Source organism: Puma concolor, chromosome B2 (genome assembly GCF_028749965.1).
Source record: "Puma concolor isolate L17-30 chromosome B2, mPumCon1.1.hap2, whole genome shotgun sequence".
Lineage (NCBI taxonomy): Eukaryota > Metazoa > Chordata > Mammalia > Carnivora > Felidae > Puma > Puma concolor.
The window spans coordinates 128,321,121-128,465,299 of record NC_141671.1 but is presented as its reverse complement, the minus strand read 5'-3'; the positions used below and the strand labels follow the sequence as shown (position 1 = coordinate 128,465,299).

Below are 144,179 nucleotides of genomic sequence, written 5' to 3'. Positions count from 1 at the left end.
TGACCATCTCTCCTGTGACTGGGACAGAAGGGATGGACAGCACTGTGGACAGAACACTAGGATTTGGGAAAGACCATGCATTTGAACAGGTTCAGTTTGACAGTGTCGTGTTTTAAGAAATCAAAGCCAAGTTCAAGTGCTAAAAGAAGAAAAGTAGAAGTCATATTTTGAAGTCTTTAGACACATAGTAAAAACATAAAATAGGTCTTGAAAAGAACAGGAGTTGGGTATAAATAAAAGATTAAAAATCATACAAAATAAGCCACGCTGCTACATCAAAGGAAAATATGATAAAGTCAAAGAATTGTATCCTTGTATAAGTAATAGAATCAATGTTAACGACTAAGTAAATATTTAGGTACTAGAACTTCCTGCATAATTGGAACGAATAGAAAAACAAGTGATAAAGCTATTTAAAGGCAAAATATTTTCAAGTTTTAAACAAGGTATATTTATGTTTTCTCTTTTTTAAATTAATATATAACAAGGAGAATAAGAGAATGTCAGTGAGAAAAGCATGGGATTTTAACAGAAAGCACCAAGATTTTTCACACAGTTTATAATTTTCATAGTTTTATATTCTTGAGTCATTTATTTACACTCCCATGGTGCCCAGGTTCTTAAGCTATAAAATTAAGAAAACATCCACTCTTCAGCCACTACATAAGGTTATGGTAAATGCTACAGTATAGCCTAGAGCTTCACAAAAATTGAGAGGAAAATTTCTTGTAGGCTCATTTTAGGCTTACAACTAATTTGGTATTGCCCTCTGTACTCTGCTCTTTACTGTTTGAAAAGCCTACTTAAAAGATGTTGTGCAAATAAATTTCATTACATATGTGATTTTTGTGGTAAACAATTAGTATAAATACAGATACAGTAAAATTCTAACTTTATAGTATGAAATTGTATTCTTAGCATAAATGCTCTCCATGAATTATTTTTTGGAAACTGAATTAAAATTTAAGTGCATCAGACTGGTTATTAGAAACATTATCTCCGTGACCAGAAAACAAAAAGTTTTGAAAAATGGCTCTGTCTCCTCCCCCTTTCTCTTTTGGAGCCCAGAGAGAAGGTCAAGTATTTATTTCAGCCATGTGATAGGGATACAGATGATTGGTTTTTATTGAGGTGTAATTTGCATACATGGAAAGTCACCCTTTTTTAGTGTATAGTTCCTCACGTTTTGACACATCAAGATATGAAATAGTTCCATTACTCCCAAATATCTTTATAGCCAACCCTCATCCCTTATTTCCCAGCATCTGCAACCGCTGATTTGCTTCCATTCCTATAATTTTGCCTTTGCAAGAATATCATAAAAATAAAAATCAGTCACATATAGCCTTTGAGTCTGACTTCTGTAACTTAGCATAACACATTTGAAATTCATCCAGGGGCGCCTGAGCAGCTGGGTCAGTTACAAGTCTGACTCTTGATTTGGCCTCACATCATGATCTCAGGGTTGTGAGATGGAGCCTCCATCCGGCTCCACACCGGGCAAAGAGTCTTCTTAAAATTCTCTCTCCCTCTCCTTCTGTCCCTTCTCCACTCGCACACTCTCTCTCTCTCTCTAAAAAAAAAAAAAAAAAAAAAAAAGAAGGTGAAATTCATTCGTATCATCAGGTGTATTAGTAGTTCATTCCTTTTTATTGCTGAGTAATATTCCATTGTCTGGATATACTACATACAGTTTGTTGATCACCATTTGAGGGATATTTGGATTGCTTCCAGTTTTTTGCAATTACAAATAAAATCAATGTGAATATTTGCATAAAGATTTTTATGGAAACATAGATGTCCTATTTACTGATTTATCCCTTCATTTTTGTGCGTTTTTGTTCCACTTGGATAAATACTTCGGAATAGGATTGCTGGCTCCTACAATAAATGTACGTGTAATTTTACAAGAAACCATCAAACTGCTTCCCAAAGTATCTATACCATCTTACAATTCCACCAATAACATATTAGAGCTCCGGTTGCTTTGTACCTTGTCAGCACTTGCTATTGTCGGTTTTACTTTTTGGTAACATTCTTATAGATACGGTCAATATAGGAGGTTTAATTTTTAAAGCTAGTTCCATAGGGATGCCCGGGTGGCTCAGTTGGTTGGGTGTCTGACTTCTGCTCAGGTCATGATTTTGCAGTTCGTGGGTTCCGGCCTTGCATCAGGCTCTGTGCAGACAGCTCAGAGCTGGAAGGAACCTGCTTTGGATTCTGTGTCTTCCTTTCTTTCTGCCCCCCCCCCTTCTCTCTGTCTCTCAAAAATAACAAACATTAAAAACATGTAAAAAAAAAAAGCTAGTTCCATAAACTCAAGCTCCTCCAGTTAATGCAGAAAAATTATCGGGACTATTCAATGAGGGTACTATTTCCAGGTGCAGTGAAATGTTAATGATCCCTCTTGAAACATGACTGGAATGCCAGATAAACTCTCGTTTTCTGTAGATTGTTGTGCAGTGATTGAGGCACCACATATCTCGAAGGACTAAAGCTGTTATATCTGAAGTGTGGGTTTAGTTCCTTCTTAGTTAAGTTGAGAGAAGCAGTGGTTTCTTGTAAGTACTATGTAATGACACAATGTACCGAATACATAGAAATGGAGAAACTTTTATAGCCAAACTAAATACTACAAATTAATTTCTGATTATAAAATTCAAGAAGCATAACCTATCACTGAACATAAACATTAACTCTGAGCCTTCTATCTCCTTTTCCTAGTGAGATAATCACATAATATTCTTTAGAATATTCTCTTACATAGTAAATATTCTTATATTTGCCTTACATCTCAACATGAGATATGCATAACTTTTAAGCAAAAGTCTGCTACACATCTCCTTTGCACATGCTGATACAAAGAGAACATTTTCTGTGGGATATCAGTACCAGAAGGCAAGTTGCAAAGATTTGGGAGCCTCAAATAATGGAAGGACGAAGGAGAAAATAACAAAGTAATCAGTCCTGTGTTAGTTTTCAACTATGACTTAAGAATTTGTTATGGCCTCAATGACACATTTACGGCAACTATTTATTCATCCGGGATCTACATTAATCAATTTCTAAGTGCCTAATTTAAACACTCAGGTCCATGGATTTCAGGGGGTTCATAAATTCCCTGAAATCATACATAATATTTATTTTTGTGTATATGTAAATTTTTTCAGTTGGGGGGTGGTATTTAGTTGTTCCTGGAGGGAAGATTCTTAACTATCTTGAAAGAAGTTGAAAATCATTACTTTAGAAAATATCAAGGCATATTCACATCATAATTTCCCAAAGATCTAGCATTGCATTAACATCCAAAATGTGGTGAGATCAGTATCATGGGAGGACTGGCACACCTATAGCAAACCATCCAGAGGGTAAACAGTCTTTCATGCCTGAGCAGCAGAGAAAAGAAATATAATGATGGTAGGCACTGTCCATCTCTCTCTCTCTCTCTCTCTCTCTCTCTCTCTCTCTCTCACACACACACACACACACACACATTGTGGAAGTTTTCCTTCTTTTCCTGTTTCTTTCTTTGTTTCTTTGTTTATTTTTTATAACTCTAGGAACCATTAAATAATAAAACAAGGAAGTATAGCTAATAAGATGTTTCTTACCCCTTTCTTTTTGCTTTCTTAAGTCTGTCTACCTGGAATAAATTTTTCTACTGCTTTTTCTTTTCCCTACCACCTCTGTACCTCTAACCCTACTTTGGAATTTCAGCCATTATACATCTATAAAAAATTTCATATTGTCTGTCCCCAGTATTGAGTTATATGGCCAACCATACTTTGTGTTCACACCTGTCTTAGGGACTACAGCATTATTATAGCATTTTCTTTGATGATCTAGACACTGCAGTAGGTACTGGTGTGTGGCAGTGAACGAGTTAGAAAGAATTTCTATTCTCACACAGCTATATATTCCATGAGTAAGAACAAATATTAACTGTGTGATAATTATAGCTAAAAAGAATTGCAGTGAAACTCGTACTTATTTATATTTGTTTTCCTACTGCCTAGTCCATTTTGAATCATAGGAAATGCTCAGTAAATAATTATTGGCTGATTAAGGAATGGAGGGATGATTTAAACGCTGTTCCCTGGGAAGGTCTTCTTTGACTTCTCCAGGAAATATGAACTTCCACAGCCCTTTGTTCATGTTACTTCTTAACAGCCTTTATCATCATATTGATGGTAATTTATCTGCTTAAATAACCATGAGCTACTTGAGGGCAAGTTCTGTACATTTTCTATGAATAATCTGGATATCTCCAAATTAATAAACATTGTGAGCTCACTCTTTCTTTATTATTATTCTGAATTGCTCTGACTGATTTTTCGAATAGACAATCACCCTTGTGTTACTGAAATAAAGTCTAATTGTTCATTATGTTTCATGATTTCTATATATTGTCAGAATCCATAATAAGTAAGGAATTTTCTACTCTGTTTTGTATTCTGGGGAAGAGTTTGTGTAAGATTGGTGTTATTTCTTCTTTAAACATTTGGAACAATTCACTGAAGACAGCACATGGACTTGGAATTTCCTTTGCAGGAATATTTTAATCAGGCTTTCAATTTTTTTTAGTAAATATGAGACTAAATTTCTGATTTCTTATTGTATCAGTTTTCAGTTTGGGAACATTTTAGCGTCTGAAGAATTTTTCCATTTCATTTAAATTGTAAAATGTATGGATATGTAATGGCTTATATTATTTCTTAAGTAATATTTTAATGATTGTAGAAACTTTATTGATCTTACTTTTTTATTTCTTTTTTTATTGAGGCATAATTGATATATTGTTATTATATTATATTATATTATATTATATTATATTATATCTTTATTCCTAATTGTTAGATTAAGTTCTAATGTGTGTATATTATATTATATTATATTATATTATATTATATTATATATTTATTCCTAGTTGTTAGATTAAGTTCTAATTTGTGTAGGATATAAATTGCCATACCCAGTGACCACTTCAAATACTTCTGGACATTAATAGCCTTGGAAATTACTTTATAAAGAAATCAAATTAAACTAAGATAAAAGGATCCTTCATAACTTTAATGATTGAAGATATAGTTTGGTAACATCTACCTGGGATGATACTGTGTGCTTGTGAAGCAAGGAATAATTTGTTCAATTTCCCACACATTTTACTTCGATGCTAAAGGAATACAGGGCCCAATAAAGAACACACTCTGCTTTCCCAATCTGAGTTCTAAACCATTAGCTAAATGTGAAAAAGAATTAAAGTAGATAAAGAGCAAAACAGGGTTTATTATCAATGAGGACTAGGTTACAGAACATGGCAAATGTGTATGTTGCAACAATAGCTTCCTAATGACAAATGGTATAATTTGACAGACATTATATCTCACATAGTCAATGCCATAAAATTCCTCCCTGACTCCTTTTGTTTATAAAACTTACTAAAGGTACAGTGTAGTGGAGCAGTAGCTATTATGTGTATGTAGCCAAAGACCTTGAGCTGAAGCGAGGGAGAAAAAGGCTGATCTACTCGTGCACTGTTTATCTCTTAAACTCCCTAATAAGGTAGGTCACTTTCTTTTCCTGGGAGAAACCAAAAGTTGTAGATCCCTCTACACCAACAGAAACATCATGTGTGACAAATAATTACTGTCCTCTTACAGGAAAGTGTCTTTTAAGCTCTGTTAACCCCAAACCATGAAGGAATGGTGTTCCCAACATAGCTGTAGATCCTTGCTATGCTTTCTCCCAGTACGATATTTTAAAAAGTGTTTGCAGACGTAGGAAGAAGAGGAAACTACTCTAACCCTAGAGCAGCTGAGTTAGCTACAGTCACCAAGTATAACCACTTCTCCTGGGATTTGAATGATTTGAGAGAGCAGCTGCTATGTTATTCTAACATTGGTCTAAGAACATGGGTTCAAGGGAAAGTCAAGAAAATTTTCTCTTTTGAATTCTCCAAGGAAAACTCATAGCTAGCATCTTCCTAAGCTTGAAGGGAGGGGATAAGGATTGTGTTCCTTAGACTGAATTAAAAAGTGTTCAATCTAGATATTCCTATAAATGTCTTTCTAATATTTGAAAACATCTACCACTTTTTTCTCCTACTGTTTAATCTGAGTATTGTTTCTTACATTCAAACCTATTACTTTGCTGCTTTGCCTTGGTAGCTATAGTAAATGCATGTTTTCCATATTACCTCAAAAACAAAAACAACAATAACAAAAAAGACTTTTTACAGGCTTGTGGGTTGCTATTATGCATCTGTGTGGACATCTTTCCATTGCTCATATCATCGCTATGCTGTACTTTCTGTTATCCTAAGAGTTCATAGAAACATTATTAAGAGAGTTTGGTGAAATACTATATTTAGGAACATAACATTTATTTGTCCATTCTCCACATGGCCGTTTGGTTGTTGTTGTTGTAGTTCAGAGTCACATGTGAGTAGATTTATATCATACAGTGGAAATGCTGTGAAGAGTAAAAGGACTGATAGAAACAACCTAGACACAGGAATGAAGGTGGGGGTCTCAGAAATCAACAGGAACGTCTCCAAATTATTTTTGGCTTCTGTTTTTAAAAAACCTATCAGTTACTATTAAAAGGACATTTCAACACCATTGCCCTAAGAAATACAAAAATTGAAACAGAAGATAAATGTCAGCTAGAAGGTGACAGATTGACGTAATGTTCTTAGTCAAGATTAGTATAAAGACAGTTGTGCTGGTATAAGCAATCAGCTCCCTAAGCAAAACCAGCCAACAATTGTTTTAGTCTATTCCTTGAAGATCCCATCCGTGAACTCAGTGTCCAGCTACTATCCCTCTCATCCCCTGTCAACCATTAGCTTTGTTCTGCTTCATGGAGCCTGAAAAAATTAGGCATGGATCTCTAAGACCTGTAGTCTGACAAATGTTTCTAATCCTAGAGGGCCTACCAAAAGGATAAAATTCTGAAAATGTGCAAAGCTAAAATATTCATTATTGGTTGTATTTCAAAGGAAGAAGAGTAACGTGGGCATAATCATATTTAATCTTAAGGGGTAAAGTAAAAAATAATATACGTAAAAATTCAAACATTTTCGTCTGTTACCAAAATGTCTTTAGTCCCGTAAGTATCCCATAGTCCTATAGTGTCCTATAAATTTAAATCTTGTAATAATATTTATAACAATATAATACAGTATTGAAAACATAATTTGTTCTGGAAACATGCTTGTAATCTAAAGTACTTGTATATCAAGGCAAATTTCAAGAACCATTGGCTCAGTTGTGATCATGTGACATTTGGGATCACAAACTACTTGTATTGCAAGACCTCACTCGTTACCTGTTGGGATGAGCACTGGGTGTTGTATGGAAACCAATCTGACAATAAATTATATTTGATATAAAAAATAAAAAATAAAATAAATAAATTAAAACTTATTAGAAATATTTGCTTGCCTGGCAGAATACTCACAGATCAAGTTACTCACAATGCAAGGTTTTACCGTAACTCCCATGCAATTGTTTCATAGACCAAAATACATATTAATATATGAAGATTCTGCTTCAACTCATGCTTTTGGGAAACAAAGAGACTCCTTATATAAGAGAAAGCTGTAATTAACCTATCTGACTGATTTTGTGAGAATGCATAAATAACAGAGAAATCAGGAAAGAGCTTGGTTAGTTTGAGTAGCATAAAATCAGACAATCAGAAAGATCCTTGCCCAGTTGGGAAATGGCTCCTTCAAAAAGAAGATACACTGAAATAAGGGATAGTCTAACACTTCCCAATATTCACATTACATTCGAAGCATAGGTACCCCAAGGTGTGCTGAAACTGGCCTGGGAGTGACAATTGTTAAATGTTCAGAAGTGTGAAGACCAGTTGGTGTCACTTTGTTATCTCAGAGTAGGCCAGAATGGGAATATCTACATCTTGGGGGAAAAAAAAACAAAAAACAATACTATAAATATAGGCCAGAATGGGAATATCTACATCTTGGGGGGAAAAAAAACAATACTATAAATCAAGGCCATTTTCTTTTTATGAGAGCTGGTTGTTAGTGGCACCTGGGTAGCTCAGTCAGTAAGTATCCAACTTCAGCTCAGGTCATGATTTCGCTGTTCATGAGTTCAAGCCCCACATAGTGCTCTGCATTGACAGTGTGGAACATGCTTGGGATTCTCTCTCTCCCTCTCTCTCTCTGCCCCTCTCCTGCCCCTGCTTTCTCTCTCTCTCAAAATAAATAAACTTCAAAAAAAAAGAAAGCTGGTTGTTAAATACTTACCAGGATACCAATGGTAATACCCTAACCTAAAACAATTAATTATTGTATTCATTAGGAGAATACATAATATCACAATATCTACAACATAACAGCTACGCTAAATAGCTAACATATGTGTTTTTGGTTAGCCAAAAAAAAAAGGAATATTTGGTCCTTCCTCAATATCAGCGTTAAAATTGGCCCTATTCAGTCAAAGAGAGGTACTAAATCATGTAAGAATATAATTATAAAACTATCTAAATGTGTTAGAAAATAGTTGACTAAGGTAAAATAGGAAGAATGGTACCCAGTGGGAGTATAAATAACACACTGTGGAAATGTTACAAGGCTTTACTTGTGCCCCTCCCTCAGGGGTAATGAAAATATGAAAAACAAATACACCTGCACACGAAACTATTTGATCTAACTGTTATTAGGAATTAAATAATGCTGAAACCCAAAGATTGCTTTATCTGGATTTTATCCTACATGTAATAGAAACAGAAGATGCTTTGTCAAGTAAAAATAGCACAAAGCAATTAATTTATAAGAATAATGGCATAGAACAAATATGGCAGTGTTGACTCTCTCAGAACAAGTCACTTTCTTACAAGTCATAAAAATTATGCAGAAATATTTTACCTCCTGAAACCCAGAAAATGCCAGAAAAGCTTGTAACCTGAAAATACACTATTGAATAATGACTAAAAAGTAAATAATTTTATTAATCTCAACTGAACTGCTACATAAAAGTGAAATGATGACTATTCACAAGGATAATAAATATACTAAGCTGAGAAAATATTTAAAAATGTCTTTTGATTCCCTTTTAAAGTCATGATCTTAGGAGCAAGCCCATTTATTAATAGAATGAAATTTATCTTCAAAGAAGAAGAAAATATTGCAGGGGCAACATACATTTTGAACAGTTTCACTGTTAGGTGCCTATTAACACACTGTATAAACTGTTAACAGATTCAGACTCTATGCCCAGTATATTTTACTGAACGTCATTAAATTAGCATTTATTTTGGTAGTTTAATAAAGTTAGCCAACTTTGTGCCAATAAAAATGAAATAATAACAGGAGAAAGAACTAAACAATATGGAAGAGTATAAAAAATAGGCTGAACTCCCGTTATTTTAAGATTACCATAACTATATGTACATGAATCTTTTTTTAATGTGTGCACATATACATACACACATGCTTTTATGCAAATTATTATATGTGTTTGTCCATGTAGAACTTTGATTATATGTAATTTTTATTAAGTTTATTTATCTTGAGAGAGAGAAAGTGAGAGAGAGAGAGAGAGAGAGAGAGACAGACAGAGCATGAGTGGGGCCAAGGCAGAGAGATAAAGAGGGAGAAAGAATCTCAAGCAGGCTCCGCGTTGTCAGCCCTCATGGGGCTTGAACTCAAAACCCAGGAGATAATGACCTGAGCCAAAACCAAGAGTTGGGCACTTAACCAATTGAGCCACCCGGGCACCCCTACTTATATGTAATGTTTAAGATTAATTAAAGTCCACAGTTCACATGAGAGTATGTTTTTTGTGTCAGTGCCATTGTATTAGTTTTGATGAGCTTATGTTTTATATCCATCGTCCCAGCATCGTAGAGAATTTTCACCAGGTTAAAAAATCCCATGTTCCACGTTTCAATCTTCACTTCCTTTCCCAAGAGTCAAGCATATACTTTTAAATGTTTCTATATTTTTTCCTTTTCCAGAATAACGTATAATTGGAATCATATGGTAGGTGACATTTCAGACTTGCTTCTTTCAGTTAGCAATGTACATTTAAGCTTCCTCCAATTTTTTTCATGTTTGGTAGTTTCTTTTTTTCTTTGTTTTTTCTTGTCACCGAATTACATTGTGTTGTGCAGAAAGATCAGTTTGTTTTATCCATTCAACTACTGAGGAACAATGTTGTTGTTGCTTCCAGATTTTTGGCAATTACAAGCAAAACCACCATAAACATTTGGGTGCGGTTTCTGTGTGGACTTACGTTTTCAGCTCCTTTGGGTAAATATCTGAGTGCAATTGCTCATCATATGATCAGACTATGTGTAACTTTGTAAAAACTATGACACTGTCTTCAAAAGTGGCTGTGCCATTTTCCATTCCCAGCAGGAATGAATGAGAGTTTCTGTTGCTATGCAATCTTACCAGCATTTGGTATTGTCATTTTTTTTTTTTTTTGATGATAGCTATTCTAATAGATGTGTAGTGATAGCTAAACATTGTTGTTTGAATTTGTACTTCCCTGATGACATGATGTGGAGCATCACCTCCTATGCTTTGTACATTGCCATCTGTACATCCTCTTTGGAGAAGTGTCAGTTCAGAACTCTTACTCAGTTTTTAACTAAATGTTTAAGAGTTAAGTTTTAAGAGTTACTTGTATATATTAATAACAGTCATTTATCAGTGGGCCTTTTGCAAATATGTTCTCCCAGTCTGTTTTGTCTTTCATTTTCTTAAGTGTGTTCTTCACAGAACAGTTTTTATTTTTATTGAAGACTAACTTTTAAATTGTTTCTTTCAGGGGCGCCTGGGTGGCTCAGTCGGTTGAGTGTCCGACTTTGGCTCTGGTCATGATCTCACAGCTCGTGAGTTCGAGCCCCGCGTCGGGCTCTGTGCTGACAGCTCAGAGCCTGGAGCCTGCTTCCGATTCTGTGTCTCCTCTCTCTCTGCCCCTAACCCACTTGCATTCTGCTCTGTCTCCCTCAAAAATAAATAAACATTAAAAAAATTAAAAAAAAAATAATAAAAATAAATTGTTTCTTTCATAGATAGCTATTTTGCTGTTTGTACCTAAAAAAGCACATTAAACCAGAAATAACTTAAATATTCTCCTTTATTATCCTCCAAAGTTCTATACTTTTGCATCTTATATGTAGCTGAATGTTCCATTTTGAGTTATTTTTTTTTTTCAACATTTATTTATTTTGGGGACAGAGAGAGACAGAGCATGAACGGGGGAGGGGCAGAGAGAGAGAGAGGGAGACACAGAATCGGAAACAGGCTCCAGGCTCTGAGCCATCAGCCCAGAGCCTGACGCGGGGCTCGAACTCACGGACCGCGAGATCGTGACCTGGCTGAAGTCGGACGCTTAACCGACTGCGCCACCCAGGCGCCCCTGAGTTATTTTTTTTAAAAAGTGTGAGATGGGCATCTATCTATCTATCTATCTATCTATCATCTATCTATCTATTTTTTCATGTGGGTGTCCAGTTTTCCCAGCACCATTTCTTGGAAAGATTATCTGCTCTCTAAGAATTGCCTTTGCTCATTTGTCAAAGACCAATTGGCCCTATTTGGGTGGGTCTATTTTTAGTCTCTATACTGTTACATTTGTTTCTTTATTGTTCACCAACACCACGTTGTCTTTATTAATATATTTACAATAGGTGTTGAAGTAGGGTAGTGTCAGCCCTCTGTCTTTGTTCTTTCTTAGTATTAGGTTGACTATTTGGATCTTTGCCTTTCCATGTAAACTGTAAAGTAAGTTTGTTGAAAACCACAAAATAACTTGCGAGGATTTTGATTGTGTTGAATCTAAAACTGTAGTTAAGAACTGACATCTTAGCAATATTGAGTCTCCTTATTCATAAACATGAAATATCTCTCAATTTACCTAGATATTCTTTGATTTATCTCATTACAGTCTCTAACAAATTATACTTACAGTTTTCTGGTGTTAATATAAATGACACTGTGTTTTTAATTTCAAATTCCTATCATTCATTGCTATCATATAAAAAGCAGCAGACTTTTCTATATTTGTCTTGAATGTTGCAACCTTGCTATAAACAATTCCTAGCTCCAAGAGTAATTTTTGTTGAGTTTTGGGGATTTTCTACAATGAGAAATATGTCAGCTGCAAATAAAAATAATTTTATTTCTTTCTTTCCAATCTGAATATTTCTTTATCTTATCTCATTAGCTAGTACTCACAGTATGATGTTCAATATGAATGGAAATAAGAGATATCCTTGCTATGTTCTGGACATTATAAGGAAATTAGCATCATTGAGTATATTAGCTGTGGGCTTTTTGTATATCTTCCTTATCAAGTTGAGGAATTCCTTTTCTTTTCCTAGTTTACTGAGTATTTTTTTTAATAAATGGTTTGAGGTAGTCTCAAATGATTTTTCAGCACCTATTAATATTATAATTTGATTTTTCTTCTTTAGCCTGTTGGTGTGTTGGATTTCATCATCTGATGTTTGGAAGTTGAATCAGACTCACATACCTGGAATAAATGCCACTTGTCTGTGGTGTATAAATTTTATACTTTGTTAGCTTTGATTTGTTAATGTTTTGCTGGGGATTTTTACATTAATGTTAATAAGGGATAGGTCTGTACTTTCATTTTTTATAATGGCTTTATTTGGTTTTATTATTAGAGTAATGTTGGCTTCATTGAATGAGTTACAAACTCTTCCCCCTTCTATTTTCTTGAAGAGATTGTAGAAAATAAGTATTATTTTTCCTTAAAAATTTTGATAGAATTTACCGGTCAAACTGCATGAGCCTGGTCATTTCTTCTGTGGAAGGTTATTAACAATTATTTGATTCCTTTGATAGATGTGGGCTTTTAGGGTTATCTATTTCTCCTTGTTTGAATTTGGTAGATTGTGTCTTTCAAGGGACTTGTCCATTTCATATAGGTTATCACATTCATGGGAATAGACTTTCATTCTAAGGACTATCTGGTTGCATCCCACAAATTTTGACTTTTCATTGAGGCAAACGTATTTTCAAATTCTTACTGAGATGTAGTCTTTTATCCATGTGTTATTATTATAAGCTTTTTTTTTTTTTTTTTTTTTTTTTTGAGAAAGGGAGAGTGTGCAAGCAGGAGAGAGGGGCAGAGGAAGAGAGAAAAAGAGAGAGAGAATCTTAAGCAGGCTATCTCAATTGCTTAACCAACTGAGCCACCCAAGGGACTCAGTTATATATTTTATAGTTGGGGAACAAATCATAGAAAATCTAAATCATTTATCAAAGTCAAATAGTAACTGGAAATAAAGAATTCTAACTCAATTAGTAAAATTCAACAATGAAGTACTTAGTTGCTAAGCTAATCATGGAGCAAAATCCTGGCATATGTTAGACTGTAGGCTTTTTGTGTATCAATAGATGTTTGTTTATTTGTTCTATCTTTATGTAATGATTGAATTGATTCATGGAACAATGTCAACCTAGAAGAGGAAATCTATCAGCAAACCACAGTACTGTCCAGTTTAACACTTGTATTAACTAGTTGGATAAGAACACAGAGGGGAAGAAGTTAATTTTACTGGAAGGTATTAGGACATGAAATGAATGGAGTTTATTCAAATGACAAAAAATAAAATATTGCTGAGATATCCAGGGTTTGATGTCATAAATGAAAGTAGATATAGAACATTGTTAAGGAATCATAGGTTAAATTTGAATGCATGTATCTATACTCAAGATTACTAAGAACAAATAAACAAATTTCAACTTTATTTACACACCTTTGGCAAAAAGATTAAGTGAAAACCAGACAGGGAACTTAAATAATCTCATTAATCACTCTAGACATCTTTGATAATGATATGACTCATGCAAGAAACATATTTTTCAATTTTTAAAGACCTTATGTGATTCATGATATACTATATAATTAAAGTAGATTAGTTTCTGTAAACAGAACTATGTGACATATTTCAACTGAATTCACAGTATCAAAAGATTCAGAATCAAACTTTATAGGAAACTCAGCAAATTTTATGTGAGAGAGTTGAAATCATTTTGTAAGACACAATGGGAAATACTGTGACCATATGTTCTAATGCATGTTCTAATATTTTGCTGGTGGGCCAAATAACTCAATGGGGTCAGATAGCAGCATGGACTAAGGGCTAACTTAAGTTCTCTTGGTCAAGTCTCTTGTCTAGAAACTTATATTTCAAATAAACTAAAATGTTATGAGAAATTTATTTTAAATAGATTTCATTTTTCAAGAGTACCTAGCTTTTGGTTTTCCCTTTTATACGTAACAGAACTTAAAATTAATGATTTTACCATCCTTCTATGAAAGACCTTTGAAAATAGTAAAAAATTACAGGTTAATGATCTTGTACAGGGAAGGTCAGATGCCAGAAACTTTTTATAGCACTTTCTAAAAACAACTATATATTACATCAAAGCACAGTCAATGAAGCCAGCCCATAAATTTGCAAGGTGCCTAGGTTCAACAGACTGAAAATCAATAAAGCCATTGAAATCAATACACTGTTCTCATGAATACAGTCTGTTAACTAATCAGGGTTTAAGTGATCCTGCCCACTGGAATATAAATGTCTCACTACTTTAGATGTAATATTTAGATCAAACCTTTATTCATTAAACATGCCAGATTCATTAGAAATATCTATTGATTCCACAATCAATAAAATATATTCCCAAATTCCTGAAAGAATTATTTATGAAAATCCTTTCTTCTAGACAAATTCAGTGATCCCCGACCATTTGGGTAATGAGTAAACTAAAGGTTTCCGTACTTAAAGTCTTGATATAGTGAAGAAATAATTTGTTACCAGTCTTCATATATCTTCATAACCACTATTCTGATCCTAAATTTAATAAATTTTGATGGCAGAATTTCTCTTAAATATATGGAAAACCATAAAAGAATACAAAGCTTATGAACGGGCTCATCACATTTCAAGAAAATGCGCATACATACATACTTATGTATAAACACATAGATGTTTATGTGTATATAAATGTTTGTATGCAGATATATACTTTAAACCAATTTGACAATATATTTCATATATTTAAAAAATAATAAAATAAAATAAAATTAAGTCAATATAAGATTTTATTCATTTTTCTTAAAATTAATACATAATTCGCAAACTCACCTCTAACTGTCCTAAACAGAAATTAAGACTTAATTGAATATAATCAAATTCCTCATAAGTATTTTATTAATAATATGTTAAATGAATTTTTTGTAATGAAATATTTCCATATATGATTTCCAGTGGTTGCACAGTATTTACACTTAGGATTACACTATAATTTATTTAGCTTTCCCTATTGTTGAGCATTTCATTTGTTTATTTTTCACTACTTTAAATTCAGTTTTGATCTATATTCTTGTCATTAGACCTTTGCACATACTCATTATGATTTCCCTAGAATAAATTTCTAGAAGCAAAAATTCTGGTCAAAGGGCACACTAACTCTAAGGGGTTTTTTTTGATATATATTTGACATCAGGGTATATTTAAAATGAAAAGGTTAATATTAATGGATTAAATGTTGAATTATTCATTAAAGGAAAAATTCTGACAGATAACTTTTAGATTGAATATCTTAGCTTTTTAAATACGGCATGGCTTGTGGCTTGAAGGAATGTTTGCATTTCCTTTATGATGTGTGCATTTCTTGGGGAAAAAAATTAGACTATTTAAATTGTCTTTGCAAGTATTAACTAATTAGTTTTCCCAACAAACCTATTAGCTAGGCAATATTATTACTAGTCTCCCATCTTGAAACCATGTTAATGAAATAGTAGAATTGACTGTCCCGGGGCCATATCCTATTGATCTTTTAATGCAGATGATCAGAGCACAGAGACAGACCACATAGGAATAAAAACTTCATAACTGGTTTTTAGATAGGCTTCCACAAAGGAGAAAAACAAAAAGAACAGCCAGAGCAAGGAATTGGATTTGCTTATCAGATCATAATAATTCATTCCATAACTGATAAATAATCAAAGTGAGAGGAGACTTTTAAGCTACAGACCATAGGGATAGAGGAGAACCGTCCTCAACAGCTTGAAAAAATAAGAAAATACATAAAATTTAAATAAAGCATCACTAATTTTGGCAAAATTAGTTTTAGCTATTGTTCCGAACAACTTATTTACCAAAGTAATTTTTAATAAAAATGTTCTAAAAACTTTAACCTCTACTATGTACATGTAAGCATAAAATGTAATCAGTAAATTATTTTCTCCTAGAAATTGGCACGATTTTCAAGAAACCATTTTCTTTCCCTTAAAACATTAGGTTTGCTTCAGTATTTATCAGTCAGTTTTGGGTGACATGTTTCAGAATAAGAGAGTGAATAGTTTGTGCTACTTTCTGTTCTTGCTAAACTTTCCTACAGAGTTCTTCCAATACTGCAAATACATCTCCCTAAAAAGCAATTAAAAAAATAAATAAATAAAACACCAGAGAGACTAAATGTTCCTTATAAAATTTGTGTAGGAGTCACAGGGAGCAGGTGGCTGATTCAAAGAGCCTTACACTTGTGTATTAAACTATGAAGTAGTTCAGGGATACACAAGGGGGTCAGGGATGAGGGGCTTCTAGAAAGCCAAAGGAAATAATTTACGAGAGGTGGTCAACGCCCTCTTGGGCAGGCGACTTTGTAAGTACCTATTACTGCCTTCTCCTGGTCACACAAGTAGAATAGAAAACAGCCATTTATAAACAGAGATTAGCATAACCCTTTAACCTGAGGAAGTGTGGGAAACTAAAAACCAGATACTCATTCATTCTCCACAGCCTGTATGAGAACAATATGACAAGAGGGAAAAATAGAGTCAGTCTGAGAGGAAGGGGCAGGGTTTGGCCCTAGCTGTGATTCCTTGAGAAAGACTGGAAATTAACACATTTCCTCACATAAATATGATGTAGGCTAATACCCCAGTACACATACATTTTGGAAGAGAGACTGAGTGCAAGCAGGGGAGGGGCAGAGAGAGAGGGAGACACGGAATCTGAGGCAGGCTCCATGCTCTGAGCTGCCAGCACAGAGCCTGATGCGGGGCTCAAACTCACAAACCGTGAGATCATGACCTGAGCCAATATCGGACGTTTAACTGACTGAGCCACCCAGGCACCCCTGAAAACATTTTTTGAAAGGCTGAAACTACATCATTATAATGAAGATATTCTAATTACTTGAATCAACCTGATTAGCATTCAGTGTGGGTCACCCTAAAGACTTGCTGAGAATTTAGATTCCATTCAACCAAGTGAATGCAGATGACTACAACCCCACTCAAAATTACCAGTTTAAGCTTTGGATATACCATTGTCAGGACCTTAATTTTATTTGATTTGTATGAGATTAATCTAAGTGAACAAAAAAAAAGGCAATAAATTTCGAAACCTTGAACAACAAAATAAAATAAGGTAACATTAATTGAGTATAGTGAGTTTTCCGCATTGTAACTGGACTCTAGGCATCCCACAAATATTTATTTTGAAACCATTAATAAGGACGCAGTTCAATATCTGTCATATCCCTAGCACAAGTTGGAACTTCTATTACATTTTATGGACTATTTCAATAGCTGTTCACTTTACTCTGATTCCGTTGTTCATATAATAGTCAGAATGATCTATTAAAAAATGTAAATCACGTCAGTTAAGTCCCTTATTTAATGCCAGCTATTTTGCAGGGTTGTTGTTAAGATTAATTAGGACAATATGTAAAAATTGCCTATCAGGGTGTCTGGTACACGATCATGGTGACAGTCATAGCTGCTGGGATGGTAAGGTTCTACCGTTGCTATCTTCACATCATCATCATCATTGATGGCACTTACTAGTAGCAGATTGTTCTAGGGGCATCTTAAATTAAAGCAGTATGTAGGGTCCAAGGTTTTCTCTGACTTGCAAGCTAGCAAGTTAAGCTGTTATTATTTCAAGGGTATTGAAAAGACATGAGATTCCTGGATAAGAGACAAAAGATTTTATTAATCATAGCAAAAACAAAAGAACTTCATTTTTTTATCCCTTTGACGGTTCCTTATACTCTCATGCTCAAATTCCACAGGACCAACACAAAGGGCCTATATTAGTCTGCTCAGACTGCTATAATAATATACCACAGGTTGTGTGGTTTAAACACCAGAAACTTATTTTCTCATACTTTGGGTGGTTGAGAAATCCAAGATCAAGATATTAGCATGGTCAGTGTCTAGGTAGAGCTCTCTTCCTGGCTTTCCTTCTCCCTGTGTCCTCACACGGCGCAGAGAAAGAGCAATCTCTCTCACAATTCTATCAAATTAGGTCCCCATCCTTATGACTTCATTTAACTTTAATTACCTTCTAAAGACCCAATCTCCAGATATAGTCATATTGGGGGTTAGAGCTTCAGCTGTTGAATTTTGGAAGGACACAATTCTATCCATAGCAAAGTCCATAAAAGATATCTTCACCTACAGTGGGTTGCATGGTAAGAGAGAACCACTGACAATGGAGGCTCTATTCCTTTTAAATAAATGGAAGGAAGGCTGTTCTCTGCCTGGAGATAGATGTCACCTCATCCCAAAGAATGCTCACTGCAAACACAACTCTGAGAAATGACTCAGGAAAAGAGCATGGTCAGGTCTTGGCATTCCTGGCTTACTTACCAAGAATGAGAAGGAAAGCCCAGGGCTCATGAAAGACCCTTTTCCAATACCAAGCTGGAGTTGAAAGCCGATGCTTGTGTTTCTGCCTCCTTAGGATGATCAGTATAGTCCTGGCTCTACCTGAAACCATTCTGTCAGCAATGCATGTCTTTATTGTTTTATGAAGGAAAGAGGAAGATAAGCATTCCCAAAAAGTTAACTCTTCCTAGTGCCAAATAGTTAGTAGTGATTCAGTGAACAAAGGATGACTCAGAAAGAACAAGGGACGATAGGAGAAACAAGTGTACTCTCTAATCTGTCATTTTGTTCATTAAACAGAAGACTTCTCTTCAAAGAGAAACTGCTAGAAAGGAAGAGGTGTGTAGCCTGCAATGGCAATTTCTTTGTGTGTTATATGATTTCTTTTCCTAGAGTGTTTTATGCGAGTCATAAAGTTTCTGGTCTCAGAAACGTTAAGTGATCATTCCAATTAGCATCTGACAAGATCTTGAAAGTAAAATCACACATAGAACTGAAATAAACAGATTGGTAGGAGAGCCAATTATCTTTGGTTATTATGGTTTCGTTCTTAGCAATGATTTAAAAGCAGTGAGCCCTACTTGTGATGAGCACTGAGCGTTGTATGTAAGTGGTGAATCACTAAATTCTACACCGGAAACTATTATTACACTGTATGTTAGCTAACTGGAATTCAAATACAAACTTGAAAGACTTAAATAAATAAATAAATAGATAAATAAATAAATACTGTAAGCATTACCACAGGGAGTATTGTATGGAATTGTTGAGCCACTATATGGTACACCAGAAACTAATGTTACACTTTATGTCAACCAACTGGATTTTTTTTAATGTTTTATTTATTTTTGAGACAGAGAGGGACAAAGCATGAGCAGTGGAGGGGCAGAGAGAGAGGGAGACACAGAATCGGAAGCAGGCTCCAGGCTCCGAGCTGTCAGCACAGAGGCAGATGCAGGGCTCGAACCCACGAGCCTTGAGATCATGACCTGAGCCGAAGTCAGACGCTTAACCGACTGAGCCACCCAGGCGCCCCAAGGGAATTTAAGTATAAACCTTTAAGTATTTGAAAACATGTTAAGCCTAAAAATCATTTTTCTAAATTTAAAAATGGTTGTTATAAAAAAAAACCCTTATTAGTATATCTTTAATGAACATAAGCCATTATTTATTATCTAGTGCTCATTTACACACGAATCCTTACACAGACAGGGTCAGATTATTGGAATAGAAGGGTGTTAAAATGAGTGGAATTTCTTGTTCAATATCATCTTTTTGAAATCTGATCTTTTTACTTGTTTTTTTATATTTTATTTAAATTAAATGCTTAAATTTTAATTATACTTTATTGTGCTTCTCTATAAGTTAATAGGAAATATAAAATATAAAATTCCATTTTAGTGGTGTTATGCCATCATCATCATCATCTCAACATAGTAGTGATGTGTCTATAACATTAATAGAAAAATTATTCTTGGGTGTTTACACTTTCCTGCTTTAACTTACTTTTTATGTTGATCTGGCATTCGTGGACTATTTTTGCTATTGTGATATCTCTGGGCTCAACATTCACTATTTGATTTGGATGCTTATTTTTCTATCCATCGATCGCTAGCAATGTTGCTACTCTCCAAATGAGAAATTCTAGTTCTAGTGGTCACTCTATGTGCAAGCTGAGAAAAAAATCTCTCTGAGGATGGGTGAACTGTAACATGGACTTGATTTTTCGACAAAAGTACTGTGTCTAAAGTTATTTCTTTTCTCTTTATTTTTTTGAAGTGTTTTTCTGTGTTTCTACAAGTTTTATAAGAATTAAGGCCATATTCCTCAATAATTGAATCTAAGTCTTTAATGACACAAGCTAAATATAGTAGTGATCACATAAAGATCACCATTAAGGGTATGGTATAAGCATGCAATGAACAATTGTTTAGTTGTATAATTTAATAGAATTTTAAATTTAAGTTAAAAGTTAAATGTGAGAAATTATTCCCATAAAGATTCAAGACCACTGAATTTATAATTTACTTAAAATATATACACCAAAGTACTTGTAAAAGTATTTTTTTATAAAATTCACAATAATAAAACTTTAAACAAAGTTTTTAATTATAAGTGGAAATACATATTGGCATAGTGTTTTATTTCTACTACATGACATGTTTAGCTACTCTGAGAAAAGAAAAGATTATCAAGTAATATTTTAGATATATCAGAAATATTTTTATATATACATTTACTTTTTATATATGTTATAATATCCCTAAATTATGCTTTTTAATATCTAGAGAAACCATACATAGACACACACACACACACATACAGCCTAAAAAAGTCAGTGAAGCAGGGCGCCTGGGTGGCGCAGTTGGTTAAGCGTCCGACTTCAGCCAGGTCATGATCTCGCGGTCCGTGAGTTCGAGCCCCGCATCAGGCTCTGGGCTGATGGCTCGGAGCCTGGAGCCTGTTTCCGATTCTGTGTCTCTCTCTCTCTCTGCCCCTCCCCCGTTCATGCTCTGTCTCTCTCTGTCCCAAAAATAAAATAAACGTTGAAAAAAAAATTAAAAAAAAAAAAAAAGTCAGTGAATTGAGTTTAAATTATTCAAATGATTCTAAAGAAGAGAGATTAACAGGACACCTGGATAGCTCAGTAGGCTGAGTATTCGACTCTTGATTTTGGCTCAAGTCATGATCTTACAAACCATGAGATTGAGCTCCATGTTGGGAGAGTCCCTGCTTGAGATTCTCTCTCTTCTCTCTCTGCCCATCATCCTATCACTCTCTCTCAAAATACATAAATAAACATTTAGAAAACAAAAAAGGCAGAAAAAGAAACAAAATTAATATAGTAGAGGGACAAAGAGAAGACTAATTAATACTAATATGGCACACATAAATCTAATCATATATAATTACATTAAATGTAAATGATTCTAACACACTGATTATAAGACATGTTTCAGATCAGATAAGAAAGAAAACTAAATCCAACAATATGCTGCCTGTAAGAAACCACTCAAAACATAATGATGAGCAAAAGTTAAAAACAGAAAGATGGAAAAAGAAATAGCTTGCAAATGCAATTTGTAAAAGAAAAATCTGAAGACAAAGCAGGCCTCAGAACAACAACAACATCAAAAAACTATCATTAAGAATAAAGAAAGATACTACAGAAGGATAAAGGGTAAGGGTCAATTGTCAAGTTTTCAAGAAGACATGACAATCTTGTAAGTATGCACATAATAACAGAGCTTCTAAATACATAAAAAATACACAAAACACAAAAAGTAGGAGGGAATGAATAAATAGACAAAGACAAAGCTTAAATTATAGACTCTAGCACCCCTGTCTCAGTAACTATAAAAGAATTAGAAAGAAATCAGTAAAAATATAGGATATTTGAACAATATCATATAGATCACTCACCTAAGAAGACTGAAATTCTTTCTACATGCACATGAAACATTCACCAAGTTAACATATTCTGAATAACAAAACAAGCCTTATGAAATTTAACATGCTTGGAATTATTCAAAGTATGTTTTCAACCATAACAGAATTAAACCAAAATTAATTCAAGTATTGGAACTTAAACATCATACTACTAAATAATTTATAAATAAAGAAGACTCAAGGGAAATTAGAAAATATTTTTCAGCGAACTAAAATTAAAATGTATCATCCAAATTTGAGCGACATAAAAATGTTTTAAAGGCTAAAGAAAAGCCTACAAGGAAATATATACTCATTAATACTTATACTGGAAAAGAAAGTTTCAAATGAATAAAAGAAGTTCCACCTTTAGAAACTTAATAAAGAAGAACAAACTAACACCAAACACCAGAAGGGAAGGGATTATAAAAATAAAAGGAGAAATAAATACATTTGAAAACAGGATGATAATAGAGAAAATAATGAAATGAAAAGGTAGTTCTTTGAAAATATCAGTAAAATTGATAAGTCTTCAGCCAGACGGACCAAGAAAGCAAAGAATAATTTATTGTTAAAAAATAGAAAGAGGAGATAATGCTACTAAATCAATAGACATTCAAACGATAATAAAGAAATAATATAGACAACTCTATGCACATAAATTCAACAACTTAGATGCAATAGGCCAATTTGTTAAAAACTACAAGCTATGGAAACTCATGCTAAAAGAAGGAGATAACCTAAATAGTAACATAGCTACATAAAGAGATAGATAAGACAAATTGAATTCATAGTTGAAAGTCTTCATAAAAATAAAGAAAACTCCAGTCCCAGATTATATCAGTCATAAATTCTGACAAACGTTTTTTTAAGAGTTTTTTTAATGTTTGTTTATTTCTGAGAGAGTGGGAGAGACAGAGCTCGAGACGGGAAGGGCCAGAGAGAGAGGGAGACACAGAATCCAAAGCAGGCTCCAGGCTCGGAGCTGTCAGCACAGAGCCCAATGGGGGGCTCGAACCGAGAACCTTGAGATCATGACCCGAGCCAAAGAAGTCGACTGAGCCACCCAGGTGCCCTATAAATTCTGCCAAACATTTAAAGTGAAAACAACCACTAGTTCCACAAAATCTCTTCTAGAAAATAATACTTAAAACATCCCAATTCATTTGTAAGGCCAATTAACTCGATAGCAAAACCGGACAAAAAAAATTACAGGAAAAGAAAACTGCATAGAGGAAGAAATGTTGAACAAAAAATATTAGTAAATTAAACCCAGAGGTATGTAAAAGAAATATGTATCACAAGCTAGTAAGGTTTATCTCAGTAATGTAAAGCTGCTTCATCATTTGAAAACCAACCAACATAATTTACCATATTAATAGCCTACACAAGAAAAACCCCATGATTAATAAATCCATACATGCATGTACACAATTGACACAATTTAATACCTATATTTCATTTACTTACTTTTTTAGAAAACTAGGAATAGAAAAAGAAAACTTCCTCAATCTGAAAAAGAACATCTACAAAATTCTACAATCATGTCCTATTATACAGTGAAAACTGAGTAGGCATAACATTTGGAACTCTATACGGATGTTCATTCTTATCATATCTATTCAATAATGTACTGAAAGTTACAGCCAGTGCAATAAGACAAGGAAAAGAAATGAAAAATATTCCCATAGGGAGAAAAAAAGGCAAGCAAAGAAACTGTTCTGATTCTCAAGTGAAATATTGGTCTTTGTACAAAATCCCCAAACATCTGCAAAACAGCTCCTAGAACTCAATCAGCTTACCAATGTTACAGGATAGAAGATCAATATATTTTTCTCTATAGTGGCATTGAACAATTGGAAACCAACATTTTTTAAATATCACATAATTTATAGTAACTTTAAAACACTGAAATTCTTATGTGTAATTCTTTTTTTTTTTTCTTTTTTTTTCAACGTTTTTTATTTATTTTTGGGACAGAGAGAGACAGAGCATGAACGGAGGAGGGGCAGAGAGAGAGGGAGACACAGAATCGGAAACAGGCTCCAGGCTCCGAGCCATCAGCCCAGAGCCTGACGCGGGGCTCGAACTCACGGACCGCGAGATCGTGACCTGGCTGAAGTCGGACGCTTAACCGACTGCGCCACCCAGGCGCCCCTCTTATGTGTAATTCTTAAAAAAAAAAAAAAAAAATATGCCCAGGCTCTATATACTGTCTACCAAGCTACTTCTGGATTGGTACTGTGGGAATACAAATAAGTAGTTTAAAAATAGAAAACTCAGGATTTTTGAATGGTTAGATGAACTCAAAAAGGATAGGGAAAGAAATCAAATGACTAAATAAAGGGAGAAAGGAGAGAAAGAAAAATCAAAAGAATGTGATTTTTTTTTTTTTTTAAGAGTTTGAGAAGGTTTTTCTTTAAAAAACAGGGACATGCTGGGGCGCCTGGGTGGCGCAGTCGGTTAAGCGTCCGACTTCAGCCAGGTCACCATCTCGCGGTCCGTGAGTTCGAGCCCCGCGTCGGGCTCTGGGCTGATGGCTCAGAGCCTGGAGCCTGTTTCCGATTCTGTGTCTCCCTCTCTCTCTGCCCCTCGCCCGTTCATGCTCTGTCTCTCTCTGTCCCAAAAATAAATAAACATTGAAAAAATAAAAATTTAAAAAAAAAAAATAAAAAAAAAAAAACAAAAAAAAAAAACAGGGACATGGGGCACCTGGGAGGCTCAGTTGGTTAAGTGTCTGACTTCGGCTCAGGTCATGATCTCAAGGCTGGTGGGTTCGAGCCCCGCATTGGCCTCTGTGCTGACAGATCGGAGCCTGGAGCCTGCTTTGGATTCTGCGTCTCCCTCTCTCTCTCTCTCTCTCTCTCTCTCTCTCTCTCTCCTCCTACCCTGCTCATGCTCTGTCTCTCCCTGTCTCTCAAAAATAAAATAGAAAAACATTAAAAAATATAGTAATAAAAATAAAACATGGACATGAAGAGGAGGGGGTCCTTTCTGTTGGCAGATCTAAAGAAAATAAGTGGTTTAATTTTGGATATTTGAATTTGGATTAACATAAGACATCAGGATGAAAATGTCTGATACATAGTAATACATAGTTAAAAAATGGGCATTACATGGCTTGAATTACATAATTATCTCCATGGCAAAAAATAGAAGTTACTCATTTTGTTTACCTTTGTATCTCTAAGATCTAGCTCCGTATCCAAATACTGGGCTCCTAGTAGATTCTCAGTGAACATTTGTTGAAAAGAATTACTAATTTTCTAAAATTTTTATAAAATGTTTGATGTTTATAAATATTGAAGGATATTTGCTTTGTGAATAACTATGTAATTCAACCAGACATTTAACTGAAAATACTTCACATCTTCAAGGCTAAGATTATGAAGGGTGCTTATAGATTTTTTTGAGAGGGAGAACCTCTCTAAATTAAAGTACAAGAAAGGATTTGTACACAAGAGCTACCACATTTTTATCCTGCTGTGACTATTAAAAGCTTTGAAGATGAAAGATCTTTTCTAAACAAAACACATTTATTTCATAACATGATTATTATGCATAATACTTTCTTTGTTTATTCTTAAAACCTCTGAGTAACTCTTTACAACAGCTGCTTATGAAAGAAGTATTAATATAGGATTTTGCTTTTAACTTTTTATTGACACCACAGAATTTTTAATGCACCATATTAGCACTGAAGGGTTTCCTTAAATTATACTACGTAACAAGTGTAAAATATGTTGCATAATTTTTTCTTAGTATTTTACTTTTAAAGACATTATACCTTATAAAAGGTGCTTTATTTATTCAGCTTTCTTCTCTGTGGACGGTAATTGGTTTAAGCATTGTGCCAAATTATATAGAGAAGAAAATATCTGTTCCTTCCATGGCTAAATTTATTTCCTGGCATCACTTGGACACTAGAAGAACCTGGATCATTTTACTAAGTGCAATAATACCCAAAGGAAAAAGTTGGTAAATTCCCAGCATGCCGTATTTCTAAATAGTTTTCAGGAACATCAGGAAACCGATCTTCCTTCCTTTACTTCTCCTGCCACATCCCCAAAGGAGGACCAATTAACTAACCAGTCACCTGGAAATTTTCCAGTATTTCTCTAAGTAAGTCCCACCTTGCTTGCAGTTATGAGTGGTAAGATTATGCTAAATAAAGGTCCCATGCTCCGGGAGCACGTATGATGACACTTAAAATATGTTTATGTCCCTTTAATTGGGCTTTCCTCCTTGCAGGAGGCTGGCATTATGCAGACCAAATTAAGTCCCCTCCACTCCCCCAACAAAAACATGCTAGAGTTGCCATATCCCAGAAATTACCTAATGAAAGCAATTATCAAACATTCCTGCATTGGAACACAGCTTCAGTCCTGTATTTCTTTGGAGGCTTGGATGTGGTTTTCATCTAGGCTACAAGTTTTTCTTTCTTATTTAAATTGACCTTCTCAAGATGACATCCCATGATGATATATTACATTACACAGAAATATTTCTACTGACCTTAGCTTGATGAAAAATAAACATGTTGATTTTTTCATCTGGTTTAAATACTATGTATCTATCAAAGAAGTTACTTTATTGGCACATTGCTCTTTTGGATGGCATTGGGCCACATCAAATCAAATCCCCCCTTTTTATGCTAATAGATTAAAGGAATAAATCATATTTTAAATTAATCCAAAAGAAAAACTAGCCAAGACATTTGTTTTGGTGTTTTGTCAATGACTTTAAAACATATAAATGGTCAAGCATTTTGTTTATCAAGTCAATGTTCTTAGAATCATTTCTATTTTTGTTTTTTTGTGTTTGTTTTATTCTTTGAATATTATGACTTATTATATTTGAATATATCTAAAACCATGAATACATATCTTTGTTGTATATATGATTCTTTTTGTTATATATGATGTTTAATGAGGTAACTGGAAGTAAGTTACATTAAAGCTTAATTTTAGCAAGGCACAAACATTAAGTATTAGTTATTGCTCAATATGATTATTTTAATTTTTTTAACGTTTATTCATTTTTGAGAGACAGAGACAGAGCATGAGAGGGGAAGGGACAGAGAGAGAAGGAGACACAGAATCCGAAGCAGGCTCCAGGCTCCGAGCTGTCAACACGGAGCCCAACGCAGGGCTCAAACTCACCAGCCGTGAGATCATGACGTGAGCACAAGTCAGATGCTCAATCGACTGAGCCACCCAGGCGCCCCTCGCAATATGATTATTTTTAATAACAAATTATCTACAGGCATAAGAGAATTCTCTTGTTTAAGAATGCAAAGCAGGACCCAGTTCTTAGTCCCCCAGGACAATTTAACAATGCTCCAAAGTTGTGGGGAAAAAAAAAAGGATAATAATCTGGCATTCACTAGAAATGTTAGAACAACACAGAGAACAACTTCAATTATTAACCACTTCAAATTCTATTGATTGATTGATTGATTGATTTAATTTATTTATTTTAGAGAGAGAGAAAGAGCACCTGTGTTGGGATATGGGGGCAGGGGGAGAAAGTGAGAGAGAAATCCCAAGCAGGCTTCGAGCTCAGTGTGGAGCCTGACACAGGGCTCAATCCCATAACCCCAGGATCCCAACCTGAGCTAAAATCAAGAGTCGGACGCTCAATTGACTGAGTCACCCAGGTGCCCCAACCACTTTACACTCTTATTGGGAAATCAAGTGGAAAATAAAATGCACACAGAAAGACTGAAAGATATGCAAAAGACTTTAGGGAAGAAGACAGAGAAGAGGGAAGAAAAGACAGAAGAAAAAAAGGAAAGAAGACCTCATAATTTTCCATCTTAATATTGATGTTCATATCCAATGTACCCACCCATGAAAGATTTCTCACCATAAACCCAGTCCATATTAGAAACCTCATTGTCATTCTCAGTATACCTCCTTCCACACCACCAATCCTTTCTAAGTATGCAAATTCTCCCATTTCTATCACTGAAAAGCTTGTATAACTGCTCTTCTTCCACTTTTTCAACTTATTTCGCTTTAAATCTCGTGATCTATCTCTGCAGACTCTTAAGTGATCTCCTCTTTTACTACAAATTCAATCCTGTCCCCACTGCTATCTCCCTAAATATGCACTTGATCATGTTATTTGCAGACCAAAGACTTTGAGAAGGTACCACCACCCTGCTCACCTTTTCCATCGTATTTCCTCCGATTTCCTTTGTCCCTGGTGTGTTAGCCAAATCACAAAATCTCAGCTCTACTGCAGTTGCTGTCCCATCTAATTGGTATGCTTGTCCATATTTCTCGTCACTGGAGTCCCCTGGTCATCCTTCAAAACTTAGCCTCGGACTCAGCCAGCAAAACCAAATTCTCCTTATTCTGTACCTCAAATCACTTTGATTTTTCCACTGATATATTTTTTTCATCTTTTAGGAAATGGAAATGGATCGTGAAACTGTGACTTTGGAGCGTGTGTAAATATAAAATACTCTTTCTCTAATTACTAACTTCCACCTGTGCTATGTCACATCTTTCTTTCCTGTCTCTTATATATCAAAACATATTCCATATTTTCCTGGTCATTTTGGTTGTTAAAAGTGTATATCTAGTCTAGTCCAGTTCTTCAAACTTGTATGTGACTTAATAGCCATCTGCACCCTATCTCCATGCCAGATCTTGGCCCAAGGGAACTCAAGTAGGTTATAGAGCTTGATCTGCTTTTTCATTCTTTCCTCCTCTTTAGGTCCTAGCTCCTTGGTGATTTGGGCCTGTCTAAAAGGATGGGATGAAAAGGTCAAACAGTATTTACTTAACGGGAATAAAATTGCAATTGTTGCCTCTCAACTATCGTTGGCATGCCGAGGATACTCTTCTTTAAGGGCAATCTGTGGTGCCTTCTCCATTGCTTAGCTCACTTGCAGGTAGGATTTTTTCTTCTTCTGACTTAATCTCTTGCACCCTCCCATTGGAACTGGTACTGAATTTCATGGGTGGGGTAAGGGCAGCTTAGCCAACGACTTTCCACAGAGAAACTTATGAATCTTTGTCATGCCGAATGGCAGTGCAGAGGTAGAGAGGAGCTTGCTGCTCCTTTTCTGACTTTTTCTTTCTTACTTCCCCTCTGTCTCCAGTTTTCCATTTTCTCTTTCCAGTGTTTATGTAGGCTCAGAACATTCCACCAGGTCTGCTACATGCACAACTAGGGCTTAAGTTACTAATCTTCCTTCATGCATAAACACATAAACTTTACAAATGATTAACGTGCATACTCTTTCCTGAGTTTTGGTATAAGAGGCAAGTATCTCCCTCCTCTCTCCAAACAACTAGCACCAACTCCAATTCAGTACTTCTAAACCCTGATAGAGTCCTCTGATCTGTATAAATCCCCATACGTAGTCTTCTAGTTCAGATAGACAGGGAAAGAGAGGATTTAAGGAGTGGGGGTGGCGATTTGGGGAGCAGAATTCTGGAGATCTCTTTTCTTCCTTACAAAATGAAATTACTCCGCACTTTCTATTCTCCGAAATTCCAATATCATTTTCTACTTCTGAAAAAAAAAAGGAGATTTTCTACTCAGCAACCTCATCATAGGCAATAATTATTTTTTCTATGAATCAATGAGTGGGTGAATCTGTCAATAATCAGCCTTCTAAATTTCAATCCTTAGAACGCATACTTGCAGAATGGAAGTTAGTACAGGGAATTGGGGAACTCATGGAGTTTCTGAAGTGCCCCGGGAAATGAGTTTGAAGGCTATACAAAACCAGGAACAACACAGACATTAAGTAACCGCTACTGCTTTCTTGAAATTGTCATAATAGAAACCCACTGCCAATATGCAATATCTACCACAAAACAAATCTTTGGTTACTCACTCCCAAACATACCCATCTTCCCATATTCATAAGCCAATTAACAACTCTAGCAAAAACCATGTGAACCTACCTAATAGATTGTAACTGTTCATCATAGAAATGAAATATCTGTGGAAATTCTCATCTCTCAAAAAAAGTGTAGATCCATACATAGTCTCACTACATACCACATCCATTGTTAGTTTTTGTTTGTTTGTTCAGTCACAATCTCGACTTGCTACCCTCTAGTCACTGTACTAAATTATATTTAACTTTTGTCCACATAAGGAAATACGTTTGGAAAAATATGCATACACCTAAGTGTATACATAACCGAGTAAAGAAGAAATTATGGATACCTACTATGACTTTAATTTTTGGAATTTTTCACAAGGGTATGGTTTGTATTTATAACTTTTTCCCAGTACACTATGCATTTTTCATTTGCTCTCAGGAAACATCACTTGCTAACTAAATCAAGACTTTTTGCCTGTTGGTTCAGCCAACTGATGGTGTGAAAGGCCAACAATTGGCTCGTTGATTTTCTCGACTATCCATTCAATTGCAACAATGCATCCATTGTTAGAAGTATCGATTCCTTGTCTTCAGCAACTTCATAATTAGCACTGTATTAGGTCACAGGAATAGGAAGCAAACATTTGAGCAGTGGGTCATTTTAGTGCTATGGGGAAAGTATCATGAAAGTGCCACTCTTTCTTCCATTCGTTAGTTTCAAGACTCATGCATTCTAATTGTGGGGAAAATATTAGCATATATTGTTTGCTGGCTAAGAATCTGTTCTGCACTTTATAGGACAGCATAAAACACTTTAATGCATTGTTTCCCATCTGGCTCCTTATTTCTCTTAAATAAACATTTTATTTTCTATAAAGCAATTGGTAACTTTGTGATCAAATACATTTTTTTTTAATTTTTTTTCAACGTTTTTATTTATTTTTGGGACAGAGAGAGACAGAGCATGAACGGGGGAGGGGCAGAGAGAGAAGGAGACACAGAATCAGAAACAGGCTCCAGGCTCCGAGCCATCAGCCCAGAGCCTGACGCGGGGCTCAAACTCACGGACCGTGAGATCGTGACCTGGCTGAAGTCGGACGCTTAACCGACTGCGCCACCCAGGCGCCCCTCGAATACATTTTTTAAAAGTTAAAATTAATCCCATGGGCACTTAAGAGTTTCCTTCTTTTGTGGTAAAATGAATTCCTTGGTCGGAAGTTATGTTTTGTTTTATTTTGTTTTGTTTTTGGTGACCAAAAAAATAAGAAAAGAAGTAAATCCATGAATAATATTGCTGGCAGAAACAAGTGAGGAGGAAAGAAAAAAGCAATACCAAGAATAAGTCAATTTCAATGAGGACAAATCATTGTACTTTCAAAATAGAAACGTCCAACGTAACTGAACTTCTCCCAAATTTTTAGTTGGCCTTTCCAAAATGTTACGCTATATTAACTGTTCTGTGTATGTCCCTGCTCTTGGCAGGTTGGACACTCAAGAACAGTAACATAAATAACACCCATGAAGAGGAGAGCCTCAAGTTTATAAGCCTACCTCGACACTTTGCCCTGGCTATCATGGCGGTTTGTTCATGATTACATAGAATAAAAACTGGGAGAGTACAGAAAGAGATGATCTGACCAAAAAAAGTGAATCTTTCAACAGATGACTGAGAGATTCCTCTGCAGACAGGGCCATCTGCTGATCAGTCACATGGGGTACAGATATTTCAAATTTGGGACCCATTTACATAATTTTCCTTCAAACCTTGTCATTAATCTTCCAAGTATATTCCTCCATATCCCTGATCATCTGGCCAAAAACTAGCTACAGCACATGAATTTAAATGGTGCCACACCCTGTTCATCACTCCTAATCAAAGTGGAAAAAACATCTATACTCAAAAGTGTTGCCTACTGGAAGGACTTTTTTATACACTGTCTTTCAGAGACAATCAGAGTAAGAATAAGACAATTGTATGTCTATGTTCTCCTCTTACTCTGAATTGGTTGCGGAATACCATGCAGGGCTGTCTACAACCAGGTTTCGAATCCATTACCTTCAGTTATTAGACATGGGGAACTCCCTGACGCTCTCGGTAGAGATGGAGAAGGAGATGACAATGGAGTGGGCATTGGCGCATGGAGGAGATGAGCACCTGCTCATAACCCTTCCTAGCACCTTCATCCCATACATACCACTTCTAGGTTTGCCCAAAAGGATACTTCTGTACACTAAATCACACAGACCGCAATGAGAAGCTCAGGTCACAAGATTACTTGGTGTTTTATGAACAACCTCAGAACATCTAACAGGAGCAAGAGCTATTTCTCACAATACTATGGTACACGCCCCAGCTTTGCTTCAAAACCTAGGAGCTGAGCTATGATTCTCTTACTGGAGCTTATTACTACTTCCTTTCAGCATCCCAATCTGTCACAGACATCTCAAGCATCACTGAATCTGTTGAGTCATAAGTGCTAAGTGTCAAAACTGCTTATATGACTGCCTGAATAAACTAGAAAGTCTTTTTCTGTGTTTAGGCCCAATTAAAAGCTGATAGCCTAATTATCCAATAAATAGGTTGAAATTACACAAATGCCAAATATCACATATGTTGCCTCTGAAATCCACACTAGCTTACTTTTCAAATACTAGACAGAGCAAAATATAGTGGTTTTACTTTGAAAACAAATTTTCAATATGCTCCAGAGTACGATATCTTGGGAAATTTGCTGGGCTTTTGAACTTTGAATTTCCTTAGTGTATATCTCCTTTTTCCTGCATGCATACGTCTAATCAAAGCATCTATATACCTGCTATTCCTTGCTCCCTAGATTCTATTCACATGTGTCATCAATGAAAAGGACTGATTTGATGGTCTGGGAGACGTTGGAATGATGAGGCTCTCCACAGATGAAATTATGGCTCAGAGTTAGAAAAATGACATCTATCTAAAGTTAGACACTGAAGGCTTAGCATTTTGCCAGCCAAGTGAAATAAATTATTTCCAGTGTTCTTGACTTATTGGAATAGAAAGGTGGCCAGATCAATAACTGTATATCAAGTGCCAAGGTGCATGATGATACTTATTTGTTTCATTAAAGGGTCATGTAGTACATAATTTTTAAATGTGTTATTTTTACTATATTCTCCTCCCATTCTCTAAGACCAAGCTGTCTCCAAAAAACCAAGCAGGTGACTTGAATTGGGAAAGATAGCTCAAGAGCCATGCATCATGTGAGCCAAGGCTAAAATTTACTTGTATCATTAGCTCTTCCTGAACAAGAGAAAAGTTACTTTCTTGGTATGCAGAAATTAGCAAAACTGTGTCCAGTTTCCAACAGTTAAAAACATTCTAGTTATATCTCTTTCCCACTGCACAATTATTTTGATAAATGGTTGTAAGTTCTTTTGAAAGAGGTTAGGAAAAGATCTAACATTATTTATTTTTATTTGCTAATGTTTGTTTATTTCTGATACAGAGAGAGACAGAGCATGAGTGAGGGAGGGGCAGAGAGAGGGGGAGACAGAGAATCAGAAGCAGGCTCCAGGCTCTGAGCTGTCAGCACAGAGCCCAACACAGGGTTTGAACTCACAAACAATGAGATCATGACCTAGCTGAAGTCAGTCTCTCAACCAACTGAGCCACCCAGGCACCCCAAAAAGATCTCATTTTAAACACCTGTAATGTTTTGAACATCTTCATCAAACTATTGTGGATTTGAAATTTGTTAAGCAGCCCTGTATCTCTAAACTTACTCAGTCCTGGCAATTGAGTACATGGCAAAATAGACTATTCTGTGGTTCAATTCAGGGTCTGTTTCTTGCTAGACCTAAAGTAGCTTCCTTTCCTTTCCCTTTTTTTCTTTTTCTTTTTCTTTTCTTTTCTTTTCTTTTCTTTTCTTTTCTTTTTCTTTTCTTTTCTTTTCTTTTCTTTTTTCTTTTCTTTTCTTTTCTTTTCCTTTCTTTCCTTTTCTCTTCTCTTCTCTTCTCTTCTCTTCTCTTCTCTTCTCTTCTCTTTCCTTTCTTTTCTTTTCTCTTTTCTTTTCTTTCTCTATTTTAAGTGAGGGAGACACTTATAGAAACCAGGTAGGATGTTAGGGGCCTGCCCATTTATTTTGGTACCAAAGACTCCATGATAAATTAAAGGTCAACAAAGACCTAAATGGGCCAAAGTATTTTGATTACCATTCTTTCCCTGCTGCCCATCATTATAACCATGCCATCTTGTCTGGCACTGCAATACTGATATTTAGCCTCTTCCACTATGAAATAAGAAAATCCACTTCAGTGGCAGCATTTCCTCCCCTCATCCCAGGTTACAAAGGACAACTGCTATAGTACTTTTGAAAGATACTGGTGTTCTACCAAATGCCTTGGAGAGCAGCATATGCTTTGGGATATCATGAGGACAGTATTTGAAGGTAGATGGATAGGATGTACATAATAAATTCCCATTTCTCTAAGTTGTTGCATTCTTTCCTCTGCATTCTTCCATAAGGAGTTTTTGTTATTTATATTTAATTTAGTACAAGCCTCTTCTGAGACCTAATACAGGTCAAGTAATTAAGCAAATAGAATCCCTCTCAGCTGCTCTTTCTAGAACAAGGGGAGCAGAATCTTTGGGAAGTACCTTACAAAAATAAATTCATTAGTAGTATACTTCTCTGCCTTTTGCCTCAGAATCCATTTGAACTTCTACTCAACATATTTTTGCAGATCTTTCCCAACTGATGCATTAAGTTTTCCAAGGATTTGAATTCAATCAACCAATCATTGCAATTTAGCAATCTCAAAATTAAATTCTACATTTTATTTTTGGTGATATCAGTGTTGCAATTTTGGAAAATAGATTTATTTCTATTTCTTCCTCTTCCTTCCTTCCTCACTTCCTCCCTTCCTTCCTCCCTTCCTTCCTTCCTTCCTTCCTTCCTTCCTTCCTTCCTTCCATTTTTCCTTTTTTTTTTTTTTTGTTCAATCATGAGAAACTATTTGATAATTATGTTTTTTTCCATAAGGTCCTTACGGCACTTAGAAACAGCCAACTTGCGGCACCTGGATGGCTCAGTCGGTTAAACATACTGCTCTTGATCTTGGCTCAAGTCATGATGTCACAGTTTGTGGGTTGGAGCCCCATGTTGGGCTCAGTGCTGACAGGGCAAAACCTGCTTGGGCTTCTCTCCCCTTCTCTCTCTCTGCCCCTACCCACTTAAGTGCTCTCTCTTTTTCTCAAAATAAATAAAACCACTTTTAAAAAAGCCAAATCATGTCACAATATTTGTCTTCTTCCTCCCTCTAAAAATGATCTGTCAGAGTTTCCATTCAGTCTGCTAAAGGCCTTAGCTCTATAAGGAAATTCATTCAAAATGTTGAGGGGGATAATTTAAATAACTATGTGACCTTGCCTCTCATGGAATACCAGTAAATCATCCAATAACACTAACTGAATTCTCAAACACAATCTAGGTTAGAAAACCAATTCTAACCTTCATATCTTGAATTATATCATTTGTAAAAACTTCTATTTTGGTTAGGGTTCTTAGCTGCAGATTATTAAACAAAAAAAAAATCTCAACTGAGTAAAATTTAAGATCTAATTGATTTTATTAAAGAATTCATGAGGAGCGCCTGGGTGGCTCAGTCGGCTGAGCGTCCGACTTCGGCTCAGGTCATAATCTCACAGTCCGTGGGTTTGAGCCCCGCATCAGGCACTGTGCTGACAGAGCCTGGAACGTGCTTCAGATTCTGAGTCTCCCTCTCTCTCTGCCCCTCCCTGCTCCCGTTCTGTTTGTCACTCTCTCTCAAAAATAAATAAACATTAAAGAATTAAAAAAAAAAGATTTCTTGAATCAGGCAGTATCTAGGAAATAGAAAGAAGCTTCACTGATCTGTAGAAAAGGAAAGGTTTCTAAAGGTAGAGAGAGAGTTGGGGGGGGGGAAGTAATTATTTGCAAAGAATGCATTTTTAGGAAAGTTGCCCTTCTCAGAGAAATGGAAAGGTTCTAGCAATAAATTTCTTGGTACTGGCCAGGAAATTCCATGTTGACTGATTAAAGTTTACATTCCTCGGGTGATTAAAACTGCAGTTTGTTTAGGTATTAAGTTTTGGTTTGTTGACATGGGGCCTTAACATAAGTGACTCCATTTGAGGCCTGTGTTTATTTGTTTGTTTTGTTCTGTTTTGTTGTTAACAAGACAATAGTATGCACCTTTTTATCTTAATTTAAAAAAAGAAACGTTTTTTAAAGCAATCTCTATGTCCAGTGTGGGGCTTGAACTCATGATCCTGAGATCAAGAGTCATATACTCCACTGACTGAGCCAGCCAGGTGCCCTACAATGGTATGCACTCTTGACTTAGCTTAAACTTTCTAGGGGTTATTAAGAAGTTAAAAATATCTTAGATGCCCAGGAAAATCAACTGGGTTTCTACACATTCAGAAAGGTGAATGCCCCCACTAGTTCCGTAAACAACTGTTTAGCATCTATACTACTGGGCCCTAAGTTTGGACAGTAGAAATGCTAACAAAGCTACTCCAAATATTTCCTTCTGAGGTGTGTTTATTTATGTATCAGTTTGGCTAGGGTAAGGTGCCTATTTGTTTGATTACACATTATTCTAGATGGTATTTTTTAGATGTGATTAACATTTACAATCAGTTGACTCTGAATAAAGCAGACTACCCTCCATAATGTAGATGAGCCTCATTTCATCAGTTTAAGGTTGTATAAGCAAACACAGGCTTCCCAAAGAAAAGGAAATTCTGTTTCAAGACTACAATGTAGAGGGACACCTGGGTGGCTCAATCAGTTGAGCATGTAACTCTTGAATTCAGTATAGGTCACGATATCACAGTTTGTGGGATCGAGCCCTATGTTGGGCTTTGCATTGACAGTGCGGAGCCTTCTTGGGATTCTGTCTCTCTCTTTGCCCATTTCCTGCTCTCTCTCTTTCACCATAAATAAATAAACGTTTAAAAAAAAAAAAGACTACAATATAGACATTCTGCTTGAGCTTCCTGCCTGCTGCCCCGTTCTGCAGATTTTGGACTTTATATTGCAACATCAACTCTTACATGATTTCCAGTCTACTGACTTACCCTACAGATTTCAGACTTGCCAGCCTCTACAATTATGTAAGCCATATATATATATATTTGGCTTACATATATATATATATGGCTTACAAATATATATATATATTTGGCTTACATAATTGGCTTACAATTTGGCTTACATATATATATATGCAATAACCTAGCTGCAAAGCAATTCAGAAAATGTACCTGTTAAGGGAAACCTTCTTGTACTGTTGGTGGGAATGTAAACTGGTGCAGCCACTCTGGAAATAGTATGGAAGTTCCTCAAAAAGTTAAAAATAGAACTACCCTATGATCCAGCAACCACACTACTCAGTATTTACCCAAAGAATACAAAAACACTAATTCAAAGGGAATACATGCACTCCAATGTTTATAGCAACATTATCAACAATGACCAAATTATGGAAACAGCCCAAGTGTCCACTGATTGATAAATGGATAAAGAAGATGATCTATATGACATGGAATATTACTCAGCCATACAAAAGAATGAAATCTTGCCGTATGCAACAACATGGTTGGAGCTAGAGAGTATTATGCTAAGTGAAATAAGTCAGTCAGAGAAAGACAAATATCGTATGATTTACACATATGTGGAATTTAAGAAACAAAACAAATGAGCAAAGGGGGAGCAAAAACCAGGGAGAAAGACAAACCAAGAAACAGACTCTTAACTGTAGGGAACAAACTGATGGCTCCCAGAGAGGAGGAGGGTGAAGGGATAGGTTAAATAGGTTATAGAGATTAAGGCATGCACTTGGCATGATGAGAGCTGGGTGATGTATGGAAGTGTTGAATCACTATATTGTACACCTCAAACTAATATAAACTGTATGCTAAGTAATTGTGATTTAAATAAAAACTTCTTGGGGCGCCTGGGTGGCGCAGTCGGTTAAGCGTCCGACTTCAGCCAGGTCACGATCTCGCGGTCCATGAGTTCGAGCCCCGCGTCAGGCTCTGGGCTGATGGCTCGGAGCCTGGAGCCTGTTTCCGATTCTGTGTCTCCCTCTCTCTCTGCCCCTCCCCCGTTCATGCTCTGTCTCTCTCTGTCCCAAAAATAAATAAAAAACGTTGGAAAAAAAAATTTAAATAAAAAAAATTTAAAAAAAATAAATAAAAACTTCTTAAAAGTGTACCCCTATTAGCTTCCCAGCCTCTTAGAAGAAAAGACCACATGGAAGGGGAGTTGGAATGGTAGCTAGTGCTTCAATCTTTAGTACTGCTACATAGATATATGATTATTTATTTATATATCAGCTTCCCCTGGTAATCAGTTGGCCTTGAATCAGTATTGTAACCTCGCACCACCCATCAAATCTGGCCATATACTTCATAACATACAAATAAATAAGATATCCTAGCCCCCGATTTGTCATTTACAAATGATTTAAACATTTAATTAGTTTCTGTGTGTTTACTTACTTGATGATATTATGCCTATATATCTTTAAGAAAAAGAAAATAAATAAAATAATTTATAATCTCTATTTTGAGAAAACTGAAGGAAAAAGGATGACTCATTTAACCTAAGTCATTTGACAATTCAACTTAAGGAAGTAACAGAGCCTGGCCTAGAATACAGGTTTTGTGAGTTCTTGATTAGTGTCCTTTCCACTCTACCGTGCACAAATAAACATTATAACCCACAAGGAAATATTCACCTAACTACAGCCTGACTTGCCCATGTGTAAATAAACCAAGGCAACAGGAAGAAATGTGGAGTTGAGGCAGGGGAGATTGCAAACAGACAAAAGCTCTCTGGACAAACCTCAAACTTCAGTGCATTATGTAAGGATGAAACCCATAGAACATATTCTTTTCCTCAAATGTTTAATTTGTTATTCTTTTATATGTAGAAATTAGACAACATTCCGAAAATCTAACAGCAGTCTGTGCTCTTTCTCTGAATTCAAATAGTCCACTTTTATTGAACATTTTACTAAGCTTAGATAAATCAGAGAGATTATCCAAACGCATTCAGCTCATTGTAAAAAACACCAGAGAGACCTTTAAAAGGATTGTAAACACTCTCAATCAAACTAGTTCTCACAGAAAATGTGTTAAAGGACGTAGGACACAGTTAAGAAGCTGGAAGCGGGATCCATTTCCACAGCTACCATTTAAATTCACTCTTTTGTTACCTCCATCTAGAATTCTTTAACAGCACTCCCAATGGCCTCCCCTTTCTAATCTTCCTCCTCCAGTTTGACCTTGAAACACTGTTTTTAGATTAGTCTTGAAAAAATATCATGCCATTCTACTGTTAGGCAAAGTGATGAAGGACTGATAGCCAAAAAATCTTGGCTTGGGCTCCTAAACTCTGGTCTTGGGCAAAATATATTTTTCCTGAAAATACTATTCTGAGCCTGTGTCTCTCTGTTTTTCCGTCTCTCTTTCTCATCAATTAAACTGTTTCATAATCCCTTCCAAAAACATGGTTCATATTATAATTAAATCAAGTGATTAATTTGAAAAAATGTTAAGCACTTTTAAATATTCCAAAATAGAAAATAATAAAATATTTTGAGGTTATCAAGCCAATAATCTAAACTCAAAAGTCAACAGATAGGCTATATAAATTTTAATTGTGACCATATTTGTATTCTGATACATCATTTTCTTTTATTGGTGAACATCTGTGAAAATAAAATTAATTTTGTCCACTTTTAAATAAAACATGATTTATTAGTTCAAGGTCAAATTCCTCAAATTATCCATTATACTCATTAACCATTAGAAGTCTTATTTTTAAAACATTCAGTCTTTATTTTAGTGTTCTTTTTTTTTTTTTTGCTTTTCTATTCTCTCCACAAGTACACACGTGCATGTATACAAACACACACACACACACACACACACACACAAAATCCTCATGTTAGTCATAATGCATTTATTAAATAAATGATGATATAATCTAAGTATTTGAAACATAATAGTAAGAAAGTTTTTAAATATTATTTTAAAAAGACAACTTGTTGACTGTTATGTACCTATGTTATGTACCTAGGATTCAAACAGTCCTAAGAAGTTCAAAGGGTGAAAATGATTGCACTGTGTTAGAATTCTACAAATCAGAGCAATATTCTCCAATAAAATAAAGGTGCTTCTTTTTTTTTTAAGTGTATTTATTTTGAAGTAGAGAGAGAGGGAGAGACAGCGTGTGGAAGGGGCAGGGAGAGAGGGAATCTCAAGCAGGCTATGCATTGTGAATGTGGAGCATGTGGAGTTTGAACTTACAGTAAGATCATGACCTGAACTGAAATCTAGAGTCAGACACTTAACCAGCTGAGCTACCCAGTTTACCCAAAAATAAGTAAATATTATTGTAATGCCATGTTATCAGTAGCTTTATTATTATCCATCTCTTATTCTTCCATAAAGAGCTCAGACCACATTGACAAATTCTACAGCTAGGAATACATCTTTAAAAACACATTTAAGGGGCTCCTGGGTGGCTCAGTCGGTTAAGCCTCCGACTTCAGCTCAGGTCACAATCTCACGGTCCGTGAGTTCGAGCCCCACGTCAGGCTCTGGGCTGATGGCTCAGAGCCTGGAGCCTGCTTCCAATTCTGTGTCTCCCTCTCTCTCGGCCCCTCCCCCATTCATGCTCTGTCTCTCTCTGTCTCAAAAATAAATAAAAAACGTTAAAAAAAATTAAAAAAAAAAACACATTTAAGGTGGTCAGCTATTATTATGTAAATAAAGACATCCATATTCTTACTTATTCTACACTTCACCTCCATATAGGATAAACTCAACTTAAAGAAAATATATAGCTATCGGGGCTCCTGGGTGGCGCAGTCGGTTAAGCGTCCGACTTCAGCCAGGTCACGATCTCGCGGTCTGTGAGTTCGAGCCCCGCGTCAGGCTATGGGCTGATGGCTCAGAGCCTGGAGCCTGTTTCCGATTCTGTGTCTCCCTCTCTCTGCCCCTCCCCCGTTCATGCTCTGTCTCTCTCTGTCCCAAAAATAAATAAACGTTGAAAAAAAAAAAAAATTAAAAAAAAAAAAAAAAAAGAAAATATATAGCTAAGATTAGCATCCTTAGATTCTTTTATGAAATTGATTCAAGCTACTGACCAAAATAAATGGTCTGCTTCAATAACATGCCATTACTTTTCAATTGTACTGGTCCCAACTTGTTCTTTTTATTAAACAAAATAAAAACTTGTTTATCAGATAAATTGATGTAGTTGTATATAGCTCTAATACATTTTTCATGGCTGACTAGTATTTCCTTGCATGAATATACCACAATTTACTGGCCTATTCATTTATTGATAGACATTTAAGGCATTTCACTCTTGACCTTTATGAATTTGCTGACATGAATACTTTTGTAAGGGTCTCCTGGTGCAAATGTGCCAAGATTCTCTAGGGTAAATATGTAGGCATAGAATTGCTGAGTCATTGAGTGTATGCATGTTCAGATTTACCAGGCACTGCCGAATGTGTATGTCCTACTTTGTGTGACTCTCTCAGAACTGTCTATTCATCTCAGGTCAAATCACAGGGGGCATGGCAGAGGCCCTCGGGGCCAACCCACAACCTTGCTTGCTTTGTCTTATTTGGGTTGATGATTTCCTTACATTCTGGCCATGGAATTTTTTCAAAAATATGTTTACTTGTCCTGCATGTTATATACTACTGTGGGAGAGTTTTAAGTTTGGTTGTTTGTTTGTTTGCTTAGTTTACCCTAACCACTCTGCTGAAAATGTAAATTTAGGTACAGTCTAGTCAACTTTTGATTTATCTTTATTTTGCATCACTTTTTGCCCTCACAGATTATCCGGCTGTCATTTCTACTTTTAGTTTTAAGATTTTTTGAAAAAAAAAAATTACTTCTTTTCTTTCAGATTCCATCTCTAATTCTCACTTTCTTTTTTTATTTGTTCGGTGGCTTGCATTACTCTTCGATGCGTATCATGCCAATTCTAGAGTTGCTCTAACTCTTTCTTCATTACAAGGAACAAGTATCATAGATTATGTGGTGATAATTGGCAGTGGGCAGAAGAACAGTCATTAAAAACAAATACAAAATGTAACAGCCACAGTCCAAACAGGAGATAGAATCCACATCATAATTTGAACAGTGAATGTTTAAAATTAAGAATTATTAACTCTAACAGGGCCCTGGCACCTGAGGAGTATGGATAACTTTAGACAATAAAGCAATAGCAGATAGAAGAATCAGCCCGCACTCCTGGGACTATGATAATGTGTGCAAAGAAGAGGCTTCACATCCACAGGTGAGCTCCAGAACTTGGTGAAGAGGGTCTGGCCAAGGTACCTGAATGACGGAGAAATCACTTTGAAACTATACTAGAGGGACTTGCTTGAAATCTGCCCTCTGGACCTTGCCCAAAGTCTCCTGTGTTGCAAGAAACGTTGTTTGGGGTAGGGTGTCTTGCTGGAGACATTCTGTTACAAAACTGTCCAGAGAAGGTGCAGGGGGAAGCTGTTTGCCATTGGCTGTTGCTGATCCTGGGGCACTGAGTTCTCCCAACAATCAGTAAAAGGACCTTGAGTTCAAGAACTGAACACAGCCCTGCCACCAGCAAGACGATAACCTTGTCGAACCCTGAACAGTGGACCAAGTTAAGCTGATGGACCCAAACTCCTCACTCATAGAAACTATGAGACAACAAATGTATGTTGGTTTTAGCTGATCCGTTTGGGGTAATTTATTATGCAGCAATAGTTATTCTTTGGAAACAGTATTTTGACCCTCTGTAACATTATTCCTGGAGCCTTGGCTAATCTTGAATGTAGCTAGTGAAGAAGAATCCAGGTTTTGCCACAGGAGAGGGATGCATCTAGAGTGAAAGATTGTAAATATAAAGGCATCAAACACAGGGCGAATTTTCCCCATGAGACATTTACTGAATTATGAAGTTGAGTAAGACGGGAAACTCAACACTTAAACCACAATTCTCTAAAATACTGAGCTTCATTGATGGCAGTCTTTCATATTAAGAAGCAAAAAACCACTGAGGAGATGCTTCACAGTCATAACATGCTGTAACTTGAAGTTCCAGAAGAGATATAACCTAGAAAAGGGGACAAAGAAATATAGATTGACTATTACAGCTTACTCTCTGATTAGATTGAGATGGTTAGTCACCTACTCTGTCTGCTAGGAAAATAAAAATGTGAAATTCCTTATGGTAATGCAGTATCACGTGAGGTCTCTACAAATGTTTTATGCAGTCTCTGGAGTTCAATTATAGTAATTTAATTTTTAAAATTCATGTCAAAAGAAAGTACAGAATTATTAAACAAACAAACCCAAAATAAAACAGATTTACAGATGATCCAGATCTAACCAACAAGGATATAATTATGGTTAATTTGTTTAAGAACATACAGATAAAAAAGGATAAAACAGGGTAAAATATTGAGAATTTCATAAGAGAATTAGAATCTAAAAAATATAATAAAATAGAACTTACAGAAATGGTAATAGAATATGTGAAATGGAAAGTAGATTATTTTAATAGCATAATAATCTAAGAGAAAGAGAATTAGTCAACTGGTCAAAAGAAAATATTTACGCTGACACAGAGAAGAGTAAAAGGAAAATACAGAGAAGAGTGTAAGAGACCAATGGAATATAAAAGAGTTGCACTAGCTGTAATTGGAGTTCTAGTCAAAGAGAAAGAATTGGGCAGCAGGAAAAATTAAAAAGAGAATGAGTCTTAAAATTACTAACTAATGATACTAAATCACAGGACAGAAATCTGTGCATATACCCAGAAAAATGTATAACAATCAAAGCAAATCAAGTAATACACTTCAGTACATCATAGTCAAAATAATGAAAAGGAAAAGGAAAGAAAGAAACAGAGAGAGAGAAGGATAGAGAGGACATGTTAAAAGCAACCAAAGATAATATAGACATAACATTCAGGCACCTAGGTGGCTCAGTTGGTTGAGCATCTGACTTTAGCTCAGATCATGATCTCAAGGCTCATGAGTCTGAGCCCCACATCGGGCTTTCTGCTGCCAGCCTGTCAGCATAGATCCCACTTAGGGTCTTCTGTCCCCCACTCTGCTGTCCTCCCCCCACTGTGCTATCCAGAAAATAAATAAATATTTTTTTAAAAAGAAATAGATGAAACATTCAAGAGTAACAGTCTGATAGGTAGCTGAAATATTATAAAAATGTAGCAACCAGTAGACAACATGTGGCATCTTTAAAGTGCTGAACACAAGTAAATGTCCCTTCAAAATCTTCTGCACTGTAATTATTTCTATAAGTATGAAGACAAATTAGAGATATTTTTGAATAAATGAAAACTGAAATAAACTGTCACCAAGAGACCTGTATTTAAAAAACGCCAAGGGACAGAGAACAAACTGAGGATTGCTGGCAGGGAAGTGGGTGGGGGTATGGCCTAAATAGGTGATGGACATTAAGGAGGGCGCTTGTTGGGATGAGCACTGGGTGTTATATGTAAGTGATGAGTCACTAAATTCTATCCTGAAAACATTATTACATTGTATGTCAACTAACTTGAATTAAAATAAAATTTAAAACAAAAGAAAGAAAAAAACATTTTAATAAAATATTAATAAATAAATAAACAATACTTTCATACATACATACATACATACCTCAATAAAGCTAACGGGCATTATTTACTCAGAAGGAAATGATACCAGAAGAAAAGACAGAGAAGCAGAAAAGAATGAATAAAAACAGCATAAAATAGAAGTTAAGATTGTATAAAAATGAGTATGCTGTATAGAGTTTTAAATATATACATAATACAATTCTTGAAAAGAAAAACACTCAATAGGGGATGAGGATAAATGGAATTTGTAAAACTTATCATTTATATTAGGTTATGAGAAGTCAAGTGTGCATGTTGTAATACCTTGAAGTAAAAATATTTAGTGTAAAAAATTTCAGTAAACTGAAAAAATAGTGAAGAATTGTATACTAACACCTTAGTAGAGAAAAAGTTAAACAATAACAATAAACATTACATTAATACAAAAGAAAGCAACAAAGGAAAGAAAAAAGGAATATAAAGCCCCTCGTAAAAATAGGAAACATGTAGTAAAATTTTAGATACAAACCCAAGTATATCAATGAATTAAATGTAAATGATCTAAATATACATACAACAAGGGTTTATATTAAGAATCTATAAAGTACTACCACAAATCATCAGGACTAGATAGAAAACCAAAAAGATATGTACAAAATATTTATATAAGACAATCTGTGCTATACGACTTTGTTAAGTTTACTTAAATATGCCATTGATAGAGTTCTAGAAAGATAGTCATCAAAATCTTAGAGGTGGTTTCTACTGTGTCAACATTTAAATGATGTTAATGTATTTATTATACAGTTCTTTACTATATTATTTATATATTAGCAATATATACTTTTTTATAATTTGGAAAACACTTATTTTTATTATATATTCACCTTGTAGGTCTTGTCTTCATTTCCCAACAGCTAAACTTGTGTCAGAGCTACGTAGGAAAATTATTTAAGCCTCTTCCCTCATTAATAACCCGTTTAAGTTTCTAAAAAAATTCAATTCTCCTTCCCAAGGAATTAAATCAGATTCAATAAAACTGATTAGCACCTTACTGAACATATTGTACTTCCATTTTAAAGATGCAAAATACCTGAGGCACAGAATACCTTCATTAGAGCTGCGTTAGTGACAGAATTTGGTTAAAAGCATTGCATGTATTTCTCTTGCTTAGTGTGAACCCAAGTGCTGTGAAACATGGGATAAAAATGGTTCTCTTATAAATGGAAATAAGCTAAGGTAGAGTAAAACCTATGGTCAAAAACTTACAAGTACTCCAGAGTGAAGTTGAATTTCCTCTCTATAATCCTTTACTGATAGGTTTATATATAAGTTTATTAGGTTTATCAATCTTCCTTAACACAGTTACATGCTATAAAACATCTGGTAAGGAAAAACAGAACACAGTATTTGACTTAATGCTAGTACAGTCAGGATATATATTTCTTATTATATTAGTAACAGACACAATTCCACAATACAATAAGTAAAAATGTTTCCCCTTAAAAGCAAAGTACTCCCTTCTTGGAAATAAATTACCCTGGCGAGGACCATCATGGGGCTCCCGAGAATAGGTAATTCACTTCAAATGAATGAACCCTCAACCAAAGGGAGAGTGCTTCTCCTGGTGAATTTTAAACTGTCGTTTCACTTTCTGCCTCAGTTTCCTTATTTAAAACATATGGTAATACACAGCCCTTTTACAAGTGGGGATAATACGAGTGTATTAACAGGCAAGTTATGAATATATTGACACAGATTTAAATCTCCCCACATGACAAATCCCATACACATGCTGAATAACAGACTCCAGCATTAAATTCATCTGTTTTTTTATTCACACTAACTTCTCAGCATTGTCTGAAACACACCTATGTACTAAACAAAAACCTCCCTGTATTTTACCACCTTAGGAACATCACTAGATGAGTATCTCTTGAGCTGAATACAAAGTATTCTGGGGTTGTTGGGCTTTTTCCCCCTACTATAAAAAGACAATAACTGTTGGGGTCCTTTCGGTTAGAATGAGCAATTGACGTCTTTTTCAATTGTGCCGTACTTATAAAATTGAGCAGTTTATATTCATCTGGGTGCTTTGTTTATTCACTTCTGTGTGAGCTATTGTGAACTGGAACTTTAACATGTAGTTGCTTTTGCCATTCTTTAGTGAAAAGATTTGTAATGTGCACCTCCCCCACAGTACTTGAAAAATATACACTTTATTGACCTATTATTGGATGTTTTGTGGTTCCTGAGACAATTTTATATAATTACATTGTGAATTCTGGCTTGAGTTCAAGCATCTTTGAAAGTGAAGTTCTGATTACTGACTTGTATGCATAACATAAGTAGGAGTAAATGAACACCTCCCTCAACCTTCCCCAGACACTCAGTTCTAACCTCATCTCCCCTTTCCTTTGCTTCCCTTTGAAACATGTAGAGTAAGGTCAGATTGTATTTGAGCATTTGGTAGTTAAGGATGTGTTTTATTTCCTTCCTCATTTGGCACCATTTGTTGTATCTAAACAGGTAATCTTTCCTCTTTGAGTCACCAGAAATAAAACACAGCCTCTCAGAAAGCGTTGGAGACTTTTAAAGGACCATTACTCTTCTAGACAGTGAATACACTGCTTCCGCAGAAAAAGAAAAGTATCTTGTCTCTCCCTGTCTCTCTCTCCCTCTCTCTCTTCTTCCTCTCTGTCTCTCCTCCTTGTATCTCTCTTTTGCATTGCATAATAAGAAATACTGTTGTATTATATACACTGATGGACCTTTCAGTGCAGAAAGGGAATGCAGGAAGAATCCACCAAATGCTGAGTGCTAACTAAACAGACCTCATTTCATCAAAAGGTTGCAGTTAATAGTAAGAGACTCACTAAGGTGTGGCATATGGACTCAAAGCCTTTGAGCAGGATGAAATTGAGTTGAATGTCAGCTGCTTTGCTTATGGACTATATGACGTGCAGCTTACAAAGAAACGTAGACGTGAATCTCAGTTTTTATATCAATAAAATGGGAATAATAAATTCTGCCTTGAATAACTGTTTTTCTTTGACACTTCTTCCTCGTAACTTTTGAACATAGACGTTCCTCAGACAAGGTGTCTCATGTCTCTGCGTGTATTCTGACTTGCTGAAGGATATCGTCCACTCGTGATGTTTTGACCCCATCTTTACACCATTAACTCCAAAATGTGTATCTACAGCCCAGACATCTCCAGACTCTGTCTATGTATCCCCACCAGCCTACTTCACATCTCCTAAAATTCTTAATTGTATCTCAAACTTAAACCAAACTATGGATCTCCCTCCTGACCTACAGCTGATTCCCTTCTGGGGCACCTGGGTGGCTCATTTGGTTAAGCATCTGACACTTGATTGCAGCTCAGCCCATGATCTCACAGTCATGAGTTTGAGCCCTGTGTCAGGCTCTGCAATGAACATGGAGGCTGCTTAAGATTCTCTCTCCCTGTCTCTTTGCCCCTCCCCCACTCGCTCGCTCTCTGTCTCAAAAGTAAATTAATTAATTAATTTAAAAAATGGATTACCTTCCAACATTCTTTTCCTCAGTGAAGAGGAAATCCTCCAATACTTAATTCAAAAACTGGAGATAACTGGAGTTATCTCGGACATTTGTCTTTTAAATGTCTCTCAAAATCTGTCCAGTTGTGTCTGTCTTTCTTCCAACAAACTGATTCCAAGAACCATCACTCTGTGCCTCCCTAGAGAGACACAACATGTGTTTAACTGACATTTTCACGCAGTGGGTTTTTTTGGTTTAGGGGGTTTCTTTTATTTTAGAGAGAAAGGGAGAGGGAGAGTGCATGCTGGCGAGAGGGGAAAAGGAAGAGAGAGAAAGAGAGAGAGAGAGAGAAACAGACAGACAGACAGAGACAGACAATCTCAAGCAGGCTCCATGTTCAGCACAGAGTGCAACTCGGGGCTCAATTCTATCACCCTGGGATCATGACCTGAGATGAAATCAAGAGTCAGACACTCAACCGACTGCACCACCCAAGCACCCCCACATAGTTTAATACTCCTTACAATAGAGTGATCTTTTAAAATGCAAACCTGGGGGCACCTGGGTGGCGCAGTCGGTTAAGCGTCCGACTTCAGCCAGGTCACGATCTCGCGGTCCGTGAGTTCGAGCCCCGCATCGGGCTCTGGGCTGATGGCTCAGAGCCTGGAGCCTGTTTCCGATTCTGTGTCTCCCTCTCTCTCTGCCCCTCCCCCGTTCATGCTCTGTCTCTCTCTGTCCCAAAAATAAATAAACGTTGAAAAAAAAAATTAAAAAAAAAAATAAAATAAAATGCAAACCTGATCATATTATATTCTGTCTTAAAATCCAATTGTAAAATAGTTAATGTGCATTGAACATTCAGTGTGTTCTAGATCTTGCCTTAAGGATTTTACGTAAGTCACCTCATTCTATACATAAGATGGGAATTGTTGTTATTATTACTAAATTATTATTATTATATTCATTTTATAGCTGAGAAGACTGAAACACTAAGAGACTAAGAAACATGCTCATGGAAACCCAGCTGCTAAGTGGAAGAAGCAGGTCATAGTCTAGGTTTAGAGTTCACATCCCTAACAAGACACTACACTGTTGCCCAGTATCTCCTGTTCATTCTTGAGAATAGACAAAGATTTAAGAATATCTAGCTACAATGCTCTTATTAAACCCATCTTGCAATGTGTGTGATTGACTTGTAGATTGCAAGAACCCATTCATAAATTTTCAGGAATATTGCAAGCTTATTGGTAAACACAGCCATTATTAAAAACGAAATTTTAGGGGCGCCTGGGTGGCTTGGTCGGTTAAGTGTCCGACTTCGGCTCAGGTCATGATCTCACGGTCCGTGAGTTCGAGCCCCGCGTCGGGCTCTGGGCTGACAGCTCAGAGCCTGGAGCCTGTTTCAGATTCTGTGTCTCCCTCTCTCTCTGACCCTCCCCCGTTCATGCTCTGTCTCTCTCTGTCTCAAAAATAAAATAAAAACATTAAAAATTAAAAAAAAACTAAATTTTATTAACTTACAATTAAATAAATTTTGTTAAAACTGAAGGCAAAGATAATAATTACTCAAAGCTCATCACTTCCTGCTTATCTTTTGCTCTTGAGGTTATGTCTCAGCATAGTAAAAATACAATATAATGGTGAGCTACCGGAAATCTCTTCCCAATTCCGTGTTCATATGATACTGCTCATGGTTGGGGCATTAACTGCATAAAAACTGTAAATGTTTCAAATCAGGACTTTGTTCATCATTTTTGCTCTAGGCTTAAGAAAATAATGGAGAAAAATATTAATGATAACTGAGTAAACTTAAAATGTTTGCTGACTATTGACATTGTATTGTGACCAGCACAAAAAAATTGAGGAGATACACTTACAGTTTTCAAAGATTAGTATCCAAATCAGTAAAGGTGTTTCTCATACCATTAACGAATGAGTGAAGTTCTGACACGCATATTTGTTTCATTTCCATCTTGCTCTTTCCTGTAAATGAAAACATCAGCTAACAGTCATGTTGGAATCATATTCTCTCATCAGTTGCAACTATTGTCTATGGACACACTAGATGGGCAAAAATCAATAAAAGTATTCTGTGAAAATCAATTACATGGAATTGATTTTAATATTATCTAAAACATGTAAGCTATTCTATATACATTTAAATATAAAGCATTTTACGAATTCTGAAATATTGTTCAGATAACCTAAGATGTGTCTTCCTTTTAATAAATTTGACAAAATTGGTAAATCCTTACTGCAAGGTGTTTTGAAAGCTATAAATCATGCACTTTGTAAACAAAAGAGACTCTTCTTTTTATTTTTTCATATATCCCACAGGTTTTTATAGAACTTATAGACTTGATAACTATGTGATATGTTCCAAAGTATTCTATAAACTTGACATGTTCTTGTTTGACATTGATCTCCAGCAAGAAACCAGGCAGGGAACTTAAAGAGATGATTTATGAGTATAGAAAAAAATGAATAACCATCACCAGAAGACAGCTTGTGTTTATTTGACTCAAGTAATGGCAGACTAACTATATTCAAACACTTTGAAAAGAGATGAGACTCTTGTATTGTTGAAATGCAATATTTATGTAATATATTTTTTGTCTCAATAAAGCATTTGACAGATTCAAGACACTGGGTAAACAAAATGTTGAAATATGGATTGAATAATAGCACCAATGAACATAATTAGGAGACATATATCAAATCAACAGTAAGCACTTTGCATGAGTTGAATTTATGCAAGAAAATAGAATGAGTAGACCTGATGAGGAGGGGATTTTCTATTACCAGATGTTTGTTTAACCAATACATGCATGCAAGCTGGACATACCTATATAATAGAAGGGTTAAGAAGGTTGTATGAGGTTGGCCTAGAATCCATTTCAATGGGCCCTTTATGTTCTTAAGATGGTTTCAAATGTCTGTGTAAATTGTAAAATATTTATTTCTAAAATAAGGTGTTTTAAGTTTTTTTCTATGAAAACATTATGATAGCTAAAGATGTATATAACCCCATTCTAGAATTTGACCAAGTAAATTAGTCACTGGGTTAGTTTTAAATGCTAAGCACTGCACCTGGTATCTCAGAAGTATCCCAGATGATGAATATATTATTCTCAAAAGACAAGATGGGAATCAGATCAAATGTTATTATCCTTATATAAAAATAGACTCATTTTTATCCTCTAGGATTCAACAGGGACTTGGAAGTCAGTACACTATGCTTCTGTTTTGTTTGAAGCACTTTCAACACCTTGATTTGATAATCCAGGAGTTGAATATTCTTGAAACATTTTACTCTTGGAAAGAAATGTTCACATCAAATTACTAATTTTGGATTACTATTTATCATAATCTGTACCCCCCCCAAAAAAAAAAAAAAAAGAAAACACTGGAAGGAATTGAAAGTACCAAATATCATAGAAGGCCTGTCAATGGAAAAGGATTACCATTAAATTCTAAATGCAGAAATTTGTCATAATTACTATCACTATAAGAAAATAAAAGTAATAAAAATAAGTGCATGAAAGTGAAGCATGTTGTAAAACATCTCAGTCACCAGAAAATATTAAAAGGTAGAAATAATAACACCATATCTTGGTGCTGATTAGCAATTAGATTTCACAGTTTTTAAACTCCATCTGGTCCTAAACTCTAAGTTTCGATTACTTAGAACCTCATTCAGCTTCAAATAATAGAAAACCTAAGCAACGATTTGTCCACAAATAGAGATCTGTTTTTCCAACAGAACAGAATGTCCAGAGGAAGGAAGTTACTTGTCTTGCTTTCTTTGTTCACTGTTGCCATCAAACACTCTACTTTCCTGCTCTGCTGCCTCAATGTGTTGGCTTCTCATTCTCTTGAATTGTATCTCATAATCACAACCAATCAGCCACAAATCTCTGCCTAAAACTTTGTGCTCAAAATTTCGAAGTACAAAAAAACAAAAAACAAAAAACAAAAAAACAGGCTAAGAATTCAGGGCAAGTGGGAATTTAGTATTTCCTATTAATAGAGAGGGTAATGATGTTTCTAATATTGTGAAAGTATTTTTACAGAAAATGGAAAATAAACAAATACTTTCAATTTGATAGCAGTTGGTTTCAACTGCTTAGTAGTTCCAGTAAACCATCATCCTTGGCTACAGAATCAATATGTTTTAGTTCTGGCATGAATCTCATGGGTCATCTGGCCCAGCGTCTTACTTTAAAGATAAAGAAAACTGGGATAGAGACAACTTAAATTATTTGTTCAAGATCATACATGCTACAAAGTTGTGGGTAAACAGCAGTCACAGATTGCTAGCAAGAACATATTTTTTAGGTACCCATAGAGATCCGTACACAGACACATAAAAAGACTCACAGTCTAATGGCTGGATTGGAAAGCATCCAGCGTATTGTAATGGTACTGAGATCTATGTGGGAAACATATTCAGAATTTCTTTTTATCCTCATCCAGATTTTAATACTAGATTTAAACGTTCTGCATTAAATAATTGATTCCCAGTCTTTGCAGGTGGGATTTAGTACAGTAACACAAAATAATAGGGAAATGGCATTTAGCAGCATCATTGTTATTTGCCTTTCAATTTTTTTTTTTTTTTCATTTGAGTTGATCTGTGTTTTTAAATGTTACCTTTGGAAAAGCTGTCCACAAAGCATTGGAAAAATAGGGAACTATATTTAAATGGTATAATTGTCAAGGAACCCATGTGTAATTGTGCCATACTGAAGCAGAAAGTATTGAGTCACATCCACAGATGATATTTTATAATAGGCATTAAGAAATTTAAAAGTATGTAGACTTATTGGCAGCAAATTACCCATAAGTTGGAGGGGATGATTGGCGCAGAACAAAAAGGTCAATTGTGCTTGGAAAACACATCCTTCCCGTAAGACAGCCCCCGAGTAAAGCCACAAAGCAGACATGTGTGAACCTTGAAATAAGCAGTATTTTCAAATAAGTGAAGTAATTGTATATGAATTCATTGTGTACATAAGTGTAGCACCCTACCTGTATTAGAACTGAGAGCTATAAAACCAGAGAGGCATGTTATGGAATCAGAATAACCTGAAAATGGGTTGACGATCTCAGCTGCCTCGTGTGTAAACTGGGAATAATAACAGTATTTACTTCACTGTGCTGTTATGAGAACAAAATGAGATAAGGCAAAGCAAAGCACCCAACACAGGGGCTGGCATATAGTGAGCACTCAGTGACTATCAGTGGTTACTATTATTACAAAGCCACATCCTTCCCTTCCCAGGGAACCAATGACACAACCTGGAAAGATGAGCTGCTGGTAACTCACAGACATGAAAACGTGACACACCGGATCTCGGCACCCTTGGCGTCTACCTAAAGACTTTTTACATGTCTTAAACATCACTTCCTTGTTTACAGGTGCTAAGGGACAGTAGCATTGAAATGGTATTCAACGGTGTCATAGTCCTGTCATTCTATTAACTGTCTTTAAGCCAATGGGATTTATGGAGGATAGAGAGGTTTATTATCTTATTATCCAAAATATATTCCATGGTGTGTAAGTCAAATTTACAATTTGAGCATCAAATAGTGTTGGCTATTCTTTATTCTCATTTTATTCCAGTGCAGAGTACGCCAGATATGCTAAAAGTACTGGCCAGAAAAGCATTCTATTTAACCAGCGTTCTCATTGGAAATAGTGATCCTCCAAATATAGCTCTCCATTGATTTTTACCACCACAGTGATAAGTCATCAAGTATCAGTGCCACTTAGGCAGTGTGGCTGTGTGTGTGTGTGTGTGTGTGTGTGTGTGTGTGTGTGGTGATGTGTATGTGTATGATTGAGAGAGAGAGAGAGAGAGAGAGAGAGAGAGAGAAGAGATTGAGAAACAGAAAGAGACATTGAGTGGGGGGAAATCTGTGTTTATTGTATTATTGCTTCTTTCATTTCTTTCATCCTAAGATGACTCCGTTTGGTGCTGTGAAATTTTTAAGTGCCAACCAAGATGCAAAACCATCACTGTCACACAGAATAAACCCTTAAATGAGCAGATGCAGTTGCGTTTGTCTAATATGCTATTATTGATATGTCATTATTTCTGTCTACCTTTCTCTCTGGGCATTGATCACTTTAGCTCAAATTGAACACTCTTAATTTGTCCTATTTATGCCATAAGAAACAGCAACTTACATCACTTGCCCTTCAGTATTCCTGAGCTAAGCTTCATGTCTTCTAATAAATCATTCTTCCTTGATGGGGGGGCATATTTTATTCATCTTTGGGTCTGCAGAGCTTGGTATAGTGCTGCTGGTTCACAGTAGACACTGAATGACTAGCCACCATATTGAATTGAACTATACCATTTAAAATTGTCTTTATGCAAGGGTTTTTATATCTACCCCCTCTGGCTTTTCTAATTGAATTCAAATAATTTGAAGTGAAGTTTCAATTGTTGTAGAGGGGTGGCATTTCCATCCTTAATTACCAGTGACCTACTCTTATCTATCGATGTTAACTCTGGTCTTTTAATGTCAAACATGACATTGATCCAGAAGCCAAATGTGATTCCTTCAGTTTGCATAAGAGCCTGAACCTATATTGTTTTGGATGACATTATCATACATGAACCTTAAACATGCTCTTTATGGTAATGCAAACTTCCTAGTCTAGAAACTCTAGCATAGTTTCTACCTTAGAGGCAAGATGGAAACATCATCCTTACTGTTGTATCTCTCATTGTTTCAACATCTGTAGCATGGTAAATTTATGCATGTTCTTCCTATTTTTTTCTCTCAGGAAAGGGGCTGTGGAAAAGGTATTTTAACATTCATATTTTCTAGTGAATGTTATTAAAATTCTATTAATTCTAATATTTATTATTGTTGTAGTAATCTTTTATAAATAAATAAGATCAAATTGTAAAATTTAATGATTAATTTTCTCCCCTAATTTACTAGACTGTTAACAAATTGTCATCCATTTAACTCCTTTCCTTTTTTCTTAAAAATCCATCCTCAGTAAACATTATAAAACCAATCATAGAATAATGAAAACCTAGGAATATTATGGTATAACTTGTAAACTTAAAGTGTAAATTCTTGAGAACTGATTATGGTGAGTTTTTAGATTTCATAACTTAATGGCACTTTTGAAATAAATTGCCCTAAGTCCTTCGTTGTTGAAATAAGGAAGCTAAAATTATGTGTCAATGATCGCCCCCAGTCATAGTTGGTGAGATGCTCAAACTTGACAGAAGATTTTCTCACTTTAGGTCTAAATATTTTACTCTTAAATCATGTGACCTCTGACTAATCCCTTTAAAAAGGAACTGAGTAGAGAATGTGTATGGGTGCCATTTACAGACACATAGAGCCACATACTCATTGTTGGCAGGTAGTATCAATTACTATGCAGATAACTGTATATATACCATGGTGGTATATCATCAATTCAAATATTTAGTGACAATACCAACTTAATGTCTTATTTGAAAAAGCTACTAAATGTTAAGAAATCAAAAACCTGTATCATCAATTGCAGTGATGCCAGAAAGAGGCATGGAGCATAGAAAGGTCACTGTTTGGGGGAATGTGTTTGACTTTTCATACCAGAGCCAATCCTTCATACGAGATATATTCATACGAGATATATTCATACATCATGAGTATATTCATATGAGATATATTCATACGAGATATATTCATACTTCATACCTCATACGAGATATATTATTAGTTACACCTATTTCATAATATCTGCTATATCATACGATTAGTTTTCCTTATTAACATTATGACCAATTGCTACCATTTTTGAGCACCTACTTAGAGCCAAGTTTTACTACATCATTCAAGAGATTACAACAGGTCCCATAAGTGGAATCTAAAAAAAATAATAATAATAAATAAAAATAATAAACAAACAAAAAAGCAGAATCAGACCTATAAATACAGTGAATAAACTGATGGTTGCCAAAGGGCAGGGTGGTAGGTTGGGCAAATTGGGTGAAGGAGAGTGGGAGATACAGGTTTCCAGTTAGGGAATGCACAAGTCATGGGAATAAAAGGCATAGCATAAGGAATACAGTCAATTATATTGTAATAGCAATGTAATAGGACAGATGATAGCTACACTCGTGGTGAACATAGCATAATGTGTAAACTTGTCAAGTTACTAAGTTGTACACCTGAAACTAATGTAGCATTGTGTGTCAACTCTACTCAAATAAAACCATAAAGAAGATGTACAACAATTCTGCAAGATAGATATGATTGCCCTCATTTTACCAAAACAATATTGTTACCAAAAAAATACCAAATTGCTAGTAAGAGAAATAGAATGAAAAATCCAGGTACACCATAACAACCTCTACCAAATCAATCACCCCAAGTAAATAAATAACTCTTGCTCTCTTCCCATAAATCATTCTTCCTCCTTGTGCCTGTTTGGATTCTTTGGAAAGAAAATGCCAAAGCAGAATTTGCAGTACAAAAGATTTATTTCAGGTAATGTGTGTGACAGCTAACAGAAGAGAAAGCAGAAGTGGGCAAAGCTCTCCGACTGTGGTGTGGGTCTGACACCTGTGGAAGAAAGGGGGGACAATTAGGAAGAGAGAGACTCAGGCTATGGTATAGGTGTGAGAAAGTCTGAAGCTCAAAGGGGTCTAAAGACTGTCAGCAGGGGAATCCTGCCTTCAACAGAAATAACAACATCCCGCTCTATTATGCTTGGGCATTGCTTAAAGCTGCCTAAGGAGAACATATCCTCACCTTGCTGCAATCAGAGATGGTCCTTGAGGCAGGATGTCTCTTAAACGGTGATTAGAGTAGTGCATTCTTATGGCCAACTTCCTTTGTAAAAGTCCCTTAGAAGTTCTTAATTTCCTTGACTAAAATGGGGACACTTGATCTAACTTAAAGTTTTAGCATTTGTTCTGCTAGTAACCAATTACTAGAAAGCATCTAGGAATTTACCAGTACATAAAAAGCACTCGAAATATTTTCATGAAAATAAATGTAGAGCATTCAATAACACCACTTTTAGTATTTTAAATACACTATCTTTACAGTTATTGGCTAATTGGGTAGAAAAATAGAGAAATGGTCTTTCAGAATGTATCATTTTAAGTTTATCATTCTCAACCCTGGATTTGCTTTTGCCAGTGCTAGGGATAACCCTAACCCAAATGCATCAACCATTAAACATCTATGGCCAGCCACTAGTACTATGGAAGAAACATCATTCCCGAGGGTAATATTCCTGTTACTATTTTATATTATCACACTCAATTAAAAAATTCTAAAGTAAAGTTCATTGCAATGTGATTGCTCAACTCCCAAGTGAATTGAAGACTGTTAACTTGGCCAAATGAGATAGGTCTTTATTTTCCAGCCCTTATCTGGATAATTTAGGCAGAAAATAAAACCACTGAGGAAGGGCTGAAAGATTGTTTATTTTAGAGTTGATAAGATTATGGGAAAATTAAATTAAAGAACTACTCAGTGTACACCAAGGAAGATATTTTTCATACTATGAAAAATATAATGATGGAGCATATTTTCTCTATCTTCACTAACAGTTGAGCAAAGGAAAATTAGTGCAACCATAACAAATCTATTTTAGAGTGTAAGAAAAATTATCCTATATTTGGGATTTTTATACTACAGAATAAGTCACTAAGGTAGGTAATATAAATCTTTCTATGGGTGTACTGATTAATTTATTAATTCATTCATGCATTCATTCAATATTATTTTTCAATATTTACTATATGTAAAATTTTAGGCTTTACAGTGGAATATCATGAAACATAGTATGAAATAGAAGTCTAGACCACGATAAGCGTCCATTCTGTCTATAACTTAAAATCAATGTCAAAAAGTAAGCCAGAGTGACAACAGAAGTTAGAGTAGCAATTTCAAAACTTTGTCTCATTGCAAAAGCAAGCTATGAGCTGGCAAAAACTGTCAGAATTAACTTTTTTTTTTTTTTGAATTCTGGAATCAGAACACAACAATCAGGGGAATATTTAATGAAGAGAAAAACTGTTGGATTTTGGTAAGAGAGCTCTGGGGCACTTTAAACTCATGTGGTTGCCATCTGCACGACGCAGTTTAGCAGCAGCAGCCTTGAGATGGCAACCTGTGTTGCTGGTGCAGGTTATTGGTACCAGAGGGATCAATATGGACCTTGTTCTTAAAGAATTGTGGCTGTGTGTTTTGGCCTGTCTAGTGGATGTCTGAAGGGTCATCTCAAGGGCTTGATGTGTTTCATCTACCTCAGAGCTGTCACAGGATTGTGACAGCATCCCCAGCAGTGTTTGCTGAAAACATGTAAAGGTAAATGTATTAGCCATGGCCACTTGGACCAAATTAGAATATTTGAGACAAACAAGAGACCAAGAAGCTTGGGAATAAAGAGGATGGGGAAGGAGAAACATAGGGAGGAAAGGCTTTGAAAATTCCCACATAGTCTCAAGTATATAGATGGTCATGAAAATGGCTAAGTCTGAATGCACGCTCAGAAAACACCTGAGAAGAACCTAAGTTTTCACCTCTGGCTGAACTTCAGGCTCTGTGTGGCAGGAAGTCAGGAAGTGAAGACCACAGCAATCTTATAAATTACCTGGCAAGTGGGGTGCCTGGGTGGCTCAGTCAGTTAAGCATCTGACTCTTGATTTTGGCTCAGGTCACGAACTCACGGTTTGTTAGTTGGAGCCCAGTTTGTGAGCTTGAACCCCACATGGGGCTCTGTGCTAACAGCACAAAGACTGCTTGATATTCTCTCTCTCTCCCTCTCTGTCTCGACCCCTCCACTGCTCACACTTTCCCTCTCTTGTCTCAAAAACAAAACAAAACAAAACAAAACAAATAAACAAACAAAAACTACCTGGCAAATCTTGGAGTGCCTGAATACAGAGTCCATCTGAAAAGTCAAAGAGAGGTGGTTGTTGTTTTTTTCTCCTGTCTTTTTTGGTTTTAAGCACTTAAGAACATCTCTGTCAAATCTTTAGCTGACTACAAAGCTGAAGAAACAGAAATGTCAGTGGCCAATAAGACAAAGAATGTATATTAACAAAATTAGTTTAGAAAAAGAACTAGACAAACAACCCACCAAAACAAATTGTAACAACAAACTATGGGGAAGGAGAAGAATCTGATTTCTAGAGTTACCACATTGCAATGTTCAAAATATCCATCTTTCAACAAAAAATTATGAGACAGGCAAAAAAAAATAATAAACATGAATGTTCATACCACTAAGAGGAAAAAAAATTAGTAGTAACTGTCACCAAAGAACCCCTGAAATTGATCTGACCTAACAAGTAATTTAAAATAATTGTTTTAAATATGTTAAAGGAGCTAAATGAAACCAAGAGAATGATGCCTCACCAAATGGGTAATATCACTTAAGAGATGGAATTTGTTTTAAAGCCATATAGAAATTCTGGAGGTAAAAGGTATAATAACTAAAAGAAAAATTTCAGTAAAGCAGTTCAATAGCAGTTTTGAATAGACAAAAATAATATCTGTAAATTTGAATATTGATTATTTGAGAGCATCCAGGGTGAAAAACAGAAAGAAAAAAAAATAAAGAAAAACAATAAAGAAAGATGAGACTTCTGGAACACCATCAAGCATATCAATATAAACATAATGGAGTCCCAGAAGATGAGGAGAAAGAGACAGTGGTCAAAATAATATTTGAAAAATTCACGGCTAAACACTTGCTAAATTTGCATACTGAATCTACACATCTAAGAATTTCGACAAACCCAGCTTGAGTAAACTCAAACAGTTCTACACTAAGACTTCTTGAAAATTGTTGAAAGACAAAGAAAGAATTATGAAAGTAGCAAGACAGAAGTGAATTGTCTCAAACAAAGGAAACTTAATAGTATTAACAGCCATTTCTCACCAGAAACTATAAAGGCCAGAGGGCAGTATGATGAGATATTTAAAGTGTTGAAAGAAAAAAAAAAAAATCTGTTAGCCAAGAATTCTATATCTGGTAAATTTCCTTCAAAAATGAAGCCATTCTTATATAAACAAAACTACAGAGTTCAGTACTAGCAGAGATGTCTTGTATGAAATGTTAAAGGAGGTCCTCAAAATGAATTAAAAGGACTAGAAGTAACTCAGAGCCATAGGAGAAAAATAAAAACCCTGGTAAAGGTAACAACATAGGTAAACACATAAGCCAGTATTATTGTATTTTTTATTTCTTTTTCCTCTTTTCCTCATTTTTTCTTCATTTTTAGCAAATTTCTTTATAATTGTAGTTGACACAAAATGTTATATTAGTTTCAGGTGTGCAGCACAGTGATTTGACACGTTTATATATTAGGCTATGTTCACCATCAGTGCAGCTTCCGTCTATCACCATACAATGCCATTATAGTATCATTGACTACATTCCTTATGCTGTGCCTTTTATTCCCATGACTTATTCATTTGTAACACCTCTTTTTAGTCTATACAATTTAAAAGAGAATTGCATAAAAATAATTATTAATCAATGTTAATGGTCACACAATGTGTAAAGATATAATTTGTGACAATAATAATATAAGAGGGTTGGAGTTATATAGAAGCAACTTTGTATACTATTGAAACTAAGCTGGCATTAATTGGAAATAGAATAAGATGTCAATTGTATTCCCCACGGTTACCGTTAAAAAAATAACTAAAAAATATACAGTTAAAGAAATACCATGGGCTCCACTAATAGCATATACAATAGATTATAATGCAAAAATTGTCCCAAGAGAAAAAGAAATACTGTATATTACATATTACATATTGATAAAAGAGTCTGTTTTTAAGAATTTTTAACAATTACAAACATATACACAGCTAACAACAGGGCCCCCAAATCTGTAAAGCAAAAACTGACAGAGAGAAATACTTCTAAAACAATAGTTTTAAACTTCAATATCTCCCTTTCAATAATAAATAGAGCAACTAGACAGAAAATGAAAAGTAAATAGAGTATTTGAAGAGCACTATGATGCAATTAGACCTAATAGACACATGTACTGCAGAATATACATTTATTTGATATGGACCTGGAAGATTCCCCAGGCTACACTATATTCTACTCCATAAAACAAGTCTCCATAGATTTTTAAATAGCTAAAGAATAAAATATGTTTTCTCCAACTGCAATGGAATGAAACTGCAAACCAATAATAGACGCAATTCTGAAAAACAAATTATGGAAATTGGACAACATAGTTTAAATAACTAATAGTTTAAAGAAGAAATCACAAGAAAATTTTGATAGTACTTTGAGACAAATGGAAACAAAATCCCAAAATAATGAAACCTGTAAGATGCAGCTACAGTAGTTCTCAGAGGGAAATTTGTACCTATAAATCATACATTTAAAAATAGAACTATCTAAAATCAATAGCCTAATTTTAAACATAAAGGAACTAGAAAAGAAGGGCAAACTAAGTCCAAAGCTAGCAGCAGAAAGGAAATGAGAAAGATAAGAATGAAGATTTAAATAAATAAATAAATAGATAGATAGATAGATAGATAGATAGATTATGGGATAAGTGAAAATAAAAGTTGGTCCCTTGAAAAGATCAACAATACTGACAAACCTTCAGTAGACAGAGAAAAAAGACAGATTATTCAAATTACTTAAATTAGAAGTGAAAATGGGAACCACAAAAAAATGAAAACGAGGATATTGTTTCTGGCCTTAGATAAAAATATTATAAAAAACTTCATAAACAATTGTATGCCAAGGAATTAGTGCACTATATTATTAGTTGATTTTATATGTTGAATCACCCTTGAAATTCTTCGGTAAATCTCATTTGGCCGCAGTGTATAATCCTTTCAAATGCTGCTTGGTTCAGTTTGATAGTATTTTGTTGAGAATTTTGCATCTATTCTTACAAAGATGTTGTGTTTTTCTTTTCTTGTGATGCCTTTGTCTGGCTCTGGCATCACGCTGATGTTAACTTCACAAAACAAGTTAGAAAGTGATCCTTCCTCTCCTATTATTTTGTAAGAGTTTGAGAAAAATTCGTGTTAATTTTTCTTTAAATGTTTGGTAGAGTTAATCAGAAAAAGTGACATTTATCCAAGAATTTCAAGGGTGATTCAACACATTAAATCAATCAATAATATATCACATTACCACAATGAAAAAAAATTCATGATTATGATGATTGATATAGCAAAATCACCTGACAAAATCCAGCATCCAGAATGTATAAGTTACACTTAAAACTCAACAACAAAAAGGCAGCCAGTCCAATTTAAAAATTGGCAGAAGACATGAACAGGCATTTCTTCAAAAAAGATATACTTAAGTATCCAATATGCACTTGAAAATGTGCTAAATAGCATCAGTCATTAGAGAAATGCAAATTCAAACCACAAGATATCACTTCATAGTAACTAAATGGCTACAACAAAAATACAAAAATTAAAAAAAAAGAAAAACACCAGAATGTAACAAGCGTTGGCTAGTAACGAAACATGGAGAAATGAACTCTCACACATTGCTGGTCAGAAAGAAGAGTGCCACCACTGTGGAAAACATTTGACTCTTCTTTGAAAGTTAAACACAGTGTTCCCATAAAACTCAGCAATTCCTCTCCCAGAGATATATCCAAAAGAATGAAAAATAGATGTTCCAGCAAAAACTTGTGCACAAATGTTCAAAGTAGCACTATTCAAAATTGGTCCAACAATGGTAATAATTCAAATGTCTATCTGTTGATGGATGGATAAGTAGTGGTATATCCATAGGATAAAATCTTACTCAACCATAAAAAGGAATGAAACAAGGATATATGCCACAACATAGGTGGATATCAAAGGCATTATGCTAAGTGAAGGAAGACAGTCACAAAGGCCACATTTTGCATGATTCCCTTTATATGGTATATTCACAGTAGACAAATCCAGAGAGACAGCCATCTTGTGATTGCCAGAGGCTAAGGGATCAAGGAGTAGGGATTAAGGAGTGACTGTTCAATGGTTGTGAGGGGCTGGAGAGAGGGGGAAATGAATAGTGACTGCATAATGGGTAAAGATTTTCCTTTGGGGTAATATCAATATTCTGGAACTAGATGGTGGTGATGTTGTACAACACTGTAAATGTACTAAAAGCCACCATGAATTTTATCTCAAGTTAAAGAAGTATAAATTAATGGGCAGCATAATATGATCTTACGAAAGATGTCACGCAGTGGTATATAATTCCTACCAAACAGATGAGGCAAAAAAATGTTCTGAAGGAAGGTGGAAGGAGAGTTCAATAAGCTTCAGAAGGGGAAATGTTTACTAGGAGAATCAAAACTTCCTCTGAACTTTCAAAGAAGTTAGGATGGAGATGGCTAAGGAGGGTTTGAGTGAGCCGTGAGGAAGTGGGGAGAAGTTCAGAAGCAAAAGATAATGCTCTGCATGGGGTGGCATAGTTCTGCTATCACCGGAAAAAAAAAAAAAAAGAGCCATTTTCTGAAACATAAATGGCAAATGGGTAACTCAAAAGTCACATGTAGCTCATCGATGACAACTGTTTGGTGCACATAGCTATTTAAAACTGGGAAAAATCCACTTAAAATCTGGATTTTGAGCTTTTCTTAAAAATTAAATATATAGGAACGCCCAGGTGGCTCAGTCTGATGAGTGGCTGACCCTTGATTTCAGCTCAGGTCATGAACTCGTGGTTTGTGTGTTCAAGCCCCACATCAGGCTCTATGCTAACAAAGGCAGAGCCTGCTTGGGATTCTTTCTCTCCCCCTGTCTCTACCCCTCCTCTGCTCAAGCTTTTGCTCTCTCTCTCAAAATAAATAAATAAACTTAAAAAAAATAAAAAAATTAAATATATATATTTAATATATATGGCAATGGACGCCCTATTCTTAAACATTACAGATTTACTGGAGCAAAGCAATGGTGGGCCCTTTCCGAAGGAGTCTGAAAACACTCAGTTGCATTACTTATTTCCTAGACATTTAAATTTGAAGGACAGAATCAAAATTTTTAACATCTTTTTTAGCTTCTACAGTACCGTAATTCTAAAGTAAATTTGCAAGAATAACCTTTCCATGAACCTTAAGAATCTAAGTAATAATTTTAAATTTTTGAGTCATTATGCATCCCATAGAACGTAAGGTGCTCTGTGTTACAGACATCCAGTTTTAATTTTACATCAAGCCATCCAACTCTCCTTATGAGATGAGCAGATTTATTATTTCATAATCTCATTTTAGGATTTTATAGACCAAATGGGACACATGTCCTAGGAAATGTTAATGTGGAAAGGATTTGTTCAGAAATATAAATTTTCTCTATTTAAAAAACAGAATTTAAAGAAAGGATATATTTTTTCAATCAGTTTTATAATGGCACCCCCACGCATATTTTGCACCTTCAAAATATCCCAATTCTATATATTTGTAGCTGAATATATTTTTGTTCTGACACAGCTGGAAAAAGCTTCAATTTAGCAATTTAGATTTAGCAAACAATTTGTGCATAATATGGCCCATTTGCTTTTGGTGTTATTTCATCATGATTTTAGAGCCAAAAATACTGCAATATAAAAATCAGCAATTGAGTATGTGCAGTGACTCTGATGAACTGGATTTTCAATAGTGTTTTGTTTAAAATATTATCCAGCCTGCTTAGAATGTATAATTTCAAAAATGTCATAGCTTAAAAGGTAAGATGCCCCTTACTGGGTCTAATTTCCATTACAAATCAAGAGGACACAAGCTGTGATATCACTCACGGCCTATGTGAGAAGAACTTAACCCGCTGACCCACCTCATTCTTCTCTGTTCTTGTGAACACTGAACCAAGGCTATGTCTGATAAATTTATAACTTAATTTGTTTTGAGATTGTACATCTAGATTTTATGCAGTTTCTCAAATGGGAAGCAAATTATGCCCTACCTTCCAAGACTCTTGTCCTCTAAATAAAAGAAAGAACAAGACTCAGTTGCTCTGAAACTAATCAGTGTGGGCTTTTCAGGATCTTCCAGGTATGGCCAGTGAGACACTGAAGCCCCATTTTGTTCAAGTTTGGTTCAGGAGAAGAAGTTATAAAATCCATAGACACAAACGCAAATGCACACACACATACACACACACGCAATGGATGAGGAAAGGTGATCTCAGGATCAGGACCTCCTGCTTTGAGTTTCTAGTGGTTATTTGGAGGCTAGCAACCACTTGACCTCAGAGCACTTGTTTTCTTGCCTTTAGGATGAATGTTCTCTGGTGCCTCCCTGATTGTACACAGCTTGACTTACTAAAAAAAGCTGTGTGTGTACTGCTCTAGAACTCACTCAATTCTAGACTCTATTTTTTTTTATTTTTTTAATGTTTATTTTTGACTAAGAGAGAGAGAGACAGACAGACAGACAGAACACAAGCAGGGGAGGGACAGAGAGAGAGGCAGACACAGAATCCAAAGCAGGCTCCAGGCTTTGAGCTGTCAGCACAGAGCCTGACGTGGGGCTCGAAGCTACAAACCATGAGATCATGACCTGAGCCAGAATGGGACACTTAACTGACTGAGCCACCCAGGCGCCCCAGGGGTTTTAATGAATAGGATTAATGAAGGGAAAGAAGATGGTGAGGATGAGGGGACAAAAGGAGGTAAAGAAGAAAAGTACTGCATCCGGAGGTAGCAGAATAAGGACATGAGAATGAGAATCAACATACCGTCGCAGGGGACTACAGGCTTCCTCATGGTGCCCAATTAAGAAGTGGGAGCCAGAGATCATTAGAAGTGAGGATGGAAAAGTAGGATGAATTCAGATGTCTGCAGGCCTTAAATCCCAAGATAACCCTGAGTCCTAGCATTCTACCAGATGGCAGTAAATATCCTTCAAAATTAAGCTTCTAAACAACTATACACTTATTATATTTCTTTCTTAAGGTGAATATTACCTTAATCATTATTTCCCACACTTCCTTTATGAAAAGAATCAATTGGAGTTGTAAAAAGCCTCACATTATGAGGCCCCTCTGGAAGACTGAAACAATACTGTCTGAGAGGGCACAAGAATCTGGATTCTTCACAGGAATCTTATGGTCAGACATGTTTGAAAACGCTAATGGTGGAATTTCCTTAGCAGTAATTTCTATCAAAAGATAATGTGTCAGGGGTGCCTGGGTGCTTCAGTTGTTTAAGTGTCCAACTCTTGATTTCGGGTCAGGTCATGACCTCTGTTGTGAGATTGAGCCCATGTAGAGCTCCCCACTGAGTATGAAGCCTGCTTAAGATTCTCTCTTTCCCACAGCCCCTCCCCCACTCATGCTCTCTCTTTCTCTCTCTCAAAAAAAACAAAAACAAAAACAATGACAAGATAGAAAAAAACCACACCAGGATGTGTCAAATTTGATGTTTTCTTTTTAAATTTTAAATAACATTAAAATAAAAGGAGGCTATTGTATACATTGGAGAGAAATCCGTATTATAATAAAAAAATTATTTAGTATGTCACAGTTAGGGTAAGATTTAAATTTGTTACTTCAGAATTGTATGAAGCAATTTTATACCATTGAATGACTCTGAATTAATTAACCATAAAATGCTGATAACCAGTTTTCTTCCTATATTTTCTTTTTAAAAGGAAATGAATGAAAATACAGAGAAATGATAATTATAGTTTTATAAATTCCAAAGATTAATTTCCATGTCCAGTCTAATTTGTGTGATAACGACATTCTGTCAACCTTAATTTTTACTCTGAATTTTCACTTGGTCATGGTATATGTATTTGCGTTTTTCTTTATGCTTTGCTGGGAATTCTTAAAATAGGTGACATTTTAATCCAGGGGTAATACAGAAAATATATATGTGATATAAGCTGTGTGATATGTTCATATAGCTTCCAAAGTACCTTGCAATTCATCTACATGACAGTTGTTATTGAAGCTTAAGATCATTAGCACAGGAAACTTGGCAAGGACATAAGACTGGGTTATAAATATTGGCTTCAGATGTCATTTTAGGACAGAATTAACTTCTCTCAGGATGTAGTAGCACGGATTATACAAGAGATCTCAGTTGAATCCAAAGTTATTTGTGAGATTAATGAATTAGACTGAAGGAAAAGCATAGAATACAATTTGAATTCATGTTGCTTTTGATTAAAAAAAAAAGTTTTGGGGGCACCTGTGTGGCTCGGTTGGTTAAGTGTCTTTTTCAGCTCAGGTCACGATCTCACACTCCATGAGTTCAAGCCCCACATCTGGCTCTGTGCTGACAGTGCAAAGCCTGCTTGGGATTCTCTCTTTCTCTGTCTTTCTGCCCCTCCCCTGCTCAGGCTCTCTCTCTCTCAAAATAAGTAAACAAACTTTTAACAACAACAACAACAAAAAGTTTTGGTAGCAAAGTTGAAGAGTTCAATTTTTGTAACTTATACATTATCTAACATGAGGAAAGTTACTTAACTTCTCTAAATGTAGTTTTTGTCCTGAGTCAAATTCAAGTAGATGGAAACTGTTTTTTTTCCTATGGTTCTTGGCACATGCTAAGTTCTTCTCCTTCCTCTTTCTTTTCTATACTTCATTTTCCTTCATCTTCCTCCTCTTTTTAGTCTATTATCATTAGTTTCATCATCACTTTTACACATTTACTGACACATCCCTCTACCTCTGTTTTCTCAAGATTCTTTAGTTCCTTGAAAACCTTGCAAAATTACATTTTATCTATGAGAGTAGCTGTATGTAGAGCAAAAATGTACATCAGTGACATACAGTTTGAAAAATAAATACTATTTATTCAAATATCTATTGTAAAATGTATTAGGGCTGTTTATAAAATTGCATGGATTCTGACAAGATAAAAAAATAAGTGATGAAAATAAGAAGGGAAAGAATGAGGTGAAGTCAGAGGAAAGTTTAACACACCAAGGAATTCCATAAAATAATTTGTGAGAATTTGGGCTGTAAATTTGCTTTTCCCAAAGCTAATGCATACAATAATGATGATGGTAATAACCAAAAAAGAGAATAAGGAAAAATTATGTTTCATAAGTTACAGAGTTGGCAAGATGGGATCACATCACCAAGACCAGCAGTGGAGGGCAGTGATAACCACTGCTGTTACTAAGAATAGAGACAATTTTTTCCTTTAGTCCTCATGAGGTAAGTACCGATTGGTAGAAAGGGCAATGGCCTTGGCATTCCTCCAGGAAATGAGTCTGTCCCAGAGGGCACTGGTATCACCAGCATTTGGAATTCAGGCATTGACATGAGACCAAAGTAAGGTTCAATGAAAACTACCCTACAACTAGCCAAAATAGTGTTGTTCCATTGTGGACCTCTATGATGGTCTGACATGACAGAGGAGTAAGTTGTAGAATGCCTTAGAGAGATAGTCTTGGCGTATTTTTCAATCCTCAATAAATCTTGCAGACCTAGGTAAAAATTGTGGGGTAGTAAGTTTAAAGTTGTATTCTGATTAGTACCTGGATAGTAAAGATAATACATTGTCAATTTAAGGTGGATCACATGACAATCACAGGCCTGACATCTCCTTGTGAACTGTTAGGAACTAGCAACAACATATGAACAGTTGGAAACCCATTCCATTTCTACACAGGTGTGCACAAAGGAGATAACATATTGTCAGAGTCAACATTTTCCTCAGAAAAGGAATCCATTTTTGCTTTAACACACAGGAAAATGGCCTGTGATGGCTTCCAGTCGAATCTTATTGAATGTTGTTATAACCTAAGGCACAGATTTAAAAATTGATTTTAATTTACATCAGTTTAATAATTATTTACCTGAAGAAATATATATCCTAATATATGTGTGTTTAATTATTTAATGAAATCTTACAAAATGCATCTGGAAATTCTCATGGTTTTGACATATCTGTTAAAATATACGAATATACCTGGACTCAACATAATCACCCTTTTATTGAGAGAGGTGGCGTAATATTATGGAAGGTGTTGGAGACTTAAAGTAGAGAGATCTATGTTCTGTTCCAGAATGCACATGAACTTTCTGTGTAACCACTATGGTGTTCAGCTAAGTTTTCTTTTTGGTGAAATGAGAGATTGGTAACAGATGAGTTCAAAGGTCCCTTCCATGTACAGATTTGAAGGGATTCTCATTGACTTTAACGGTTAAGCAGTTGTATGTACGTTATCCATCTTAAAATTTTATTCAGTTGCTAAAACAGCTCTTTCATCTTTCACCAAATACAGCTGAGAATTGTCTCCTCAAGCAGGAGTGAAACAATTAGTCAACGAATCACAAACTAACTACTTAACAAACATCCATAGGTTACGTCAACAAGCAAAATAAGTAATAAAAATCATTCCTATCACCTAAGACATACAGAATAGACCTCATTTTAGAAACATCAAAACTAGTGACCAGAAGATGTAAGTATATTTCAAAGGCCGTACACCTAGCAAGATAGAATTTGAGTTTTGATTTTTCAACTTCAAGAATTATGATCTTTTTCTAGTAAGCCATGCTCTTGATGACATGACAGAGATTCGGGTTATAGAGATAGATAAGCCAAGACATTCTAAAGAACAAAACAACAGTACTCAGTGATAAATTGTGTCAAAATTATTCTTTGAAGATTATGTTAGTTTTTCCATAGAAAGCATGCATCACTAACAAGCACAAATCAAGTCACTAGGCTGATAAAATATTTAAAAAAAAAACCCTGAAATGTGGGGCACCTGGCAGGCACAGTAATTAAAGCATAAGACTCTTGATCTTGGGGTCGTGAGTTCTAGCCCCACATGGGAGAGTGGCAAAGAATACTTGAAAAAAAATTTTTAAACGTGAAAATGCTCAATTTAATTTATAAATACCCATTGTTGGAGACTCAATACATTGTATTTACCTTTACATAATTGGAAAAGAAGCATGTATGCCATTTAAAATTTTTTCTGTCATTAAATTTCTGGAAATTGTCAGCTGGGCTTTAAAGAAAAAAGACCAAGAAGATTTTTTAAATAAATAGTTATAAAAAGTATCCCTGGGGGCGTCTGGGTGGTGCAGTCGGTTAAGCGTCCGACTTCAGCCAGGTCACGATCTCGCGGTCCGTGAGTTCGAGCCCCGCGTCAGGCCCTGGGCTGATGGCTCAGAGCCTGGAGCCTGTTTCCGATTCTGTGTCTCCCTCTCTCTCTGCCCCTCCCCCGTTCATGCTCTGTCTCTCTCTGTCCCAGAAATAAATGAAAAACGTTGAAAAAAAATTTAAAAAAAATAAAAAATAAAAAGTATCCCTGTTTCAGCACATGATCTTTGCTTTGTCACCACTTTCCTTCGGAAAGACAAAGGGGTCACTAATGGGGTCCAGGATATACTACCCCCAAATATGGTGTCTGGGCATATTGATTACTTTAAGCTGAAGACATTTGAGAAACAGCCAGTACAGGAAGGATTTTCCCTGAATCAGTTCATAAGATCTTTATGTGAGAAGGACCCTCTCTCCTCCCAGAGGAAAGGATCATCCTTATCTCAAAAAAGAAGAGTGAGATACATCTGAATGAACAGGTTTTGCTAACTTTCCCTCAGTTTACTACCCTTAGCTCATATCCTTTTTGTTCTGCCACATTTTTCTATCACTTTCTCCTCTTCATCAAACCTGGTATAAAGACACTCAGATTAACTCTATCTTTCTGTCTTCATGTCCATATGAAGTGCCCATGTCAGGTAAAATTTACACTAAATAAATGTGCCCACTTTTCTTAATTTGTCTTTTGTCACGCAGACCCCACTGAGAACCAAAAGGATAGGAGGATGAAGGTATTTTTCTTTCCCTCCAAAATAATACTTTCAGACTTTAGCTTTCTCATACGTAAGACATAGCGACTTGTCAAAATAGTATCTAAGGTGCGTTCTGGTCAATAACATTCTTAGAGTTTATTAAAATAATTAGTTGTAGGGGTGCCTGGCTAGCTCAGTCAGTAGAGCATGAGACTCTTGATCTCAGGGTCATGAGTTCAAGCCCCATGTTGGGCATAGTGCTTTGTTAAAAAAAAAAAAAATTGTAAAACAGTTAACAAGTAGCAGCAATAGAGAAAGGAAGAGAAGAAAAGGGTAGTGTGATTTTACAACGTATAGTAAGTCAAGAAAAACCAAATTTTTGACTAACAATGACTTTGGGATTTTTTTCTTTGTAGGAAACATATCTCAAAATAGCAGAAGATGGCCCAAAATGTGAAGAAGATTTAACATTTATCTCATTCTTAGGCCTTGAATCACTGCATAGAAACCATGATAGTCTAATAATTTCCATTAGATATTATAAAATCATAAGGATTTGCAGTTAAACATATGGACTACAAACTTTTATAAGCTACATTTTAAAATGGGGCCAATATCATTAAATTTCAAATACAGAATGTGAAGGAAATGAACTACTTTACGTTTCAAGTGATATCCTTATTATGAAAACATGAATCTAAATCTGCAGTTGTACTAACCTATTGCCTAAGGCATTAGAAAGAAAATACCAGTATCTCTGTGTATTTCCACAGTTAACTGTTGTACTTTCAAAATAGTGCACTATCAGGGCGCCTGGGTGGCTTGGTCGGTTAAGCCGCCGACTTCGGCTCAGGTCATGATCTCGCGGTCCGTGAGTTCGAGCCCTGCGTCGGGCTCTGTGCTGACAGCTCAGAGCCTGGAGCCTGTTTCAGATTCTGTGTCTCCCTCTCTCTGACCCTCCCCCGTTCATGCTCTGTCTCTCTCTGTCTCAAAAATAAATAAACGTTAAAAAATATTAAAAAAAAAAACAAAATAGTGCACGATCAATATATAAATTATAAGGTATTCACTGTAATTTTTATTTCTTAATCTTCATAAATTCATTAACAGTCAAGATAACCAGTACCTGGGACAATCTCAACTCAAAAACCATGCAAGGAGGAACCTGAAAATATTTCACGTTTGTTAGATTCTGAATATTTGCATTTAAAAATAAGTATCCCAGGGGCCCCTAGGTGGCTCAGTCAGTTAAGCATCCCACTTAGGCTCAGGTCATGATGTCACAGTTTGTGAGTTCGAGCCCTGCATTGGGCTCTATGTTGACACCTCAGAGCCTGGCGCCTGCTTCAAATTCTATGTCTCCCTCTCTCTCTGCTCCTCCCCCGCTCATGCTCTGTCTCTCTCTCCTTCAAAAATAAATAAAAACATTTTAAAAAATTAAAAAAAAAAGCATCCTAAAGATTTAAGGCCAAAAACAAAACTAAAATAAATCAAACAACAATCACAAAAATCGGTAAACATCAGACTTTCAAACGGTAACTAAGACCACCAACCAACATAATTTAGGGTTGGAAAATCTATAACCCACAGTAAAAGGTGTCTTTAGGTTAAAAGAGTATATGTTATTATCTCCAACATGAATTTAAAATGGAAAATTAAAATGAGTTGCTTTTGATAGACCCTCATTTTCAAGATTCAAATCTCAAAACATTTCAGAATGACATATTTATGAAATGCTCATCTAACGAAAGACTGTTGGATATTTATATTGTTGTAATCTTATTAAGTTTGTAAGTAAAGGTTGGGAATAAAGCGCAAAACTTTAAACTGGACATCCAGACGTCACTGCTAACCACAGACTTACATTCTTTCTCTATTTATACCGTTTGTTTACTTTTTGCATTTCCTCAGCTTGGACAGGGACTTTCTGCTTCTAGTCAATTTCACTCTTATTTTTGGCACGTAAGTAAATTTTCCAGTACTTCTGGAAAATGTTACATCTAAACAATCCTTAGCAAAGAGATGATGGAAACATTCCTATTGGGATTTAATAAATTGGGTGGTGATAGTTGTCACTATTGTCCCAGAAGATATCCACGGTAACCCAAAACAGGTCTCCCAGTCATCTCTAGGAGGCTGACAGCAGTAATAGTTGGTGACTTCTCTCCTTCATCCCTCCCCAACACTACAACCTAAAACTACTATCCCAGTGTAAAACAAAAATGGCCTCCCAGGTTAGCCTGGCAACAACAGTACATATTCCAGCCCCTCCTGAGTTTTCTGAATGTGATTCATTGAGAATTTCCGTCAATATGGTAGTCTGGAGAACTTAAGGCTGGTCTCTCGTGAGTACAGTTAACTCCACTCTCCTGTCAGTTACCAAATTCTTTTCCATCTAATCACATCATGTGATTTAAAACTAAACTTTGGAACACCATAAACGTATACTCCCCCCCCCCCCAAAAAAAAAAAAAAAACTGCCAAAAGGCAAGGGGATATTTTGTGTATAATAACTTACAGCTTTTATGGATTACACATACTCTGTTAAAAGGGAATCGTGAAATTAATTTCCAGATCAATACTCATCCAACACCTTCATTTGTATGCTTGCAAAAGAAGTTGCCTTATTCAAATCCCAGGGTTTTCTGTTATTATTTTAACTGGGGCTCTCCACTTTATCTACCTAGAAGTAGATTTTACTTGTTTTATTGCCCAGTCAGGAGAAAATTTCCACACCAGGGTAGCCAAACTAAAAATGAAGAGGAAATTATAAATACAGCTCGAGGAGGAAGGAAAGACCATTTCCTTTCAGCCACTCTCGATTTGGCCTGACTGTATTATGACGAATATCGTGCAGCCTGAATATAGAAAGTGCTCCTATTGTAAAACCCTCAGTGCCGCCTCCAAACAGAACACAGAAGCAGCTTCCCACCAGGAACTCCAAGGAACACCCTGCATCCCGAAAGTAGTTTCCTATCTCCGTAACTTTCAATCTCAGTCAGAGTCTTTAGTTCAAAGGTAACAATTGCTGCTTATGGCACAAACGTAATGATTAACAAGATTTTTATATCGTGGTAATGGATATGCCTGTGACCACTTCGGGGTCTATGTTAATGCCCTTTGGAATCAGGGAATGACTCCCCAGCTCTTGCTGAAATGTCCTAATACATGTCAGGAAGGGAATAGAATAAACAAAGATTATGACTTACTTGGATAGGAATCTAAGATATTTTACCATTTATCATTTCTCCTGTTTAGTTTACACAGAGAAATTCTAAATATTTCCTGTCATACCTGCATTTTCAAAGTGACCCGAAATGAAAGAGGAAACATAGCAATTTTATACAATGTAACAAATCTTACATGTTATCTTCTAAAATTAAAATTTTACACTTTAGGGGCACCTGGGTGGCTCAGTCAGTTAATTCAGCTCAGGTCATGATCTCGCAGTTTGTGGGTTCGAGCCCCACCTCAGGCTCTGTGCTGACACCTCAGAGCCTGGAGCCTGCTTCAGATTCTGTGTCTCCCTCTCTCTCTGCCCCTCCCCTGCTCGTACTCAGTCTCTCTCCCTCTCAAGATAAAATAAAGTCATAACAAATATTTTTAAAAACTTTACACTTTACATTGAAATCTATGACCATTTTGAGTTGATTTTTTATGTCGGGTATGGGGTTTAGTTTGAGGTTTAGAGCCTGGTGAACAGATCAGGGACATGACGGCAAAAGCGCGGTCTATGAAAGGAAATAATCAATAAATGGGACTGCAGCAAAATTAAAAATGTCTGCCCTCCCAAAGACCTTATTAAGATTAGAAGACAAGCCATATAGACTGAGAAAATATTTGCAAACCACGTATCTGACGAATGACTTCTATATGTAATATGTAAAGAACTCTCAAAATTCCACATTAAAATAATAATCCAGTTAGAAATGGGCAAAAACAAAATAGAGAGTTCACCCCAAACGATATACAGACAGCAAATAAACTTTTGATAAACGATCAATATCACTAGCCATTAAGAAAATGCAAATTAGGGGCACCTGGGTGGCGCAGTCGGTTAAGCGTCCGACTTCAGCCAGGTCACGATCTCGCGGTCCCTGAGTTCGAGCCCCGCGTCAGGCTCTGGGCGGATGGCTCAGAGCCTGGAGCCTGTTTCCGATTCTGTGTCTCCCTCTCTCTCTGCCCCTCCCCCGTTCATGCTCTGTCTCTCTCTGTCCCCCAAAAAATAAATAAACGTTGAAAAAAAAATTTTTTTAATAAAATAAATAAATAAATAAATAAATAAATAAATAAATAAATAAAAGAAAATGCAAATTAAAATATCACAACACACCTTTCAGAAAGGCTAACATTTTTGAAGTTATAGCACGAAGTGCAAGCCAGGAGGTAGAGAAAGGGATCTCTTCTTCACTGCTGATGGGACTGTAAAACGCCTTCCAACAAGAGCAAGCTATAGTGGGGGTGGGGGGGCGGGGGAGTAATCCCTCCTCCATTAATAAGGTCCAGACAGGGCCTTGTTCCCTATCTGCAGTGATCAGTACCTGTCCTAGGACGGCCAATAGAAAGGCTTTTTTCCCCTGACCAGAGCAATTGATTTGGGCGTGAGAAACGTGACCCATACCACGCAATGTAAGTCCTTCTGAGATTAATTCATGAAATTAGAAAAAACACAACAAAACAAAACATGTTTTGACTTCATTTACAGTCACTCCGATGATACGGTACTTAATTCAAGAATATGTTAAAAATCTGTCAACCTATGAAGAAACTAGATACAGAATCTTTTTAAATGCTGATTTCTTTTTTGAGAGAAAAAGAGAGAGTGTGTGTGCATGAGCATGTATGCAGGAGAGGCAGAGAGAGAGGGAGGCAGAAGATCCAAAGCGGGCTCTGCACTGACAGCAGAGAGCCCGATGTGGGGCTGGAACCCACCAACCATGAGATCATAACCTGAGCCAAAGCTGGAGGCTTGACCAACTGAACCACCCAGGCACCCCGATACAGAATAATTTTAAAGGAATGTTTTGTAGTTTGTACATAAAATGTTAGCTTTAACGGAGGATAAAATTATAAAATATTGCTGATATATTCATTGGGTTTCTTTTCTTTCATATTGACAAGCTATGCCGAATACAGCCATTTACTTTAAAAATGTTGCTTTAGCTCCTTTTTAAAAAAATAACTTCTTTCTTTCCTTCAATATCCTGGCCTCTGCCCCCTTACATCTCTGAATATGAAGTATGTCATCGTTAAGTTGCAATTCTTATAACTTCCTCAAATTCCTGAAAGCCATCTCCCCCTGGGAAAAACAGGAAGAAAGAATTGAAAAGTAACAGCAAATGAGCTCTGATTAGCAGATCATCTCTGGGGTTCAAAGCTATACCCCTATGACAGCTTAAACACCCCAGAAACTCAGTAAGAGTTTTTATCACCATATCATAACATGTATAAAATTGTCCTTTAATTTTTATCGAAGTTTGTATGTGTGTGTTTCACGCAATTTATTATTCAAACCAAAATTGAAAACTAGAATTAGTATACACAGAAAACTGTGAACTGACTAGGAAATGACACATTTTTGTATTTTTCATTTTACCAGGTCGAAAATTAAAAAGTAAAATGACTCTTTTTTTAATTGAAGTCCACACAACATAAAATTAACCCTTTTAAAGCTTTCAACAGAGTGGCAGTTAGTGCAGTGAGGATGTTGTACAACTACTATTAACTTTCAAAACATTTCCATTATTCTCCCCACAAAAAAACAAAAAAAAAAAAAAAAAAACAAAAAAACAAAAAAAACCAAACATCCATTAATCAGTAATTTTACATAATCCCTTACCTTACCCCCCACCCCCAGCAAGCACTAATCTCCTTTGTGTCTCTATTATTTTAGCTCCTTTGGATATTTCATATAAATGAATTAATACACTATGTGACCTCTCATGTCTGGCTTCTTCTATGTCTGGCATAAAGTTTTCAAGGTTCATCCATGTTGTAGCATGTATCAATACTTTACTCATTTGTATGGCTAAATAATATTCCATTGTATAATGCTACATTTTATATCTCTGTTGATGGACATTACAGATGTTTCTACTTTTTAGTTATTATGGACATCGATACTATGAACATTCATATGGAATTGTTGTTTGAACACCTGTTTTCAATTATTTGTAGTATCTATCTGAGAGTGGAATTGCTGGGTCATACAGTAATTCTACCTTTTACTTTTTAAGGAACTACCCGATTGTTTTCCACAATGGCTGCTCTCTTTTACATCTCTACCAGAAATGTAATATATGAGGGTTTCAGAGTCTCCACTTCCTTGCCAATGCTTGTCATTCATTGGTTATTATTATCTATTATAACTATCCTATATTGTATATTATTAATAATATATATTGATAATATAAAATATTATTTTATTATTATAAAAATTATTGAGGTATCATTGAAATACAACAGTATATTAATTTCAAGATTTGTTGTTTTAAATTTCATTTCTCTAATGCCTAATCATTTTAAGAATTGTTTGTCATTGATATATATCTTTTGTTTTGGATACTTCTTTTTTTATTTTGATTTAACTTATTTTTTAATTAATATCCAAGTTAGTTAGCATATAGTGCAACCCTGCCAGTAACCCTCTGTTCTCCATATTTAAGAGTCTCTTATGGTTTTGTCCCCCTCCCTGTTTTTATATTATTTTTACTTCCCTTCCCTATGTTCATCTGTTTTGTATCTTAAAATCCTCATGTGAGTGAAGTAATATTATATTTGTCTTTCTCTGACTGACTAATTTCGCTTAGCATAATACCCTCCAGTTCCATCCACGTAGTTACAAATGGCAAGATTTCATGCTTTTTGATTGAAATGAATAAAACTCCATTGTATATCTATACCATGTCTTCTTTATCCATTCATCTATAGATGGACATTTGGGCTCTTTCCATACTTTGGCTATTGTCAATAGTGCTGCTATAAACATTGGGGTGCCCGTGTCCCTTTGAAACAGCATACCTGGATCCCTTGGATAAATCATTAGAGAAATGTGTATTCAAGTTCTTTGTCCACATCCTAGTTGAATTTTTGTCTTTTTGTTGTTGAGTTGTAAGAGTTTTTATATATTCTGAATATCAGATACTTAATATCTGTCCTTTTTCTGTTTTGGGGGTTTTCTTTTCACTTTCTCAGTACTGTTCTTTGATGCCAAAAATATGTGAATTTTAATGAAGTACAATTTACCTATTTGTTTTTCTCCCATTGCTTCTGATTTTGTCCTCACATATAGAATCCATTGCTTAACCCAAGGTCATGATGATTTACCCTTAAGTTTTTTGCTAAGAGTTTTATGGTTTTAGCTCTTACATTTAGGCTATTGATTCATTTTGAGTGAAGTTTTGTAAATGGTGTGAGGTAGAGGTTTTGTAGCCTTTTGAGCCTCATGAATATTTGAGCCCCTGAAAAAAAAACAATTCTGACAATGTAAAAGAATTATTTTACTGTGATTTGTTATCCTTGATTAAAAAAAATTATTAATGTAGATTTTGATGCATGTATGGTCCTTACAAAACTTGGAATTAGTTAATACTACTCCAGACATATCCCATATTTGATTTACTACCTACGTTAGAGTTACTGTGCCTTTCTTATTTATTACTGCTGGCAACTTCATCACTTGAGCACTAGTCAAACAAATCTGGCAGTGACAGAGAAGTATCCAAAACAATAATGTCCAGAACATGTCTGTCAATGTTCCTAAGGTCCTCGAATGTGGTGGTAGGGGGTGGGGCTGTAAATCTCCTCTGTGATTACTACACCTCATACTTATATAGGGCTTTCCATTTTATAAAGCACTTTCAGCATAATATTCTATTTGATCCTACTAGTCTCTTTGAAATAGACAGGACATATGCTTTTTCAATATTTTATACATATGAAAACTGAATCTTTGCAGAGCTAAATGATCTTCCAACGTCAAATAACAGAACATACCAGATTAGTACTCAAAACCCAGTCCTTAGACTCTGGGAAATAAATAAATATATATGTATATGTATATGTGTGTATATATATATATATATATATATATATATATATATCTTTTCCTTTGCCCTACTGTGATGAGTCAGTGTGATTCTGAAGCAAATTTATGAGGGGTTTATCAAAAATTATTTTAATTTTTATTGAAAACCAGGTTTCAAATGTTAAAAAGCTATAAAGTGTTATTTCCTCTCTAAATGATTGTGCAGTGCATATTTATAAGCGTTTATACAATAATTTGATAACCAAACAGCTGCTGAAACAATGAATTTTAATGACCAGCATCTCAGTTAGTGTTTTTCTCCTAAGCATGATAAAATAAAGTTTGTGTGAGACACTTCATCTATTTCAGATGCGTTTAATGTAAGCACCAGCAAAAGGATAATCAAGAGGAGAATCCATGAAATAAAATCACATGGGCAGTAGAGTAAAATAAAAACACATGTCAGGTACCTATTTTTTTTAACTCATGTGTGTGCCTGATCATAGAGAACACTACTTTTTGAGATTCTCTAAAAGAAATCAAAACTAGGACTTTTTGGAGCTGCATGGTGTAGACATCCGTCCTTAGCTCATCATCACGTTGCACATACTAAGTGAGCACCTTTCATCCGGACAGCCCCAGGCTAGATATTATAATAGGATGACAATGTGAGTAAGATTTAGTCTCTGGCTTTAGTTTACAATCAAAGAGAAGTGACATATATGTATCCAGCTAACTAGATTGTAAAAGAATACGCCACAGCTAAGGTAATGAGCTGCCCTGCAAGGTAATGAATTTCCTCTCCCTGGAGGTGTTCAAGCACAAGCTGGCCTTCCACTCAACAGCATTGTTATAACAGAAGCTGATGCCTGGGTAGAAGCTGGCAGTGAATCACTTGTTAGAGCACTTCCAATTTTAATATAAGCTCTAAAATAATACAGTTTACAGTTAAAGCTGTAAAATAAACCCCTTCTCAAAGCATTAGCTTGCTATTGTATTAATGTTTTTGGCCTGCTGATGATTTTCTTTATTCATTATTCATATGTACTTGTGAAACATTTTTATTACTTCTTGAATGAAACATTTTCTACAAGAGAAATAGCCTGGTGTGTCTTTGGTAATAGCAATTCCATCCAAGATAAGTCTTACAGTTATTCCAAGTGACTTTTTGTTTTTTTTCCTTAAACAGCCCTCTAACATTTGATAATGTTGATTCCACCACCAGAACTCTCTGCAGTTAATGCTATCACATTACTATTATACAGTGGATCAAAGGATTGTGTAAAAACTGAAATATAGTGTAATTAGTAGCTGAAAGCCCAACTAACAAATGTAAAATAAATTTTAGAGAAATACAAAGTGTTATTTGGCACTGATCACGACCATATAAAGCATGTCAAATTAAATAGCATCCCAATATGCTAACAATGTGTTTTCTAAAAGGTGAAGAGGTTAATTGTGTTGTAAAAGGAATTTCCAAAAGAATGCATCATCTATTTTACATTGAAACCTCAATTTACTATGGCAGGAAACCGTATTACTGAACTTTGCAGATTAGCAAGTAATTGACCAAACATTCAGAAATAGTTTTCCCTAATTGTTGGTTGTTGGAGCAGTATATATTATTATATTTAGCAATCCCAATGAAGTTGAATAAATTAAAGTGATCTTTGTTGTGAACTAAAATTTGTATTATACATTTTTAAGTTAATAAACTTATATGAATTTGCTCAAAGATTTCTGTGATTACATTTGTCATGGTTGATATAAAACTGCTCAGCCATTTGGAGGAAATGAATTTTTTTTCAGTGTTTTATGTTTAGCAAATGAGAATTGCTGATTATTATTCATCCTAACAACATTCACTTCTCAAATTATGAATCGAATACATCTTGATTGTGGCTTACGGTAATATGTAAAAAGTTTAATTAGTGTATACGAATGAGTTGGGCTTTTTTTCAGTAAATCTTATAGGTTTTGTTTTTACTTAGAGTTTTTAGTTTTCAACTTGTCCAGCTTTCGAAGGAGTAGAGAACCCAGTGAAAAGTGATGGCTTCCAGATAGCAACCAGCATTAGTAAACGCTCTCTCTCATGTATGTCCTTCTTTTTAAAGAATGTATCATCCTTTAGCTGAAGAAATACCAGAGTGATTGTTAAAACGTAAAGGTATTAGTAATGGACAACATTACCCAGTGTTTGTATATATATACACACACATATATACATATATATATACATAGCAAAACCGGTGCTAACTTCATGTACTCTGCACAGGCACAGTCAGTCCTGGATAATGTGTAATAGAGATAATTGGTATTTACAAATGTTTGTGGATAGGTGAAAAATTTATATAAGATTTAGGTAAAATTCAAAAGGATTCTTATATTTAAAACCCGCTACATATTATCGTTATTTTAAAAGGCAGAGCATGATTAATTAGTTCACAAGCACTTTAAAAAGTCACATTAAATAAACAGCAGACCAAATTGAGGGAGGAAGCCACTAAAAATTAAGTCGTTATTATTGTTCTACTCTTTTATATGAGCATATAATCTTTCAGTCGCTGTAAAAACAAAAATAACACAAAAACAAAACAAAACAAAACAAACGGACAAACAACTCAAGGCAAAATAGCTCACACTATAAAGGAAATGTATTGGCTCATGTGACCCAAATGTTCTGTGCTTACTTTTATCCTTTCAAAGAAGCTTGCTTTGGCAGTTCAAATGCTGTGACCAGAGTCCGAGTCTCTCTCCTCAGTTCTGCCTCTTCGGGTGGGCTCTGTTCATAGCAACCTCCTGTCGTCATGGCCTGACATTGGTTCCCAGTGGCTCCCAGGTCGTTCCTTTTCCTCCTTAATGTCATATAGAGAAGATAACAAAGTTCTATAAGAAGAATTTTAAAAAGCAGCTTTTCCAGAAATCCTAGGGAAGGTTACCCTTCAATTCCTTGGGTGCATTTGGAACAAAGGCCTTGCATCAATCACTCTGGTCAGAGGAAGGCATGTGATGATTGCCTTAAGCCAATAATGAAGCTATAGTTCTGTGGCCGAAGAGGGGTTCCACTTCCCCTGAAATATATGGCCTGTGTCAGGGAGGACAAATCCCCACAAAAATAGAGATAAACTTTTATCAAAAGAAGAGGGAAATGGACACGAGCTAACCACCAGAAAATGTACATGACACTTGTGTTGTACGTCTCTGCCTTTCTACTGATCTTCTCCTTGCCTTCAAGTAATTAATAGAAAAATGATTTTTTGTAATGATCAAAGATCATGAAACTGGTGAGCCAATTATTCTCTTTCCTCCCATTTAGAGCTCATTACCAAATGTGTTTATTATAAGAGGCTGCCTCCCACCCTGCTTAGCATCTATGGAAAAAAAACTAAAGACACTGCTGAATCATAGTCCCTTTTGTAATATACTTCACTGGCTAATTCTTCAATAGTAATCATAAATGTAAGTGATCTTCTCTCCAAATGTAGAAAAAGGTGAAGATACATAGAGTCCGTCCACTATTAAATCATATTCCATAATTCCCTTACCTTTCCAAAGAAACCTGTAGGCCTCAGTTCCTCAATTACAAATTCTATGGTTGTCAAATTGGGCCCCTGAGTCAATCATATAAATCCAAATAAAAGTTAGTGGAAAAATAAAATATGTGGATATATTAAAAGACACAAATTATTACCCTGGCATTTGGATATTTGTAGATGCAGGCTCCCTATGCCAAAATCGTATGTGATGGGGCTCTGCTAAATAGGAGAAAGGCCATTGTCCAAACTGGAATGGTGACAGATTATCTTCTATATTCTCCTTCAGATTCATGCTCCACCTTGGACTGTGTTCCAGTAGCTAACCTGTCTAAACTGCTTAGATTCCCTGGTTATCTCTGATTTATGGCTGGGCTTGGCCATTTAAAATTACCAGTAGGAGATAAGTAGAAGGATGGAGAAGGATTTTTTGAAATTCTCTCCCCAGCTCTCTCTCCTCTAGTAATTCATGGTAAGTTGGTTCTGTCCATCTTTAAGACCCCACGGTTCTTTTTAAGCAGTCTCCCCCAAAAAGCTTTTCTCCCTGGTTCCAGTAACTGTTCCTTTCCCCTACACTTTCAGATATTGGGATGTTCAGAACTATGACAATCTGAGGGTTGGATTGTTGGATTCCTTGCACTCACTTTTGTATTTAATCCAATAACTAGGCTCACTCCAATATACCCAGTAGAATATCCTATTTCTTTCCAGGACCATGACTGATACCAGGGCCAACAGGGACATGGGAATAATATAGGAAAGAACAAGTTGTGCTCAGCAAAAAGTGGGAATGGTTCAAATACACTAGAGAGAAACCTTAAGGAAAGTGCGAAATAAAATAAAGAGGGGGCCAGATGATATAGAGCCTCTAAATCCAGAGGCCTTTATAGAGTTTGCCTAACAAGTATAAAAGAACTACAAAGTGTTTGTGAGAATGATCAGGTATGCTGAAAATATCAGTTTGGCGGGCTGGAAATTGAAAAGACTTAAAATAGAAAGAAAGTTTAAAGGACCATAAAGATATCTGAGCAAAGACAGATATAAGCCCGAGCAGAGAAGTTGGTAAAGAGGACAGGTGAAGAAAAATGGATGCATAGAATCTTTTAATTATGGAGAGTTGAATAAGGAACATGAGACGAGAGATATGGAGTGTGATCATATGATTTACCATCCAAAGAAGGACACCTTTAGAAGTGATAAAAGTTGTATTAATACCTAAGGTAATTAATGCCTACCAGGATTAGTCCCATAAAATGGAGGCATATAGTCCACCTAGAGATAAACAAAACATTTCATGATAGCAAACCTGAGTTCTTTAGAAACTGATCGCTTTTGGTGAGGACAAGGAAGGTAAACAAAAATGCTAAATATCCAGCTAAAGCTAAATATGTGGGAATGGGGAAAAAGATAAAGGGTCATTTTTGTGCATAAAGTTGAAAATGCCCAGATAGCATTTGGCAGTATAGAACCAAACTCATGGTCAATTGAGAACACAGGATAAGAAATATAGATTTGAATCTCTTCCACATAAAGAATGAATCTGTTCTACAAAGAGATAATTTCCCTGACAGAAATCCCTTCCCTCTTAACTATTTATGCCTGTGAATTACTACCTCCACAGCAGTCTAGGAGCCTGAAGGGCAGGGCCAGCCTCTGATTCACTTTTGCAAATCACCAGGCTTAGCACCCTGTTGTATATCCGAAAGAAACTAATATATATTTGTTGAGTTAAAGACTTGTTTTACTTAGGCCACTTGAATAGCATATCCATTACCATGTTTCTGTCCTGCTACTACTCTGCCATACCTCATCTTTTACCTAAACAATCCTGCTGCTGCTCAATCTGGTTTGCCATGTAAAAATAAAGAAGAGTTTAAGAATCGGTGTCTCGCCAGGGACTGAGCTATGGCAAGATTCCTGTGCTGCTTGAAAGTAAGCCAGAGCATAAATTAACTGCGTTGTACATAAAAGTCTTATGTCTTGTCTGGGCAACTGAATGGACAATACTGTCGCTGGAGTACTGGTTAAACAGTGTTATATATTTAAATGCTAGATTTTTCTTACTCTCTTCTTCATATTTCCTTTTGAGGAGATGTTTTTGAGTTTTAGCAGATGTTATTCTTTTTTTTTTTTTTTAATAAGATGAATGGGGGAAATTTTCTTTGTATTTGTAACATTTTGATGTCCCAGATCAGTATTTGACCTCCAGTAGGTCACGTATACTCTTAACTGCCTACTTATTCTCATGTTTTTGGCAACTGGTTTTATAGATATATCCATTTTACTTTTTTAAAGTAGCTGCCATTTCTTCTTTTGTCATAAAATCAATTTCCCTGCTCTGCATCCAATAAATATGAAATCCATGCTGATAGAGTTTTTCATTCATCATTTGGCAAAAAATTTACCAAATGTTTGAAACAGTGCTGGGTAAAACACATGAGATATGGATTTTGTGGGTCGGGAAACACAAAACTAAATTAATAAAACATTGCCCCTGACCTCACACAATTATAAATTTTTATGGTGACTGAATTATGTGATTCTTTTGTCACAATATTATTTGACAGAAATAAAAATGTCTGAAGTCTATAGAATCTCTTTCTCTCCCTCTCTCTGTTCCCCTCCTGCCTTCCTTTTTTCCTCATATTTAAGACAGCTATTTTCAGAGCATGTCAATATTGAATATTCATTAATTTTCAAAGTCCTGGGTTTTTGCCAGTTTAGATTTAGTTGATGTTCCATTACACTGTTGAGCACATTTCATGGTTCTCTAATCAAATTAGCTCACTTCTAAACACAAACATTTTTATAAGACTTGCCCAAAGCAGTTGTGACTTAGCTCCCATCTTATTTTTTTAAATAAAAAAAAAAAAAAACAAGCAGCAGGTTATTAAGTTTGGCACATCACCTGCTGTGCAAAGAGACCAACACACAAGAAAAGCAGCCAACCTTCCTACAGCACATACTGTAGATCACACAGTGTAACACAGACTGTAGATCAGAGAGTTGTTACATCACTAATATTCAAAGCCCCTTGAATTTCAATTATACTTTATTTATTATCTTAGCTGCTTCACCATTTGTAATGCATAGTAATCTTCTACACATTCACTGCTTCCACCTTGATGGTTGCGAAGTATCTTCTATGATGCATTTTGTCATTTAATATTACGTTTACTATGCAAAACACAGCTAAATCTTGACAGGCCCCATAAAAACCCATCCTAAATGAACCATTATATTGTATGCTGTCAACGTGGACTAAAAAAATACAGTGCCACTCCACCAAGCTTGCAGAAGCAGTGGAAAATAGGGAGGGATGTAACTCCCAAAAAGAAGATAGCAACTACATATTTTGCACCGGACAGGACATATCCCGGCGGGAGATGGGGTGAGGATAACTAGGGAAATGGCAATAATTAAAATTTGATTCCGTTCAGGAAGTCATTTTTTGAATTCTTACGGGAGACTCAATGTCTAACAAGACCTCGATTGTCTAGAAGTTCAGCCAATGCAAGAGAATAAGAGGTACACACGTGACTGTAAAACAAGGCCACTGTCATGCAGGACGTAACAACAGCAGACGCAGCAGACCATGGCAATAGAGAAGAGGGAGTGAATTGCTGTCCCTTGGGCATTTGGGGAGCGATGCGCTCATGACTCCCAGGGCCTGTTAATCTTCTCAAGGGTTCCGAAATACAGCGCAGTCAGCCTACTATGTTGGAATCATGGGGACCAGTGAGTTCTGGGATCTTTGGCACCTGACAAGTTCTAATAGGCAGAGAGGTGATTCCTTAACTAGTCTGCATGTCCAGCTCACCATGAGAGTCATGAATAAAGGGATTCTTCTGCCCTATCCAAGAGCTGCTCTACTGAAGTCCCAGAGTAGAGTCTGTATTTTTCAAAAGTGTGCTGGGCAAATCAGATACGTAGCAAGGCACTGAAGACACAACTGTGCATCTGTGACTTGCTAGATGTTAGAGCTCCTGCCACCTGTGATCAACACTGAAATATGTTTTCTGTTCCTTACAATCCCTGGCCTGATAAAAACCACCCGTTTATCTCTCACCCTTCAGCAACCAATTTTTGTGGCCAAGCTAACAACCAGGACGCTACGGTGTAAGAGCTACATACTTCTGTAGCTTTATCTCAACCAGGGTTGTTTTCCCTCCAGGTAATTCAGCGTCTTCAACCAAAGGGAGCCAATACACTGCTGCATTGAAAATAATATTTTTATTAATAGGAGTTAAGGCACAGAATTAGAAATTAGTTTAATCTTATTATCTATAAACATGTGCTGTTTCAAAGTTATCAATACACAAATATTATATGTATAATATACATATATATACATATACACATATATATGGCATGTGTATGGTATAAAACATATCTCATGTGGACTTGAAGATAGTGGAGTTGTATACATTTGTTTTTTTTTTTTTTTAAGAAAACAGAAGTTAGAAAACAAAAGTTACCTCCAAGAGGTAACTTATGGAAATCTAACAGTAACATTATGTAGAAAATTACAGCTTTTTTTTTTTTTTTTTTAGAGGGAGACAACAGGCAGGGAAGGGGCAGAGAGAGAGGGAGAGAGAATCTGAAGCAGACTCCACACCCAATCTCACAACTCTGAGACCATTACCTGAGCTGAAATCAAGAGTTGGATGCTTAACCAACTGAGCCACCCAGGTGCCCTGAAAATTACAGAATCCTTAATATCACAATTTAAAAAGTGAACGTTATGGTAAAACTTTTATACACTAAGTGCAAAGCTCCACTCCACGACTCCACGACATGGCATGATGAGGTAGGTGTTCTTTAAAATCTATCTGCACCTTGTTGATACTAAGATTGCACCTTTACCATATATTTAACCTGTATTGAGACTTCAGAGTATATCCTGTGGTAATCCTGAAGTTGTGTCCTAACACATGGCTCATGGTTTTCAATGGGCAGATTTAGACCTGAAAAGGGACCTTTAATATCATTTTTCCTTCTATTTATGTTTTTATTTCATTTATTTTATTTCAGTGTCTTCCTTTTACAAAATACCTGGAAATTCTGGTTAAAATAAAAACAAGCATAGTTTTCAAATTAAAAAAAAAAGAAATTAAAAAGTCTAATTTTTTATTGGACAATTAAAAGGTTTTAGGGTGCCCAGTTAGGCAGCTACATTAAAGCTGCCATAATCTATCCTGTTCCAAATAATCTAGAATCTTGATTGTTAAAACGAAGCCAGAGAATAAAGTCAAGACATGAGGACTCAAGTGTGGAGAAATGAAACTGACCACCTGAATAAGTTAGGACATTAGAAGCCTTCAACTTCAAATACAGAGACGCACTAGGAAAAGTTCACCTTCTGGAAAGGAAACGTGACAAGAAACTTCTGTCTTAAAGAGGACTGTGGGTGGGAAAATAAAATAAAATAAACTCTTCCCTAAAAGTTTATAATTTGGGCCTGTCTTCACACCAATGGAATTTGATTTTATATTTCTTGCAAGTATAAGTTAAAAATTAAGAAAGAAATTAAGTTATCAAACTAACTCAAGTTTGTCCTGTGCCAGTAAGCCCTAAGGCACTCCTGTAAGGATTCACAGCCACTCCGATTTCCTTTGATGCAAAGAGATAAACCTCAGCTGGATGTGAACTCCCAATACAGAAAGACATATGTCAACACGAGGAAGAGTAAGCAAAAAGAACACGTGGTTGAATTAGATAACCAAGGAGTTTAGATATTCCATCTACTGCATACAGAGTTTGGAGGTAGCACAATTAAACTATTTTTTTTTTTCAAATGAGTGAATCTAGACCATAAGTGAGAAAGAGGACCCGATCAAACAAAGCCAGATGGATTAAAAAAAAAGAATGAAATAGTATCTGTGTATAAGATTATAAAAAAATATGTATGTCCATATCTATGTAACCACCACACAATTTTTAAGAAAGAGAATATTTCTAGACCTTAGAGGATCCTTGTGATATTTGCCAATCAAGATCCTTCCCTCTGAACCATAGTTACGACCGCCTTGATTTATAGAAAAATTATTCCTTAATTTTACTTACTTGTCTTAAACACTATAATATTTCATTTTGTTTATATCTGAATTATACATACGTAAAGTTGCACTTTATTCATTTGGTTGCCGTCTTACTTTCTTCAAAATTACTTTTGAAATCCTTTTGTGTTCAGTTATAATGCACTCACTTTTATTAGCCTGTATTAATTTGTTGCATGCATATGCCACAATCAGACTGTTAATTCTAGTACTCATGAACCCAAACAGAATTCCACGAGTAAAAATATAAACATCAAAAGGAATTAATTAAAATTAATGTCATGTAATTAAAAGTAATGTTACATAATTAAAAGTGTTATTAGGGGTGCCTGATGGCTCAGTCGGTTAAGCATCCGACTTTGGTTCAGGTCATGGTTTTGTGGTTAGTGAGTTTGAGCCCCCATCAGGCTCTGTGCTGACAGCTCGGGGCCTGCAGCCTGTTTCAGATTCTGTGTCTCCCCCCCTCTCTTCCCCACTCACACTTTGTCTCTCTCCCTCTCTCTTTCTCAAAAACAAATAAATATTAAAAAAAATTAAGTAATATAAAACAAAAAAAATTGATGAATAAAAATAGATAATTTGTGAAGTGGAAGAAAGGTCAACAGGAATTATACAAAGTTCATTAAACAGAAACACAGTAAAGATTAAAAGCCACAGAGAAGAGAATGAAAAGGTGACAATATATCTAATCAGATATCAAGGAAGAGGATGAAGATAATGGGGGAGAGGAAGAATACTTTAAGAAGAGAGTTCCCCAGAAACTAAAAAAATAAATGAATATTTACATATAAGATACACAGCAAATGACCTATCTGGTAAAGGGTTAGTATTCAAAATACATAAAGAGCTTATAAAACTCAAACCAAAACACCCCAAGTAATCCAATTAAAACATGGGCAGAAGACATGAACAGACATTTCTCCAAAGAAGACACAGAAGGCAAACAGATAATGTGGAGGTTCCTCAAAAAATTAAAGTAGAATTACCATACGATCCAGTAATCACACACTGGATATTTACCCAAAGAATACGAAAATGCTAATTCAAAAGGATATGTGCAACCCTATTTTTATTGCAGCATTATTTATAATAGCCAAATTATAGAAATATCCCAAATAGATGAATAGAGAAAGTGTGTTATGCATATATATATATATATATATATATATATATATATATATATATCACTCTTCTTCCAGTATATATAATGCATATATATAATGCATTATATATATAATGGTATATTATTCAGCCATAAATATAATGAAATCTTGCCATTTGTAGCAACATAGTTGGACCTAGAGGGTATAATGCTAAGCCTAATAAGTCAGTCAAAGACAAATACAACAAATACCATATGATTTCTTCATATGTGGAATTTAAGAAACAAAACAAGCAAACAAAGGGGGAAAAAGGAGACAAACCAAGAAAGAAACTCTTAATTATAGAGAACAAACTGATGGTTATCAGAGAAGTGGGTGGGGGATGGGTGAAATTGATGAGGGGGATTAAGAGTACATTTACGTGATAAACACTGAGTAATGTATAGAATTGTTGCAATACTACCTTGTACACCTGAAACTAATATCACCCTGTATGTAAAGTACACTGGAATTGAAATTTAAAAAAAATGTGTGCAAGAAACAAGAATCTTACCAATTATGGATCTTAGTAAACAGAAATTCTAAAAGACATAATTTAGAAACAAAGAAAATAATCCTAAAATAATTCAGAAACAAAGATCTGAGCATCTAGAAGGAATAGTGAGAAAAGATAATGCATATATTTGGGTAACCTAAACAAAAATTTAGTATATACAAAATAACAATGCTTAATTTATGAGACAAAGAAAAAGACAAATTAAAATCCTGCACAAGATTAACATTTAAAATGTGAGGAAATGAGATTATAATTCAAGTGTTCTTTAATCCTTGTATTATTCAAGAAGTATGTGAATTTAAACCTTAAGTTAATGTTGTTTAAATTGTAATATTATAACTTCCAAACCAAAGTTGGTTGAAGAAAATGTAATAATAACAATAACAATAATAACCACAGCCGTAATAGTTAAAAATAATCCCAGGATGGCAGAAAGTGAAGTAAAATGACCAAAAGTGTATGTAAACACATAACATAAAAATAGTTCAAAATATATCGGTAATCAATAAAAGTAAGTTGACAAATCAATTACCAATACTTGAAGGTAGGTTGGAATTAAAAGTGGGAAACCCTGCTCCATGGTATTTATAATAGTTCCTCCTAATAAGTTTTGAAGGACCTGCCTGGCACAGCCAGAAGAGTGAGAAACTCTTGATCTCAGGGTTGTAAACTCGAGTGTAGAGATTATTGGGTGTAGAGATGACTTAAATAAACACACAAACAAACATTACAATAAGTTTTAAAGTAAAAGAATGAAACATATTATACAGTTAGGAAACACTAAACAAAAGACAGATGATATGGTTGTTAATGGGGCATCAGCAGGGGGATTGAATCTCAACACATAATGTAAAGAATGGATTCATCAGGAGCTAAAAAGTTCTCAACTCATTTGAGGGAATAACCTAGGTTCAAAACACATGAGGCAAAATTGATAAAATATAAAGAAAATTTAACTCATTTAAAACTTTAGTGAGATTATTTAACACTCTTCTTCCAGTAATCTATGTTTGCAGCAATAGGTAACCATATAGTTTTGATAACAGAATTAAGTAACTGTGAATAGACATATATAGAACTTATAAAATTAGCATTCTTCTCCAGCTCACGTAGAGCATTTATGAAACCTGCCAAGCTACTGGGACATGTGGCAAGTCCTGTATTGTACAGACCAGAATCTTCGACAAGAGAAGAAATGAAAATCATCATCATTGATACACTGAATAGCAACAACAATGGCAACACAAGCCTTAGAAAGAGCCACAAGCCTGGGTGGCTCAGTCAGTAAAGCGTCCGGCTTCGGCTCGGGTCATGATCTAGAGGTCTATGAGCTCGAGCCCCACGTCCGGCTCTGTGCTGACAGCTTGGACCCTGGAGCCTGCTTCGGATTCTGTGTCTCCCTCTCTTTCTGCCCCTCCCCTGCTCATGCTCTGTCTCTATCTCAAAAATAAATAAAAACATTAAAAACAATTTAAGATAAAGAAAGAGGACAATTTTTTGAAGATTTTAGAATGTTTACCAAATAACAATAGCCAACTAATTAACCCTAATGAAAACTTGAAAAGATTTAGAAGTCAATGAAAATGAAAATATTATATATGGGGCTTGTCAGATAGGGCTAACATAGTTTTCAAAAATAAATAAAGCTTAAGTGTTTCTATTAGAAAAAAAGAAAAGGCCAAAATATAATTAATTAAATACCTGCATTAAGTACTCTTACTCAGCACCCCAAATTCATCCTGGCCTAGAAATGTTAGTTTCCCTTTTTGAGTTTATTTTTGTGAATGGTGTAAGAAAGTGGTCTAGTTTCATTCTTCTGCATGTTGTATGGAAACCAATTTGACAATAAATTTCATATTAAAAAAAATGTTGGTTTCCCTTTTGTGATCTCAAGTTCCTGGTCCTGATTAGACTTAGCTTATACTCAAACTATTTCGTTCTAGCCTGATAAGGTCTTAAATGGACTTAGTCACACCCCTTCACTGGACTTCACAGCACAACCTTTACCCAGTTGTACAATCTCAGCCTTTTACTGGATAAAATCAAATATATGAACCACTTGTACAATCAACCCATCCTTTTCTTTCAAGAAATTTACATGTGCCTGTTCTTTCTTGGGCCTTAATAATCTGGCAACAACACTGATAGCAGTGTGCAAAGAAAACATCTAGAGATGAAGAAATGAGCCAACTGAATTTACATGTGTTCATTTTACTGAAGAGCATAGACTCCTGAGGCTTAGTGTTCAGATGTTTTCTTTGTGATGATAAGAATATCTTTCTCTGTATTTAAGAAAAGCTAGATGACCCTGCCTGAAGATCTCACTGCACATAGACCTTAGAGTAAATTCAGAACCTACCACTAAGTTCCAAACTGTCACCTCCTCATATTTTTTCTCACCATGTCATCCTAAATGGACTTTTTCTCTCTCCAGTAACCATGGAGGACAAACTGGTGAGAATTTTTTTCTTTCTTCTTCTTCTTCTTCTTCTTCTTCTTCTTCTTCTTCTTCTTCTTCTTCTTCTTCTTTTTAATTCCCACCGCAAATGAAGATATACTGATCAGTCATTGAATATGGGAACTCATCTTGCCTTCTTAAACTGAACTGGAATAAAACTGATACACTAACCAGAAAACCCTAAGTAACTCTCTCCAAGATCTCCAAGATGAGTTTGTCTGAGAAAATTTAATCACATGCCTTGTTCAATTAAGTGTTATATTCTATCACTTGCAGAAATCTAGATAAGTTCCTGGTGAGGGGATTTTGTTGTATTGTGTAGGCACGTATACTAGCCATTTCCTTGAGAGGATATGTGACCTATAACAGAAGAGTCCCCACATATCAGCTACTAAAATATATATTCCTCTACACTGAATAGTAGCTTCTATTTATAGACAAATTCATCATCAGGAATCACCCCCAGTAATCTGCATATATTAATTTTATTTATTCCTGAAAGAAATCCTATGGGATAGGTACTTTTATCCTCATTTAACTATTTGAGACACAAATAGTTAAGTAGAAGTAATTTGACAAAGGTGAATGGAAAGTGAAAGAGTCAGGATTTGCATCCAGATACGCTGGGTTTCAGAACTCATGTTTGGAACCTTATTACTTCTACCCTCATTTTGAGTTTCTGAGGGCATCCTAAGACAACAGTAAAATATAGAAATCAATGAGCTATATAACTTATACAAAAGTTTCTTTTTTAAAATGTTTATTTATTTTTGAGAGAGAGAGAGAGAAAATGAGTGGGGGTGGGGGGAGCGGTGGTGCAGAGAGAGAAGGAGACAGAATCCGAAGCAAGCTCCAGGCTCTGAGCTGTCAGCACAGAGTCTGAACTGGGGATCTGACCCACAAACAGTGAGATCATGATCTGAACCAAAGTTGGGTGCTTAACCTACTGAGCCACATAGGTGCCCCATAATTTATACAAAAGTTTCTAAGATTCATCCTGTGCTACAATCACCCACCTTGCCCAACTATACTTTCCATTACTATACTTTCCATTATTATACTTTCATTGTAAGCCACATAGTGTCTGCCTTTACTGGGGATTTCCTGTATGTAAAATGTTATTGTTTATAGTTAAGAGTCACCATTATGTAAACCATAATATGATATATTTTATTGATTCCTCCAACTCTATTCTGAGTAGCATATGAATAAAGGCCTGAGCTTTGGAATGAGATTGTAAATTCCAAACCAGATCTATATATTCTAGCATATGGGGAGGGGGTACAAAATAGCCTCAATAAGCATCAACTTCCTTTTTTGTAAAATACTGATATTAATAGTACTAACTTCAGAGAGTCATGATGAATAAATTAGATAACATATAGAAAGAATTTGAATAAATTTTATGTGACTCATTAAGTGCCCAGCACTTTACAAAACTAATGATTCAAGGATGCAATTGCTGAATGATTTGCAAAAAAATACATGATGATGATTTTAGAAAATAATTAATATTAAAGTGATTTATCATTTAAATTTTTGCTAGGATATCCAACCTAAACACTTATATGCATCTAGAGTGTATTTATTATAGGAAGCCAGTATGAATTTCTCATTTGTTAGGTTTCAGACACCATAGTTTAATGTTTTAAATATCTTAATATATTCAGGAAAGCCAAGAGAAATTGGCAAATGTTCAGAGAAATCAAATGCAATTAAAAAAGAAAAAAAAAGGACCTCTTAAAGTACTAAGGAAAGTGAGGTTATTGAATCCGCATTACCCCGATTCGATAACCTCACTATGATTCTGGTGAAACTTGAGTGACAACATAGAACAACATGCTCTACAAAAATTATAACGCTCTGGAAGAGGGTTAGAACTAGAAAGTGCCATAAATCTTTGGAGGATACCTGCATTTACACAATTTGGAAACCAATTATTTAGTGAACTTCAGCCAAACTGATCTAATTTAATTTTTCCTGTGCTAATAAACACATATTGGATCAAGAGCAAATCTGGGATGTGAGAAATTATAGATATCTGTATGTGTTTTGAAAGAGATTTCTTTTCAAGCAAAAGTATAGCCTAGAGGTGCTCCTACTGATACACATTTTCGCTAAATGAAGAGTGAAGCCAAGATTACTATTATCATCTGAATTTTTATTTAAAAAGTGAAATTTTAAGCAGAAATCAATTTTGAACGTTATGGCTTGGGAAAAATAATTTCTCACTTAGATTGCCCTTGCAGTATATAATAAGGATTTTTGGTACAAGATGATGCGTTTACCTAAGGGCCTTGGAAGAGTCGCATATATGGGTGATGCCTTGTTTTCTCTAACATTTTCATTTCTAAAACCTTTAAACTATATGTATATGCTTTATTATGTCTCAATCAACATTGATCTATTCTGAGTGCTACCATACTTTACAGTTTCTCTTTCTTATATTTTGGAAGGGTCAAAGTTTACATTTTTCTTTTAAGATTTGAAGAAGATCTACTTAACATCCCCCCCCCCCCCCCCCCCCGCCCAGGCCTATTGACCTTATTTAGGCCTCCTTAGTGGAATTAAATAAAGAAACTTTAAATATAATTTTTAAATTGTAGTTAAACTTATTCTGTTGGATGCTATAAACATCAGCAAAACGTTTAGATTATGGCATAATATAATCTCTCCTATTATAGCTTAGATTATTACTCAAATTTTATTGACATTTATGGATATAAAGTATATATATGTGTGTGTGTGTGTGTGTGTGTGTGTGTGTGTGTGTGTGTATAATCTCAAAAAGGATAGAAAGTCTCCCAGTATAAATACGCTTTATGATATTGTCAAAACATGTTGTATTTGTTTGAGAATTCTCAGTAATATTTATACATAAATTATTAGCTTTCACAATCGTCAGTAATTGTGGAAATATTAAATAGACATTTAAATACAACTCACTAATAGAATATTAACATATAAAGCGTATGATTTTTATTTCAAATTACAGAAACAATCCTTACCTATACATGAAGGTATTATAAGTTATTAACCTATAAGATATAAGTGAAAGTCCAGATGGAATATTCCTAGTAGTACTATTTTTTTAGGTTTATTTATTTGTTTTGAGAGAGAGAGAGAGAGACGGAAAGAAAGAATATGAGCGGGGGGGGGGGGGGGGTTGGGGAGAGAGAATCCCAAGCAGGTTCCTTGTTGTCAGCCCTAGAGCCTGATGCAGGGCTCGAACTCAGGAACCAGTGAGATCACGACCTGAGCCAAAATCAAGAGTTTGAGTCTTAACCAACTGAACCACCCAGGCACCCCAGTATGACTACTACATTTATGCTGATTAAACATAACACTACCTAACAAGATTAAATGACTGTGATACCCAGTTTCCAAGATACCACAAAATAAAACGAAATTTGCATTTGGTCTTCAGCTTTCCAAATGTTCAATCTGAGGCTGAAACACCTGAACAAATGTTTGAAAGAATCTGAGTCCAAAGTCAAACTTCTGTGCATTTGTAGCTGATGGATAAAATACTAGTATTATCAATTATCAGAACTAGTATTTTAAAATTTTTATTGCAGCATCTTTTTTTTTTCATTTTCTTTTTCCCTCCTTCTTCATAGTTCTATTTCTCTTTCCTTCCTTTCCTTTTAGGAAGGGAAGGGGTGCTGGAGGAGGGTAGCTGCAATGGCTAGAGCAGGTTGTCAGAGTCCAAGAAGGTGGGAAGGATATTTATGTGGAGAGCGACCTGGCATGGGAGGTCAGAGTCCAAGTACATAAAAAGGATGTCCCCATAGAAGGGCAGCTTGGTATGGGGCCTCAGTTAAGGTGAGGAGGGCATTCTTGCAGGAGAAAAGCTTGGCTTGAGGTGTTAGTACTAAGAGGGTGAGGAGTGGCCTAAATGGAGTGTCAGATGTAAGGTCAAAGGGTTTCTCTTCCTTGGGACCATTCCTGATTCCTTTAATTCATGTTTACGTACTAGATACCCTCCTTTAACAAAATGTGTCCTTTTTTTTTTTAATGTGTATACTATAAACTTCCACAAGGATTTACTTACAAAAGACAAATTAAGAATGGGTAAGTTTACATAATGTTTTTATAAACATCAAGGCTCAGGCATTCCTTTGAATTAGCATTTTTGTATTCTTTAGATTAATACCCAGTAGTGTAGTTGCTGGATCACAGGGTAGTTCTGTTTCTAACTTTTTGAGGAACCTCCATACTGTTTTCCACAGTGGCTGCACCAGTTTGCATTCCCACCAACAGTGCAAGAGGGCTCCTGTTTCTCCACATCCTTGCTAACACTTGTTGTTTCTTGTGTTGTTGATTTTAGACATCCTGACAAGTGTGAGGTGATATCTCATTCTAGTTTTGATTTGTATTTCCCTAACAATAAGTGATGTTGGGCATCTTTTCATGTGCCTGTTGGCTATTTGTATGTCTTCTTTGGAAAAATATCTATTCATGTCTTCTGCCCATTTTTTAATTGAATAATTTGTCTTGAGGATGTTGAGTTTTATAAGTTCTTCATAGATTTTGGAGACTAACCCTTTACCAGATATGTCATTTGCAAATATCTTCTCCCCTCCGTAGGTTGCCTTTTAGTTTTGCTGATTGTTTTCTTTGCTGTGCAGAAGCTTTTTATTTTGATGAAATCCCAATAGTTTGGTTTTTTTGCTTTTGTTTCCCCTGCCTCAGGGGACATATCTAGTAAAAAGTTGCTAAAGTCAATGTCAAAGAGGTTACTGCCTGTGTTCTCCTCCAGGATTTTAATGGTTTCCTGTCTCATGTTTAGGTTTTTAATCCATTTGTGGAATTTAAGAAATGAAACAAATGATCACAGGGGGAAAAAAGAGAAAAATCAAACCAAGAAACAGACTCTTAACTGTAGAAGAACAAACTGATGCTTACCAGAGGGGAGGTAGATGGGGGGAATAGGTTAAATAGGTGATGGTAATTAAGGAGTGCACTTGTGATGGGCACTGGGTGTTATATACAGTGTTGTACACCAGAAATTAATATCACACTGTATGTAAACTAACTGGGGTTTAAATTAAAACTTAAAAAAAAAGTAATAGGTAAGTGATTCAAAGGACTGTGAGACAAAAGTCTGCACTTCTAATTTGTGTTTATTGCGTGATTCTGGAGAGCTACCTTAGCCTCCCTTTATGTTTTCTCGTTTGTACAATTGAATGATGTATTTTTTTCTTTCCTGATCTGCAAAAATACTAAAGACTCTCTATTTCCTTGGAGAGATCTTGACGCTTGATATAGACTTCATAGTAATATACAGTCTTGGGAAGCATTTCAGCCATTGTGGAAATTAGTACCATTATTGATTCTGGATCTATGAGACATTTAAGCTAAAATCCAGGAAACAGCCAATTTTCAGAGTCACCGATGCACATTCATAGCTTGGTAGAATAAGCAAAAAAAGGGAACTTTAGTTCATAGAAATGGTGAGAAATTATGATTTACACTTGTGTTTTCTGACTTATTTTTCTTAAATCACTCTTCTGTGCCCATTCAATTCATGTGGATTACACCAACCACGTGAGATTTTTATCTGAAGCAATTCTTTAACAACTGATTTGTTTTAACCACATTAATGACTTTTCTACATGTATGATGCAGTTTTTTCCAATTTAAACTTAAAGCTAGGCACTTAGTAACAACGGTTTAAACTTTTCAGGTCACTGGAATAGCAATGTCCTGGAGCTGTGCCACTTACAGCATACCAAGCACTCACTGTGGGAGTTGCCAGATGAAAATCCATAGGCAAGTTCCTGCCCTCATAAACATGTACTTGGTTTGGCTGACAAAGTATTTAACCAAAAATTGAATTGGACTTCTGATAAGGGATGCATGATCTCTTCAGCTCAGCGCAGGCCCACCCTTGCCTGGTCCTTCTCCCAGATCTAACTCAGACATTTATGTACTGGTCTGACCTGGCAGGTATTCGAGTTTGCTCATGATTTAACATAACTGCCAAAGTGACAAAACTTAATGAAGTATGGGAAATTAAGCAGGCTGCTAAAATGACTTGAGTAATTTGAAACTATATATTTTCAAGCATATCCTTAAGTAGGTGACAATTATGTTCACTGACTACTGAATCACAATAGAACACGTGCATGTGAAAATAACATGATTGTGTGCTATTCTTGCTAAATGTCTATACTCACTCTGCATGAGAGTATCAATAATTTTTATACAATAATATTATTATATGAGCAAAAGGTGAACATAGTTGCTCCCAAGTCAAAGTCAGTAGCAGATGCAAGGTGCCTCATTTCCAATGATATCTGCTGAAAGAAATAGAGCTAACACTATATAATTTGATTCATAGAGTCTTAATTACAGGATATAAAATGTTCTGTAAATGAGCCATTATATGTTTTCCATTTTGTTAGTTACTTCAGTAAATAAAAACTTCAGAACTAAACACATTTTTAGTTAAGATGCAAGTTGCATGTGCTGAGAAACACATTATTTAAAGAGTAGTATGCCCTTGTTTAGAAGCCCCAGATCTTAAATCCTTTTAGTTCAATGGACTTCCTATATGATCTCAGGCAAGCCTCCTCTCAGCACAGAAGTCTTTACAGCTTATAAAATGAAGACTAATACCTACTGTAGATGAATCCCAACAATTATGTAGATTTAGAACACTGATTTGTAAAGGACATTGGGCTTTTTCAAAGCAAATGAAAGACAAAAACTTACACATGTTTTTATTGTTATTGCTATAAATTCTATCATTCTTTTGGTCAAAAATTTTCTTAATGATAGATTTATGCAAGAAATTGTTATTTGGAAGAATTGTGTCCATGCTAAAAGTCTATTCATTTGTTAAGTCAACCACCCACACAACAGTTCATTTTATCTATAATTTGTACATTCTTTGAGTTCTTTTGAATTACTGAAAAGGAAATATTTTCTTTTTTTCATGTTTGGGAATACATTATTATAAATCCTATTCCACATTCCTCCCTTCAAAGTTAAAAAGAAAAGAAAAGGAAAGAGAAAAGAAACAAAAGAAGAGAAAAGATCCTAAAGTATATTCTAAATGAGATAACTTAGTCTATAAACACCCATCAAAATATTTTTTTATTTTTGTTTCATACATGAAGTTGCACAGGATATGACTCAATTTACTCTGATTTTAAATAATTAGAAGTGGAAGATAGTGTTTTTTCATAGAAAAAAAGTAAACAAAAGGCTTAAAATCTAATTTATCCAGATAAATAATCTGTGTATATAGGAAGGTGGCTGCGTTTACATTTTGGGATGTTGTGTCCATGAAGGTCCCTTTCATCCCAAACACTTTCCATTAGTTCACCATCAAGACAGGTCATAAGTGGTTGCAACTGGGTTTGTAAGCTTATTATATTTTGGAAGTAAATGACCTTGATTTTTGCCTATTTTTCCTTTTTTATTGGTTTATCACAATAAGAGATAATCAACATTTCATGTTATAAAAATCCTGTATGAGCACAGGTACAGAATTAGCAGTAAAAAGTTCAAGGCATATATTACATTATAAAATAACTAAAATAGTGATATACTATAGTTCACACCCACCTGTGTCTATCATTAACAGTTACGAAACGAGCAAATTGATTTCATTGTTGGAACGTCCTGGGTTTTTCACACCATCATTTGATGTGTACATGTGGGTAAACTCATAAGAGGAAAAGAGGAAGGGCAAATAATGTAGTAGCGATAGAAAATAATCAGTTCAACAAGTGGATCCAGCTGGGTACAAATTGAAGTCACTCGATTCTTCCCTTTGTCTCTTCACTTTTTTTCTTTCATTTCTATTCATTGACTGAGAAGAGCCCTCAAAAAATCATCCCATAAAGCCACAATGAGATAATATAATCAAGATAATTCCGAGAGTCAGTATCTAGTAATGAAATCTGCCAGGAAGTATATTCAGTGTTTCATCGTTTTGACTCATGAAATGGTTTTCCACATGTCGTTCTGAGAACTCTCCTTGTAACATCAGAACCTAAGGACATCAGTTCATGTTCTTCCTTTCATGGTCATACTTTCTCTTATCTCTGTTATGTGGTGGTTCCTGTCCTCCTCCCAAAATTCATGTGATAATTGATGACAAGTTCTTTAGAGAGATTATTAAGTTAAGAATAAAGTCTTTATGGTAAGCTTTAGTTCCATATGACTGGTGTCTTTATAAGAAGAGGAGATTTGGATGCAGGGACAGAAACACCGGAGATTTGCAAGCACAGAGACAACCATGTGAACACAAAGCAAGAAAGCAGTCATCTACTAGTCCAGCAGAGAGGCCTGGGAAGTAACAAAATCTGCTGATACTTTGATGTCAGACTTCTAGCCTCCAGAACCGTGAGAAAATAAATTTCTCCTGTTCAAGCCACCCAGCCTGCGGAATTTTGTTATGGCAGCCCTAGCGAACCCACAGAATATCCTATAGCCAACTCTGGGTTGTATCCACTTACTGGTATAATGGGATGTCTAACAAAGCAGAGAGTCAATGAGATTGAGCATTTACTTTGAAAGGAGATCTTAGAAATTAGGCTATTTGATGTCTAAAGATAAAGGAGACAGGCCAACCAAATTAGAAAAGCCATCCTATGAAATTCCCTTCTCGGGAAAATTGTAAGCAATTTTTTTTTTTAACATTTATTCAGTTTTGAGAGACAGGGCTTGAGTGGGGGAGGGGCAGAGGGCTAGAGAAACACAGAATCTGAAGCAGGCTCCAGGCTCTGAGCTGTCAGCACAGAGCCGACCTGGGCTCGAACCCACGGACTGCGAGATCATGACCTGAGCTGAAGTCGGATACTTAACCGACTGAGCCACCCAGGTGCCCCAAGAAATTTTTTTATTCCAGGAAAAAAACACTATTCTTTTTCTTAGCACTTTAGCAAAAAATGTATCTCCCCTTGGTATATTTAATCACAAGTGAGTAAGTGAACAGGTGTATTAGATCCTCTGGGTAGGAAGAGACCAACATCCTATTGTCAACTATATATTTAATATATTGATGTCAACGATGTTAGCTCAATAAAGACTTGTTGGTAGTAAAGGGCAAGGCAGTCTTGAAATTAAACAATCTCAGGAAAAGAAGTAAATTGCTTGTTTAACACAAAGGCCTGAATGTTTGAGAGGTACTTTTGCCTGCCTCATTTCAATATACAGAATGAGTGTGATTTTACACTGGATTTGTCAAATGAAGAAATTAGCATGAGTCACCTTGCCCAGAGCCTTTTGATCTTTGGACACCACTTCTTACCTAAGCCTTGATTATTTATTAACCATGTCACTCTGCCAATGGTCTCCTAATGAGAATATGAGCCCCAGCCGTAACAAAGTACACATATCATTCAGTTAGGCCTAGCACCTCAAAATTAAAAATTTAAATTTTCCCAGGACAACAATTAATATGCTTTCAGTCACTAAATACTAGTTTGTATTTTCTAGAGTTTGATACGAATGATATCAAGTGGTTTCAGCCATTTGACTTTATTCTTCCTTAAAAAAAATTTTTTTTTCCGTTAGTCTAGGTCTTTTGCATGTTTCTATCATTTTTGGAATCCATTCATCAATTTCTGCACAATAGCCTCCTGCGATTTTAATGGGGATTGCCTAAAATTTTATCAATTTCAGGAGAAGTTCTATCTTAACAATATCAAGTTCTGATTAATGTCCTTCACATAAGTCAGTTCCTAGTCTGTTCCTAGTTTAGTATCAGCTGTGGACCTGGGATTACATTAAATGAGAGTCCTTTTGTCTATTGTGATGATCTCATGTTTTTGTTTTTTAGTTTTCTCATTTGATTGATGATATTGATTGACTTTTATTTATTTTTTTTTATTTTGTTTTTACATTTATTTATTTTTGAGAGACAGAGCACAAGTGGGGGAGGGGTGGAGAGAGAAGGAGACACAGAATCCGAAGCAGGCTCCAGGCTCTGAGCCGTCAGCAAAGAACCCCACGCGGGGCTCGAACCCACAAACTGCGAGATCATGACCTTAGCTGAAGTCGGTCGCTCAACTGCTCAACCGACTGAGCCACCGAGGCGCCCCTATATTGATTGACTTTTAAATGTAAAACTAACCTTCAACCTTATGTAATCAGGCTTTTATATTTTTACATCCTACTGGATTCAGTTGCTAAATTTTTGTTGAGAATTTGTTCTATCTATATTCGTGAAGGATATTAGTCTGAAGCTTTCTTTTCTCTTGACATCTATGTTTGTAGTTTAAGAACTGGGATAATGATGATTCACAGAATGTATTGTTAAGATTTGACTATTTAATTTTCTAGAAGCATTTGTTTAGGAATGGTATTATTTTTTCCCTAAATACTTAGAATAATTCAGCAACTAGGTGATCTGGGTCTGGAGCCTACTTTGTGGGAAATTTTGTAACTACAAATTAAATTTAAAAAAATAATGCCATTCACATTATCTATTCACTTAGAGAAGACTTTACTAAGTGAGCTTTGAAAGTTTGTGTCTTTAAGGAATTTAACACATTTCACCTAGAGTGTGAATCTATTTCCATAAAGTTGTTCAGAGTATTCCTTTATGATTCTAACCATACATAACTTACAGAATTTGTACTGATGTCACTTGTCTTGTTTCTGATATTGGCAATTTGTGCATTTTTCTCCCTGTTTGGTGGGTTAGGCATTGATCAATTTTATTGATTGTTTCATAAAATTGTTTTTGGTTACATTGACTTTATTGTTTTTATTGTTTTCTATTTAATTGATTTCTGCCCTTATTTTCCTACTGTCATTAATTTGAGTTCAATTTGCTCTTCTAGTTTCTTAAAGAAAAAGCTATGCACACTGATTCGAGACTTTTTTTTCCCTCACGTCCGTTTGGTGGAGTAAATTGCAAAAAAAACAACAACAACAACAAAAAAAAAAAAACAAAAAAAAACTTGTATATTATTGATAAATCTCAACTAATTATCCAAGGAATTATTTTTAATTCCTACCTATCTTTTGTTTTAGTTACATTTGATTTGTTTAAATGGTACTTTTTTAGTGAAAGTGAAACTCAAATAACAATAAAAATAATAATATAATAATAATTTGCAAAAGAAAGTAGAACAGCAGGTGCTGTTATTTTAGGAAGCTTTATTATTTGCAATCATTTTCAGCTATGGAAAGATTCAAATCTCAAAGTCTCAACTAATGAGGGAATTTTTGTTTATTAATTTCTTCTTGCTATAAACAGTGATCAAAATCTTACTCAAAAAAGAAGCTGATAGCTCCCTGGAGATTGCACATTGTGGAATAAAAGTTACTGTTATTAAGTAACATTTTCTTGAATGTTTAAGGATTTTTGAGAATAGAATAAGAGTTACCATGGGTATAATATTCACAAAGAATTTGATAGCTCTCTGGAGATTGCATACAGAGAAGTAAACATTTTTATTAAGTAACATTTTCTTGAATGTTTAAGGATTTTTGAGGAGAATGAGAATTACCAGGAGTACAATATCTGATACATATTCCACTGGTTTTTAAAATAGAACCTAACAATCATTGCAATGTCTTTAAAGATTATTTAGGAATTTTGCTTTCAATTCTGACATGTAAAAGACTTGTAAGTGATCACTCCTGTTCTTAGAAGCATTGAGCTAAACAAAGTGAAAGCAGTGGCCTTACTTGAACCCATCAGAAGAGTAAGGTGCTGGGGCAAACTGACCTCCCCAAATCTGGAGAATCAAGTGAACACAGAGAATCACAGCAGCAATCAGCCTACCTGACACAAAAGTACATGGAGCCATAACCAGGTAAGAAGACTTAACTGGTAATTTTGGCAAATTACTGAAGGCTGCCTATGAACTAGTATGAGAATGAGAAGCTCCTGGGGACTGCAGGGTTACGGGAACACCAACACTTTCATAGGTTTAAATTCCAAGAACACCAACAGGTTCTCATGGTGAAGAATAAAGAAAAATCCCCTTGTTTTTCTGACAAGAGGAGAGTAAAGCAACCATTTTGAAATAGACCCAAAGAATTATACATAACATTCATCAGTGTACTCTCCAGAGTAGACTTTACCAGAGATGTATTATGCCTAAAAGATGGGCACTCCCCTGACTTCAGCATCTGATAGCCTTCCTGCCTTACCTAAAGGGAAGTGGCTAGGTAGGAACTAAAAAACACTTGTGAAGGTCATATACCAGGATCATAAGCCAACTAAAAGAATGAGACTTAATCAGAAAATTATAGAATTAATTTTAGATATCTTGAAACCATCTTTGTGGATCATGCTGGTTGTTGTTCTCCTCTAAGCAGAATTTGTAATGATGTCAGTGAAACATCTCAGAAAATTGCATGTCAATCTTGGCAAGACCTGGGTTTGCTAAGATAAATGTAGTCTTTTCCTCCAAGTGAATTCCTTGAATTGGTTTGAAGCTGTACAACACAATCATATAATCTCTTGAAATACCAAGGATCAAGGCAAACTTTCTGGAATTGTTTTCGTAATACTTCCGTGTCTAACTGGGTGATATAACTGACTGTTCTTCCTCACATTTGTTTTATACTGATAACTCTATATAATATTTAATGAACAAAAAATCTTGAAACATTAAGTTTGATGACATTAGTGTTCCATTGATAAAGAACTAAAATGAAAAGACATTAAAGTTTAACTTTTCCCCCTAAATGCTAATACAGAACATGAAAACAAAAAGGTTTCTTTAAAAAATCAAATATCATCTTCAAGGGTATGAGGGAAGGATGCCCACCTATCCTGTGGGCATCAAACCCTGGAATGCATAGAGCCATTATTATGCTAAAAAATACTTCCAATAAAATTTCATGGTGATTATTGTCTTTGACCACCCAGCACCACATTCTTCTTTCCTCTCATGACACAGTTTACCTTATCTCAAGCTTCGGCATGGTTACACCACTTATAATTACCTATACCCCTGTCCACGGTTTGGTCCAAAGATAGGTACATAACACAGGTGAGACGATGGTTTTTGCAGGATCTTTCTGCTGGAGGGTTAAGTAGTCACAAAAGAACCTTTCCTTTCTCCATTATCATGAGTATATAAAATGTGACCACAGAGATGACAAAAGTAATTCTCATTATGTAAGTATGCCTGAAAGAATTAGACACACAGGGGGAAAAAAGAGATGACAGATAAGAGATTGCCTCTGTTATACCCTGAGTTTCTAAGATTCCTGGAGCCTAGTAACTTTGCAACTTTTTTTTTCTTGGCCTTTATTTTTTTTTTTTAATTTTTTTTTTTCAGTGTTTATTTATTTTTGGGACAGAGAGAGACAGAGCATGAACGGGGGAGGGGCAGAGAGAGAGGGAGACACAGAATCGGAAACAGGCTCCATCCAGGCTCTGAGCCATCAGCCCAGAGCCCGACGCGGGGCTCGAACTCACGGACCGCGAGATCGTGACCTGGCTGAAGTCGGACGCTTAACCGACTGCACCACCCAGGCGCCCCATTTTGGCCTTTAAACTATGGTGTAGATATATAGAGAGATGATAGATAGATAGATACATAGATACATAGATAGATGATAGAAGATCATAGATAGATAGATAGATAGATAGATAGATAGATAGATAGATAGATAGAAGACGATAGGTAGGTAGATAGATAGATAGATAGATAGATAGATAGATGATAGAAAAAATGATAGAAGATAGATAGATAGATAGATAGATAGATAGATGATAGATAGAAGGAAACATACATACATAGTTATACTATATATACTGATTTGACCAAATATTGAGGAACATTGTTAGAGTTGGAGTTCAGCCATGTACAAGGGAAAGGGTACTTAGATTCAGGGGATAGCATCAATTTACCATAATAACTGCAGTTTTCCTTCCTTGCACCAACACTGTGTAAGGTGTGTTGAGGGAAATGGTAAATAAGTGCTGACCTTTTCCCCAAAGAATTCTCCTCCTTGTTAGGAACATAAGAAGATCATGGATGTAACAAAGAATAATAGAACTTAGAACATACTAGAGAGCTTTTTTGTGAGGAAATATAGGCTGTTCAGTGTGAGAAAGCACTAATAATTAGATTGTCATCTCTGTAAATATTTTGACAGTACACTTTCTAAGACCTGCACAGTAGTCCATTATATTGATAGATGTGCCATAGTTTGCTAAGGCAATTCCTCATTTAGGATATTTTGGTTGCTTTCCTTCTATTCCAGTGTTTCTCAGCTTCAGCACTATTGACATTTCGTACCAAATAAATCTTTGTTGTGGAGGCTGTCCTGCATATTGCTGCTGGCCTCCACTCACCAGATGTCAGTGGCATACCCTCTCCCCACAGCTGTGACAAAAATATCTCCAGAAATTGCCAAATGCCTCCTGGGGGACAAAATCATCCTTGATTGAGAATTACTCTTCTACTACAAATACATTTTCAGGGGCACCTGGGTGGCTCAGTCGGTTAAGCATCTGACTTCAACTCAGGTCATGATCTCACAGCTCATTGGTTCAAGCCCCACTCTGGGCTCTGTGCTGACAGCTCGGAGGCTAGAGTCTGCTTCAGATTCTGTGTCTCCCTCTTTCTCTTCCCCTCCCCCGCTCGTGCTCTGTCTGTCTGTCTCTCTCTCTCTCTCAAAAATAAACATTAGAAAAGAAATTTATAAATAAATAAAAATACATTTTCATTGTTTTCCTGACATAAAAGTAATAAGCATTACTTAGAAAATTAATAAAATTATAGAAGGGGTGCCTAAGTGGCTCAGTTGGTTGAGTGTTCAACTCTTGGTTTCAGCTCACGCCATGATCCCGGTGTTGTGGGATCGAGCCCTGTGTCGGGCTCCGTACTGAGCATGGAGTGTGCTTAAGATTCTCTCTCTCTTTCTCTCTCTACCCTGCTCGCATGCTCTCTCTCTATCTGTCTCTCTAAAACACATACAGACAGAAAAATAAAATGGAGAAAGTAAAAATTATCAATTATTAGCATTTTATAAGTCACTTAACACTTTTTTTTGCCACATTTCAACATAATTTATTTTTATCTGATATTAAACTTAAATCATATCTTATTTGGCATACTATAATTTTTATTCAATGTTCCACATAAGTCATTAAATACTACTTAAGAATGTGGTTTTGATTGGCTATGTAGTGTCCAATTGCATGACACTGCAGGTCTTTTTTTTCAAATTAGGAGAATTCTCCTGAGTTCAAGTCAAACTTTAGTGATGGTATAATGAGCTCTTTGTCTAATGAGAAAATGATTCTGAACAAAGACCTTTTCATTATTATATTTAGTAAGGAACATATTTAGTCAACCAATTGGTCCTGTAGTGAATCAATACACTCTTATTTTTTTCAATTTTTTTGATGTTGGTAGTGTCCAGTTGGGTAAATTTCATTTAAGCATGTTTCAAATCCAAGAACACCTAAAGTTTTATTTAACTAGCGGAAGAACCTATACTAGTTTCAATATAACTATGGCATAGTTTTTTACATATTTATGACACTGTGCTAAGGACTGAATTTGTAGACTTATCAAACAATTTAACCCCACCCGTAAGGTGTTTTAAAGGAATGAGACATGCATAACGTCAATACACAATGTGATGTGAACTATAGCCAAGAAAGATGTGCAAAATGCAATGAAAATTCAGAAGGAAAGAGTGCACTGGAAGAGATCAAGCTAGGCCTAGATGAGAAAGCAATATTTATGGGACATCTTAAAGAAATGATAGAATTCTGACATGCCAAGCAAGGGAAGGAAAGGGAGGCCATTCCTGACAGAAGAAATGACTTGAACATGGAAGAAGGACAAGAGTGGTAAGGCTGGAGGGCAGTGAAAAGGCCTGGAATTCTAGAAGAAGGTGTCTGGGGTGAAGAAGGAAAGAGCAGAAAGCAGATGGAGAAGGAGGAAAGGAATGGAGAGCAGGATAAGCTAATGACAGCCTGCTCTTGTCAGGCACAGTGGTTTAAGTTTTATTGGCATCGTTTAATCACTCACATCTCCTTGTTTCAAATGAGAAGACCAAGGCACACGGTTACCCAGCTATTACATGGCAAAAATGGTTATAAAGCTAACAAATGGAGGTGATGGTATTGAACCCAAGGATTGACTCCAGCTGTCTTTGATTTATGCTATGCCATCTTTCAGATGCCATATAGTCTATTACCAACATTTAATCGAAATAAAGCTGAAAATCCTTTCTTAAACCTTCCTTTGAAGCTAAATACACCAGTGGTCTCAGAGAACTCTGGCCACCTATTCAGCTGCTCCCACTATAATGCAGTACATTTACATATATACAGGTCTACCTACTTTCCTCAACCCACTGCTACAGTATTTTAAGTTTCATGAGTCAAGAAATCTTCTTCATCACTTCTCTGATTTCAATGTCTGGAACAGAGCGTCTCAAAATGTTCACTGATTCATAAAAATCCTATGAAAGTGGGGATGGGGAACACCCGCTTTGATCAGTCTGTAGAACATGCAACTCTTGATCTCAGGGTTGTATGCTTGAGCCCCATGTTGGGTGCAGAGTTGACTTAACAATAAACATTTTTTAAAAAATGTTCATTGATTAGATAAAACCAAATCCAAGCAGGGATACGTAGAAGAGCATTTCCCTCTCCCCGCAAAATGTGGTCCATCTGCCTCTCTTTGGAGTAATCATAAAAATTGAGCAAATGCCTTTATCTAGTTCTTTATCCACATATGTTCCTAGTGGATCCTGGCTTGTCGGAGGGCCCCCAGTACAAAGAAAACCCGCTGAAGCATGTTTCCCAGAGAAGTGAGAGTGTTAAGTGCACTTTAAATGTTAGGCTTCAAATTGGATTGATTTTTGTACTAACAGTGTAATTTCCAGGTATTCGTTTTAATAACAAACAGTATTTGAAATGACTGCTGAATAGCAGTAAGTTTATCGCTAATTAGAGGAGCGTCTCACTGATGCAAGCTAATGAGAAGCAGAGCAATAACTGAGCAGAGTGCCAAAGTTTCAAGGGTAGCATCATAAATGCAGTTTGCTTAGTTCTGTAAATATATGTTGTTTGCTTTATTTACAACAGCCCACAGATTACTCAAGTGCATAATATGCTGGTATATTAGGTGAAATAAAAATCTCACGAACATGAGCTCTCACCAAAGTGCTCTGTCTGCTATTAAACTTTTATTAAGAACGGAGATAAAACAATTCTCTTTGGAGCAGGAATTAGAGTGCCTGCTGATGATCACTGAAGTGAATGAGGATGAGACAAATAAGAGAGAGAGCCATGTTCTCAAGGAAATCCCGGCTGATCACGCCCATTGTGCTCTGACCTTGCTCTTACTATCCCCAGAGGTACTTCAGGTCACTTCACATAAATGGATAACAGAACAGCTAAATGTCCTGGAGTGAGTGCCGCAGTGTGTGAAGACACAAAGGCCACTCTTGGGATGGGTGTCTGAATGTAGGTTTTGTTGTTAGGACAGAAAGCAGCTTCAGAGCCAGAGAGCTGAGTACAGCATTCCATGGGGAGATGTGAGCTTTAGAAAGAGACATGTAACCCACAGTTTCTGAGGGGCTGGTCGTGGGCTAGACAGACAGTGAACAAGTAATGGCAAGGGCCAGATGTTTGGGAAGATCCTTAGGGAGGAGCTGGAACCTGGAAAGTTGAAAGGAAGGGATATTTTCATAACCAAAATACATGGCCATGGCGTTAACCCAAACAAAGAGAGGACATTTCAATGGAGTAATTGTTTTCACTCCAGTGGTTCATTTCTGTTTTACTGGGAATGATCTGACTGAATCAGTCAGTTGTTCCAGCTTTGAAAAGACTTGAAGACGCGTTCAAGTTTCTTACCAAAACAGTCAAATGAAAACTTGCTGTGGACATACAATTGGAATGTTCACTTTTATAAGTAATAGTCTTACTTATGTAATTCTCACATATCATATGTCAAAAACAGCACAACAGCTGAAAATCGAGCCCATCTAAGAGTGTGCCATCAGCTCAGCCGAGAAACAACAGCCTTGGAAGCCAGGCCACACAGAGAAAAGAGCACAAACCTTGAAGTTAAACAAGTCCTGAGCTTAAGAATTGACATTGTCACCAACTGGCTGTGTGAATTTTGGCAAATTACCAAGGCTCTCTGACTTGCAGATTCCTCATCTACATATTCAGGATAATAATATGGACAGCTAGGTATTGCTTGTCTTGGTCTATTTGGGCCAGTATGACAAAATACCATAGACTGAGTGTCTTATAAACAGCAGAAACTTACTTCTCGCAGTTCTAAAGGATGCAAGTCCAAAAACAAGGTGGCATCAGATTCACTGTCTGATGAGGGCTCATTTGCTCACTGATGGTCATCTTCTCACTGTAACCTCACATGGCAGAATGGGCGAGGGAGCATTCTGAGGCCTCTTTTATAAGGATGCTAATCCCACTATGAAGTCTTTAATCATGACCTCATCACTTCTGACATAGGAAATAAGTAGGAATGGGGAATGCTCTGTACAAGATACCTACTCCTGGATCTTATAACATTGCTGTCATTCATTTTATGTATCCATATGCTGGAATCATCCCCAATACATTGTTGCAATGATTACTTTAAAGTTATTAGATCAATAAGGATAAGAAAATTATTTTTTTTATCAGTATCCTTCTCCAACATTCTTCTTTTCTTTAGTAATAAGGATTTGTGATTATATCACTTATTTTCCTTCTCCTTGAAGAAATTCTGTGAACATTTCTTGCAGGGCAGATCTGACATGATGAGATCCCTGTTTTTGTTTGTCTGAGAAAGTCTTTATTACTCTTTCATTTTGAAGGATAATTTCTCTGGATATAGAATTCTAGACTGGTCTTTTCCTTTCCATTACTTAAAAACTTCACTTCGGGGTGCCTGGGTGGCTCAGTCAGTTAAGTATCTGACTCTTGATTTTGGCCCAGATCACGATCTCACAATTCATGAGTTTGAGCCCTGCTTTGGGCTTTGTGCTAATGTTTCAGAGCCTGCTCTCTCTTGCCTTCTCTCACTGCCCCTTTCCCACGTGTGTACACTCTCTCTCTCTCACAAAATAAACTAATTAAATATAAAATAAATTAAGTTACATAAAATAAATACATTTTTAAAAATAAAATAAAATAAAATAAAATAAAATAAAATAAAATAAAATAAAATAAAATAAAATAAAATAAATAAAATAATAAAATAAAATAAATAAAAACTTCACTCTGCTCTTGCTTGCATGATTTCTGATGAAGAGACCACTGTCATTCTTGTCCTTGTTCCACTATTTTCAAGGTGTTCCTCTCCTCTCTGGATTCTTTCAAACTTTTCTCTTTGTGTTTGGTTTTTGCAGTTTGATTTGAAAATCGAATTTTCGATGTTTATCTCATGTGGTGTCTTCTGAGCTTCCTGGGTCTGCCATTTATTCTAGAAAACCTTCAGCCATTATTTACTAAATATTTCTTCCCTTCTTTCCTTTCTTTTCATGCTGGTATTTCAAGTATGCGTATATTACAACTTTTGAAATGGTCCCAGTTTGGTCCGAGGGATATTGTCTTCTGATTTTTATTCTTTTTTTTTTTTTTTTTTTGGAATTTCATCTTGGGAAATTTCTAAAGACATATCTTCAAGCTCACTGATATTTTCCCTGGTCATGTGCAATCTGCTGATGAACCATCAAAGTCATTCTTCATTTTCATTACAGTGTTTTTTTATTTTTAACACTCTTTTTGATTCCCCTTTAGGGTTTCCATTTCTTTGTTTATATTACCCATATATTCTCGCATATTGTGACTTTTTTGTGCCCTGTCTTTAGACTTCAAGCAATATGATATCCTGGATTGGATCCTGAAACAGAAAAGGGGGACAACTGGTAAAATTCAAATAAGGTCTGCTGTTTAGTTAATAGCAATGTACAAATATGTATTTTGTAGTTTAGACAAAGGTACCACAGAAATATAACACAGTAATATTAGGAGGCTCTCACACCTAAAACTGGGTGAGGGATATGTGAGTACTCTGTACTATTTTTGCATAGCTAAACGTACTCAAAAATAAAATAGCTATTTAAAAATTTCCCAGAAAACGAAGTCTTGCCTTCTCTTTCCTTCATAGAAGTTACTATGATACTTGAGTGACCTGAGACCCAGACTGATCTCACTTCTTTAGCCTCAGTTTACTTTTCTATAAAATTAGGTTAATAATAGCACTCATCTCTGATACTTTTTGTTAGGACTAAATGATAGAAGCCATGTGAAGGACTTAGCACAAAATCTTGAACCCAGTAAGCACCTGCTTAGCATTAGCTATTGCTATTTTTATTGATGAAATAATTGATTTTTCATATATTCCAGTCCCCCTGGACTCTGGACTCCTTAAGTGCTTAGCATGGTATCCGTCAAACAGACAATACTCAGTAAATATTTGTGGAACAAATATTGAATGAAAGTATAGATTCTAATATTTTTCCTCTTCTCTCCCTAGATAGGCTTCTCCTAACATGACAGAAATAAATCCCTTGCCGGTTGGTTTACTTCAGTGATCAGAATTCACTACAATATCGCCCTTGTTGGCTCTCCTACTGAACTTTTCCCCACCTCAGACCTTGAAAGAAACTGCATTTCATCTATCATCCCAGAATTCATGCCCTCTATTTATTCTACTGCACAAAAGAAATCTAAACTGCAGAAGTGTATTTTTTCAGCCAACACATCTTTTGGAAGTCAAAACTCTCCTTTTATTGAATTTCTAACTTTATGCTCAATAAGAATTCCTGACTTGCCCCTAGATAGAGATTTTTTTTCTTAGTGTTGAACAGTCTTCAGAATTAAAATGGATAAATTGTAGCTGTGAAGTGTCTTGATTAATCTGGAGTCATAAAACTTGCAAAGCAGAAAAAAATTTTAACCACTCAGAATTAATTCAATTAAGTCACTGAATCTCAAGCTAAAAAGATCCTTCAATGACACATAATCTGAATGCTGCATTGCTTATCTGAACACAAGCAAGCAACGATTGCTTTCAAAACCATTGTTCCTTTTAGTGTTCCATACTTCCCCCCCTCATACCATTAGTGATCAAACCTATATACTACTTATTGTATTTCCTATTTATTTTTAAAATACCAGTGTAAACTTCATTCCTCCTGGAAAAGCCTTAATGCACACGCACATACACAAATGGAGATACCACAAACATGCACACACCAAAAAGCAAATTTGGTGTGCCTGCTATGTGGTCCCATGGCATCTGGTCGTCCTTCATCAAGGCACTTATTACACCTGTTTCAATTTCATTTTTAATTGGTTGTCTTGCTTGCTAGACTTTAAACTCCATGGTCAGATAACCATGTCTATCTGGTTCTTTGTTGTATTTCTAGTTCTAAGTACAGTGCAAATTGCTTAATTCAAACTTATTAAATGAATGCATGAATGATTTAATGAATTAATTAAAAGAAGTTTTTAAATGTTGGCAATGTTGAATACCAGGCCCTAAATATGCTATTACTTTGACATTAAAATTGATGTTATAAAATGGATGTTAGTGTTTCCTGTGTTACATGAAAGATAAGCATGTACAAATACCACCAAGAATTTGCTATCTTAACCCTTATTTCCAACCCCTCTCATACCGAACACTTGGTCCAGATTGAAAAAAAAAAAAAAAATTGGAATACACCTTTTCTTTCACTGAGGTAATTCCTTAAACTGGTGTGGTAGAAACATGTTATCACTTGGAAAATTGTTTTAGCAAAACTTGGCTAGTTTCTTTAGTTATTCCTACCCAGTGAACCCAAATTTAGAAATAACTTATTCCATGGAGTTTCTGGTGGTTCAGTCAGTTAAGTGTGCAGCTCTTGATTTCAGCTCGGGTCATGATCTCACAGTTTGTAGGTTCAAGCCCCATGTCAGGCCCCGTGCTGACAGTGTGGAGCCTGTTTGGGATTCTCTCCCTCCTTCTCTCTCTCTCTGCTCCCCCCCACAATTTGTGCTCTCTTTCTCTTTCTCAAAATAGATAAATAAACTTAAAAAAAATAAATAACATGTTTCTAGAATATATTGTATCATAAGAATCACAGGAAGGAGGAAAAGTTATTTCTTTAAGTATCTTTAAATAAGTAAAACAAAACACAATATATCCAACAAGCAGCACTATGTTAGTATATAGTATTTTGCATTAAAAATACTGTGACTGAGACTTTTCACATGTGCATAGGTAGAAAAAAATTCTGCTCTAAAGGCTTTCCTGCTGATTGTGCTTTTTTTTTGAATACAAAATTTTCCAAAACTTGATGTGATTTATGGTTTCTCATTGTCTTGACTGCTTCATTATCCTCTTATACTGTCCAAACTCTCCCCCTAGTTTTATTGAGAAATAATTGACAAGTAGAATATTGATTTGTATCAGGTTAAGGCATACAGCATGATGGTTTGATTTAAATATATTGAAAAATAATTACCACAATAGTTTCAGCTAACATCCACCTTCTCATATAGATATGAGAAAAAGAAAAGAAAGAATAGAGGAAAAAAAAATTTTTTACTTGTGATGAGAATTCTTAGAATGCACTCTCTTAACAAGTTCACTGTATGCCATATAACAGGGTCAACTATAGTTATCATGTTGTACATTACATCCTTCGGACTTATTTATCTTGTAACTGGAACTTTGTGCCTTGTGACCACTTTCCTCCAATCCCCCTCCCCCTCCACCCTGCACCTCCCATCCCCACCTCTGGTAACCACAAGTCTGATCTCTTTTTCTATGAGTTTGTTTGCTTTAGATTACACATGTAAATGAGATCATATAGTATTGATCTTTCTCTGTCTGACTTATTTCCTTAGTATAATGCCTTTCAAGGTCATGGACATGTTGCACGTGGTTGGATTTCCTCATTTTTTATGGCTCCATAATTTTCCTTGTATACGCATACCACAATTTTACCCATATGTCCATTGATGGACACTTAGGTTGTTTCCGTGTGTTGGTTATTGTAAATAATGCTGTTATGAATATGAGGGTGCAGATATCTTTTCAAGTTAGTGGTTTCATTTCCTGTGGATATAGTCCCAGAAGTGGAATTGCTGAATCATCTGGTAGTACTATTTTTAACTTTTTGAGAATCCTTTGTACTGTTTTCCATAGTGGCTGTACCAATTTATAATCCCATCAACAATGCACAAGGCTTTCATTTATTTTCCTCATCCATGCCAACATTTGTTATTTCTTGTGTGTTTGTTGATGGCCATTCTGACAGGTATGAGGTGATATCTCATTGTGGTTTTTGCATTTCCTTAATGACTAGTGATGTTGAGCATCTTTTGGTGTACCTGACAGCCTTTTGTATATCTTCTTTAGAAAAATGTCTATTCAGATCTTTTGCTTATTTTTTAATGATTTTTTTTTTTGCCTTTTGAGTTTTTGTTTCTTTGTTTTTCTTTTTTTTAATTTTTACTAGTGAGTTGTGTGAATTCTTTATATATTTTGGGTATTAATTCCTTATTAGATAGATGGTTTGCAAATATTTTTAATATGAAATTTATTGTCAGATTGGTTTCCATACAACAGCCAGTGCTCATACCAACAGGTGCCCTCCTCAATGCCCATCACCCACTTTCCCCTCGCTCCCATCCTCCATCAACCCTCAGTTTATTCTCAATTGTTAAGAGTCTCTTATGGTTTGCCTTCTTCCCTGTCTGTAATTTTTCCCCCTCCTCCACCCCCATAGTCTTCTGTTTAGTTTCTAAGGATCTACATAAGAGCGAAAACATATGGTATCTGTCTTTCTCTGTATGACTTATTTCAGTTAGCATAACACTTTCCAGTTCCATCCACATTGTTACAAAAGACCATATTTCATTCTTTCTCATTGCCAAGTAGTATTCCATTGTATATATAAACCACAACTTCTTTATCCATTCATCAGTTGATGGACATTTAGGCTCTTTCCATAATTTGGCTATTGTTGAAAGTGCTGCTATAAACATTGGGGTACAAGTGCCCCTATGCATCAGCACTCCTGTCTCCCTTGGGTAAATTCCTAGCAGTGCTATTGCTGGGTCATAGGGTAGGTCTATTTTTAATTTGTTGAGGAACCTCCACACTGTTTTCCAGAGCAGCTGCTCCAGTTTGCATTCCCACCAACAGTGCAAGAGGGTTCCCGTTTCTCCACATCCTCTCCAGCATCTATAGTCTCCTGCATTTTAGCCACTCTGACTGGCGTGAGGTGATACCTGAGTGTGGTTTTGATTTGTATTTCCCTGATGAGGAGCAACGTTGAGCATCTTTTCACGTGCCTATTGGCCATCTGATGTCTTCTTTAGAGAAGTGTCTATTCATGTGTTCTGCCCATTTCTTCACTGAATTATTTGTGTTTTGGGTGTGGAGTTTGGTGAGTTCTTTATAGATTTTGGATACTAACCCCTTGTCCGATATGTCATTTGCAAGCATCTTTTCCCATTCCATCGGTTGCCTTTTAGTTTTGTTGATTGTTTCCTTTGCACTGCAGAGGCTTTTTATTTTCATGAGGTCCCAATAGTTCATTTTTGCTTTTCATTCCCTTGCCTTTGGAGATGTGTCAGGTAAGAAATTGCTGTGGCTGAGGTCAGAGAGGTTTTTCCTGCTTTCTCCTCTAAAGTTTTGATGGTTTTCTGTCTCAAATTCAGGTCCTTTATCCATTTTGAGTTTATTTTTGTGAATGGTCTAAAAGTGGTCTAGTTTCAACCTTCTGCATGTTGCTGTCCAGTTCTCCCAGCACCATTTGTTAAAGAGACTGTCTTTTTTCCATTGGATATTCTTTCTTCCTTTGTCAAAGATTAGTTGGCCATACTTTTGTGGGTTCAGTTCTGGAGTCTGTATTCTATTCCATTGGTCTATGTGTCTGTTTTTGTGTCAATACCATGCTGTCTTGATGATTACAGCTTTGTAGTAGAGGCTAAAGTCTGGGATTGTGATGCCTCCCACTTTGGTCTTCTTCAAAATTACTTTGGCTATTCGGGGCCTTTTGTGGTTCTATACAAATTCTAGGATTGCTTGTTCTAGCTTCGAGAGGAATGCTGGTGCAATTTTGATTGGGATTGCATTGAATGTGTAGATTGCTTTGAGTAGTATCGACATTTTAACAATATTTATTCTTCCAATCCATGAGCATGGAATGCTTTTCCATTTCTTTGTATCTTCTTCAATTTCCTTCATAAGCTTTCTGTAGTTTTCAGCATACAGATGTTTTACATCTTTGGTTAGGTTTATTCTTAGGTATTTTATGATTCTTGGTGCAATTGTGAATGGGATCAGTTTCTTTATTTGTCTTTCTGTTGCTTCATTCTTAGTGTATAAGAAGAATGCAACTGATTTCTTTACATTAATTTTGTATCCTGTGACTTTGCTGAATTCATATATCAGTTCTAGCAGGCTTTTGGTGGAGTCTATCAGGTTTTCCATGTATAGTATTATGTCATCTGCAAAAAGCGAAAGCTTGACTTCATCTTTGCCAATGTTGATGCCTTTGATTTCTTTTTGTTGTCTGATTGCTGGTGCTAGAACGTCCAACACTATGTTAAACAACAGCGGTGAGAGTAGACATCCCTGTCATGTTCCTGATCTCAGGGGAAAAGCTCTCAGTTTTTCCCCATTGAGGATGATATTAGCTGTGGGCTTTCATAAATGGCTTTTATGATGTTTAAGTATGTTCCTTCTATCCTGATTTCCTTGAGGGTTTTTATTAAGAAAGTATGCTGAATTTTGTCAAATGCTTTTTCTACATCTGTTGACAGGATCATATGGTTCTTATCTTTGTGTATCACATTGATGTATACAAATATCACATTGATGTATCACATTGATTGACTTGAGAATGTCGAACCAGCCCCGCATCCCAGGAATGAATTCCACTTGATCTTGGTAAATAATTCTTTTTATATGCTGTTGAATTTGATTTGCTAGTACCTTGTTGAGAATTTTTGCATCCATATTGATCAGGGATATTGGCCTACACTTCTCTTTTTTCTCTGGGTCTCTGTCTGGTTTGGGAATCAAAGTAATGCTGGCTTCATGGAATGAATCTGGAAGTTTTCCTTCCCTTTCTATTTTTTGGAACAGCTTGAGAAGGATAGGTATTATTTCTGCTTTAAATGTCTGGTAGAATTCCCCAAGGAAGCCATCTGGTCCTGGACTTTTATTTCTTGGGAGATTTTTGATAACTGATTCAATTTCTTCGCTGGTTATGGGTCTGTTCAAATTTTCTTCCTGTTTGAGTTTTGGAAGCGTGCGGGTGCTTAGGAATTTGTCCGTTTCTTCCAGGTTGTCCAGTTTGTTGTCATGTAATTTTTCATAGTATTCCCTGATAATTGCTTGTATTTCTGAGGGATTGCTTGTAATAATTCCATTTTCATTCATGATTTTATGTATTTGGGTCCTCTTCCTTTTCTTTTTGAGAAGCCTGGCTAGAGGTTTATCAATTTTGTTTATTTTTTTCAAAAAACCAACTCTTGGTTTCATTGATCTGCTCTACAAATATGTGTATGTATATATATATATGTATATATATATATACATATATATATTTGTGTATATATATATATATTTGTGTATATATATTTATATTTGTGTATATATATATTGTGTATATATATATTTGGCCTCAACATAGGTAATCTTTTTATTTTTTAAGGTTTCTTTTTTTGTGTAAAAGGTTTTTACTTTGATGTAGTCCACCTTGTTGATTTTTTTAATGTTTTATTTTGAGAGAGAGAGTGTGTGAGTGGGGGAAGGGCAACGACAGAGGGGAGAGAGAGAATCCCAAGCAGGCTTTGTGTTGTCAGGGCAGAGCCTGACACGGCCTTGATCTCATGACCCACGAGATCATGACCTTAGCTGAAATCAAGAGTTGGACATTTAGCTGACTGAGCCACCCAGGTACCCCTCCTCTTGTTTATTTTTTTTTATTTTGTTGTCTGTGTTTTACATGTCATATCCAAAAAAATAAAAAAATAAAAAATGTTACAAGATCCATGTCAAGGAAATTTATTCCTATTTCTTCTTCTAAGAATCTCATGGTTTCTTGTCTTACATTTAAGTTTTTAATCCATTTGAAGCTAATTGTGTGTGTAAGGTAATATATGGGTCCAATTTTATTCTTTGTACATGTGATTATGCATTATGCCAGCACCATTTATTAAAGAAACTGTCTCCTCTCCATTGAGTATTCTTGGCTCCCTTGTCAAATATTAGTTGACTGTATATGCTTAGGTTTATCTAGGCTCTCATTTTGTTCCACTGGCCTATTTGTTTTTATGGCAGCTACATACTGTTTTGATGACTACAGCTTTGTAGTAAAGCTTGAAATAAGGAGGTGTGGTACCTCTTGCTTTGCTCTTCTTTCTCAGGATTTCTTTGGCTATTTGGGGGTCTTTTGTGGTTACATAAAAATGTTAGGGGTGATTTTTTCTACTTTTGCAAATAACGTGACTGGAATCTTGATAGGGATTGCATTTGAATCTATAGATGTCTTTTGATAGTATTGACGTTGAGACAATAGTAATTCTTCCAATCCATGGACACAAGATACTTTTCGACTTATTTTTTCTTCTTGGATTTCTTTCATCAATGTATTTTATGTTCAGCATAGGTATCTTTCACCTTCTTGGTTAAATTTACTCCTAACTATTTTATTGTTTTTGATCATATTACACATGGGATTGATTTATTTCTTTCAGCAATTTATTTCTCTTTCATCATTAGTGTATAGAAACACTGCAAATTTTTATGCTAATTTTGTATCCTGCAACTTTACTGAATTCATTGAATCGAACTAATAGCTTTTTGGTTGAGTCTTTAGGGTTTTCTCTGTGTAAGATAATGTTGTCTACAAATATAGATAATTTTATCTTTTCCTTTCCAATTGTGATATGTTTTATTTTTCTTGCATGATTGCTCTAGCCAGGACTTCCAGTATTATGTTGAATAGGAATGGAGAGAATGGGCATCCTTGTCTTATCCCTTATCTTAGAAAAATAAGTTTTCATCCTTTCACCATTGAGTATGATGTTAGCTATGGGTTTTTCATATTTGGTCTTTGTTATTAAGATATGTTCCTTCTTTGTGTAATTTATTAAAAGTGTTTATCATGAATAAGTGTTAAATTTTGTCAAATGCTTTTCTATATCTATTGAGATGATCATATGATTTTTTTCATTCATTCTATTAACGTGATGTATCACATTGATTAATTTACATATGTTGAAACATCTTTGCATCCTTAGAGATAAATCTCACTTGATCATGATTAATGATGTTTTTAATGTGCTACTGAATTCAGTTTGCTATTACTTTAATTGAGAATTTTTGAATCTACATTCATCAGAGATATTCACCTATAGTTTTCTTTTCTAGTGATGTTTGTTTCCGGTTTTGATATCAGGATAATGTTGACCTTGTAAAAATGAGACTGGGAGTATTCCCTCCTCTTTGATTTTTTGGAAGAGTTGGAGAAGGGCTGATATTAATTCTTCTGTAAATGTTTGGTAAAATTCACCAATGAAGCCATTAGTCCTGAGTTTTGCTTCATTGGGAGATTTTTGATTATTGATTCAATCTCCTTACTAGTAATTGACCTATTCAGATTTGATTCATTCTTCATAACTTGTATTTTCCTAAGAATTTTTCTACTTTGTCTAGATTATCCAGTTTGTTAGCATATAGTTGTTCATAATAGCCTTTTATGATCCTGTAAATTTCTGTGGTATCAGTTGTAATTTCTCCTTACATTTATAATTTTGTTATTTGGGCCCTTTTTCTTTTTTCCTTGGCTAGTTTAGCTAAGGTTTTGTCAAATTTGTTGGGGTCACACAGCTTTCTATGTGTTCTGCCTAGGTGCCCTGGTTGGACAGGCTAAAGACTGTATTCAGCAAGGAGCAGGGCTATAAATCAGAGTCTCTCCCTGGGCACAGCAGGAGAAGCAGCTCTAAAACCGATAAAACTCTCTGTTTGTTGTCTTAACTCAACTCAACCCGCACGTCAAGTTCCTTGGCCAAACAGGGCCACCGTCTTTGCTCTGCAAACTGTTGGCTCTTTCTGTTCCTCTCAGCTTGAGTGTTGCTCAATGGGCCACATAACTTTCAGGTTTTTTTGCCAGGCCTTCTGTTTAGATGGAGTTGGAAGACACTCTCCACACTGGGTGGGGCTATGCCTCAGCCCCCTTTGGCTAAAATTTTAACCACGTTCCTAAATGTCACCTTCTGGTACAGGCTAATATTTTTACATAAAGAATACACATTAAACTGCTGGTGGTATCACAGAAGAAACCTTCCCTACTACTCACTAGCAGTGATGACAAAATAAAACCATGGGGCACCTGTGTATCTTTTTCCAAACTCAATTACCTCAATATGTTGAGGGGATAAATGTGTCCTCAGCTCCTCCAGCATTCTGACACATTTTTATAAGCACGTATTATACTGCAAATTAATTATTCATATATGAATTGATTTCCCTGCTCAATTAGAACTCCTTGCAGGTAAACTCTGTATCTTATCTGCCTACATATGGAACAGGTTCTAGAACAATGATCAGAATAAAACAAATGGCCAACAAATGCTTCTGAATGAATGTATATTATAATCCTAATAATGATTCCTAACTACGATACTGATTTTGAAACAATAGTGTATCATAATTAATTTATCTTGTGGTTAACCATAGCCTACAAGGTAATATTTCTATAGATAAATTACCTTTTATCTTCCATTTTTAGAAAGACTTTCTTCTTGAACATCATACTATTTTTATGTTGCCATTTGCCTGGTATAAGATAATTAGGTAAAATCAATAACACATCATTGGAGGGGTGCCTGGGCGGCTCAGCTGGTTAAACATCCAACTCTTAATTTTGGGTCAGGTCATGATCTTCTGGTTTGTGAGATGCAGCCCCGCACTGGGCTCTGTGTTGAAGCTTGCTTGGGATTCTCTCTGTCTCCCTCTGTCTCTGCCCCTTCCCTGCTTGTGCTCTCTCATGCTGTCTCTCTCCCAAAATAAATAAACAGTATAAATAAACTATCTGTGAGAAAAGAAAAAAATGAGATGGTTCCAAGATAGACTTGTTACCATAGACAGATAGAATGCTATTCATTCACTAACCTAATTAATTTTATTACTGGGTTGAGAGGAAAACTATATTCCCAGCTCATGTGGCATTAGATTGAAAACATATGAGTAAGGTCTGGCCAATGGAATATAAGTCAATATCATACATGTGACTTCCACATTGGCTTAAAAATCTCTTGCACAACCCTCCATTCTTTTTATTTTACACACTGTGGTTGTCACAAGGATCACCAGTCTCTAAATGACTGTATAGCACAATGCACCCCACAGCCCCAGTGGACCACAATGAACTTTCGTATGACTAAGAAATATACTTATTGTCTACACTTCTAAGATCTGGCATTTGGGACTGTTTTCCAGCATTTGCCTACCTTACTGCTCCACTCTCATCTGCTACTTTTTATTATATTATTATTATATATATATATATAATATAAAAAGCATATTATATATGCTTTTTTTTACTTAAATACATTAAATATATGCTACTTTTTATTTAAATGCCTGTTGAAGCTGAGGGTTGTTGGCTATAAGTGAGAATTTGGGTGCTATAGGAGCATCAGCAGGGAGAACTTATTCAAGGCTTTCTTCAGTGTAGTCTGGAACACACCCAAGATATCAGTAAGAGAAAACACCAAGGTATGATCAGAATCCAGGAAATTATTTAAAGGAGCCTGATGCTGAGAGATGCATGGGTATCTAGAGCAGAAAGTCAACATCACCAACATCCCTGGACACGAGTGAGGTGGGCTGAAATCACACAGCACTTGAAGCTGAAAGAGTGCAAAAACCCCTGGAGCACTGGAAGTACTTCCTGATGGTTCTCAGGAAAACTGGCATTCTGTCTTCAGATGAACCTCCACCCCACCAGCATAGAGACTACTGTGCCTTTCGATATTCACAGGTTTAAGCCACTTGAAGAACACAGTCAACTAGACCTGCTTCTCAATGAGTAAACAAAGAAAAATAACAACCCATTCTTAGAGGCACGGCACTTATAAATAGGAAAATAGATTGGAAGAAACCAAGTCTATGCTTGGCACATTAGAGCTATTGGATTAGAGGCATGGGACCACTATGTAATGTTATTCAGATTATTTAATACACAAGACACTTATCCAGTAGAGCATATGGGATCTGAAATTTAGCCCCAGTGTGGTTGTTAAGCCATGCACCTTCTTAGGGCCACACATACCCAGAGGAAGGAGCCAAATTTTTAATTAACAGTAAAAGCACTATTAGCCAAAGCATATACCTATGGAACTGAGCCCACCTGGAGAAAGTCTCTTTTTCACTAAATTTTAAAAGGTACTTTATGAGGATTCTTGTGCCATTTTGTGAAAGAGTAGTGGCCCTTAAATTAGATGGCAATTTAAAAAATAACACTAAAAATGATAACACGATTCTGGAGTGGTATTATCACTTTCCAACTAAATATATTTTACATTTGGGTGCCTGGATGGCTCAGTCACAAGAGCATGAGGCTCTTGATCTCAGGGTCATGAGTTTGAGCCCCACGTTGGATGTAGTGATCAAACTAATAAATAAATAAGTAAATAACTTACTTTAAAACATATATACATACTTTTACATTACTTAAATATGCCAGTAATTCTAATGGGAGCCACTACCTAGAATATCAAGCATGAGAAATATCTCAAAACACGTACCTTAAATACAAAGAGAGAGAACTCACGATGAGAGCATGTGCGCATGCGAGAGATAGACTGACTGAGGGACAGATCCTGAAGAAATAAAATCAGATGTGTCCATTTATTCATTTATTCAACAAATAATTTTTGAATGCCTGTTATGTATCAGGAAATTCCGTGGGAATTGGGAATAAATCAGTGGGCAAAAAAGATAACAATCCTTATCCTCTCGGAAGTTACATGCTAGTGAGGAAAAAAAAAAGACAAGAAACAGTAAACATAATAATTTATATGGTATGTTAGTAGGGATGGATTTGGGGGGAAGGGTCCTAAAGATTACACAATCTAGGAGAAACTTTTTAGGAAAAAAATTCAAACTGATGGCTCCTCCTGTTCTGCTTCTTATCCTCTTACCTGCTTTCCCTGAATAATTTAATCTAAAATTATTAGCGGCAGCTGAGCAAGGTAAGTGGCCATGCACAAAAGAGTGTGGGTACAGACCAAAATAATGAGCATACCTTGGGCAGAGATCTTGGTCTTTCAGTACTTTCTTCCACTATAGGAATCAAGCCTCCCCGGGGCACCTGGGTGGCTCAGTCGGTGGGGGTCTGGCATCTGACCTTGGTTCAGGTCATGATCTCACAGCTCATTGGTTCCAGCCCCACATCGGGCTCTGTGCTGACAGCTCAGAGCCTGGAGCCTGCTTCGGATTCTGTGTCTCATTTTCTTTCTGCCCCTCCCCCACTTGTTCTCTCTCTCTCTCTCTCTCTCTCTCTCAAAAATAAATAAATGTAAAAAAAAAAAAAAAAAAAAAAGAACCAAGCCTCTTTAAAGAAGTAGCTGGTATAAGGCTGAAGCAGTGGAGAATACAAAATTTGTCTGGAATATCTTATTGTACGAGAAAGGAAACAAACCCTGAAAGAATAATGAGGACTGAAAAAAAGGTACAAAGAAATTAGTGAAAAGAGGATTTCACTGACCTAAAATTGGGCATTTATTCATCAAAATAACTATTAATAAGGATTATAACAAGTTGTATAAAATATAAAATCATGAGTCAGTGTAGGTAGAAATGAAATAATTAAGAAATTGAAATATCGATTAGGAATGAGTCTGAAATTACCTCCTTGAAAAATACTTATTAATTATAGAGAGAAAAGATTAACCCTCCAGGAATGAGTCTGACAAGTGCCACCTTAAGTGATTAATATTATTATCAATAATGAGACAGAAATAAATAAATAAAAATAAATAATGAGACAAAGCACATTGGGTCCACAAGACAGGATTCAATGAGAACAATAATACAACTGTAACAGTGATGCCAACAACTTCCATGCATAATCTAATTACAAAAAAGAATCAGATGGAGAATGGCCTATAATCTTCAAAAGTGTCAAGCTCTTGAGAGTAAAAAGAGGAAAATAATTTAAATACCTTTAAAAAAAATGATGAGCAACTGATTCAGATTGAAGGAGATTGAAGGACACATGACATATAAATAAAACATGTGATCCCGAACTGAATTATTTTTTGCTTGTAAAAGTCACTATTGGGACACAAAGGAAAACTGAATGAAGTTTGAAGATTTAACACTACTGATACATTAATGTTATCTTCCTGATTTTGATCACTGCATAGTGACTGTATAGGAAAATGTCTTCTTATGTAGTAAATACACATTAAAGTATTTGGGAATACTGTAGCTTTGACATCAGCAAAAATGATCCAAGAAAAACACATTTCTTGTACTCGTAACTTTCTATATATTTGAATTATTTTTCAAAGGAGAAAATCTTTAAGAAACAGATATACATTTAGGTATAAAAGTGAAAATGCAGAATGTGAGATTAGTACAAGGTATAAAATGTATCATACATATAATATCATAGTGGTTTTACAATTAGCTGTCTAATACATATCTGTAATACTTTTTTCTCCACATTTTAGCTTCATATTCTTTGCCTCCTTGTCTAATAATTCTTGATACAATTTTCTATAAAGAGTATAAAAGACAAATTAATCTTTCTTCTAATAATGTTGATAATTTTTTTAATAATTGACAGTTGAGAAAAGCCTCTTTCAGTTTCAAAACTTGTTATGGATAAGTAGCACCCATTGTCAAAAATAAGAGACACTTTTGACATTTCAAAGTCATAAGTTTTATTTTGAGGAGTGAGTTTTGGGCCCTCTGTTACATTTGAATTTTGAGATGATCAATAATTTTCAAAACATACAAATTTAATCAAAAATAAGGTATACACAGGGCATTTTAAATACATTTTGAAATTACCATTATGTTGAACAGAAATATATGATGATATTACTCTTTTGCTACATTGACTCATTCATAGGTACATGTGAAATTTTGGTCACTGGAAATACTTTTCTTTAGGCCAGTTGACTGTGATGGCCATTTTATTTTATCCAGATCTGCCAGACTTCACAAGATACGTCATATATGCTAAAATGCAATATAATACATTGGGAGACATTAAACACCCTTCATTCCTCACACAAATATACTATTCTATAGGCTCACTATGATTTATGCACCAAAACACAGAAATTAATAAATTCTACTTTCTGTGATTCCCAATAGAAAAAAAATATATGGTGTATTTATAGTTGCTTCATTCAAGTATACCTTTAAGTTACTAACAGAAGACTACTTCCTTTTTCTCTTAGGTGTTATGGAGAAACAATTCCACTTATAATTTTACTCATCTGGTGATGGGAAAAAGAATTTCCAACAGATCAGTTTCTCCCTCTGTGATGTATAAACATTGTTTCTCTCTCCTGCTGACACATAGCTAGAGCAGCTGCTAAAGGACACATCCTTATTACAGCATGAGCTATGAACCTGGACTTTGGATTACAGTAAGTGGGTTGACACCATTGCCAGTAGCCGAACACCTGGAAGCTACTGATATAAACACATGAAACTGACTGTAAGCCATATTATATCTCCCATTAATCTCAAACGTAATGTGCCCACATTAAATCCCCCTCGAGTTGATTCTCCACATCCCATAGCCATTCTAGTGCCACCTATAATGAGGATCAGTTTGATGGAAGGGAAATGCTTGAGGCGTGTCTTTAATTCCCCCAGGTCTGTAAACACACAAACCATTGAGGTCTTAAGATACAATAAGATGAGACCACGCCTCCAGCCTGCACCAGTGTCTCTCTGTGTCACCTGCTTTGCACATCTCTTCGCCCCTGGGCTCACCGCTCCCGCTCTACCGGGGGCTCCTGCTCCTGCCCAGGCTCCTACAAACACAAAGTGCAAATGCGCCTGCAAGAAGAGTCGCCGTGCCTGCTGCCCCGTGGGCTGTGCCAACCAAGTGTGCCCAGGGCTGCATGGGCAGGGAGGCGTCACACAGGTGCAGCTGCTGTGCCTGGCATGGAGGAAAGCCCGGTCCAGATGTAAATAGATCAACATGTACACACCTGCAGTTTTTTACTTGTTCATACTATCCCGACCCAGTTGTTACATTCCTGTTTCTATTAAATATTTGAATGACAATGAACTCATCTAGACTCCTCTCCCACCACCCACCACCTGCCCTCCTGCCACTCCCCCCCCCACACACACACACCCAAAAAGATACAATAAGATGAAAAGGAGAGGACAGAGTGGAGATAACAATGTACTATCAGGGCAATAATATATGAAATAATAAAGATTCATGTACTAGAAGGCACTAAGGATTAATAGAACAATGAGAATATTTTTCCAGGAAAATGTTAGTAATTTCTAGAACCATACTATGTATTCTATCTCAGTAAGACACAGGAGTTAAACAGTAGGTTAAGAGTAATAGAGGCGGGAGAGACACTGGAGGTGTTTTACTGACATTTCTGAACATGTAACTCCAGCCCTATACAAACTCTTTCAGTGAAAAGAAAAACAGGAAATACTTCTAATATTATTATGTGGAGCTATAATAACCATGGTATAAAAAAATAATGGAGAGTAATATAAGAGATAATTATATTTTCCCTTAGTTATGAACACAGAATCAAAAATTTTAGACCAATTTTAGCAAAAATTGGTATCAATTTATTTATTTACTCATTTATTTACTTACTTACTTACTTATTTGAAAGAGAGAGCAAGAGTGTGGGGAGATGGGCAGAGGGAGAGAGAAAAAGAATCTTAAGCAGGCTCCACACTCATCACAGAGCCTGACGCAGGACTCAATCCCATGACCCTGGAATCATGATCTGAGTTGAAATCAAGGGTCTGGTGCTCAATAGACTGAGCCACCCAGGCACCACTCTGTTTGTTTTTTTAATGCATCATGGCTAAGACGGGTTTATCCATTGACTGCAAGATGCTTTATATATAACAATGTCAACATAATTCACGATACTTGCAGATTAAAGGGGAAAATTATTATCTCACCAGATATATTAAAGCTACTTGTTTTAAAATTCAGCATCTTAGGAAACTAGGAATAGAAACAAAACCAAATACAATAAAGGCTATCTATCAAAAATCAATTGCTAAAAACATACATGAAAAATGAGTTGTCAGAAACACTGTTTTCAAAATCAGGATCAAAACAAACAATGTTACTATCCAGACCTGTCTATGAGAATCTTGCTGATAGTGTCAGATTAAATAAACATACACATGACTAATAAAAAATTAGGAAAGAAATAACAGCATTTCCATTACCTGAGAATGTCTACATACAAATAACAAGAATTAATAAGAGTTGAAGAACATTGGTGAATAGAAGATAAATTAATGACTTTCACTCCAAATCAATATATGTTAGAAATTGTAATATTTACAGAATACCATTTATGATAGCACAAAAAACATACATCACATCAAATAAATTTAACTGAAATATAATAGGAAAGTATAAAACTTTACTGGAATGCATAAAAAATCTGTAAGGAGGAATGCAAACTACACTCATAGATAAGAAAACCCAATTTAAAAAAGAATGTCAGTTTTCCCCAAATTAATCTATACATCCAATGCAATTCCAATCAAACTCCAAATACAAATTTGACTAGAGATTGACAAGTCAATTCTAAAATGTCTGTGAAGGGGGCCAAGAATAATTATAACCTTTTTGGAAAATCAATGAGGTGATTTCAAGACTTATTTTAAAGTCGTAGTAGTTAAGACTATGAAATTGATACAAGAATAAACAAAGAGACCCATATTACCAAGTAGTGTCTACTGAAACAGAATTGTGCATAAAAGTAAAGTGGGTTTATAACAGACATGGTGCTGCAGATTAAGATGATCATGAGGCACCTGGGTGGCTCAGTTGGTTAAACGTCTGACTTTGGCTCAAGTCATGATTTTTTTTGTGAGCTCAACCCCCCACCCCTTCTCCCCCAGGGCTCTGTGTTGAGAGCTCAGAGCCTGGAGCCTGCTTCAGATTCTGTGTCTCCCTATCTTTCTGCCCCTCGCTTGGCTCGCATTCTGTCTCGCTTTCTCTAAAAATTAAACAATATTTTTTTTTAAATGATCATGTAATAAATGGAACTGAAACAAATGGTTTCATAGCGATAAAGAAAAGGATACCTTCTACCATGCAGAAAAAAATAAATGCTAAACAAAATAAATTCTAAAAAGTAAAACTTGAAACATTTAGAAGATAATGAAGAAAACATATCACAGTGTGGTATAGAAGGAATTTTTAATCAACTCCCCTTAAATAAAAATCATAGAGGAAAAAACGAACAAATTTGTCAACAATAAAAATGAAAATAGTTACACACCAAGAGACACTTAAAATATAAAAATACAATTATTCAGACCAAAGTGGATAAGTATCCAATATAGAAATTAGTACAAATAAATATGAAAGTAACTCATTCGAAGTAGGACATATGATACATAGAACAATTTACAGAAAAGAAATCCTACAAAACCAATAATGTTGAAGAGATGCTCAACCACCTCAGTAATCAGGAAAATAAGAATTAAAATGACAAGATATTATCTTTTTTAAAAATTTTTTCAATGTTTATTTATTTTTGAGAGAGACAGAGTGAGAGCGGGGGAGGGGCAGAGAGGGAGGGAAACAGAAGCCCGAGCAGGCTCCAGGCTCCAAGCTGTCAGCACAGAGCCCGATGTAGGGCTAGAACACATGAAACGTGAGATCGTGACCTGAGCCGAAGTTGGACGCTTAACTGACTGAACCATCCAGGCGCCCCTAAAATGACAAGATATTATTTCATAGGTAATCGTATTAGCAACATTTTAAACATCAGTCAATACCAAGAGATGGTGAGAATTCTCACGGTGGTAGTGTACATATGTTTAACCATTGGGGAGTAATTGACAATATCTGGCGAAGTTGAAAACACATATCCATCAACCTAGAAGTTTCATCCTAGAGTAAAATCTCACAAATATATACAAGAAGACAGAGAAGCATTATTTGAATAAGGAAATAATAATGGAAATAAATTAAATGAAGATTAGGAGTAAAAAGAAAAACCATAAGAGATTCGTGTAATGGAATACACTATATACCCGTGACACATGAGGATGAATACAGGAAAGTGGCAGTAAGCCACAGACCTTTAAATTGTTCCATTTTTTTCTAAAGAGATGCAATATTGAGATAAACTGTACAATTTATTTCTTTTTATTAGATTTTGATTAATGAATCTAACATAGACAACTTTGTTGTGTGTAAAACATATCATCAGCAGAGCTATTTTTGTTGTTGTTGAAGTACTGAGCTATTGCAAATCCTTTTCACAGAGATGTCCTTATTCAAGTGCTGAATGGATAACATTGTGTGAACATGCCCTTTGAATAAGATCCTGTAAGCTCATAAGGAACTTTGATGAGTCTGTGAAAAACGCTGAACGTGATTCTTAGTGATCCAATCATATACAACATTACTAAGAGCTTATGTGGCTTTCTTTGGCTAGATAGAAGCTTAGTTACATTTAACGGTCTCATCAACGGCCCGAATGCTCCTCCCCTAACCACCACTGCAACGCACACAAACACACACACACACATACACACACACACACACACTTCATTGCTAATGAAACAAGAAGAAATATGACTAGCAAATCTACTAATAAGTATGTAACACCAAGAAGATCAAAAGGCATAGTACAAATGTGTATCTGAATGAATGAAAAGAGACTGTATTTATTACCTGCAGCCAGTTTTCTTGCATCTCTACCTGGTGTGCCAACCTTAGCATATCAAGTAGACAGCATGCATTTTGAAGAGGGTAGAAGTCTTATTTTACACGCCAGAGTAAAGTAATTTTATATGTGCTCTAAGAGTGGATTAAGTAGTTACAGACAATTGTTAAGCTACTAAAATAATCATGAAGAAGAATGGATAGAAGAACAGATCCTTGCAACAAACCCATGTTAATTACCCTTGCAGCTGGGAGATCAATTTGCATAGAGAGTCTTTGAAGCCTGTCAGGTATGAATTGAACCACTGAGCTGCTACATTTGATAATCCAGCCCTTGAGCTTATTTTTTTTCCCCTGAAGATGTTGTTTCAGCCTACCAGGCAGGGCTTTTCATATAAAAGTACTCATTTCTAATTAATTTGGTCTTATATTTAGCACACAACACACACACACAAACACACACACACACACACACACACACACACACTTGTGACTTTAAAGGAAATTATTAACAAAATATTATCAAAAGCATGGATACTGTTCATTAAAACTAGGAAAGAAGAGATATTTGTGTTTCTAAGTCTTAGGTTTAGTTTTCAAAATCTGGGAACTCAAAACTATCCTGAGACATTCATAGATTTGCGAACAGCTAATGATAATGAGGCTGTATTATGAAAGGCTTTACCTGTATTAATTCATGTAGCATTCACAACAGCCCTATGAAGTAGGTAATGCAGCTTTCTTCTTTTTACCCGAAGGAAAACGGAGGCACAGAGAACTATTATAAATTGAGGACTACAAAGTCTCTTAGTTAAGCACATGGCAGGACCAGAATCTGAATCTTAAGAGCCTGTTTCCCAGCACATTCCTAGCCCATTCACTACTGTGCCTCCCCTAAGAAGTCTACACCATAATGCTTCTCTAAAGGAGGGAGATTCTTTTTCTATTTTTTTCTTATAATATTTAATCATATTAACTTAAACAGAAACAGAAATACAGACTCATGGCACTTAGTAATATTTATCCAGTGGAACAATTTATATACTTCTGGATTTTGAAAATTGAAGAGCTAAGAGACATACAATGCAGAATAGGGAATAAGCAAAAATGTGTGAGGAAGAAAAAGAAAAGCTTTTTTTTAATTAGACTCTACTCTAATAAGACTCTACTAAGGTTAATGGAGTTTGTAGAAAATGTAGCAAAAATCAGTTTGCATAACAATTACTCAACTTTTAAAAATTAGTTACAATTGAGAACTATAAAAAATAACGATAATGACTTTAATATATAATCTGTAGATTTTCGCCAACATTTTGAGAGTAGTATATTTTCTCTTCTTTGAGTATGGATCTGTTTATTAGCATTCTAGTTGTCTTTCTTGCTAACCAAGTCTAGTTTAACAAAAACCCCAGTTTCATGTGAATGAAGAATCTTCTAGAATTGAGCAAAATTTTTCCCATAATTTACAGTGCTTTCAATCCCACTAAATTTAACTTGCCTTTAACAAACCTTTACAAAGTAGTCAGTTTTGTTTTCATCAAAAATCCCAAATATCTTCTTATTTGTACTCCTGTAATTTGCATAATATTCAATTACATTTAATAATTATCAATATACAGGGGTGATTGGATGACTCAGGCAGTTAAGCATCTGACTCTTAATTTCAGCTCAGGTCATGATCTCAAGGCTCGTGGGATCTAGCTCCATTATGGGCTTTGTACTGACAGCACAGAGCATGCTTGGGATTATCTGTCTCCCTCTTTCTCTGTCCCTACCCTGCTCGAGTGCCCTCCCCACTCTCTCTCTCTCTCAAAATAAATAAATAAACTTAAAACATAATTAGTAATACACAGATATTGACATGTTGGTGAGAAAAAATAAAACAGATTATTGATAATAGATATAATAAAAGACATTAAAAAGTCACTTTATAGATGTATACACATGAAAAGTGGGTGTTTGAGAGCACCTCATCAGGCATCCTGCAGGCATCAGTCAACTGCAGTGGTTACAGAGGGAATAGAGATCCTCAGATCATCAGAAAGCTTTCTAAATGCAGGTCAGTTAAGGGTTTCTTCTGTATATACAACATCCTTGGAAGCAAAATAGCCATTTACTCATTCACTATTTTATGTTTAGAATGATGTAACTGTATATTAATGTTCACTCATAATATCACCCTCTAAGTGTCATGAGGCCACTTACCTATATGTATTTGTCATGTATTTCTATGTTCAAGTTACAGAACCCAACGTAAATGAGCTTAGATGCTAAGAAAAATGTATTAAAGGAAAGAACCAAAGTGCAGGACTGGAATTTGCCATATTGTTAGTTACTATGATGCATGCAGTGATAGATGAAGATAACTGCAGCACAGAGAGGCAGGGTATAGCTTTAAATGTGGCTAATTCGGGCTAATTAAGAAGAGTCGTTACCATCTTGGAAAAAAATAAAATAATTACTAACTACACTCTCTTGTGTGATCACATTAATTTCTGTAATTTTCATAATATTCCATTAAATTTTATAATGACACGTGCATAAATACACATGATTTATTTGGGGGAGGGGAATCTAACTGACCCTCAGTAACCATAGAAGTCACACGGTTGAAGTGCACCCATGCAGGGATGGATGAACAAGTACTGACATTGCTTGCTGACCATGAGGGGTCAGTGCCCACTTCCCATCATATTGTAGAAAGCTTTTTCCACATGCAGAGGCATTGGGCTCCATGAGTTCATCTCACATTCTTATAGTACCAGCATGTTGAAATTCCACTTCATTAAAAAGAGTTAACCCCCCTATATTAGGTTGAATATCCATCACTAGGTCCATCACTGAAGTCACCTGAATGAGGTTCCAGTTTGTTAACTATTGCAGAATACTTATAAATATTTACAACAGATGTATAGTTATAGCCCCTGCTAATGGTGTAGGTTCCCCCGGGGAAAATTTAAACTCTGCTCACGACTGAAGTTCACATATACATATAAGCATATGTAATAGATTTAGGAAGAGTCTAACAAAGTCAGATTAGTGGGACCCGCAAGCCAAGTCACCCTAAGTGAAGCATCACACAGGAGGGGATATTTTCCACAGGAAGGATCTGCCGTTAAAAGGCTCAGTGTGAAACTGTACTGAAAGTCACCTAATTCTGGCCTCAGGTGCCAATACAAACTAGTCAAGCAAGGTGTCTATAGTAAATTGGAAAGAAGTCTATTAAAAAAAAAAATTCACAGCAAAGACTGACCTACCAGATATGCCTATTGCCCTCTCTCTTCATTTCTTTCAAGTTATGGAATTTTGAATTAGTATTACAAATCAGCCTTTTGACATGGAATCTAAGAAGGTGATTTTAACACAACCCCGGTGACCAGAGTGAGAATTCAAGGAGAATCAAAACATCTCACGATAGGGCAACTTCAGAGACAGCTTTCAAATAGAAGAAGATAGAAAAACACCGGTGTGAGCCGGAAAAGAAGAGACAGTGCTCAACAGGAGGGGAGGAGGATATCGCCTGCCAAATAATTTTCTACCAAATATAAGTTTTAGCCTGTTAAAATTCAATTAAGTATTGACTCCATGAAACAAGATAAAAATGATGACATGATAAGAATATGAATTGAGATAAAAAATGAAAAATGTCTGAATAAGAGGTAGACATTCATAAGGGAAACAGACAAGGTAGGAAAGGCTAAAAAAAGCCCAAGACTATAGTGATTTGAATGATTAATAAGTCTGATTTAATAGATTTCCTTTTTTTAAACCCTACATTTGAAGAGATTACTTTCTCTTAAAGATGCCTTTGGAATATTTATAAAAACTAATCTTGTAATAAGACAGAGAAAACCCCGAAAACAAATACACATAAAGAAGACATAATAACACATACTTACAATAATCTTTGTCCAAAATGTAATAAAATAACAAATTAACAATAACAAAAGCAGTAACAACAACAACAAAAGAAACCAATATGGCTGATTTTTTTTTCCACATAAAAGCCTAGATTCAAAAGTAAAAACAAAGCTACATATTTACAATTAGAAATTATAATTTTAAATTAGAATTACCATATATCATATCTTGTATAATTCAAAGTATTTTGATGATTAAACAAGGAAAACCCAAATACAATTAAATATATTGTATTTCCTAAAGTACAATTCAATTCAATAAATTCAAAAAGATAAAATTAACATAGGAGATTAGGAATGAAAAATTAAGAACACATGCAAAATTATCGTTTTAAATAATAGGTAGGGTTAGGAACAAATAGTTTGAAACAGCAAGAAAAGAGACAAACAGAGAGTTGAATTTAGTAAGGCAGGTAGGAAGAAATGTACATATTCACCATTAGATGTAAGAAAGAGGGTACAATTACAGAATAGAAGAGTGCAAATAATTTAAACATTCCCCATATAACTGTGGTAAATTAGAACACACCAATAGTGGCTAGAGTTTATTAAATGATGGTTGAAAAAAAAGATTTAAAGAAAAAATTAAATAGGGTCCTTGTTCTTTCATAGGTCCTCATTCTTTCCTGAACATAGCAAACAGAGGATATTCTTAAATAATAATTTTATGAAGCTAGCATTACCCAAACTATAATCATGACAAAGATAAGAGAAATGAAACAAATTTTAAGAGCAAACAACATCCTCAATTATGAAGATATATGTAAAAACCCTAAGTAAAATAAGAGTAAATTGAGTCTAGTAATAATATGAAAAGAATATTTCATGATCTAGATGTCTGAATATAGAAATATGTTTGTTTTAGTATTAAGGATCCTATTAATTTAATTAGAAGTATCAATTAGTCAAAGGAGAATGAAATCATGCAATCACCTTGACAGAAGTTGGGAAGTTATCCATTCAATAAATTTCTTCATTCTTCCTTGATACGAAAACATTAAAAAGCAAAGAAAGGATGTAGTTAAGGAACGTGAAGAATATTTATCTCCGATCATTGGCCAGTTGGGAAACGCCAGAAGTATTTCTTCATGAAAGTCAAACAGCGGCAATAAACATAGGTACTAATATTTGGTTCTCTGGAAGTTCTCACCAAAGTAAAAAGGAAGAAAAAATACAAATATAAGATATACAGCACCAGAAAGGAGAAAAACAATTTATGTTCAGGTACATTATTGTTATTAATCCAAGAGAATCAAGCAAAAAACACTTTACCTAGTAACAAAATTTCCCAATCTCCTATTTTCTAACTGGTGATTACTGATGTATAAGAAACTGTTTAATGTATGCATATACACGCAAATAGACAGTAATAAACTTGAAAACATTTAATAACCTATTAGAGAATTTTTTTCAAACCAAACTACATAGAAGAAAACATGGCTAAACAGGGTAACCAAGAGAACATTTATTAGCATGGATGTGGCCAGTCTCCCCCAAATCAATATACCTACTTGATTTTTGATTTATAAGGACTACAAAGGTAATCCATCTGGAAGTAAAATTTAGAGGCTGGATTACTAAAAAAAGGATTAAAAAAATTAATAAGTAGGGTCCTGGGTCCTTGCTCTTTTATTTTTTTTTTTTGAAAATAACAAAATTCCCTTGAAAGGTACCCAAGTATAATGAAAAAAAAATTCAATATAATCAGTATAGAATTTAGATGACAGGACATTTAATTTACTCTTTACAGCATTTAAAAAAATGTTTATTTATGTATTTTGAGAGAGAGTATGAGCATTAGCAGGGGAGGGGCAGAGAGAGAAAGAATTCCAAGCAGGCCCCATGCCTTCAGCACAAATCCCGATGCAAGGCTCTTTTCCACAAACCATGAGATCATGACCTGAGCCAAAATCAAGAATCCAACGCTTAATTGACTGACCTCCCCAGGTGCCCCTCTGTAGAGCATTTTAAAAAACTCTCTACTTCACATCATACATATTCACTTTCCCTCACACAAATATACAGATGAATTTAACATATCAACGTAAAAAGCTTACACATTAAAGGTACTAAAAAAAAATGTATCCGATCATAGAATGGGGAAGACTTTTCTAACCATAAATGTAAAGGAACAATCTTTTAAGGACAACTTAGAAAGATTTATATGAATGAAAATTTAACACTTCCATATGTAAAAATAATATTATGGACAAAATTTTAAATGCGAATATGAAAGCAAAAGAAAAGAGTATTAACAGGCTTAATGCATTTTAAAAAGCTCTAAGAAACTGATATGATTCAACAGGAAAAGCTGAAGTGAGGACAGGAGCAGAAATTTCATAGAAGAAAAGAAACAAAGTAGCAGTGAAAATATGAAATGGTCTATAGTTTTACTACCAAAGAAAGCAATACAAATGTAAAGAATGAAAAAGCATTGCAGACTATAAAATCCGCTTAAAATTATAATATGGTAATCAATGCTTCAGTGAAATAGGAAATGCACACACTCTTGGTAGCATGAGCTGATATAAAAGTTAGCAGAGGCAAACGTCTGAGAAGTAATGAGAAATACCATTTAGTGGAATGATTGCTCGTCTAGAAGCGTATTCTATCAAAACCATCTGAAATACCTGAAAAGGTTTATGAGCTATCACTTATTGTATTGCTATTTATAGTGTCAAAATCAAACAAGAAAAGTTTTAATACTTTTAAAATGTGGATTGGTCAAATGAAGGATGGGGTACCAAAGCAGTAGAATATCAAAGAGTCTTTAAAAATAATATTTTCCAATAAAATACATCCAAATGTGTTTATTAGAGGATCTGTCTTTTCAAAGGATGTCTTGACTCCAGAATAGTGGAATAGAATACTGACACGAGTGGATCCACAGCAGCTTAGTCTTCTCTGGCCCTCAGTTCCCACTTGCCCTCATGGCGGCCTGTAAGCACCCATATTTGAAAATAGCTGCTTTAGAACAATATTTAGTGGGAAATAAAATTTATAGAGTCAATGTTAAGTGAAAAATAAACTGGTTATTAGAACAATATCCCCAGTTTAAATGCATTCATATGTGCATAAAGTGCTTTAAAATATTTAGTACATGATGGAATAAATGTTTTAACATTTTCTTTTTTGTCTGTTTTTCCGTATTTTTCCGACACATAGGGGAAGCTATATTACATTTTACTAGGACAAAGAAAGTGTAATTCCTTCACAAAAAGCCTAGTTGCATAAAATGCAAGCTTTAAACATAGAGGGATGTGAGAATTTGGGATATAGAAAGAAGGACCAGAATTACAACCATCACCTGCTTGGTGACCTTTATTTGAATCAGGCAGTGACAGCTCTTTCCATGACAACCCCCACAGGTTTTTGTGGAACTTAGAAAACAAGTTTTCCTCTCTGACCCAAAGAGAAAAATTGGTTTTGCCCACCACAGGCCTGAAGAGCACTTTAGTATTTCTTGTGTAACAGAATGATCACACAATTAGAAGACTATTGATTGAGACATTCCCAAGATAAACACACTAGAATATTAGGAGCAGCTGAGGGAGAAATTACTCATCTGATCTTGATTTACTATTTTATATTTCTTTGTGCTTCAATTTACTAATTTATAAAATTGAATGATTGTATACATGTAACTCACAAATGAACCTTCCTACCCTTTTTATGGGTTATCTCCCTCAAGTACCCACAGGGAGAGGGCAAGTTTCTCAGGGAGTTTGTCATGTGTGTGTTCCAATGTTGCCCCTTGTCATTCAAAATTTGTATTCCGTTCTATTCTTCTTTTGAACATGGTTCACTTCCTGCCAGTCTCAGTCTAGACTGGCCTGGTACAATAGAAATGTATGTGAGCTTTATATGTAATTTTATATGTGTTAGTAGGCACATTAAAACTAATAAAAAGAAACAAATAAGATTATTTTAATAAAATATATGATTTAATATATTCAAAATATTAGTTTTTCAACAAGCAATAAAAATATTGAGATATTTCTTTTAAACTAAGCTTTGAAATCTGCTACGTATATTATGCTTTCAGCACATGTTAACTTAGTTTAAAGTCTCAGTAGAACATGTGTTTAGTGGCTGCCATATTGGTTAGCACAGCACTAGAACTGTTCTCTGTTTTTTGGTTATTTTATCCTCTGATATTTCCTCCAATTCTATTTGGAACTTACCGTGATATAAAGATCTCTGGCTTCTTTCCAAAGCAAACCTTTAAAAAGCTATAATTTTGTATCAGAAGGGTTAAAAAAAATCTAGGAGGAAATACAATACAAGAGGTAAGTAAAAGAAAGGTTATGCACATTGCTCCAAGAAAAAGGGTAATCCCACAAGCAATTACACCTTTACTTTGGGAGCTTTTCAGTTCCTAGCTGTGCCCCCAACTCTCAGGTCTATAATTCACTATGAGAGAATTTTCATCTTCTAACTTCCACCCTGTGACTCTTTACTTATCAGTTAGGAAACACCACGCCTTTCCAATAGGGCATGGCCTCACCCAGACACATCACTCACTTGCCAAGTAGGTTATTGCTTGGAGTCAGAGACCTTCAGATAAGACCCAAACCCTGGTCTAAAGTCATACTTACAAATCCTGATGCTTTGTAAACCTTATGTCCCACAAAAGAATCTGGGAGGAGTGGTAGCTACCTTAATGTCACAAGATCAGTGTAATTTTCAGACTCATACTTTATTGTACTAAATTACAAGACCATAGTTTTCACAGCACCCGACAAACACACACACACACACACACACACACACACACACACACACACCTTCCTTCAAAGTGCAAACCTAACTCACAACACTAACACACAGTTTAACCCAACTTACAAGAAGATAGTTTCTTATTTACCTTTACAATTTGCAAGGCTGCCCTCTCAGAAAAGAATAGATACATGACCATCATCCCATACATTTCAAATTTCACCCCCTCAGGTCTAAGAGGAACAGGAAGCCACAGACACTTAACTAACAATGGCAGCCCCCTCAGCTGAACAAAACCCAGGCTTAAGCGGCAAACGTTTTGAATTTTGTTTCCTGTGATAAAGTAAGAGCTCTTTTCCTCCCCAGTATCTGTTTAATAGCGATGGTGGTCCATTTATTCTTACTTCATAGGTTAATTGTGAGGATAAAGAAAAAGAAAATTTAAATTGCCTGGGAGTGAGTGTGCCATGTAGAAGATATTCAATAAATCTTAGCTAATAATATCCGATGAGAAGGAAGATGATGAGGATGATAGTCATTGCTTTAATTATCTTATAATCAAAATTTATTTTGCTATACTTATCATAAAATATACCATAACAGAAAAATACTCCGTGTCTCAGGTTCTTGCATTGTAACTTCGTGAAGGCATCTGTGGCAGTAACAATGTGATTTTGCCTGAAGAATTTAAAATATCGAGAAGTATAAATATTTTATCATCAGGTCCATTTTTTTTAAATTCCCATATTATTCAGTAATTTACTTGGATTTCAATATGGAAAGCCAAAATGTACCACTTAAAGGCGTTTTAGTGGGACAGATTAACATTATAAAAACTAAATCTATGTGATAACTACACTCTAAGATAGTTGTATACCTATACTCATGCCAACAAATATACCATTCTAATTTCAATCTCACGTAGGTGTAAAAACAAATCAGTGAAATGAAGTTCTCTCTGTTCCTTGATCTAATGAAAAACAAAGAAATACATTAAAAGGGAACTTCTTTTTGGCTAAAATACAAAGTTTGTATAATAGAACAATTTTCTTAACATAGCAAATATTAAAGGAAATGATCAGAGTTGATTATAATTCAAATGCAATGAATTTTACAAGCAGGTTACACACAAAAGGAATTTAGACACAATTTTAGAAATTATAAATATTCCTACAGATCTCTTCTCTGTCTTCTCTGAATCTCTCTCTCCCTCTCTTCTCTTGCTCAAGTGCTTGGGCTGTCATATTTTTGGCTTTTCTTTTTTCCCACAAGGTTCTTTCCTTACTGCGTGTACTACAATGCCTCCAATCTTCAAATAAGTAAATAATTAAACAGAAGTCCTGCTGTGTTACATTTGCCTCTGTGACTAATTTGCCTTCATTTCCTTCCAGCCATTCTGTACTTCTTCACTTCCCATTCATTCTCAAGCCCTTGCAGTTCCCACCTTCAGCCTACACTAAAATAACGTAACTTCAATAAAATCCCCAGAGAATCAAACTAAATTCATTGTATTTTAGGTATTGTCTTACTTGGGCTCTCCATGGGCATAGAACATTTGACGGGTGCCACCTTCTTCAAAGTATCTGCTCCTACCTTAAATGTTTTTCTTCTTTCTCTGTCTTCAAATCTTATTGGTCTTATGGTCTTCAATTTTCAACTGGAACTCTCTGTGAAAGATTTCATTAATTCTCAAGATGTCTGTTGTCACGTATATGGTAATGATTCAGAAATCTACATTCTTCAGTCAAAACTGTCTTCTGTTTCGAACCTATGTTTCCAAAGCCCTCTGAATATCTCCACTTATATATCTGACAGATAATTTAAGTTTAAGACATATGGAAAAAATGACCATCCCTCCACCCCGCCCCCATATGTTTGATTTACATTATGCATTCTCCATCTTGCTATAGGTACAACTATTACCTAACTTACAAATAGGGAAGTCACATTCATTCTTCCTCCTTCATCTGATTGGTAACTGCATTCTGAAAATTCTTCCTCCCAAAGACCTAAGTGTCCTCGGTTCTTTTTTTTTTAAATTTTTTTAACATTTATTTATTTTTGAGAGAAAGAGACAGAGCGTGAGGGGGAGAGGGACAGAGAAAGAGGGAGACACAGAATTGGAAGCAGGCTCCAGACTCTGAGCTGTCAGCACAGAGCCCGATGCGGGGCTCGAACTCATGAACCGTGATATCGTGACCTGAGCTGAAGTCGGACGCTCAACCGACTGAGCCACCCAGGCTCCCCAAGTGTCCTCGGTTCTTATTCAAATTTTATCATCTCTCATCTGAGTTAATAACCGCTCTAGCATCCTGACTCATCTCACGAACTCCACACCCCTATCCCCAAACCACAAGTGTTCTTGCTGTTCTCTTGATGGCAACAAATTTATTTTGTGAAAATATAAATCACTGGCTTTTACTCTGCTGATAATTTTTTTTTTCATGGTCTCCTAGCATCTACAGGGTAAATACAAAGCCTTTTGCCTGGCACAGAACACTTTTCACAATCTTTACCTACCCCTGCCCTCAGACTTCTTGCACTCCATACGTGAGCCACACGATACCAAGAAAATGTCTAATTTCTAAATGTCTTCTTAAACCTTGATATTCTGCTCATGAAATAGACTGTAGAGTAAAATGTCAAGAAAGAACATCTTCAATGTTAGACAAACTTGCATCTATAATGATGAATACCCATTAACCAACACATAAAATAATATACGAAGAGACAGAAATCATGTGATCAATCCTGTAGAAACAAAGATGAAATAAAGCAATGAAAGGGAAGCTAAAAAAAAAAGTCACAGAAGATACTGGATTCAGGTTACAACTGAAGGATGAATAAGTATTCTGTAAAACAGAAGGAGATTTTGAGGACATTTCAGAAAAAGTAGCACCAACAGCAAAGACGCAAAAGTAGTTATTGCTTACTAGTGAGTAGATTGACTGTCAAGGGAAAAGGAAACATGCTGGCTGGGAAGCGAAAGAAATAAGATTTGATACTAAATGTCAACAGAGTGTGGAGAGCTTTGAAATTTAAATGGATAATGATGGAAATCCTTAAATAGAAGACTATTATGATTATGGTGAAGAGTTTAAGGCAAAGAAGCATTCATTAAGTTGATGGAGGTACAGTTCCATAAAATAGATGAAAAGTCATGATTAGAGAAATAGATTATAGTCATGAACAGAGTCCTTAAAGCTGTGAGAATAAGCTAGCTGTCTCAGCTAGCTGTCCACAGAGAGTATATTGGAGGGAAAAAAAAAAAGACAACCAACGACTAAGCAATGAAAAGAATAAACATAAGCAAACTAGCCAGCTATTTCAGTTATTTACTACCCTCCAAATAGCAAACTCTCACAAAACTTAGTCAATTAAAGCAATAGCCATTTTATTATTTCTCATAGTTTTGTGGGTACCCACTGGTACCCAGCTCTATGATTTCTCTGCTGGTGTTGCTTGGAGTCTATAATTGAAACTGCAGTCAGGTGGCAGATGAGGTTCACAAACGGAGACCCTGGTGGAAATGGTTGGAAGTCTCAGCTGCAACCGTAGGGCAACTATTGGGATGGTTTAGCCTCTCTCTCTCTCTCTCTCTCTCTCTCTCTCTCTCTCGTCTTCTCCCTGTGACCTCTTCCTCTTCCCGTTATTTCTACACATGTTCTCTCTAGAAGGGTAGCCAGACTTTTCACATGGCACCTCAAGACTCTTGAAAGCACAAAAGTTGATGCTGCCGGGTCTTAAGGTTTAGACCCAGCTCTGGCAAAGTGTCCCTTCTGCTTTATTTGCCTATCAAATCTCATTTCTCTCTTTTTCCAGCATGCTTTTTTTTCTCTTGTCAGTTGGTCATATTATCTTTTCAGCCGCTTCACATTTACCTTAGTAGCTTTTGTTGATGGTCTTTATGTTTCCTAAAATGCCCCCCTTCACTAGCGTTCTCCTTTTAAAATATCAGTTGTGTTGGGGCACCTGAGTGGCTCAGTCGGGTAAGCGTCTGACTTCGGCTCAGGTCATGATCTGGCGGTTTGTGAATTCAAGC

At 35.6% G+C, this 144,179-nt stretch overlaps 1 long non-coding RNA gene and 1 other non-coding gene across 2 annotated transcripts; one reads left to right on the top strand and one right to left on the bottom strand.

Annotated features, from left to right (window-relative positions):
* Positions 1-42,734: 42,734 nt before the first annotated feature.
* LOC147581252 (uncharacterized) lies at positions 42,735-107,090 on the bottom strand. The gene is made up of 6 exons (XR_015250881.1): positions 106,468-107,090; positions 86,586-86,664; positions 81,609-81,773; positions 50,085-50,144; positions 45,909-46,022; positions 42,735-43,133 (listed from the first exon to the last, which is right to left on the bottom strand). It is a non-coding gene; the product is annotated as an uncharacterized LOC147581252 (long non-coding RNA).
* Positions 71,075-71,147, top strand: TRNAK-CUU (transfer RNA lysine (anticodon CUU)). The gene has a single exon. It is a non-coding gene; the product is annotated as a tRNA-Lys (tRNA).
* Positions 107,091-144,179: the final 37,089 nt, after the last annotated feature.